Raw genomic sequence first — 140612 nt, forward strand, 5'->3', positions numbered from 1 at the left:
TACCAATATTGGGTGTTAGATGAGATCCATAGATGGTACTGATTCGTCTAGCAATACTCCTTCTTGTATTAGGGGAGCAATAAAGCATAAATTTCTCAAAGTTCATTGTCTGACCACATAATTCACCGAAAAAGATCCAAAACAACCCTTCACGACTTTGGCTTGTTGACAAGTAGCTTCAGTGAACAACATCAAACAATCAGCAAAAAAAGATAAGAAATTTGAGGACCGGTTTGCGAAGCTTTAACTGCCCTTCATTTATTAATTTCCACAGCGTTAGCAATAAGATGACTCAACTTTTCCATGCGCAATACAAAAAGATAGGGAGATAAAGGATCACCTTGTCTAAGATCACGCTTAGCCTTAAAACTGTCCGACAACTCACCATTAAGACACACTTGAAAGCTTGTAGAGGTTACACAATGCATTATAAGCTTGATTGCAGAAAATGGGAGTTGGAGTTCAGTCAGAGTCTGCTTAATAAAAGACCAAATCTGTTAGTGAATTCAAATTAAACAAGAATTCTAACAATAATTATGGAAGAGAAACTCACAAAGCTTGAGCAAGAAGAAGACGAAAATTTCGATCAGAAAACTAGAGAATATCCCTCTGCAATTCTTCCATATATTGCGGGGCACACTCACTGAGCATGTGAGCTCATACACCAACAATATAACCGTTGTAGGTGAGAGAGAGATCTCTAAATTCAATCTCAGTCATCCATTTCATATTACACTGAGATTAAGACACTTGTCCAATATCAAGCCCTAACTAACACGTTACATTTTAACACACAAGCTCAGCAGCTAAAGCACAACACTAATAAAAAAACTTATAATATTCTTTAATCAGTTCATCAATTTACACATTAACAAAATCAACCTATCATGAGCTTTAGATAAATCCACCTTCCAAGCTTACAAAACTCCTTTTACCTTTGGATCATCAAAATTTATGGACAATCTTTTGAGAAATCGTAATATTAACTGAGATGTATCTATCAGGAACAAAACTAACTTGCTTAGGACGAATCCATTGAGGAAGCAGAGGTTGGAGCCTAGCCACAATAATCCTAGTGACCACTTTATAAACAGTGTTGCATAAGCTAATGGGCCTCAATAATGCTGTAGTCTGAGGATTAGCAGTTTTCGGGACTAAAGAGACAAGGTATGATTTAGCCCTGTAAAATTTAACTGTTTGAAAGACCTGGGAAATTAAATCACAAATATCCGATGCACAAAGAGGCCAATGTTTTGAAAAATATAGCTAGAAATCCATCAGCCCCAGGGGCCTTGAGACCTTCAATAGCGAATAATTCACCTCTAGATGACGCTTAACATTATCATCAATTTTGGGGGAAAGAGAAGGAATAAAAATTCTCGGAACAGAAAAAAAAAAGTGTCAGCAAACAAATCCTCAAAATAGCGTGCTACAATCTGCTTCATCCCATATAAGTTTGTAATCCAGTTATCATTATCATCACGAAGAATTCTACTTTATTTCTTCTTCGTCTAATAATTGTTGCAGGACGGAAATATTTGGTGTTTTTCTCCCGTCTCTCAGCCTTTATTTCCTTGATTTTTGTTGCCAAAACAAAGCTTCTTGTTCAAAAATGATATCCAGCTCCTTAAAAAGTTGAACTTCCAAATTTCGGAAGAAAGGATTATCTCTTCTTTTTTTTTTCAAACCCCTCCGGATTCCCCCAATCCTAGAAATCTACCTCCTTTTAACACCATAACTAAGAAATTAATTAATGCTTTTGAATTATATTTATTTGAAAGGAAGTAAATTTGTTTTTGCTAGGTTTGAAAGGAAGTAAATGTTTCAGTTTCAATAACAAATCTGTACGAAAAATGGTACACTGCACATCCTGTTATAAACCATAAATCACAATCTACAATGCATGAATCTCTTTAATATTTTTTACATAAAGGTGTCTAGCAACTACATTTTATCTGCACATATATGTTCACATACAAGGGGGCCTTCTTCAGTGCATATATCATTTCTTTGCATCAACCCTATTTTCTCATCATTTGCATTTTCCAGTATACATTCTGTCATGAGTCCATTCATGAAGTCGTCCTACCAATTTATCATCGTTTCCACGATCTGGTTCTGTTCCCTATCCATTAACCCGGGTGCTAATAATGTCGATCCCCAGTTGATAGATGTTCCTTTGCCTGTGTTCAAAAATTCATTGGAGAAAACCATGGAAGCTGTGCAAAATGTAGCCTCAGCCATGTCACATATGCATGTTGGTGAAGATGCTAAAAATTCTACTAATATGATCATTTCACATTGTGAGGGTTTGCTTGGTGAAACTGTTGAAGTATTGAATTGGTCCCTTTCCACAATTCATGATTTGAAAGGTTTCGTGTACATAATGTCACATTTCATTTGTCTATTTTAATTCCTATTTGGTTTTTTTTTTTCTTTGATATAAGACCATCTCCAACCCTTGGGCTAAAACCTAAAATTTTTAACCCAGAAAATTTAGGTTTTAGCCTAGAAACAACTTTTCTGCTCCAACATTTCTGGCCTAAATTTTTTAGCTCGAAATTATTCAAGAATAAATTTAGGCTAGTTTTTTCTTTTAAAGTAATTTTTATATAAAATTAAAAAAAATGTACACTGTCATAATTTAATTTTATGAACATTTTAACCTAAAAATATTTAAATTCCGATAAGTATTGAAAAATCACTAAATTTGGGTGAATTTTGAGTTAAATAAATTTTTTTTAATTATTTTAGCCGTTGAATTTAAATTTGGGCATTTAGATTTTTATTTTTTTTTACTATTAGATTTGATTATATTCGATCTCAGCAGTTGAATTCAATAAATTTTGAAAGACATGCCCATGTGGGTGGGGTCCCACTGGTGGTGCCCACACCATTTTCTGGATTAAATCCTGGGGGAATTTGACTTTTATTTGGCATTTAGCTTTTAGCTTTTAGCTCGGGTTGAGTTTTGGGGGAGGAGAATAAAACCTAAAAAGTAGCATTTAGCCTAGGGTTTAGCGTTAGGTTTGGTCTAAGGTAATAAATTTGAGCTTTAGACTTCTTCCCAACAATAGGCAGTTGGTCAAGAAATCACAGAGAGGAGACATAGAAAATGGGGAAAACCGCTCACTATGCATACACTTTTTTTTCATAAGAGAGGATCATTCAACAGATGATATTTTTCAACATTGGAGAAAGATATAATACTAAAAAAAAAAAAACTAGCTAGTGGGTGACAATAGACATATTAATTATTTAGATTTTTGTCATTGATTTATTTGTTTGCATAAGTGCCATGTGTGAATGTCACACATGTAAACTAATTAACCTAGCTAGCTTCATAATGTTGATTATATGGCGCAGGTGATGTGGTTTCCCATATGAGAACATGGCTGAATACTTCTCATTACAGAGAAATGACTTGCATGGAAGCTTTTAAGAATGGTATCGACTCAAAGGTTTCAGAGAGCCTCAAACATGTGACCAGACTAATCGATGAGGTCATCGGCATGATCCAAGTGCAGCAACACGATTACCAAAATGTCGATCAGCCTTTACTACTATCCGGTGGGACGAATTTCGAAGACGCAAAATTTTCCAAGACGCCAAATGTAACAGTTTCTCAGGATGGGAGTGGGAATTTTAATCGAATAATGGATGCCATTGCGGCTGCACCAAGTCATAGCCAGCAGCGGTTTGTGATATTTATCAAGAAAGGAATTTACAAAGAATATGTGAAAATTGATCCCACAAAGACTAATCTGGTCTTGATTGGAGAGGGCATGGACGTTACTACCATATCTGGCAACAGATGCAATGCTAGTGGTTGGCAAACAGTTGATTCAGCCACATTTGGTAAGACATCAAAACTTTGACTAGGATATTCTCAGTTCAAGAAAACAGGATGTTTTTGTGATCTACTTTATTACAGAACATTATAAACGGAAAATGATAATCAAGCACAAATTTTCTCCCTCTCATACATCCCTATTTGTTTTTTGCCGTTGAATTGAATACTTAAATAGGAATACGCAAGGGGGGGAAATTGTGTTTGGTTGTCATTTCTCATAAAATAAAGTTATGCATGGAAGATTTTCATGTGCTTATTTATCCTAATCAACTTCTTTGATTTTTGTTGTGAATCAATCAATTTCCTTATATAGCTGTACGTGCTGAAGGATTCATAGCAATGTACGTAGGGTTTGAGAACACTGCGGGGCCAAATAAGTATCAGGCAGTTTCACTTTCATCCTACGGCGACCAATCAGTTTTCTACAGGTGCAAGATGAGTGGATATCAAGACACATTGCTGGTGCCGGCCGGTCGCCAGTTCTACCGAGAATGCACGATCAGTGGCACCATCGACTTCATCTTCGGCTACGGCACTGCCGTTTTCCAAAACTGTAAAATTCTTGCTAGGAAAAATCTTGAAGGTGCACAAAACACACTCACTGCGCATGGTCGATTTGCTGCAGATCCTTCAGGGTTCTCATTTCAATTTTGCAACGTTGAGCGGGACTCCGATCTAGGGGGTAATGTTGCTTCTTCGCCCACGTACTTAGGTCGACCATGGGGAAAATATTCACGTACTATATTCATGCAGTCATATATGAGTAATGTAATAGTGCCCGAGGGTTGGCTGGATTGGAATGGATTTGGTGGGCTTGGTACTTTATATTATGCGGAGTACATGAACAAAGGGGGTGCCTCGACTGTAGGTCGGGTCAAGTGGCCCGGCTATCATGTAATTGCCAAGGCATCCGAGGCCAAATTGTTTACCGTAACCAAGTTTATTGATGGTGACTCATGGCTGCCATCCACCGGTGTCCCATACGCACCAGGATTGGATCAAGTTTGATCACAGTTTGGAAGTCAACAAGATAGAAGATTTCTTACCTCTTTTTACAGTAATCTTTATTTGCTTGGTCAAACCATAGATATTTTATTAAATTTATATTGAAATGTTTACATTAGCCGCCAAAATATTGAAAAGTCAAATTGGCTCTATATGAATTCATTGATGGTTATCATTGTGTCGAGAAGCAAACGAAGACAACGTGTACAGCTCCACTATAAGTTCTAGGAGTAATGGAACACTAAAAACCTAAGTTGTTGTGCTAATCTTGTAATGCCAAACAACAATCCTTCTAAAATTACAGTAACCTTTCTTACAGAATCCCCTAATGCAGTGTTGAAACACCATTTATTTCTGTAGAGCTCGAAACCAACAGGAAAGAAATCCCATTTAAAGATTATAAATGCTTTATGATTCTTCTTTATTTCAAAGGAACCGTTTCAAGTTCAATAGGAAATAACTATGGTTTTATTTCTTTGAAAGGAAACGTTTCAATTTCAACAGAAAAGAACGATGGTTTTTATTTCTTTGAAAGGAAACGTTTCAAATTCAACAGGAAATAAATCTATTAGAAAAAGGTTATAAAGGAACATTGCCACCTCTTTTTATCTGTATATATAACTACACACACACACACATTACACACACACACACTCATATAAGAGATTCATATAAGAGATTCTTCTTCATATATAGTGGAACCCTAGCTATATCTCACTCATCCTCCACATATTCTGGTAAACCCTAAAGCCATGAGTCAGTTCATGAAATTGTCGTCCTACTATCTCATGTTTTTCATCTTTTATTTTACTTGTCTATCCGTTGACACACTTGCTGAGAAAACCAATCACTTTATCAAAGTTCCTTTGCCCGTATTCAAAAAGCAATTGGAGAAGACGAGGCTAGCTGCACAGAGTGTGGCCTCGACCTTGTCACATATGCATGCTGGTGTAGATGATCGAAATTCGACCAATCGGATCATTGTGGTTTGTGAGGAAATGCTTAATTCAGCTGCTGGAGTCTTTGGTTGGGTACTTTCTACATTTCCTCATCTTAAAGGTTCATATCCATAACCTCTAACTTTAGTTTAATAATTGGTCACTTAATTTTTATTTTCTTTCATATAACAAGAGAGGGATCTGAAATTTGGTCATTGCTAGTTGGTATATTTTTAAAGATAATTACAAGGATAATATTACAATCTATTTATTTGCAGTACGAAAAACAAGAATTCAAACTTGGTGACGTTGTAATTGGTCTACTAGATTAAGGGTCTAAATTAATACATATTTACTTGGGGGATTATGTGGTCTTTCTTTTAAGGATTGTTATTGGCACTCTACAATTCTCATTTTGCACTCTTTAAGTTTTTTATATTTGTTGTACACGCTGCTAAGAAATCCGAAAGCTACATGACATGTTAGATGACGTGTAGTTCGTTAACAACTAAAACTAATTAAGAAAATCCTAATTAATTAACTTCATAACATGGATATTGTGTCAATGGCGCAGATAATGTCTTTTCTGAAATGAAGTCATGGTTAAGTCTTTCATCCCCAAGGATGTGCGCGTACCAATTTGAACATGGTATCGACTCAAATGTTGCAAAGAGTGTCTACCGTGTGACCAAACTAATGGATGACCTCCTTGATATGATCCAATGACAGCAAATCAGGGTCAGCCCTGAGTATTGAGGGGTCCTGTGCAAAACTTAGATGGAGATCCTTCATTTTTTTTAATGTTATATTTCTTTATTATTATTTTTTTCAAGTTTTTCATCTATAAAACTAAAATATTATAAGTTTCTACAACAAAAATAAGTTGTTTGATCAACCAGGTGTTTTTCCTTACCTTCAAAGGTCCTAAGTTCGATACACGTTGGATGCCTTTTTGTTATCTCTTGTTTACGAATTTGCAAAAGGTTAAAAATATAACAAAACAATATCACTGGAATTCGAACCTAGCACATGGGCTATAAGAAAGAAGAGCTAAACCGCTTGCGCCAGAACCACGAATAAGATTATATTTTGCATCTAATCTATTTTATATGCATCTGTATACATGTAATGAAAATTTAGGGGCCCTTCCAAATCGGGGGCCTGTGCAGTGGCACCTATTACACACCCTCATGGCCGGCTTTGCAGCAAATGTGGTGAGACACTGGTTGCCCCTTGAATTGTTGCTCAATTTTTCTCCCCTTTGTTTTTGGCTCAAAGTATTGTTTTTTTTCACATAAAGTGGCAGTAATGGAAAATAGAGGATGACAACATATTTTCGTATTGAGACATCTTTTTTTGCCACTTTGAGTGTGTTTGGGTGATGAACTTTCAAAAAGCTAAGCGATACTTAGGCATAATAGATAAGAAAGAAATAGGTAACAAAAAATTAAACAGAAGGAATTAAATATTAATGTTGCAAGTGCATCACATGAGTATTACATATCAAGGGATTTGTAAATAAAGTCATTTGCAAATTCCGCTCTCATGTCTTTAATTATAAAGCTCGTAGATGCATTTCTAGTCACTCCTATCTAATTTTTTTATAATCCTTTTCTTCATTACTTTGTCTAAACATTTTAGAATGTGAAAGCTCCTCACATTACAGAACTGAATATCGGGAGGTTCCTCGAACCACACTAAATCGCATCCAACTGATAAAGCAAACTTTATCCAAATGGGATGCCACACCATTACAAAGACGAGGAACATAACAGCAACTTATGTCCCCAAACGAAAGCATTCAAACGAATCAACCTGTTTTTCGGATTGTTGGAGATACCGAATGCTATCGGATAAATGAATGGTTAAACAAAAATGGTTATTTCTTTTATAATTAACTGTACTCCTGTTCTGTGCAAAAAGGTGTTCATTTCCAAATTATGTCTCCCAGAAATCTAAGGGCAGGAACGCCTCTGATCTCCACATCAACTAGTGGAGCCTGGATCACTGTCAAGCCGGATAGCTCTGTATCGCTCCGGATCATATCAAGAGCACGCATTTGATCCTGAGGTTTACGGAAGATAAACTAATTAGAATTCACTGCTACCAGACTCAACCAAACATATATAACAAACGAAAGGAACAGACAAAATCAAACTAAGGTGTGGATCCACATTAAAATCTAATGAAAAATTTTCGTACGCACACTCACACGAGATGAAAGTGCATTATACTTAAACACAATTTTTCTTTCACGGTTTGGACAGAACTTCACCATTTTACGTGACAAAAGCACACACTTATGCTAAAACGAGAGTAAAAATATTTCCTACCCAAAGGTAAAAGGAGAGTCATTAACACACCTTTCTTTTAATTGAACAAAATTTGCAGTCCGAGGCAGACGGGGGAAGAATCTGATTAACTATAAGGCGAGTCACAGGAACACTTTCCTTCTTCAGAGAGGCATGCAATCTAGATGACTCACTAACGGCCATCACCTAGAGAACAAGAAAAAATTGCAAACAATCAATTGGAAGCAAATTTCATCCATCTTTTATACAAAGATTAGATTCTACATTGTAGAATATGAATCATGTAAGGAAATATCTATCAAAGTATACTCAAGACACACCAAATTACAGCAGAAAGAAAAGTAAATTGACATACTTTCAAAAGATCTTACCGTCGGTATTGTTACTATGACAAACTCTGTTGACTCAGTGTCGCCAAAAAGTTCACGGACTTTAATCATCCTCTCCCTTAGTTTCTCTAATTTGTCAGCCTGCATTGCAGTTTACATATATTAGCATACATGTATACATAGCAGAGTATAAAAGCAGCTCACGACATTAGGTTTACCGCGCCCAATTGGGGTTGCTCTTGCCCAAAAACAGATTTGATCGCTGAGGTGGCTGATGATATCTTTTGTTTAAGCTGTACAACGGACATGTAAAGATAACATAAAATGTCAAACATTTGCAAATCAAGAGAACAAGCTTAGTAGCAAAAATGTCTAGACATGAATTTTACACAGGTAAGAATGCTAACATTCATATGAGACTAGCCGTAAATTTTTTTTGTCTTTCAAGTTACAGATGAATGAGCTAAAAATCAAGTGATCCAAGGATTTTTCTTCGAAGAATGTTCAAAAGATGTGGCTTACTTATCTGGGAAGGAGCAAACCTTATAACAAAGCTGAAAGAAGATAATGGACCTATTAAATTGTATTCATTTAAAGGAAAACTAATGAAAAGGGCTTGAAAACTTTGAGTTTTAATGATAAGGACAAAATAAAAGGTAAAGTGAATAGTACCAGGATTGACTTTTTAGTGTAAAAATGTGGTTTTTTGTTAAAGTGAACAGTACCGGGTGCTTTTCGTTAAAGTTCCCTTCATTTAATGGTTAAACAGAAAAATATGTTGACACCAAGATACTGGTGATACAAGGAAGAGTTGCAAGCACTTAAGTCAAAAACGATTTCACAGAAACAAATTCTCTACTTTCCAGAACATTAAGTACCATAGTTTCAAGAACTAAGGACCCATATACTGAGCATCAACACCTAGCTCTACCTCAGTTGTCAGAGTTTTTATCCATACGTTACAACGGGTGTTTAGTATTTACACCTTAAAACATCTATGAAAATATTTAAAAAGTAAAAAAAACAACAAATGCACATACAGTTTTTAACCAACAATACTTCTCAAGAAGCTCGTCAACTAAGATAATCAAATTATAATGTTTGCAAGTTGCAACTAGAATGAAGTAGTTAAATCTCAAGTCATATGGTGCATTTAATTCCAAAACAGGATAGACACCCATGCATAGTGCACACACATATATCCATAGTTATTCATTCTAAGTTGACGTCATTACCTTCAATATTTTACCAATTGATGCATCCAAAAAGTCTGGCAAGGACAAAAGCCGCAATGTGTGACCCTGTTAACAATATCACGTCATAATGAGCTAATTTTCCTTATAAAGAAATATTGAAGACGAAAACAGCAAGTATATTTTCTCACCGTGGGTGCAGTATCAAAAACTATACGAGTAAACATGCTATATTCCGGGGATTCAAGAAATTGTATCACCTGGAAAGAGGATAAAACATTAATAGAAGAGAAAAAAAAGATGGTGTGCATGTTGGCAAGCCAAAATATACATACCTTGGAAATTGCAATAGCTTCATCCAAACCAGGAGGAGGCGTGTCTAGTAATTCTCCCAGTTTTAATTCTCCTAACTTCAACCAGAAAAAGAAATACATATGGTGAAAGAGAAGCAAGAATCTTCATAAAGCATAAATCAATCCATATTGGTATAGAGCTCTGATGTGAAATCCCTATACTAGTTAGATCATAAAGTGAGCATACATGTGTGCATGTACAAGTGTTCAACCTATCACTTAGGCCTTAAGGTGTAAGGACATCTACAGTCTACACCACATAAAATAGGATCAAACGATGATAAAACAATCTAAAGTTGCAATATCTCCAAATAGAGCTTTACCTGTTCCGCAAGCATCCCAAGGCCCATACCATCCATGAAATCTTTGACTCCTGTTCCACCATTTTTCTGACTTACATTACGGAATTCTTCCCTTGCCTTCTCAGGGTTTATCTGTGGCATAGCTATTAGTTTAGCTACATACACCATATATAAGAATACTAAGACCACAAAACTATCTTAAGAAAAAAAACAACTACATTATCATTATAATGATGATCTCATCAAATAATAGCAGAAACAGAATTACGTGAAGAAAATTAGCAAAAACTTGTATGGAAAGCTAACTCCACATACCTCAAGAGCAAAAAGCGGAGCTTCAGGCCCATCAACTGGTACAAGTGTTCCTCCAGCCAAGTCCTAACACAAGAAAACATGTATCATTATAATATATGTGCACACGCATGCATACACATTACAACCAGTTAAGTTCTACTTTACAGGAAATGCAACTACTTTAAAACATTAAAGAGATCATAATAAACCTGAGCAAAGGAATCACTCAAGGAATGTGCTGGATCAGTGGAAACCACAAGAGTGGGATGCCCATTGTTAGCGAATTTTACGGCAAGTGATGCAGCACAACTTGTCTTCCCTACACCGCCCTTCCCACCTAACATGTAATACTTTCTCTGAGTCCCAGCAACCATGTCATCAAACCCGGCAACAGCTTCTGCTGGAGTGGCCACTGATCTCACTGACCAAAATTTAGGCATAGTATAAGTGAAAAAGATTCATTCTGACAAGCTCAACCTTGCAATGACAAAAAAACCCATGATAACATCATAGAACAAATAAATACTGATGCCTTTAGTCGGGGACAAACAAATTCTAGCAAGGGAACATGATTCCATGACAGAAATAACAGTCAATGTATGGAGGTAACTTTCCTTACAAACAATTAAATCTGTAGTAAAATCATCAAAACTTGCTCATTTTAGAGAAAACGAGAGAGCACGGGAAAAGAGTCTCTTTTTTATATCATATCTAAGCAACAACATAGGGCTTGGTTGAGAGAAGAAATTATCTGTTGGGTTTCATTCATAACAAAGTTAAAGATTCCAAATTCTTTCTCTTTCAGAGGTTTTCAGGAAACAAACCAAAAATTTAGACGTAAAAGAAACCAAATATGAATCCAGATAAACCAGTATTTTAGGTGCAGTCCAAGAAATTTTAATCTCACTATTATTTTCACCCGCATGGGAAGTGGATGGTTTCAAAGAAACTGAAAGAAATTTCCCAAAAAGGGGCAAGATCAGCAAAACTTCCACCAAAAGGGGGAAAAACCTGATTTCCGGGCTGCTTCCTAATACATATTTTGCAGGAGTACACATTTTCCTTGTATCATTCACAGTTCTTATACATTTGATAGTGGATTCATTCCAACTTATTGGTTATTGAAAAGCAATTTCTAAGACACGATTCTTCTACACTCCTTTAAATTTAGAGCCAAACATACTAACAGACACCGGTATGCATATATATCAAAGTTGAAGGGTTTTTTTTTTTTTTTTTTTGGAGCAAAAAAGTTGAAATTCTTTAAACAGAAACAGTCATCCCCGACCTCCATCCATACCAATATGGTTCCTTCAATGAGCTATTTTTACCACAGCAAATATTACTACAAAAAATCAAACCAAAGCATCCAAATTCCGTATCCCATATCTCCTTATTCTTCCATTTCCCATTCAACACTAATTTCCACTGCAATTCCTATGTAATCCAATCCACTTTCTTCTCCTCCAAGCCAAACAAGTTGCTTAAAAACAATAATCAACAAAACAAACCCAATTCGACACCGCTCCGAACCACACGACTATTCATCCCATCAAAACCACCAATTCAAACACAAACCTATCCAAATATTCAAACCAACAAATTAACAAAACCGAAAAAGTTTCGATTTTTCCCCAAACCAGATAATCAAACACATAAAATAATTAGATTGGTATTTGAAAATTGAACAAAGAAACCACCTTGCAAATGGAAGAATTTTCTGGGGGGTTTTGTGGCGGTGGAAAGTGAGCTGAAACCGAGGCTTTTGGGGAGAGAGAGAGGCCTGAGGATTTTGGGAGCATGAGAGAGCAAACCCACCATTGTTATGGAGTTTCTGGCGGTTAAGTTGTGTAGAATAGGTGTGAAAGTGGAGGGAATACATGTGCTACTCGCCATGGTTTTTCTGGTTGGAGAGTGGGAGTTTCAGAGTAACATCGGTCGGCTGGTATTTAAATAAGCTCGGATACCCGGATGGAGCTCAAGTACTTGACCCGTATGGATGTCTTTGTATTTTTCCTTTAACAAAACAGTATTCGATTCCCACTAATTACCTCCTAACTTTTAAAAGTTTAACCCACAAATACTATCGTTTATCTCAAAAAAAAAAAAAAAAACTCTAATCTACTAGAAGATCGGGAGGGGATTTAACTTGTGTAAGTCATTGAGCACGATGTAATTAACTAATATAACATACATCTGCTAGAGGTACTTAATATTACGATTTAATGTTATTCTACTTAACTTATAAGTAAGAGATGTGAACAACATTATTACTAACTCATTATCAAGAGTACATAGTCTAGTAAGTTATTTATAACTCAAATTATTACTAACTCATTATCAAGAGTACATAGTCTAGTAAGTTATTTATAACTCAAATTTTTAAGTGTTTATCTTTTTCATAAAATTCAAATCGAAGTTAAAATTTTAGAGTATTCATTAAATTAAAGGTTTTTTTTATATCAAAATCATTAAATTAAAGTTGATTGCATTATATTTCATTGTTTTTTATACAAGTGATATACTATATTAAATTAATAAGAAAACTAAAAAATACCTTGAAAACTTTACGTTTTAATCAAAATGACAAAAAAATGTTGCAAGTGAATAATAACATAAGTGACTTTTTAGAATAAAAATGTCATTTTTGTTAAAAGTGAATAATACCGAAAATGTTTCGTTAAAACTTCCTAAATTGACGCGATGCACATTTATCTTAAGAAAACTCTAATCTACATGACACAAAGCCTCTGAAACTATTCCAATTGCTTAAGTTCAACCCCTTCACCGGGTTTCTTTCCGGCTATATCTTCAAGAGTCAGATTCAGCGTATCAGCGGAACCTTTCTTCACCTCTTCCCCGCGGGCAGCCAGAAATTGCTCAATGCTGGATGGTTGTCCGAAATACCCGAGATGATCAGCAATCAGGTGGAGATTGTTACACCCGCCACAGCGAGCTACCACCACACCTTGCTCGTATGATTCTCTGCTGCAAGTCTTCATGGATCTTGTTTCACAGACTTTGCAAGTAAAAAGCATGGCAAGGTCATGCCTTGGGGATATTTTCTGGGTGGAAGCATCGGCAAATTTGGCATCGGAACTGTTGATAGCATTTGCGTCAATCTTAGGCTTCAAACGGCTATATTCAAGATTCACCAAACCCTCATTAGCCGGATTTGTTGGATTTGTTTGCGTCTGAATCTCTCTTTTGTCGAATCCATATCTTCTGAGTATGGAACTTGCTGAAGGAACAAATTGATCTGCCACCAACAATTTGTAAAAACAAAAGCAAGAAAAGTTAAACGAAATAGTATACAGTTTAAGCATGGAAATATTTATCTTGAAAAGACATCCATGGAGAACTTATAAATGACCAGCTGAACCAAATCATACAAGGTGAAACAAACGGAGAATTTCAATGAAAATCGAGCAACAAAAGGAACTTCAACTTTTTTTTAGTTCTCACAAAACTAAGTCTTTTGTGTCTAATTTGATGGTTGTCACATACTATGGATGTCCATTTCAGAGTTTTGAGTGCGTACAAACAAGTAACACTGGTCTGTCCCTAACACCATCAATAAAAGAGGAAACAATAACCAAATTTTTTTTGAGTTTCCCTATACGATCGAAAGAATCAATGACTTCTTAGTCGGAATGCTAACAAAATGATTATTTTATTATACCCATCGAAGAAGTATTTGATTTAGGAGTTGACAAATGATCCATGGGAACTTCTTCGGATTCTTTTCCATCATCGGATTTCTTTTTCTTTTCTCGATTTGCAATCTTCCACAAAAGAAACAGGGCATTAGCATTAATCTAAAGCGATGAGGTTAAACAACAAAAACTAGAGTTAGAATCAGCATCCAAAGTGTTTCTTACTTTTACAAGAACAGAACTTCCAAATCCATAACGACAATATCTATCTTTAGACGCTGAAATCATATTTCCGGCAACAAATTCAAGTCTTGTGAATCTCCATCGCCCACACACAACCCTGCTATAAAAACATAAAGTGCTAGGTACGTCTTGCATTCTGCAATGCATGTATGAGTTAAACCTCAAGTTCAAGGTTCGGGGTTTCTACACAACTGTTAGTAAACTCCAAGTTGCAGACATACAGACATGGTGTAGGTTATGTGGGATTTTTTTCTTGTGAGGCTTGAGAAGACGGTGGAAAAGGCTCAAGCTGCATTTATGCTTTGGATTGAATTGGAGGCCGTGGACGCTTTCTTGGTAAGTTATGTTTTTTGGTTTGTTTGTTTGTTTACATGGTAATTTGCTCCAGTGTAGACTAGAGTGCTTTTTTATTATTTTTAATTGCGATAGTTTTCAAGTTTGGGAGCAGCCTCTCCATAAATGGGGTAAGGCTAGCCGACATTCACCTCTCCCAGACCCTGCGTAAAGCGGGAGCCTTGTGCACTGGGTACGACCTTAGAGGCTTGAGAAGCTCCGTTTCTGCACAGGGTTTTGTTTCTCTTGGAATCTCAAGTACAGAGAGCAACAATGAATTTCCATCACATCTCTTTTCTGTGCGCGGGTTTTTATTAGCTCAATGTATTACAATCACATGAACAAGATTTGACCTTCGATATTCAATTAAGTCCTATTAACTTGTTTAAAAGGATCTCCTTTAGACAGTTCTTAGAACTCTATTTCCCAAAATTGTTACACCAGTTGTTGAAGTGTTCAATGTTAGCGATACTAATACGCATTTATCTGAGAAAATTATTCTCCTAATCATGCATTAGAACGAGTTAACAAATACCCATCAGCACAAATTAGAGAACGAGTAAACCCTAAACCTAACAAGACTCAGTGTTCACAAATTAATCCCCTTCAACATAATCTCCAAATACATCAGTCACCCAAATTGTAATACGATCAATTTCCTTCACACAAACCAAATACACCACAAATTTTTAATTGCAATGACAGTAAAATTTCTTTTTTTTTTTTTTTTTTTTTTTTTTTACGAAAAAAGGCAAAAACACGAAAATCGACTACGAGAAGCGAAGAATTTATGAGCAAGATATGTTGGGTTTTTGAGTGGGCGGGCCTAACCTTTGAAGAGATGGGCGTTAGGCTGCTGACTGCGGAGGAGTGAGCCTAAGCGTCTCTGCAACATTCGAGCCGCCATGGTTGAGTTCTTGCTTGGATTGCTTGAGCTTGCCGGTACAAAGAAAGGAAAAAAACCTTATTTGGTACAAATTTATTGTTTTATATAACTCTTATTTGTGCAACTTAGGGCTGGTTTGGTATTATTGTGCTTTGAAAAAAAACTGTTATAAGAATAAACGGTTGTGCTGCAAGAATAAGCGGCTGTGAAATAAATCAGCAGATTGTTTGGTAAACATTTTTGTAAAAGTGGTTTTGGAAAAAAAAAAAAACAGTTTGATAGTGTGTCTTTTCATGAAAGGAGCAATGTAGCTCCGTGTGCTTTGAAAAAAAATCAATTTTCCAAAGCTGCAAATAGTAGCTTCAGTTTTTTCCTTTGATTTCAGCTTATTCTCACAGCAGCTTTCAAAATAAGCCTTCTTTTTTTTTTAAATTTACCAAACACCTAAAATCCTCACAGCTTTTTTTCATGGGTGCTTTTTTTTAAGCACCTCACTCCCAAACCACCCCTTAGTCTAATTCTTAGGCTCGATTCTTGTTTTAAACCGTTTTATTACTAACTTATTGTGAGACTAATCATCCTCTTACTTCTTAATATAGATAATATCGTTTGTTTATAACAAATATATTAACTTTTATTTGTGGGGATCAAAGAAAATAAGCTTATTCAAACCCTATAAAGATATCAGTGAAATAAAAAAATAATCTCAGAAGATAATCAGTTGGTGACTTTGTCACAGAAGTCTACTCTTTCAGCTGTGGGGAAGATTATTTTAGCCTCCCAAAAATAAATTTAGAGGAAGTATTATATTGACCATGATGTTAAGTTAGTAAGGACAACGCTCATATTTCTGCATGTACACAATATTTTAATCACAAATAAAAGTGATGTTTGAATAAAAGACGGTCAAACTCGAGAACTCAACACGCATTTTATTTACTTAAAAACGAAGAATATCGGATTACTCATTACTAATTTGAAAATAGTCAAATCTAAAAGGTAAGTGACCCCAAATTGGCGGCCGTATTTCAGTTGGTTGGTGACGAGGTTGTTCAAAGGGAATGATTAGTAGTCTAAATGGAACTACATCCAGTAATTGACATTCTATGCAAAATGCACTGGGAGTTTTATATGATAAAACAGTCTGCTTCTGTAAGATTTTTGTTGGTGTTTCTCTACACAATCCATTTAATCGACAATTTTGTAGGTCACATGAGTATATTTCTGACACACCCGACCGAGATCAAGGCATGCTGGTTGTCACATGAGAGTGACGTAGACATATGCACAATGCGGAAACAATAAAGATAAGAATTATACGAATAATTAAAAACTGAAATACTATAGTGCACTACTAAACAGGAAGTGATAGGAGTTAGTTACAACAGTAAACACTCCTAATCATAGCATATTAAATCTAGGTGTAGTCCAGTAGGACAAGTACTAATTATACAGTACCAGGAATGTCCTACTATTATTTAGATAGGTTAGAACCGTCGACATCCTCAAGTCACCAACAACAAGCTTACTTAAAACCTGGAGGGGCACAAAACAGAAAACATGAGTGGGCAAAAACAAATGTTTTACAAAATCATTTTCTTTATCAACATATCTAACCCCTCGCTGTAAAACATATATAATTTTTCCCAGAATCAGAATATAAGCATATATATATATATATATATATATATATATATATATGAAATCATATCAATTCAAATCATGTTTCACATACATATTCAAATATATGTCATGCCAATATATAACAGAGTAAGCAATTCAGGTAAGAATAAATTCATAGAAATATGATATGTTAGCCGGAACCCCTGTGGTAGTCTGTACGGTTGAATTCATAGCTCAAAGTCAATCTAGCCGAAGTCACTACAATGACTTATACGACAATATACTGCACATAAGTCGGAACCACTAAAAAGGGGTATGTACGACAATATTGGGTGTAATATAATTATGCTCAATTTTACTATATCTTAATAGACGGGCGATAAATCGTTAGTCATCTACAAGTCGGAACCATAAATAAGGTCTGTGCGACAGGACTGTGCACTTAATTTGGATCCAATATGAGCATATAGTGCGGGAGGTGACATAAATAAACAGGCATGTACTTCAGATCTCTGGCTAAATCACAATCACCCTAAGTGCAGTTTTATGAGCTCAACATCAATCAATCACATATCACATCATCGATGATTCACATAGCCAAACATAACTTACTTGAACTTACATGTGCCTTCACAACACCACATTTATATATATATATATATATATATGCAACCATGAAATGCATATTCAGAATATAAAAGCATTTGACATATTATTTCAAAGCATACTTTCCTTAAAAATGCATTTATGGGAAATATACCAAGTATATAAATATATACTGAAAACAAAAGTCCACTCACTGGTATGTCGACGGGTCGTAACCCCCGAGTCGCCTGTGGATACGATTGTCCTCGGGATAAGTCTCACCTATATGCGAATTAACTATAAAAACGTTATTTTAAAGCACATAGGCAAAACTAGCTAATAACTTCTCATACATAGTTCAAAATGGGTATATGAATATACCAACGTGACCTACACAACCTCACGAACATCGTGATATTTTTAAAATAATTTTTCTGTGGCTCACGCGCCATCACGCGCGGCCCACGCGCAGGCGCACTGACGGATTCCCTAACTGCCATTAGGGAATATTCCGTTAAAATCTAACATATTCCGTTAAAACTGACTGACGGCGTCAGCATATTCCGTCCAAACTAACGGAATATGTTGTCATCTTCTCCAGCGAGTCGCCGGTCTCCGGAAAACTGGATAAAACTTTAAAACGTCTATTCTCGCTCATTTCTTAACCATTTTTCATGAAATTTGTACCAAAATGAAGCTAGGGACATCCACAATCACGTTATAATAGTTTTAAGATCTAAAAACTGCTACATTTTTCCTAGGGAAAGCTCGATAGTTCGGCTTACCTAGACGAGCTTCGATCTCGGCCCTCCGACGTCCATTTCCTTCCAACGAAGTACCCCGAGACTCGTGAAGACCTCCTTAAGCTTCTTATGGGCTTGAAATTTCCAAAAACACAAGATTTAACGTTTGCATGAACAGTACCCCAAATCGGGGTTATGTTTCGAAGTGAAGACAAAGATGTCCTTACCTGAAAATGGTCTAGATGTGTTCCTGAGCTTGCAAGGAACACAATGGTACCTTCAACGTCCTCGATCTACGAAGTTTGAATGGGTTTTGGTGTTTGTCCGTACACAATGCCGAGAGGGAGAAGAGAGAGTCTGAGAGATAGAGAGATAACACGGAAGAGAAGAGAGAGAAATGGGTATGGATGTGTGTGTGGTCCAAAAATACACACCAATCAAATTTGTTTAATCCTTTTGTTCTAATTGGGTCCAATTAGTTAGGAATAGAACTAATTGACCCAATTCCTTAACCCAAAACACAAACACACATCCAACGCTTAAGGTTAAATCTGTCTTTTCACAACCACGATAAAGTGAAAAGTTTGAGATTTATGCAAGCCAAATCTCAAACTTTTCACTTATAAAAAGTCAAGCATACCACGAGACCTCTCACCACTCGCTTTCGCTTTGCTCTTCTTTTCATCCCTTTTCTCCACTACAAAAAATTTCCACTTACCCTACTTGTAACATATTTTAACCCTAATTGTTTTTCCCACCAAAAGAAAGGGAGATTAAACTAAGTGTTGCAAGAGAGTAGCGTACTGAGTTAAAAATGGCAAAACTAGACTGAAAAATCAATGCAGGACCTTAGGGTTAACACTATATACATTCATCCGGTCATACAATCAAAATCAAACAAATAAGCGTCTGATAACTCTTTCGTTTGTTTTTTTTTTTTTAGATTTTGTTTTTGGGTGGAGGGAGAGTGAATAATGGGATGGAATTAGAGAGAAATGTAGGAGCAACACATCAACCAGATCAAATTTCTGTAAATTCTTTGTTTCTATTAACTATTTAATCAATCCTCTCGACTTTGTATGTATAATTATTCACATCATCAAAATTACTTACGATTTTGATCAATCAAATCGAATGTAAAACCTCAAAAATAAAAAATAAAAAAAACCAAAATCCAAATTAATTCCGAACCCCCAGAAAAAATCAGCGCGGGGCAAATGAAACCGAGATGTCGATAGGCACGCCCATCTTCTCCGCCCAACTATGCGACTCCAGAAACAGCTTCGAAACCAAACCCGCTACCCGATCCATATCCGGCCGCCTATCCGGATCCTCTTCCACACACTCCAACGCCACCAGCACCATTTTATCCGCCACATCCATCGGAAACGAGTCCTTCAGCCTCCTATCCACCCACCTCCTTACCCCGCCACGTGCCCCACTCTTCACCGCCTCCCTCGCAGACTCAATCACACTCACCCTCCTATACACGCCGTCGGCGCCATTTTCGTCCATTATGTACTTCAGCGGTTCCGCCCCGGAGATCAGCTCCAATAGCACGACCCCAAAAGCGTAGACATCGCACTTCTGGGTCACGATTCCGGTGAGCTGAAACTCCGGCGCCATGTACCCGCGCGTGCCCTCCAGTTTCGTCGACCGAGCCTGGGTCTCGCCGCAGAGTTCCGCCGTGCCGAAATGGCAGATTTTGGCGCCGAGCACGAGGTTGTCCTCCTCGGAGACGATGATGCTGGAGCTCTTGATGTGGTTGTGGACGAAGGTTGAGTCGAGGCCGGAGCCGTGGTGCATGTAATCGAGGCCGTGGGCGAGGTCGGTGGCGATCTGCATCCGGGAGAGCCACGACGATAGGACGGTATAGCTCGGGTTCTTCAGGTTGCGGAGGCAGTCGGCGAGGCTGGCGCCGGCGACGAATTCGTAAACGAGGTAGACGTAGCTGCCGGAGAGGGAGGCGCCGAGGAGCTTGATGAGGCTGGAGTGGTGGGATTTGGAGATGAGGGAGAGGCGGCGCTGGAGGTCGGGGAGGGAGATGGGGATGCGGGATTTGCGCTGGAAGATGACGGCGTCTTTAGATCGAAGGGAGCAGCGCCAGGAGGAGGAGGTGGAGGAGGAGGAGAGGCGGCCGTGGGGGAGGAAGTTGGAGGTGGCGGAGCGGATCTCGGAGAAGTCGTAGATTTGGGGGTTTTCAGGGAGGGAGGCTTTGAAGGATCTGAGGGAGGGGACGGAGGAGGAGGTGGAGGATTTGGAGAAGTTGTAGCTGGAGTTGTTGTCGTTGGTGCTGAAATGGGCGAAGGAGGGGTCGGGGACAGAGGAGGAGGAGGATTTTCGGTGTTGATTGGGGCTCTTGGGCTCAATCGCCTGCGTGCTCTTTTTGGTCCTGCACATAGGGGCGGCGCCGCTGGCGGAGGAGGTGGCGGGGGCAGCGGCGACAACCATAGCAGAATTGGGATTGGAAGAAGAAACGGAGCTGTGGAATTATGGGGGGTTTAGAATATAAGGGGAGTGGGTGACTGAGTTAGGTCGTTGTTATCGACCACCTACGAACACGGCCGAAATTTTACGAAAGCGATGGAACTGCAAGGAAGGAAGAAAAAAAAAAAACCGAGATAAATGTTACAAATTAGGATGTGATAATAATTAAATATGAGCAACATAACGATCTTTGAGATCTTTGATCACGACATAAATATTTAGTTACAAAATTATCTATTGAAACATGGCGAGAAATATTTAGTCATCGATATATAATTACATCACAATGTAAATATGTACCAAGTTCACGTTATTGACAAAGAATAAAGGGTAAATTACATAGTAGTCTCTTAGGTTTGAAGTCTATTTGCAATATTATACAACATCTTTAAAACATTTCACTTTCATACCCCAAGTACTATTTTATTTCAATTTCATACAACCGTTACATTTTCCATCCATGGATCTGTTAAATGCTGACGTGGCTGCCACATATATGTCATGTGGCTACCAAATGTCTGCCACGTGGCAAATAAAATAATTTTTCCAATTTCAGGTTTTTTAAAAAAATAATAAAAAATTATTTTATTTGCCACGTGGCATATATGTGGCAGCCACGTCAGCATTTAACAGATCCATGGATGAAAAATGTAATGGTTGTATGAAATTGAAATAATATAGTACTTGAGGTATGAAAGTGAAATGTTTTAAAGATGTTGTATAAGATTGCAATATACATCAGGAACTACTATGTAATTTACCCAAGAATAAAAGTGTTGTGCACAAAAATATATGGAGGGAGGGGAGCAGTGTTCTGTAAAATGCCTTTTGCGATGGCTCGGGAAAAATGACATTTTAAAGACAAATAATATCTGGCCAGAAGAATCTCTCATACACTTAGCCTACCATCGTGGCGATCCCGACAATTAGCATAAACGATTACTTTTTAATACTTAATTACAGGTGATCGGGCATCTTATATCATTGATATATGATTAATATGTTCATGTTATTAAACACAAATTATTTCTTTATCTTCGACAAGGGGACTGAAATCTAACATGCCACATTTTACTATTTCGGCAATGGTATAAAACCCGCAATTTACGAGATTTAAACTCTAAAATTTTAAATACCTCTCACTTCAAAACCCAACATTTGGGTCAAGACGAGTCAGACTCGAAGAACATGAAAAAAGAAATAATCAGAGAATACTATTATTAGCATTCTAAAAATCTCATTTTACATTCCTCACAAGAGTATTATTCTTTCTAAAATAAAAAATTTAGAGTGTAAACTGAGAATTTAAGAGTACTAATAACAATTTCCTAATCATAATAAGACTGCTGTTTTTTGTTTTCCTTTGTTTCTAATAAACAATTACTGATATTAATTTACCTTTTTTAGGAATAAAATAAAAAATAAAAGTGGAGGCAGAACTTATTTCCAGTGTGGACACGTTGTGTTCCGTCTGACCCGTATTCCTTAATCTCTCCCCAGTAAGCACGCAAGTGGGCAGAAGAAAATGGAGCCACAAACATGGGCCTACCCTACCCTACAGCAGCGGAGAAACGGAAAATTCTAAAGAAGTTTCTGGTCTCTAGTAAGAGACCATGTTCTATCTTTTTAATTCAACCAAAACAAACTTCTGCTACCTACTACGATCCAGTAACTTCTGCTATCCAGTAGAATTCCTCTTTCCTTCTAAATTATACGTCTTAGATTCGATTCTCGTCAAAAACGAATATGAACCATATACGTCTTAGATTCGATTCTCGTCAAAAACGAATTTGAACCAAATTATTAGAACCAAATTATTACTAGCTGAGGCTAAATCCTACTCCTCTTTTTGGGGTTGTAGATAATATCGATGAATTCTTAAATGTCGGTGAATTCTTGGGTGCGGAGGAACGGACCAAGTCACCGAAACAGCCAACTCCGTCGTCATCACGCACCCTTTGTGTCCGGAGCTTGTAAACGGGCGTCCGGAATGAACAACTTTACCAAAACGAGGACATACGAAACCCAAATTGTAATGCCTCAGTTTTTCAGGAAGCTTTTGGATGTGCAGTTTAAACCGCTATTAATTTTCGTGTTATAATATAGGTGAACGAATGGATTGACATCGCGAAATCGGAGTCTAGAATCGTCACCCAAATTATCATTTCTTGGATTAACATGTCGACTCGACAAAAACAATTGAGAACCGAGAAGCAAAATTAAACAAACACAACAACAACGGCATTCAGATGACAGCAAGAGAAATTTTGAAACTCCGAAAGGTTATGCTAGTGAAATTGAATGGAGAAATAGCAGGGTTCTACAAGCATACAGCCAGAAAATTAAAGGATTAAAACACATTACATTTCCAGTTTTTCATTTAGTTTCATGCAATTTCCTCGACTCTAAATCCAGAGAAAGAGCCATGGAAGTTACCAAGTTAGGCATTGACATAAGCATTGAGAGCGTCACCAGTGAGCCTGCAAATCCTCCACTCCTGCAAAATCTTAGCCCCCATCTCCTCGTAAAACTTGATGGCATTGACGTTCCAGTCCAGCACCACCCACTCCACTCTGCCGTACCCCATCTTCACCGCCTGCTTCGCCACCGCTGAAAGCAGCATCTTCCCCAGCCCCTTCCTCCTATAGCACTCCCTCACAAACAGGTCCTCTATGTAAAACCCTGGCTTCCCCAAAAAGGTGGAGTAATTTGGGAAAAACAGCACAAACCCAGCAACGACAGCGTCCCCGCCGTTGGATCTGAACAAATCGCGTTCTGGATCGTCGATCGGGAGGTCCAGATTGTGGGTTTTGATGGTGGGTGGGTAGGCCGAGTTGTTGCACTGAAGGTGTTCGACGAAAGGCGTCTCAGAGACTTCGAGGACCAAGATGGTGAATGACTGGAAGGGAGGGGAGGTGAAGAGGGTGGACGAGAGGGAAGACTCGGTGGCGACGAAGAGGTCGGTGAGGCGCTCGAAGACGGCCATCTGCTGGATGAGCTTGTGGATGTGGGGGACGTCGGTGGGGTGGGCTAGGCGGATCCGAGAGAAGAGTGGGTAGCCCATTGGGGTGGAGCCTCGGGGTACGTCATTGAAGCCCTCTGGGGCTGGGGTAGGTGGCGGTGGCGGTGCGGCGGCGGCCATGGTTGCGATTGGGGATTGGGTTTTTGCCTGCTTGCTTACCGAGTAAAGTTGGCTACGGTCTTCCAGAAAATGCGTGGGAAAATGGGAGCCGTGTGAAAGTATTAGGAGCAAGAGCGGTTTTATAACTGAGGCTTTCAATCCTAAGTTTGTAAAATCCACCGACGTGATTTGCGCCACGTGTATTCTTAGTAGGAAATCCGGTGAAACTGAAAATTGTCAGTTTTGCTTGGATAATTGGATAAGATACGAAAAATTAGGGTCAATAAATTTGTGAATTGTTGATTTTAAGAAAAGTAAAAGTTTTAAATTCCCACGCAAGTTCCCAGCTGTAAACGTGTGAATAAAAATGTTGTAATTTCGAATTTGAGAAATTGAAAAAAAATATATATATATAACACCAATGAGAGTCGTATTTTTAAAAAATATAACAAGTCGGTAGCTCAATTGACTAAAAATTAGTAGCAGAGATAAAACTTTTCTTTGAGTGGCGTGGTCACTTTCAAATCTATATGCAATTTCGTTCTTGTTGATAACATTTGTCTCTACGCTTGAAATTTTGACTTTTCGTTCAATTATTATTACTTGTATCATTTAACTATTGTCAAGATCATAAATAAAAACACTAGGATAAAATGTAAAAAAAAAAAAAAATTCAAAAGCAGTAACTAATGCAGTGTAAACATTTTTTGGTCCCCTAATCTATATAAAATATGTTTTCACAGAGCATGTCTTGGATTCGATTCTTACTGTTGATGAATCGCAACCGCCAGTGACCAGGAAGGCTGAAACTAGTCCCTTTTCTTATGATTAGTCGACAAAAAAAGAAATCTATGGGAAACATGTCAAAATTTCTAATTCCCCAATTGATTAACCCAACAATTACTAAAATTAGAAAATTGTACGACGGGAAGCCACACTCTCACTCACGCCCCTCCCTCAGCCTCCTCTACTCGAACCGGTGGCTCACCCGCCCTTCCACTCTCCATTTTCCAAATTTGCCTCTCTTTTGATTCCAATTCCTCACAATTACCGGAATCACAATCCCACTGCCCGACTCTCAGTCTGATGTAAAGCTCGGCAGAAGCATGTCCGATAAGCCACCAGAAGCACCATCTCCGTCACCGCCGTCACCTCCGCCGTTAAGGCAACTCTCTCCCCAAGACTGGGAGTCGCTAATCGACGACTTCCAGCACGGCAGCGCACGCCAGCACAGATGGACCTCCGCTCTGCCGATACTCCTCTCCCTCCTCGACCAAGCCTTCTCATCCATCGCCAAGCGCGACTTTCCCCTCAAGCTCCACGTCATCACCTTCCTCGAGGAGTTCTCCGACCCACTCTTTGCCACCGCCATCGCCAACGACCCCGTTTCCGGACGAAAAGTCCTCCACCGCCTCATCGAAACCCTTCGCGCCCTGATCCAGACACCGGCCGATGGGGTCCACATCACGTTCGCGCTCAAGGAGCAGATGATGCTCTCCGTCACATCCGTCGTCGTCTCTCTCGATGACGACGTGGTACCGATCTCCACCGTCGAATCGCTCGTGGAGCTGCTTTTAACGGTGATCAACCGTCCCAATCATGGCGTCGACCGTCAGGCGCGTGCGCTGGCGTGCGAGTGCCTTCGAGAGATGGAGAAAGCTCGCCCCTCTTTGCTCTCCGAAATCGGCGGACATCTCTGGAGCTTGTGCCAGAACGAGAGGACTCACGCCGCTCAGAGCTACATTCTGTTGTTCACCACCGTCGTTCACAATATCGTTGTCGAAAATCTCAGCGTTTCGATTCTCAATACGGCGGTGCCTTTGGTACCGTTCAGCTCTCCGAAGAACGGGTCGGGTAAGGAGAGCTTGGGTGGTTTGAATTACAAGGAGTTGTTGAGGGCGATGGGTTTTTTGCTGGAATGGCCGCAAGTGTTGACGCCGTGTGCGATGGTTGAGTTCTTGGCTCTGATAATGCCAATGGCGGCAGCATTGGAGCTCCAAACTTCGAAGCTCAAGGTGCAATTTTTGGGGATGCTTTATTCGTCTGATCCTATGCTCTGTCATATCGTTTTGACCATGTTTCCGAGGTTTTGGGACGCATTTGATGGGCAAGAAGGCGACATTGCGAGGCGGCTTGTGCTGCTGTCCAAAGAATCGCAGCACCACTTGGTTTTTCGATTGCTGGCGGTGCATTGGTTGCTGGGTTTTGGTCAGTTGGTGTTGAGAAGGGAAGTAAAGAAAGTGAAGACCATTGTTGATATGGGTTTGAGATTCTATCCGAGTGTGTTCGACCCCCTCACTTTGAAAGCCTTGAAGCTTGACCTGCTTGCATTTTGCTTCGTTTGTGTTGATGTCTTGAAACCAGAGAAGAGTGTTTCGGGCGAGGATGGTGAGGTGAATGATAAGTTGGTGGTGAAGTTGTTTGGAGATGGACTTGTTTGTGTATCAGCATTCAAATGGTTGCCTCCAGGGAGTACTGAAACCGCGGTGGCATTTCGAACTTTGCATAGGTTCTTGATTGGGGCTTCATCTCATTCAGACAATGATCCTTCTACCACTAGAAGTCTCATGGACTCCACCATTTTTAGGAATATACAGGTAGTTCTCTCTTCCTCAGTCTCCATCTACATGTCCTACTACAGTTATAAGACATTAGATATGAAATTTCATATTTATGGTTGAGGATACTTTTAGGTTTAGACAACAAATTAACCCTCCCCTTAGCTTTGAGTTTGAATTGAAATATCAGAATAGCTGTTATTTTGGAAGGACTACTAGAAGAACCAAATAGCTGTTATTTGCTGATGTGATAGTGTATGCATTGATGTAATAGTTATATCTAGCAACTAAGAAGTTTCGAGATCATCTACCACAATAGTTAGTGTCTAAAATTTGGGAAAAACTGTTGATGCTTCTAAAACTAAATAGTATTGACGACTAATAAATTGACATTAGTTGCAGCAACATTGTTTCTCCTAAAAGTATTGATTTTTCATAGATTTAGGGTGATGGACTTTTTTATATGGTCTTTTCCTCTTTTAAAAGTATGAAGGATGATGTTTGTGTAATTGACTTTTCTGTTTTCCTCTATTTCTGGTCTCGCTTTGGAAGTATTTGGTCTGCTTGATGTTAAATAAAAAGTAGTTGTTAGCTTTCCCGTAACTATTTCTTGTGACTTGGTATGTGACTTGTTAAGTGGTTGAGTGATGTGGATGTGTCTTGATCAGGATGTTAGAATGCTATGAAGTGATCAGTAAAGATTAATTAACATACATTTAACGTAGCAACAAATGTGCCAGAGAAAAAAGTAAATCATTACTATTAGTGTCCGTTTGGCACATCCACCAATGATATTAAAATTGCTTAATTTCCCCAAAAATCTGATCACAAACATTTGTTAAGCTTTTATGGTCAAGGAAAAATTATTTGGGTAAGATACTAAGATTTGCTTCTTTGGTACAATTATTTTTTAGTCTCAACCATGCAATTGCTTCAATGGTCTTTAGTTCAGAGGGAAGTGGGAAAGGTGTTTTCTTTCTTGTATCTGTGCCGTTTTTAATGTCTCCAAATTTCTATTTCCAGGGGATGCTGGTGGACCTGATGTTGGAGTGTCGGAGATTGGTTCCGGTGGTAGTTGTTTTGACTGATCGTTTGTTGGGTTGTCAAAAGCACCGTTGGTTGGGAGAGCGCCTGCTTCAGATGTTTGATGAGCATTTGCTTCCAAAAGTGAAATTGGATTACAGCTTGGTTTCTTTCTTTCCAATATTTAATAGAATTGCTGAAAGTGAAACAATTCCTCCTCGTGGATTGCTAGAGCTTCTTACCAAGTTCATGGCCTTCCTTGTTGGTAAACATGGCCCATATACAGGACTGAGATCATGGTCCCAGGGAAGCAGAGTTCTTGCCATCTGTCGAACCTTGTTGATGCACCACAAGAGCTCTCGATTGTTCCTTACATTGTCTCGCCTTTTGGCATTTACTTGCCTTTACTTTCCTGACTTGGAGGCTCGTGACAATGCAAGGTATGATTAATAAACTTTCTTTTTCTCTTCTTGACTTTTGCTTTTAGAATCTTACCCTGTCTTTTTGTATGGGAACTATATAGAATTTTAGTAAGCTTGGCAATAGCTACAATTAGCTGATGTTGGTTCGTTATGGTCTTTCTGTAGGATCTACCTTCGGCTTCTGATCTGCATGCCAGGTAAGAAGCTCAGGGACCTGCTGAATCTTGGGGAAGAACTCAGTATTTCACCGTCTTCACATTCCAGTTTCAATGTCCAGGCTCCTCACTTTTGTCAGAGTCTCAAGAAGTCTAAGACCATCTCCTCATATGTCCACCTTGAGCGAGTAATCCCCCTACTAATCAAACAGTCTTGGTCCTTGTCTTTATCAACTTTGGGTATTGGAAGTAACGATCCTGGTTACTTAGAAGGCATCAGGGACATTGAACCCATAGTAGAGGATAGTGATATTGTTGACAGTAGTAATGTCCAGATTACACCAGAAGTTCAAAGAATTGATGACAATGGTAATGTCCAAATTATCCCAGAAGATCGAAGAATTGATCGACCACCGGAGCCATTGCGTATGATGGATTCAAATATTTCAGAGATATTAAGAACATTGAGGACGCATTTCTCATGCATTCCTGATTTTAGACATATGCCAGGAATTAAGGTTATACTATCATGTAGTTTGAGGTTTGAATCTGAGCCTTTCAATCGAATATGGGGAGTTGATTCCCCTGCCGGTGGTTCGAATGAATTAGATACCCTTCCTGCTCTATATGCAACAGTGCTAAAATTTTCGTCCTCTGCAGCATACGGGTCCATTTCATCATATCATATACCTTTTCTTCTAGGTGAGCCTCCCAGTAAAACAAATATACCTGATCAGACCGCCTCATTAGCTATTGTTCCTGTAGAAAATGGTTGTGGGAAAGAGGAAAGTTATAGAGCTCCTGTAACGATTGAATTGGAACCACGGGAACCCACGCCTGGTCTGATTGATGTTTCAATTGGGACAAGTGCTGAAAATGGTCAGATAATCAGGGGACAGCTTCACACTATCACTGTGGGCATAGAGGATATGTTTCTCAAGGCTATTGTACCACCCGGCATCCAGAAAGATTCCGTACCTGGTTATTACTTAGATTTGTTCAGTGCTCTTTGGGATGCATGTGGCACTTCCAACACTGCACAGGAGACGTTTCAGTTGAAAGGAGGCAAGGGGGTTACCGCTATAAGTGGTACTCGGTCAGTCAAGCTACTAGAAGTCCCTGCATCGTCTTTGATTCAGGCTACCGAGCGCTATTTGGCACCCTTCGTTGTAAGTGTGATTGGTGAACCACTTGTTACTGTCGTAAAGGATGGAGGAATCATTAGGGACATCATCTGGAAGGACGAGGCCTCAGATTCTTCCCTTGACATTACTAGCTCCGAGACCAATTTTGATAGAGGCCCGCTTCATCTTACATTCGGTGACGATGCAGATGAAAGGTACGGTCATGTCAATACCCGCAAAAGAAACATGGGTAGCATACTCATTTTGATATTTCTTCCACCAAGGTATCATCTCCTCTTCCAAATGGAAGTGTCCGATGTTTCAACGGTAGTACGAATTCGAACTGATCACTGGCCGTGCTTAGCTTATACTGATGATTATTTGGAAGCATTATTTTTGGCATAGGAATTTATTCATTTCTACCACGCAAGTACGTTACCTGAGGATTCTCATCGGTGCTGCTCTAAGGTCGTCGGCATTTTGTTCTATATCTTGTCTCCATATTTATTCGTACAGAGAAGGGTAAATTTTTTGGCACCCAGAGTATACTCTGCTGTAAATATTTCTCGAGTTCTTTTAACTTGTATTCTTTTGTTTGTATTGGGGGTTAAGAAATGCAATTTTGGGGCATTTTTCATTCTGTGTAGGTAGGATTTTGTAACCAAAAGATTGAAATTATTTGTAAGCTGATTCCTTCATTGCAATCAATAGTATTCTGCTTATTGTGAACTTCAAATTTGAGCAAAACGAGTTCGCGCGTTCAGGCGAGAAAAACTTACATGACAAAAGTTTGTCACCTGAATGATTAGTCACGTGAGAAGAGAAATGGGCTAATAGAGGCGTGACATGGGAGTTCTTCTACATCAAAGCGTCGACGGATACATTTATACATCAAAAGCCTTTTGTTGAAAAATGAAATAATAGTGTCATAAAAAATATTGACCCAAAAACTATGAGTGAATTCAAATAATTGGTGATTGCAATCTACAAAAAAAAGTTAATTCGTTCCTTATCTACGCCTAACCAGAACATCCAAAGATTACACGAGATTTTAACCGAAAAAACAAAAAAATTGTTACATGAGATCCTGCAGGCATAACCCCAGAAGCCCCTTCTGCTTATATGTTACAAAAGCCAACCTCACCAGATTACCAGGCAGGTTAGCTCACGTAATGCCCCGTTTTCCGTCGGTGACGGCTATAATCCGATACAAACCGGAAGAAGAGGCCACATCCCTCAACCTTGCACTGGTAAGGCCGTTCTCCGGTGTGCACGCGTATGTGCTCAGTGCGGGCCCATGCCCACTTGAACGACATGGAGCAGCCTTTCCACGGGCACTTGAGGGGCCTATCATCATCATGCACACGGCTGTGACTCACTGCGTACTTGTGGGAACTGAACCTCTTGCCACACCCTTCATGTGGGCAACGGTTACGCTTGTGCAACATTAGCTCCGCCTTTGTTGCAAACCTCATGCGGCAGCTTTCTATGTCGCACCTGTGAGACTTCCTTGCTTGTTCTTTCTTGGGAGGAACATGGACATCTGAAGGTTTCTTCACCTTCTTCGTCACTGGCTTCTCCTCCACCTCTTCGTAAATGTTGTCCATCCCACTCCTACTCGTTGCATCCTTCCCAGCCCTTGGTCTCAACCCTTCACACGGGCCCCTAATAAATCCATTGGAATCGAGGCTGTCATCTATTATTTGCTCCAATCCTCTCTTTCTTTTTCTTCTCATTTCAGGACTTGGTGCAGGGTTTTCGAGCCTTGGTGCAACCGCACTTGAAGACCCAATGTTTTCCATCTCTTTATCATGTTGGGATGAGCAAACTTTACCACCATTGCGCAAGTCTTGAGCAGCACTAGCCTTTCTTTTAGCTCTAGAATATGTTTGGATAAAAGGAGATGGCTGGCATTTTGAAGTATCTTGACAAGAGATGAGTTCCTCATTACCATTTGTGGGACGGTTTTTCCACTCTTCACCATCCAAAGCCATAGAACCAATGATGTTATCTGTTGCACAGGTCACTCCGGGAACCTCAAATTCTTCAACCAAACCAGGTGTGGGCTGCAATTCTGTTTTTATGAAGAGACTAAGTATGGGTGCCTCTATAGCTCCATTTGTAGTCTGGACTTCTTGCTGAAATACAGCGTCTGAATTCACACCATCATCTGTGCCTTCCACAGAAGAGCCTCCCCTTGGCACTTCAGAAAATTCTTCCATTGAGATACAAGGTTGAGTTACTTCCATTTGAGTCACTGAAGTCGAGACATATTCCTCCTCGCTTCTATCTGCAGTTACAAATTCTTCACTATGTGAAACCGGAACAGAGCAAAAATCTGCTGCAGCACACAGCTCTATTGGAACTCCAGAAGTAGCTTCTACCGAAGCAGGAGAAGGCTCCTTCATTTGTCTTCCACTTAAACTGGGTTCCTCATTTCCTCCTTTCGGACTCTTAATTTCTTCTTCCAGTTTGCATACTAAAGACACATCATTGCTCAAGTCTTCATCATTATGGGAACTACATGAAACTGGCGTCTTGTCTTTACTTCTATTGGTAGTTTGGATTTCTTGCTGCACTTCATCCAAGATCATGGAATCACAAATTTCATTGCTCATGCAAGATTTCTCCAGGACTGTATTCACCATCTGTGGCTCAGAACTTGTAACAATTGAGTCAGAAGCACATAAATTTGTTGTCTCAGCAAGAACAGAAACGTCATCCATCAGAGAATTCTGATGAGCCAAAACTTGGGACTGCCCTTCTGATACTAGATTACAATTGTCACTGGTATTGTTGAATTTTTCCATTTTCTGCTCCTCTATTTGCATTGGAACACTTTCATCAGCTGCAATGACAGGTGGAGTAGCAGACTTGTTCTCATGGGCTTCTTCAAGAATCCTCATCCCATCTTGCATATCAGAATCATCCCTTGATGCTAACTTACAACCGTTACCTTTCATGTTTCTTTCTTCAAAACTGTGATTCTCGACCTGTGCCTCAACACTACCAGCAGTTAGTGTTTCTGAAACTTGTGTTGAAGTAGAGTACAAACTGATATCCGTGGCTGCTTCAGACATCTGGACAACAGGATACATTTCAGACATTCCGCTTGACGCAGAGAAATCAAGTTTTGCACCACTGCTTGTGGAATTCCCAATGCCACAAATGTTACTTTCTGTTGCCATTCTGCTCTCTTTACTACCCTCAACACCTGTACCAGGGTGCCCAAAGACCCTACTTGTTCCTGAAGAACTCCCCGCTTTTGGCTTAGACTTTCGTCTTGAATATTGAATTATTTTTTCTTCCCTCTTAATAGAGGTGCCATCTGACCTTCCGCCCACAACTTCATCCTTTTCCTCAACGTTCTCACATGGTGTACAATCTGCTGGATGATTAAGCTTTTTAGATCGAGATCTTCTTGATTGCCATGTGACGGCTAGAAAATCTGAGCTGGGACTTTGTTTGGAGAACAAGCCACCCAATGTCAATGCATGCTGGACTTGCTTTGAGGATGAATTCTTTCTGACCTTGACACAGTACCGTAGGTTGATACCCAACATCGAGGTCCAGTCTTCTCCACATTCATCACGTTCATCATCAACTGCAAGCTCTATCAAATTCAGATCTTCCTTTGACGCGATATCCAAAGGAACCTCATTATACTTAAAGGGGCAACCAATCTCCTCTGCAATTGCTGCAGCAGGAGCCTTTATTTTTTGATAGTCTGCAGAAATCCAAAGAGTAAAGATTCAACTAACTTTGCAAATTAACAGAGAAATATCAATTACTATTCTTTTGAAAAAAATAATCGTGGAAAAAGCCAAACTTACCAGAATGGCAAATTACAAGCATGTTCGCTCCACCTTTACACTGCAACAGGTCCACAATTTCAACAGCATGATCAAGGCAGAAACTCCTTGGTCTCAGAAATTTATTAACAGTATTCCAACCCTTTTTTAGCTTGGCTGTGGAAGGAATTAAGGGAGCATTCGAAGGTGGCGTAACATTGGGAACAGAAACAAGGTCCTCTTCTGCACAACAAAGAAAATAATAGACTTCAAAATTTGCTTTCATGAAAAACACCTGGAAACAATGTACAACTCCCCAGTTCCTACTACTACTTCACAATTGAAAAACTTTAGGACATAAAGGAGCAATCTACCGTATTTACATGATACCATACAATACAGAGAACAATTGATACAGTTGACAATCAGCTGATTCAAGGTCCTAAATCAAAAACAGAAGCAGCAGGTCATAAACGTTGTGCACAGGAACATCCCGCAAATTAATCACAGATGCTTCGCAACTGGAATTGTGAAGAATTTGAGGCAGTTCTAAGTACCCCCAATGTCAAAACCTATAATGCTGACCAACAGAACATCACTAGACTCCCAAAAGATGAACACTATAACCATTACATAGGAAAATAGCTATTTTTGAGGGCTCCGAATATACTTTACACTGTTAAGTTATATCCACTTTGAATTTTCTCTTCTCTCAATGACAAACTAGGAAGTTAATTGAGAAAACCAAAAACATGAGCAACAAAAAATATATGGATCCAAATTCCTATACCTGTAACATTTCCCTTGACAGATGTGTGACAGTCTGGAAACGAATGAGACTTTTCAAGTCCTGAAACCCCAGGGGAACCTTGAGCCATAAACTTTTCAGTTTGCAGCTTCTTTGATGCTTTCTCAGATGGTTGCACCACAGACATAAATGGAAACCCAAGTATTCCACAAGCCACGCATGCCAATGTGCCTGAGTCGACTTGAAAGTCCTGTGATAAATCATCACTTCCCAAATACAAATCATTCATATTTTCCATATACAAACTCATCTCGTCAATCAGAATGTTCTGATCATCATAATTTCCACACTGAATATGGGTAGCATCTTCCTTTGGATTCATATCAACAGGAGCACCACCACTGGGTGTTACGGAATCTTTACTTGTATATGGAAGTAAATCATGGTTCCATAATACCGCATGGTAACTTGATTCTTTTCCAAGAAGGACAGATAACACATTGTTTTCCTTTAATATATCTTCAATAAAAGCCTTCTTTACCGACAGCTCCTTTTCTTCCTTTTGCCGATCTCTCCTACGTGAACTTCGCACACCTGGTAGTAGGGACCTTGGCACCCTGGAATAATAACAAAACAGCAATACCAAACATGAGCAACAACTGCAATTGGCTGGCCTAGTTGCCAATTTTATCAAGACAAGCAAAGACATGGTGCAGTTCTGTCTAACTGAAGCATAGAAGAGTAAATGCAAAGGAACAACTTTATCACAGTCACATTATCCATCATCAAAGAACAAGTTCCAAAAGCAGCATGTACAGACATACTGAGACTATCTTGTGCTCAATGTAATTTGAATAAGATGCTTAGCTGACCTCGAAACAAAAGACATGGTCAAGAGGTATAGAAGCTGTTGATGGGAGAGCATAGGAAGATAATTCATAGCAGCTCTACGTACTGCAGCTTCTTTAGCTACTTTAAGCCATTGTGGTGTTCCAAAGTTAGCAGCTTCCCCACAGTTAAAACCTACAGTAATTCATCAAAAACTCAAGATGAGCAACATATGCTGAAGAGGCAATAAAAATTTGTTTTAAATGCACTAAAAAAACATTTATAATAAACAAGTACGCAGACTAGAATGGGAAACATCATGTGCATGCCATGCAGAAACAACCATGACATTAGTAATATAAAATCTATGATGAAGACAAATGAATACAACTTACTATTGCAATTGTCAGAAATCGGGTTCAAATATCTGAAACAGAAATTTGTTTTTAATGGAAGAGGTCCATGACTTTTGATTTTATCAAGAAAGAATTAGGAAGAAAAGGCACTAAGGCACAAGACCTTATCACAACTTCTACTCACGTGGACTGAAGACCTCCACATTAGGAAACATGATGATTATTAAAAAAAAAAAAAAAAGAAGAAGAAAGCTGGATGAAAGGACTAACGTCATCACAAAAATTGGAAGAAACAGGGTGTAGTTTTTGTGCAGAGTTAAGTCTTGACCACCTCCTGTCTATCATCTATACATCTGGATGAGAGGAATATGCTAAATGAAACTGGGAGGATACCAACACAACTAAAGCGTTATGTCCATCAATCTGGAGTTAGCTACAAGGATCCCTTTATTCCATTCAGCCATATCCAAGACCAAATTCTCTGGTGATGCAAGAAGTGCATTATGTGGGAATTTTAACCTCTCTACAGTCCATTTATCCAAGGCACCTAACCTCCACTCTTCCTGATGACACAACAATCCAAGATACCTCCCATTTAAACTTGCAACTTTCTGTTCAGTACGTTTGAACTAATAGCTCAACAGAAAAGTGGAATAAAGTTTTCCAGATTAGTTGGAGGAGGTACTGTATATTCTCACTATAAGGAAAAAGTAACCATAATAAAAGTGATACGTGTTTATGGCTCTACATCAGCGATTATGGTCAATAAATCAAAGTTAATAGACATTACCAAAGGATAAATTATTGGAAGCCTTATGTCATTTCTGTTTCATCTATGGGTATTCAAATCAAGTTTGGACTCAAGGGCTACTTCTATCACAAAGGAATTGAATCCTTTAGATACTTACCCCTTTTTTCTTGTACGTTTGATATATATACCCTATTCTTTGTAGACCTTCTATACCCTATGTTTAGTGTCCAATGCACATGCAATTTCTTTCTGCAACAAATGCCATGTCGTAAGCATTTACAAAGTAAAAACAGAGTTCAAGCCAAATTGTAAAAGTTGTCACATCTACCACTACGATTAAGTAATATGTGCAAACAATATAAAGTGATTACCGTGGCTGAATCCGACATGGTAAGCCCTTGGAAAAGTGACAACAAATTCACCAGGGTTCTGTATTAACCTAAACAAGAAACCAGAAGGGACAAAATTAGAACATCAAAAAGACCCAACCCAACAGAGACTCAATTCCACACATCAAAGCCGAACATTCTGCAAGAACAATAATCCTCGACTTAATTAACATTATAATGAACCGTAGAAGTAACAAGAAGGGGAAAGAGAAGGACCCACCTGCAACAAGGAATCCCTGCTGCAACAACAGCCTCAGGTGAAATTAAAGTTGTTTTATTGCCCAATAGTGAGAGAGCAGCTGGTAATAAGAGAAACTGGACCTGAGTTACAAAAATGCTATAGAAGTAATAACACTAAACAAATGCTCAGAAGCTCAGAAGCTTTTAGTGAACAATGAATGAACCAACCATAAAAGAATTCACATACCTAGGCGATCGAGATTACCACCAAACGCCTCAGTGCGAATAAGTTCCTCAAAAGCAAATGCATAATCACCTGGAACAGAATACCAAGTCTTTGAAGATCCGGTGTGAAGAAAATTCATACTGTGAAGCTCATGATCTTCAACGTGCCAAGCAAACCAACTAAACAACATGCCAATGTAAACCATAGGAGAAGTAACACCCGGGATATCATCGGGCATGAAACGAGTAAGTGAACCAGGTGAACGTGCAATTACTTGTAAGTTCCAAGAACTGTTTGAAAGCTTCCAACCAGCAGTACCTTCCATATCACAACATGAATTGGGATTTTTTTGCCTAGATGATTGGGGAGTTTCATCAGTTGAAAATATTTCTGGAGCAGTAGATGATTTGGATGCCTCTGAACATGTATCCGAAACATTCCTATGAGATGCATTCTTAACTTCATCATTACAGGAGGTTCTTTCGCTGCTACTAATCATTTCAGTTTTCTTGCTATCAGAGTTTTCTTTACTTCTCTGGTAGGAATTCCTCTTCCTCCTCCGCCTATGAGAAGAGATGAATTGGCCCATTGGCTCTTCAAAAGCAGACCCAGGCACATCATTTGCATACTCAATATATATTGGCTTTTCAGAAGCCGCCTTCCAAAACATTTCCTCTATAACCAATGGAGTAACCTCCCTAACTGATCCTAGTATGCTCCTTGCAAAAGCCCTAGCCTTAGTTTCAAACTGCTCCAAAGTATAAATTTCCCCACTTTGCCACACTTGCTTATCTACACCCGATGGCGGATTTTGAACTGCTGCCCCTTTCACACTTTTCACACTCTGCCCCAATTCTTGGTGCCTTGTAGTGAAAACTGCCCTGGCCTCCCCATCATTACCACCAACCCCAGAACCCGTTCTCGTTGGAGAACAACCCTCTAACGAATTTACATCACTACCCAATTCCGGACACTTCAAGAGGGACTTATTCAAGTTGCTAAAAACATATCTTTTTGAGGGTTTTGGCAATGGTGGGACAATCCTGCAAATACCAAATTCACTAGCTTCCTTTTCGATTTTCGATATATAAGCAATCGGGTCAGCGAATTCAGTATGCGTCGGCCGAAAGACCGGTGCCAATGGCAACCCTTCGAGCCAATTGGATATTTCAACATCCCCCATTTATAACCACGATTCACATCTACAGCATATCCTACTATACAAGCTAATGGCACATTGGTTTTCAATCACAAAAGCATTGTTCTTTGAAGTTCCAAGACCAACCCAATAATCGAAACCCTAGAAGTGCAAAGATTTGAGCGAAATTTTGACAGAAAGCTTAGAAATTAAGAACCTGTAAATTCAACGAGACTTGTTGATGATACGATTAACCTTCGGAAGCAACCGCCAACTGCAACTGCGAGTAGAGTCTGTGCGTACGAGAGAGAGAGAGAGAGAGAGAGAGAGAGAGGTTTGTCTAGGTTTTGAGCGACGTTCTTGAAGCTGAGTCTGGGCGAGGCGGGGGGTGGCTAATTTGCGCGGCTAGGACACAGCGCACGAAGACAGTCACTGTTTATTTCTGACCGTACGACTCGGGTTGGGAATTGGAATGGGGTCGCGCTGCGGTTAGTTGAGGTGTGACCTATGCACAGGTGCGCATCTTAGCACGAAGCCGTCGTAAAATATAAGAAGATGGGACGTCGAAGGTGTGTGTAATTATGAAGTGGCTAGACTAAGAGAAAGTTAAAAAATGCACATAGAGGATATTTTGTTAACGATCAAATTAACGGAAGTAATCAAAGTGATTATAAAATTAGAATTTAGATACTAGATGGTCGATAGCGAGACGAAAAAAATGTTTGAGTAACTTATAAAGTTTAAATTTTCAGAAACTTCAACGTTATTCAAATGAAAATTATCTTGTCAATAGATAAATATGCTTGCAATAATTTAAGTGAATTTTTAACATTGTGACGGTGCGGCAGCACATTTCAAAAATTTCTAAGAAATTAAAAATGAGATGAAGAAAATCAAAAGAAAAAAAAATGAATTGTACAGAAATCATTATTAAAAGGTAAAGAAAAAGTCAGTTTAACTCTTATGATCCACGTCATCCATAAAACGGTTACCAAATTTTTGGCTTGATCAAATTACATGGCATTGATTTAAAATTGTCTCCATATAGTCCAATTCCAATTGAAAAGTAAATAAATAAGTCTAATCTTTTCTTTATTAAAAAAGGGGATTAGCTAATAGTTTCGGCAATCCATTTTGTTTAGTGACGAGAATACTCATAGAGACATTTCAGTTTTCTTTGGTTACTATTGTATGATTTACCAGTCTTAGGAATCAAATTCAAGACATGTCATGTGGAATATAAGTTTGGAGTTCATCTCCAACCATTGCGTAACCCGTGATGATTAAATAAGTCTAATCTTTCGTTTTTGTCTTTGAGCCAAATGGAGGAGGAGAGGTGACATTCAACTACCAATCCCTATTTGTGCAATTGAGTTGAGAGAGAGATGTAGTTTCTCAGAACAGAAGTACGTCACGATCGTGCGTGGGAATATGTAACAGAAGAAACAAGGAAGGTAGTTTTATTTGGAAAGTGAGGGAAGATTACTATCATGCCTATAAATTAAATGATAATTATTCATTTGCACTAACTCTGTTCTTTTTTGTTGTATGGAATTCAACTCATTCACTATTTGGGAAGTGACACAATCTCAAGATTTTAGAGAGATGAGTTAGCTCCTTACTACTAACAATATAAGAATTGTTTTAATTATCAGTGAAACCACATAATGTATGCTTATATTTTGTCTATTTATCAGTTTTTCTGATGGTATTAATCTTGTATGCTTCAACATACGACTTGGTCTCTGTCCTCTCTTCCTTTTCATTTATTTGTTTTGGTGTAAAGTTGTCGCCGTGAAACACTATAGTCGTCACTTTTTGGTCTACTTACACAGTAAACACAAGGTTTTGAATCCAATTATCACCTTTGATATGAGGTTTAAGTTAGAAGCCATGAAATATGTTGGATTGTGCCGGGAGTACAAGGGGGTTAGCCATTGCAAATTGCAATGATATGACTCTTAGACGTCCGAAGGATGTGGAGCGACAACATGGTTTTATTCTTTTTTGTTTTTGTTTAATCATTTCCAAGAATTTTGGAAGAGTTTCTAGTTTATTGCCCTTTATATAGGAGAGTTGTTTCATTTTAATTTTCGTTTTGGTGTGCTACATCTCTTTTGGATCTATGTGTGAAGGGTGGAGCCATTTGATTTGTTAGATCTACTTCATTTGGTGTTCTGAAATTGTGATAGTGGTTAGGTGAAGCGATTAGACCCATGAGCATTGTCTGTCCCAATATATGATTTGAGATTTTATTCTCACATGATCTTCGTGTAACACGAGGTTTAATGATTTTATTGATATATGTAATCTTGCGGTTCTCGATGAGTTTATACAAGTGATTGATGTCTACCAATTGCTTTGTTATTGGTGATGCTTTATTGTAATATTTTTAGATCTAGTTTATAAAGGCCCTTTTGAGTCCGAGTTCTTCATGATGTATATTTGATTATGATGCCCTTTTTTCAATGAATGCAATATTATACTCTTCTTAAAAAACATACGACATTTGGTGTTGACACTTTAAAATAATCACAATTCAATGTAGTGATAAATTAAATCTCACATATTAAAATTCGCACAAATGAAATCTCTCCCATTTAAATAATCCCAATTTCAATATATTGACAAAAATGTTCTTACATGCTAATTATGTAACCAATTTTTGTGAAAGGATGTCTGGTTATTTTAGAGTTCTTCCTTTTTTTATGCAAATCGTAGTTTTACTCATACGTAAAAACAATTTAATAAAAACGTTAACTTTCTTTTTTTAGGTATGTAAAACTGTGATTTGCAAATAAAAAAGATGACTGAAAGAGCTAAGTATTTTCTTCACCTCATATGTAGATATGAAATCGTTCAGTGAATGAAAAAATTTCATTACATGAGAGGATGCATTTATGTGAATATGTAGATCCCAGAAACCCGAGAAATTAATACGATCATATCCATGATCTGCATTTTTAGCTAATTACCCTATATTTCTTGGTAATCACAAAAAATTCCAGTACGTAGTCGCATTATTTACCAACTTAAAAAGGATGTAAAATGACTCTAAAAACTACAAGTACGTACGTACGGATTTTGTACTTTCATTTGAGAGGTACAATATCAATCATAGGTTGTGCTTGGTATTCCCGATCCAATAACCAGCATCTCCAGAAACCTGTTTGCAGTAATTCTCGCATGCAATCTCACAGATGGGAGTGCTTGCACCTTCCTCTTTCATGCACACTGGCATGCATGGCTTTGCACAGTCTGAGAGCGCTTCACTGCCCTTCATGCTGCAGCTGCATACCATAACAACTAGCACACAGATGACAATGGCAGGAATTTTATTGGTTTTATTGGCCATTTTGGTCTTTTTATCACTGGTTTTTTAATTGGGTTTTTGGTATGATCGGTTAGGAATTTGGTTGAGTTGGTGAAGATATTGAGTCTGCAAATAAGTAATTGGATGTGGGTTTGGTTTATATAATGGGAGGTTGCGCATGCTTAGGAAGGATCGCTGCACCACATCTTTTGGGCGGTTTGGAGAAAAACATGGTGATGAAATATGAGGTTGGGGTTAGAAAATTATGGTCGTATATTTTTGGTTGGGCTAAAGAAAGATAGTGTTTTTGCCAAGAATCTAAAGTTCAAGTGCATAATACTATTAACACTCCTCATTTAGCTTGTGACTCTAAATCAAAATATATAATATATATATATATATATATATATATATATATATTAATTATTTGTTTGCAAATTTATTTTCCTAATCAGAATTAAATAATGCATGACTACTCATTCTTAGTTTTGATATTAAAACTGAGATTAAAACATTAAAAGTATGTTTTATAAAGATTGATATCAAATGGAATTAAGATAAGTAACAATAAAAAGTAGTCAACAATGAATTAAATATGCATTTGTGAGTGTACAATTAATAAATTAAATTTGGAGTATGGTCTAATGCTAAATGAAGTCATATATACTTCACAACTTACGAACACAATATGAGGTTTTGGATTTTTGGGTTTCGATCAACAAAATATGAGGACGGGGATTGAAATTTGGAAGTGGGCTACTCTTCTTTTTCTTTTGGTATAGTTCACTCAAAAACAAATCCAAAAATAAATCTTCTCATGGGGTCCATAGCCTAATTGCATATCGAATATCAGAAGTCAGAACATAAACACATGCATGCATGCAACAAGGGGAAAGATTAGGCAAAGACCTAGCATCTTGGACAGACAGTGTTCTCTCGTTGGTGACATTATAACAAAGCAAACATATATAAAATCTGCCAGACCGCTACCAAATGGATAAAAAGATAATGCATTTATTATATTGCACCATGACTTCAAGTTTTGTTCAAAACTGGAAGATTAGGAGAATCGTGAAACTCTCTCTCAATAGTGGAGAGCCAAATTGGCAAATTCTGTTGGCTGTTAAGTTGCAATGATGTGTCATGCATGAGGATCACATTCTCCAAATATACACTAGCAACTAACCAGGAAAGTTAATTTGTTTTGATTGAATCTGTGTGCCATATATATATAAATATATATATATATATATATATATATATATACACCAGCAATTTACCAGGAAAGTTTGTTTTTAATTGAATCTGTGTGCTATGTATATCTGTGTGCTATATATATATAGCTCGTGAGTCACGGATCACGATTGACATGTCTTCCAATTGGTCGTATGCAATTATCAAGAACACTTCAAGCCGAACGTATATATACAGTGGCTTGCAAGGAAAAATTTAATTAGAGACAGAAACAAGTTATTAATTACTCTTGAAGTTTAACACTCTTGATTAATCTGTTGGTGATCAGTAAACACCAGATAGCTTTCAGGAGGGGAAGGCGGTGTCACTGCATATATAGGAATCACGCATGTATGAGTTTCTTCTTTCTTTTTTGATTACCTTCTTCACGTATGTATAAGACCAAATCCATTCGATTTCTATAATGAATTACTAATCCTTAACTTTTTGAGGAATATGTAAGTGTTAACTGCATAATTAATATAACAGATCAACAAAAAGTATAGATCACAAAACAGTCAAATATTAAGATACGATCAGTAACACAAGAGGAACAACCTTCTACCTTCTACAGTCTAGCTTTCGATAAGACTACGCTATGTATAGACCATGTAACTTGTGCAGACAGGGCCATTACTCCGTTATATCGATACATTACTAACTATATCCCACCTACTAGTCAAATACATAACAGATGCCAATATTGCTCTCTTAATTATAATATAACATATGGTAATTAAATGAGATTATTAATTCCTACATATCATGGTCATAATTTATCATCTTTTGAATGACAAAAGTACCACTTCAAGTATGAAATTGACACAAAGCGGAAGTTATAGGATAAAGAAATCATGAGCGGCCAACTTTTTTGATAGCTTGGCCGTATCAAAAACTAGAACTTAAGAAAACAAGTTTATTATTCAATTTTTAAGAGATATATAAAGAGATTGTAGAGATAAAAGCTGACTTAGGATTTTGAATATCTTACGTCTTATATCTCTCTCAATAGGAGGACAGTATATATATACACATACAAATACAAGGATGTTTAGTATATTGAATTTTTATTCGAGGAACATTGACTCATGTCAACATACATTGAATCCTTATGATACATTGACTCACGCCAACATACATCAAATCCCTATAGTACACTGATTCATACCAACATACATTAAACCCATAATTAATCTAAGCAAAAACTCACGACAACATGTAAAACTTAATGTGAAACCTGTCGTATCCTAGTTGGACAATGCTAAATAAGTCTAAGCTTAGTTCAGATAGAATTTCATATTAACTGATGAGGAAAAATGAAAATGATGGCTATGAGCTTATTATTCTTCCTTAATTTTATCACTGAGCGATTGGTGATCTAATTTACTAGCCCCATCCAAGTGTATCAATATTTCATCCACTACACATCTCTTTCTCAAATTGGAGAAAAATAATCTGTATATTTTACAATATCCCAAACAGTAGCTAATATATTACACTTGCAATATATAAAGCTTAGTTTTGCTGTCATAAAAATACGACCCACTGCGCCATCTCTTTCACTCTCAGTATCTACTAGTTATGAACATTTATATAATGCTTTTGGAGGCTAGGTTGCTCATCAAACAATCCTTTCGCAGATGCAGGAAACTTGGCGGTACACTCCTAAAGCGTGCAATCCGGGGTCACATTGGCAGTCAGAACATGTGGTTCCGCCTTCATGAAGAGGACTACAATATACCCAAGGATGTCCCGAAAGGCCACCTTGTGGTGTATGTTGGTGAAGACCGCAAGAGATTTGTCGTCAAGGTTACCTTACTCAGCCACCCTTTGTTCCAAGAATTGCTTGATCTTGCCGAAGAGGCTTTTCATTTTGCTGCAAACTCGAAACTCTGGATTCCTTGCAACGAATACATTTTCCTCAGCGTTATTCGTTGCATCGGTTATGAACTAGATCGAGGGCTTCCTTATCTTTGATGAGGTTGCCTTTTTCTTCACAGGTTTCGCTATCTGCTTGGAGATTATTATCAATTGTATTGCTCGTAAGGCAAGCTAATCTATTCACAATCGTGTCATTTATAGGAATTAATGTTGTCACAGGCTCTGCAAGTGTCCACCACTAAGTCTAAACCGTCCAGATTATCGTTGTAAATCTCCGATGTAAGACTTCATGCATATCATTCCTTCCTGGCTTGCACCGAACCAACTTTACACCAACAATTAAGTCATAGAAGCCATCTAATATCCAACTCGATTCAATTATTCAACTAAGCAGTCTAAAAATGAAGGACTACAGTACTGATTAACCCCAGCAAATCAGGCCAGCTAGTCCATGCTATTTTCTCTAAAAAATTAACCTTCCTTCTGGCTACAATACTAGTTAAACCCACCTCGTCCATGGACTCGGTACATCTAAGTTTTCCTAGAAGAGCTTCCACGCAACCGTGTCATGCAACGCCTTTTCCTTTCTCTCTCATCACCTAACGAGAGAAAGATATTTCATGTCACGGTTGCGGGTAAGTTGTTTGTGAGCTTTCCAAGTCACATAGCTAGTGTGCCGGCTATGACGTGATCGGCGTGGTAGAGATTCAGAGAATGCAACTTCATAGGGAAATAGCATTAGCCCTCTCTCTCGAAATTGCAAGTCCTACTCCAGCTTAATCGACTCCACGTAATGCTATAATTAGTCTTATAAATCTTCACCAAATCCCTATTAGTCATAAACATCTCAATCTTGCGATCCATAACCATCTCCTAGATGCTGCAGTAAAATCTCTTTTACATACATTCCGTGATGATGAAGCAAGTTAATTATGCCAATATTCCGACTGAAAATATACTTTTGCATGCTCTAATTTCTAATTTTACATGCGCACAGAGGCTCCTTAAGTCAAAGCATCTATCTGGAATTAGCATGTAGCCTAGTAATTAACCACAAAATCCTACTTGAAGTAAATGACTCGCATAAATCCTATCACTGTTTTTTGTATTTGACAATGCGATATCCTAGACAGCATAATACATGTCAAGGGAGATTTGAACTCGATTGCAAAAGGCGGACACACTGCTTTAAACAGCATAATACCAATTGATTACCATACTAAGTTTACACGTAATTTTCAGCATCAAGCACGTACAGGTTGAACGAAATCTTAGCATTCACTCTCAGCAACGGTTTAAGTAATATATTTATGTGTGACACTTTTTAATGTTACAAAACGTCTCGAGTTCGAATAAGAAAAACGTGATATATACACATTAAATATACTAACCGTACACTCATTTCTATCATATTCCCCTAAAAAATTCCGAGGACATCAACCAAGTTCCAAGAGAAGGCAATTAATTTAAATTAAACCGTGAAAATAGGATCAGACTGAAATATATTGTTCAAGCTTTTTTTTTATATTAATATGGAAAATGACTTGTAAAAAACTTGCAATCGATGTCATCTTTATCATGTGACAAGGATCACAAACAAGATTAACATCATAACAAATAAACTCCTATACCAGATACATGGGTTTAGGAGATAAAACACTGCCGGCCGCCACAGTTACATCAGCAAGAAATCCAACTCTACCATGAACGGAAACTACACGGAGCTCCACTGGTGAGAAATGAATGACCCTAATGGAAATCGGGCTTTTCTGGGTATGTGCAGCCTGACCTTTGGATGACAACGTTTGCTGCATAACAGCCAGCTTTAACACAGTCCTCAATGGGCTTCTCTTGAACCAGCTGTGACAAAAATCCCCCAACAAATGCATCTCCTGCCACAAGAAACATCATGGTATTTTTTAGTTTCAAGTAAGAAACTCAGAGCTAGCAAGATTTCTTCTATTCTTGACTCATAACCCTGATTTCCCACTCACTCGTTTTACCAGTAATGCAACATGGAATCGCTTATAGCCTGGATCCATGGTTGACATGCTTAGGAGTTTGACTCCCGCCAAAATGGCATTGGCAAGTCATATATCATTGCATGCTTTATATTCCGTTTTTAATAAATAACTTAAGTCTCCACCAGATCCACAGGATAAAAAGGTAAGAGAATCGAATAACATTGAGGGGTGAGATATCACATACCGGCTCCATTGGTATCAACCAGCTTCTCCTTAGGTAACAATATGACAGGAAATAGTTTCACCTTCCCATCCTCAGCAACTACAACAGGATCTGCACCTTGTGTGATCACAGTAATCCTCTTGTGCGTACCTGATGCTTTGGGCAACTGGGAAATCTTTATGGCGATCTCCTCGACATTCTCAGTCTGATTGCAAAAGGCATTATAGTTAGTGACTGGTAGAGGTTAGAAATTCTTCTGTGAAATGTGAAAGAACAAAGACTAAGCAATGTCACCTTCCAGCCATGAACCCTTGAAAAGGTTCTTGCTTCGGTCTCATTCCCAAAAACATAGTCCATGTACCTATACAAAAAGGCAATTCAGTACTCCGCATTGATCAAGAACTACAAAGAGATTTTAGTTTCATTTCTTTTCCTTTTCGGAGGAGGGACTTACGGAAGTGCTTTCTCCTGTACATCCTTGAAGAACTCACAAATGAAAGGAGCGGAAAGATTCATCGTGAATACCTGTAGATGCAAAAGAAGACAGCTGAAGCTACTAATGGATAATAAAGAGAGAATCCAACTACATTGTCAAGAAACTATATGGTTGATACCTTATTGTTTGCAGCTGCATGTTCAGCTACCAGTTGAATGGATTCAGGAGACACGGTAAGGAAAAACCCAGCAATATAGTAATATTTTGCCTTCTCAACTGGTCAAGCATGAGTTTGTATAAAGGTGAGTCAGAGAGAACATGCGACCAAAAGCAACGAAAAGATAAACTTTTGACTCAACAAGAGAGCGAAGGAAGTAATACCCAGGGCCCAATTTTCAGGTTGCTTCAAATGCTCAGTTTTGTAACAATTTGCAGCTGATAGGTTAGCAACAAGAGACCTGTACAATTTGTTGTTACAAGAAATTAATCCCCGCAAAGTTTTAATAAACAATAAGAGTAGTTGAGAAGAAAAGGAAATATACAACTTTATGCAGGGGTCCTTTTGTTCCAACAATTTATGACAGATATGAGGATCGCTATGGGAGCAATGAAAATGAAATCAAAATGCATGATACAGGGTATTTTCAGAAGTAAAAGAAGAAATGCCTAGGAAATTTGCTTTATAGAACCATAAATTGGCAGACGACAATTTCAAATTCAGCTTCTAGAGGAGATGTAAAACTGACCTTTCACCACCAACTACACAAACAGCACATGTTCCTGTTGGAGCTTTGTCATCTTCATAATATTGCACCTGAACCCAAATGTAAATAAATACTTCTTGACTCAAAAGAATCAGAATAGCTGAGGGATAAGAAATTTTTCTTATCCTTTCCGATGTAAAGATGTAAAGAAACTCACATTAACACCAGCAAGTCTACAATTTTTCTTCATCTCCTCACCATACTTGTCCTTTCCGATAGATCCAATGTAACTAGTTGCGCCAGGAACTTGAAGCATCCACTATTGAAAAACAACACACAGATTAAGAAATTTCTGTCAGCATAATACAATTGAATCAGATCTTCATAAAATAAATAATAATAAAAAGTTCAGTTAAAAACATAAACAAACCTGGGCAACTTTGATTGAATTTTGAGTAGCACCTGAAAATAACACAATGAACATAAGGAAAATTAGTCACTGGATTGCAAAGGACAGAAAAATTAGGCATCGCCATTAGTAAAGTTTCTAGACGAGATCATAAAGCATGGGATCACCAAATATCGAAGTGAACTACTTATCAAATTACCTCCAGCAATATACTCTACATTGTAGTTGGAAGACATTTCGTCGTACCTGTGAAAAAACCATCCAAAAAACATTGAATCAGCAAATGCAATATTTCAGGTAGTTGCAAATGCCGGAAACTAATCATGAACTTATATTTGAAACATATCCTCTCAAAACTTAAAAACAAGTAACTAAGAGATCGAAAAACTCAAACCCCACTTAAGTTCTTACAACTTACACCTTTTGCCAGCAAGGAACAATAATTGCTAATAAGAAATCAAGCAACCAACGATAATAACAAAAATGAATTACATGAGCAGATGCTTGTCCTCAGCAAGAATGGCATTGTTCGGCTTGATGTCATATCTATCAAAAAAGCCGCTCAAGTTAGTTTATACGACATAATGCATTGATCAAAAAAGAAAAAAAAAATTCTACCAACATGCAGAAACACTTAAATACTAATAAAATCACACAATCAAACCAAACACGAACAGGAAGTGAATCTTACAACAGGAAAGGAAAAGGAAATAAACATGCAAATGCCTACTCGTAGAGAGTAAAATTATTCGGTCCACTGAACTTGACTTCTTTTCTTTCTTTTCTGGTTTATTTGGATGGCAAGAAAGAATCTTGTATAATTCAATCAAGTAAGCAACTATATTTTCATTTTCTATATCAAAGCAGATCCAACTGAAACAGTCACATATGATATTACCACCAAAAACTCAACCAATGCTCATCTGGGTATCTAACATAATCCGAAAAATCAACCATGGTATTGGATTAATTCCAGAAAATAATCCAGAAAGCAACTAAACCTGCAGATCTATTTATTTATCACTTTCCTCTGTTTCTTAAATAAATCACAAAAGCTTCAGTCTTTCGAATCTATCGCAAAAACCCATTAAATTTAAACAGAAAGAAATCGAAATCTAAAATCAACAGATCGCATTCATTAGTTTTCCAACAATTCTGAGCATCCAAACAGTAAGAGAAGACGGGAAAATGTAATGAAAGAAGCTGAGATGGGGGCTTACTTTGTCAAGAAGTCTTCGTCGACGACGGCAGAGATGTCGAGAAGAGGATTGCCCATCCCCAAGAGGATCTGCTCGAGTGCCATTGATGAAAATTGCGCGGAGTTCTGAGTTGTATTACGAATTTACGAAAGACGGAGGGAGGGAGATAGGGCTCAGTACAAAGTGAGCCAGACTGCGAACCAAGTATTTATAGTAATAACTTAATGCAGACGTGGGAATTTGGAGGTGAGACGTCACATATGTCACCAACCCCCAAATTTTATATTTTTTTATTATCATTACGATTATTTCGCTTTAATTATTTTTGGTTACTCACCAACCCACTCAGAATTTCACAAATTGATTTTTTTTTATTTGTAGGTTCTTCATAGGGGGATTTCATAATTTAGTACTTCAAAAGAATCATAACTACGTTCAGGACTAATTTTGAAATATTGGGAGTTTAGTACCAAAAATTAAACTAATTAATTGTAGGTGTTTATATTTTTAAATTTTCAATTTTTACATCCGAACAATTGAGGATTTTGTGTGGTGACACAACCTGCGCAACCACACTGCATTTCGTGGTAAAAAAAAAAATATTTAGAGAGGTGTATTCAATTGAGATTCTGATTGAGATTCTGAAAGAGTTTCGGAGAATTAATAATTTTAGGGGTATTTAATTATGAATTTAAAAGACTTCATAAAAGTTTAGGTGTATTCAATTGAGAATTATAAACACTTTTCAAAAGTCTTTAGAAATATGGGTGTATTCAATTGTGATTTTTTCAAAGTCTTTAAAAATTTAGGTGTATTGGAAAACGAATTGAATTTGAAGGAATTTGTGAATTGGTGGATTTGAAGATGAGGCCTATAAATACCAAAGAGTTTGAGAAATCTTACCTCATCCCTAAAAATTTTGAGCGACTTTGTATGCTGCTCTCCTCTCCAGAAACGGCGCATTCTGCTCCAAAAACAAAGTAGCTTGAAGGTAAAACTTTTCACCTTGCACATGTTTTCTACAGATTTTTCTTGTCTGAATACTGTAATCTTGTTCTAGGGTTAGGGTTTTCTAGTCTAGGATTTATTAGGATTTGAAACCCCATTGTTGAATATGCGTGTGGGTTTATATATGGTTTGGTGTTTTGTTGAAATATTTTCTGCTTTTGATCGTCAAAAAGATCAACTGGAATCCACAAAGATGGTTTTGGGGTCCATAGAAATTTTCAATTTTGAATGAAAACTTCTTGTTGGATATCGAATTGATGTTTTCTTTTAATTTGATGTTGAATTGGCGTCAAAGAGGTTTTTCGTGCTTTAAGGGTCGAATTTGAATGAAAACTTGCTGTTGGATATCGAATTGCGTGCTTGTGGACATGAACCATGGATAAAATATTCCACCTTGCTTGTGAAGCAGCTATGCAAACATGAAAAGGTAGCTGATGGTTCAAGAAGGTTTTCTCCCTGATATAGTTGCCTGTTCTACGGCTATAAATGGATTGGTCAAAATTCAAGAAGTAGATCGAGCTCTGTAGCTGTTCCAAGAAATTGGTTGCTCAATGCTGGAAGGGTCGATGATGCTCTTGTGCTTTGGAACAATATATTTTGCTGCGTATTCATGTGTTATGATTAGATCTTTTGCCTTATGGGACAAACCAATTTTACCAATTAATTTGGTTTTTCTTGAAATAAAATAATCACTGTAATTTCATGGGAATTCAAACAAATATCTTGAAATTCATGAATAAACTCTCTAAAATTCTCTAAGTCCATGCAAAGAATTCTCTCACAATTAATGTAAATTCTTTGAAACTTCAACTCAAAATCCATGGAAAGTGATTTTTTTTTTCTCTCAAATTCTCTCAAATTCCATGGAATTAGATTCTTTGAGAACTTTAACGAAAAACTCCTGGTACTGTTTACTTTAACAAAAAAATCACATTTTTACACTAAAAAATCAATCTTAATACTATTCACTTTACCCTTTATTTTGTTTTTATCGTTAAAACTCAAAGTTTTCAAACAATTTTCATTAGTTTTCTTCTTATTTTGGGGGGGGCACTATTAAGGATGTTCATAACTTTCGTAAACACATGCGTCGATATAACAATAGAGGTTGGGGAATTTAAACTCAAAACATCTTCTAATTGTAAGAAAAAAAATTACAGACCAATACCAATTAACAGAAAGCACAAATATTTGCAAAAGTATTGCCCCTCACCACATAAAAGCCTTTTACATTTCTCTTGCATGTTACAGGCAAAAAACAAATACCAAAAAGAAACAAATTATTTGTCAAATGTCACCTACTTCCAAAACTATTGATGATTTGTGGCCATTCTTCTTGAATGAGACATTTTGCCTAACCTTTTGCCTCAACCTTAACCTACCATTACCAAAGAGTTTTAAAGATTTACCACAAGAAATGTCAATTTTCCAATCTTTTTTTATTTGATTATATTCAAACCGTGAAAATTTTAAAATGAACCGGTCAAAGGATATCAAACTCTCTGGTCAGACTTGAACAATAAAAAAGGGAAAAGGATCATCGTCGGATTCTTTTTTCTGGGGATCCTAGGGAACCAGTAATCAGGATTGTCCATCGTAAATCATGTGGTTAGAAATCATTTTAAAATTTAAAATTAAATATAAATAGTACCTAACGAAAACTGATCACACGATGTACGATGAACGATCAAGTTTTCCATAAAAAAGTAGGTAGGCTCATCAATTTCACAGCTCCATTTTCTCCACATGGATTTTTATAAGAGAGACTTGGAGTATGGGTTTTTGAATTTTGGTTTAATTAAAGCCACTTTCTTTCACGAACTAAAAAATCGTAAGTATTGGTCTTTGAACTTGCTACAACGTAAAACGATAGCCTTTTGAGTAACTCCGTTAAAACTTTCGTCTAAAATAAGAGGTTTTAAAGGCAAATACGGGACAAAAGTACATAAACTGATGGATGCATCTAAACATGTGTTTTTTTTATGCCATCTCCGCTTATTGACTCTCTATCGGTCTAATCCAGATAGATATAAACAGATGAGTTGATGCATCTATACATGTCTTTGTTTTGACGATTCTGCATATGTTTAGATATATAAATTTCTGAATGTTTGTATATGCCCTTCTAAACGTGTATGATTTCCTGCAGGCTGGAGCCGTTTGCATATAGTACTACAGGTCCGCAACATCCTTTATTCGCAACTTCGAAGCCTGCAGGAATTCATCGATACAAAGTTAGAAACAACATTTTTATAAACTTTCTAATCAATCAAATAATCATGAAATAAACAAGCTAAAGTTTTTCTGTAATAATTTAATTTCAGTATTCAAAGTTTTGAAGGTAGGATGTTGTCATTGTTGTGGGACTGGACAACTGAAACGGTGGTGATATTATGTAATTAAACCAGCTCTCAGAATCAAAGTTCATATGAGCAAAAGCATCTAAATATTTGTATTCGGACTCGAATCATCCCACAAAAAGAGCTCTCAGAATCATCGCTTCTGAGATTATCCAAAACTGCGTGGATACACAGTTTCTTTTGATGCTACGTACCTTTTGTACCATTGCTAATAAAACTACTACTACTACTACTTCTTCATACAGCAGCAGCAGCAGCAGCAGCCAAGGAGCAGCTACCGGCTGCTGAAAATCGAACATTTGATAAATTCAAGGAGCAACAACAATAATTTTGCCACTGCATTTAAAAGCAATTTTCCGCCTTACAGAAGAGATGGCATCCCAATAGGAAGATTTAGCAAATGAAAAAACGCTCCCATATACTTTATCGGTACCAATGTTTTAAAAAACTAGTTTTTAGACTCGCTTAGGCGGTTTTTTGAGCCGGGCTATAAAGAAAACGCCTTTGTCCAGCCGGAGTGGGCTATAAACTCGTCCAAACGTTTAAGAGGGTCCTTGGGGCGCTGTGCTGGGCATTTGGATTCCTTTTAGAAAATTAATGAAAAGGGTTTGAAAATTTTGAGTTTTAATTAAGAGGATAAAAATACATTATAAGTGGATAGTACTAGGTGTGATTTTTTAGAATGAAAATATTATTTCTCGTTAAAGTAAACAATATGAGGAATGTTTCGTTAAAACTTTCTTTTTTTTCTCTTTTCTAAAAAACAGTCCAAACCCAAACGACGACATTTTGAATAGGTAAAACTCAGACTCGTTTGCCTTCTTCTCACTTCAGTCACTTCGCACTGGGCACAAAAAACAGAGCAGCGCTGCACGCAGACCGGCACCACTGTCGTCCTCTTCGGTCTCTCTTCCCACCTTCAGCGACGTCCCTTGTCTCTTCTCCGACCTTCAGCGACATCCCTCTTCGGTTTCTTCTCACAACAAATTTGTAAATTTAAGGTTAGGATTTCTCACCTACATTGAAGAAATTTCATCACCAGCGTCAACGTATACTTGTTAATTAAAGAGTGAGATAGGAGAGAGGAGACCAGCATCGTATGCCTTCCTCAATTTTTTTATTTAATTCAATTTTTGGGCCACTTCACAGGGAAAGATCTATTAGGTTCATCAGTATATGTGCTTATTCTGTCATTAATTCATAGATTTATTTTATATAAGTATTTACTTTTCAACTGTGGCTAGCATGTTCTGATAATCTGCCTCATTTTGTTTCTGGTTTGCATGCTACAAATTTCTGATAATCTGTTGTGTTTGTACTTAATTGTTTGGTATGCTTGCTTGATTGTTTAGGATCTTTAGGCAGAAGATATTAAAGCTGAAGAATGAGTACTAGTGCTAGTAAGAAAGATTTTGCTTGGCAATGGACAAAAGATGTTGATCCGGTGTCCAGATATTTCTATTGTGTGTATTGTAATCAGAAATGCACGGGCTCAATTACTAGATTCAAACATCACTTGGGTGGCATAAGTTCGGGAGGAATGGCTATTTGTAAAAAAGTCCCACCAAATGTCAAGGCACAATGCATTGCTAATATTAAAGGAATTAAACAAAGAAAGAAAGTTAGTAATGAATTGTGTCGTGGTGTCAAAGAAGAAAGTGAGAGTGTGGACATGGAAGTGAACACAACGGCATACTATGGAAATAGCTCTCGAGGGAGTGGGAGCGGGAGCGGGAGCGAGAGTGTTCCAGCTTCACAACACGGTTCAACTCTACCACCTAGGTCAAAGGGAGATAGGTATGTTTCTTTAGAAGCTCACCAAGCCACATTGAATACACCTTTCAAAAAAGAGGAAAGGAAACAAGTGTGCCGAAAACTTGCGCAATGGTTTTACACTAGTGCCATTCCATTCAATGCGGCAAACTCAGATTATTATTTTCAAGCAATGAAAGCGGTCTCTGACTTTGGTCCCGGTTTTGAAGCTCCTACAAGCCATGAGTATAGGACTTGGATGCTCAAAGAAGAAGTTGATGATGTACAGAGAAAGATGCAAGATCATGTAAAAGCTTGGAAGAGATATGGATGCACCATTATGTTGGATGGATTGTCAGATGGTAAAAGTATGTGTCTAATTAACTTTCTTATCAATAGCCCTCGAGGTACATGGTTTTGGAAATCGGTTGATGCATCGGCCTCCATTAAAAATGGAGATTTGTTATATGGCTACTTGGATGATGTTATACAAGAAATTGGGGAGGAGAATGTAGTTCAAGTCATATCCAATAATGCTTCCAACTACAAGAATGTGGGGGCAAAACTTATGGAGAGAAAAGAGAAGTTGTGGTGGACTCAATGTGCGGTTCACTGCATTGATTTGATGCTAAAGGATATTGCTAAGATGAAATGGTTTGATGACACACTTGAACATGCTAAGTGTATAACGAAGTATCTTTATGGGCATCAATGGGTACTCGCTTTGATGAGAAAGTTCACCAACAATACGGAAATTCTTCGTCTAGCGGTCACTAGGTTTGCCACTTCTTTTCTTACACTTCAAATCTTACAAAAGCAAAGGGAGAATCTTGTTGCTTTGTTTTCCTCCCAAGAATGGTCTGAAAGTACCTATGCAAAATCCCGTGAAGCAAAGTTGGCTAAGTATTATGTGATACATGATCATGAGTTTTGGGGTAGAGTTTCCTTTTGCGTTAGAGGTGTTCTTCCACTTGTTTGTGTCTTGAGAGAGGTTGACTCGGAAGAGAGACCTGCCATGGGATTTATATATGAGTTGATAGATGTCGTAAAAGAGAAAATTGCTAACAATCTTAACAAAGTGGAGAAAAAGTATATGCCAATTTGGAAAAAGATAGATTATAGATGGAACGATCAACTTCACCAACCATTATATGCGGCAGGCTATTACTTGAATCCACAATTTCGGTATGAAGATAATTTCTCAAATACTGAAGAAATAAGAAAAGGGTTGTTTGCTTGCATAGATAGGATGCTTGGAAATTCCAAAGAACGTGAAGATGCGGATATCCAATTGGACTCATATGATCGTAGACTTGGTAATTTTGCGGATCCTTTGGCAATGAAAACTAGGAAAAGGCGAACACCTTGTAAGAACTAAGAAGTCAATTCTTAACATATTATTATGTTAGCCTTTAAATTAAAGTTCAAAGTTTAAACTTACCTGATTAATATGGTTTGTTAACTTTTGGTTTCTTTTAGTGGGTTGGTGGCAGCGTTTTGGGTATCGAACACCTGAGTTGATGATGTTTGCCATACGTGTTCTTGGCCTTACTTGTAGTGCATCGGGATGTGAGAGGAATTGGAGCACATTCCAAATGGTACGTAAATAATTATTTTTTATTTTTTATATGTCATGTTGCTTAAAGAGGTCGCACTTGGTGCGATGGCAAGTGCCTTCGCCCATGAGCAGTAGGTCTCGGGTTCGAGACTTGGGAGCAGTCTCTCCATAAATGGGGGTAAGGCTAGCCGACATTCACCTCTCCCAGACCCTGCGTAAAGCGGGAGCCTTGTGCACTGGGTACGACCTTTTATATGTCATGTTGCTTAAGAGGATTAGACTTGAACAAATGAAATGAATGATTAAATTCTTAATTTTTTTTTTTTTTTTGTAGATTCATAAAAAAAAGAGAAATATACTTGAACACAAAAGGCTAAATGCTTTAGCATATGTGAAGTATAATTTGGCTTTAAGCGAGCGAAGTCTTAAAAGAAGTGGGAGGTGTGATCCGATTGTTGTAGAAGAAATTGACTCGGATGATGAATGGATAACGGAACGAGAAGATCCCGTTCTTCCCCAAGATCCTAGATGGCTTGAAGATGAGTCATTGTTCAATGTGGAGGCCATAAGGAATGTGCCACTCCCGATTTATGAAGATAACCCACAAGTTGGAGACCGTAGAGAGCCTTCTCCTCCTCCTCCTCCTCGTGAGCCTACTCCTCTCTGTGAACTTTGACACGCCCCGATCCCGATATCCTCAGGATATCAGGATGGTCACGTGCTGGCCGACACCCGAGGGCGACGAAAGCCATTTATTGAGTGCAATTGCTGAAAATAAAGGATAGATAAAACTTATAAATGTAAAAGAATAAGGAATATGCATTTAAGGAACGTGTTCAGAGCACACATCTAATCTAGAACATTAAAAGAATTAATATAAAAATTCAATGAACACAGAAGTGGGTCCTACACCGAAAGGACTTGAAGATACCGATGCGGAAGTGCCTGGATTGCCGGGATTGTACGCCTCGATCCTAAATCCTGAAGGGGACGCAAAACAAACATGAGTGGACCAGTTTGATATAAATATAATAAAACAGTTATCAACATACTAATCCCCAAGTTTTATGAAAACACATATATAATGATAAACATAGGTTTTCCGAAACCTAGCATGATGTGCAGTATCTCAAATCATAACTCATATATAATAATCACTAGTGAATTGTCCGATAACCCCCAGGCCCCATGCCGGCTCCCCGTCTCTGAGCAGACAGTCAGAGGAAAATACACTTCAGGCCCCATGCCGGCTCCCCGTCCCTGTGCTAAATAGCCAGAGGAAACACACTCCAGGCCCTATGCCAACACCAAACCGTCGTCCGGGATGGACCGGAATCTATCCCTACGTCCCGTAGCGGAAATGACCACTAGGTAAGTACAAAACCATTGAACATATATATTGAAAAACAACTTCATAGTATAAAGTCATCCATCATCTATACTATAAAGAGGTGTTCGAAACATGTTCTAAATATCATATCGTCATCCATCAGATATTCTATAAGAACACGGGTTATAGGAAAAATAGTAATAATTTAAAGTAGCCTCAATAAGCATGTTATCTCACAAAACGTTTCATAAAACGTAATCATCAAATCATGCTTTTTATGTATGCATTTCTACTATAAAACATGCATTTTAGAAGGGGTCCACTCACCGTACACCGTTGGTGCAACGCCATACCAAATAGGAATAACGGAACCGCCGTCATTAAATTCACCTAAGCACATAAATGATCCATTTAGTCAAACTCTACTCAAACGATTGAATTTGAGAAAACGGACTTCAAAAACGGATCCAGGACGTCGAAATTAGCCTAGGAAGGTCTTGGACGAAAACCCGAAAAGTCAACTAGAAAAGTCAACGTTGACCGGTCAAAGTCAACGGGTCAGGATCCGGGTCGGACCAGGTCAAACGGGTCTGGGCTTGGATCCGGGTTTGGGTCATAGGGTTTGGGTTCTTGGGTTTGGTCCTAAAGCCCAAAGGTTTAGGGTTTGGGCTTAAAGCCCTTAACAGAAACGGCCCAAAGGGCCCAAGTTTGATGGGTCGCCGGACCCGAGGAAGAAGAAGGCCGGAATTTCGGCCGGAAAACCACCCAATTTTAAATGGTTATAACTTTGTCAAAACTCAACGAAATCAAGCGAGACAAAAACGAAAGTTGTAGCCCTCGAAGAGACGAAGAGAATGGTACCTCACACGACGTCTAATTCGCCGTGGTTTGACCGGAAAACGCCTCGAAAGCCGTCGGACTCGCCGGAAACTGGGTAAGATTCAAATAAGTATAACTTCTTCAATACTCAACGAAATTGGGTGAAACAAAAAGGAAAGTTGTAGTACTTGACGAGACGAAGAGATTGATACCTTGTACGCCGGCCAACTCGCCGTAGTTTGGCCGGAAATTACCTCGAAAGTGGCGGGTTCCTCGCCGGAAATGGGTGTTCCTGCACCCGAGTTTGTTTTCATCCTAAAACCTCCAAAAATCACGAAATAAAACCAATTAGAACCCATTCTCAAAAGATTCTAGGACGAAAGAGAGGGATTTGAGGCTTACCTAACCGGAAAATATAAAAATCTCGCGGGAGATCCTTTCCGATTTTCTGGGTTCGCAAACACGAGAGGGAGAGAGAGCAGGACGAGATGATGATGATGATGGTCTTCCTCGCGCAGGTGCAATGGGTGCGTGCGTGTGCTTGTTGCGGTGCAGAGAAGAGAGGGCGCAGAGAGAGCCGAGAGGGACAGACGGAAAAGAAAGAAAAAGAAACAGAAAAGAAGAAGAAGAAGAAGAAGAAAGAAGAAAATAAATAAAAGAAAGGGAAAGGGAACGGGGGACAAAACAGGGGGTGGGCCCCTTGGGCACACCATTTAAGACCCAAAACAATTTTAAAAACAAGATAAACTCAAACTTAGTAAAAATACGATTTAAATTAGGGGCGGGTGTAACAATCTACCCCCCTTAAAAGAATTTCGTCCCCGAAATTTAAAATCACCTACTAAACTGAAATACTCGTAAATAGTAAAAAGAATATATGTATAAAGAGAAATCAAGTCAGAGTGGGTGCATCAAAGAGAATATGCCACACCGTCGCGAGCGGGTTGCAAAATCCTCTATCATGCCTCCAAACTCTTACTTTCATCCCCATCAGTGTAAAAGTAGAAAACATACTTTAATAAGATATAAGGTCAAAAACATATATTGACATAAGGTCAAAAATAAGTACGCAAAATACTATAGCGTCAAAAATAGATATGTACTAACATATAGGTCAAAAACTCGAGCTGAATTTAAAATTGAAAACAGAAAACACTTTCCTCAAAACATTTGTAACACCAAAAACAAATAACCAAAGTAAATGAAGTTAAAATGAAAACCAAAACTGAAAGATGAGAGTGGGTCTCGCCCAAGAATTCGTAACTTCACGTACTCCGAGAAAAGATGTGCCTTTGGGTCGAATCCCAAGAATAATGAATCTGTAACAATTGCCGTAGACGGATCTTCCTGCCCACTTGCTTAACGAACCCAACAAATAAGTTATCGATACAACAGTCGGCCGCCCATGATATCGATCACACATTTGTTGTCTCGATAAGCAAGCAGTAATTAACTGAGGGTGCACAATTTCACACGTCGAAAATTCGATCCTCCAAGTACAAGCTTGCACGTCTCCTCTATCAACCAATGTTGCGTGTAGCAACTCTCGTACCATGTCGCAAATAGTGCCATTCCCAAATCGAACAAAACCAATAACTATCGTCATACTAACTCCCTTTAGTACCAAGCACAACCTCTTCCTCAGTTATTCCAAATGTGACCAACTACTCCAGAGTTATGCCAACAAAGAACCCATTTGAAACTGTACTTTGGGATTCAAGAGAAGTGGCCACCATGTTAGTAGTATACCCAAAAGCTCGAACTAGGTAAGCAGAAAACGAGAAGTCATCTTCCTCAACACGCAGTATCTCTTGGGAACTGTTGTAGTGCTCAATCTACCTCTCCATTTTTGCTTAGTTGCAGATTTCTAGTCAAACAAGATCAAAGTTGGTGGAAAGAAGAAGGACTCTCAAGTGATCAACGTAAAAACCCCATGAGAGCACACCCCATTCAAGAGAAGTTTAAAGATCTTCCGATTCTCACATCGACAACGCGGTGGTGTCATTCCAGAGTGCACCAAACAGATCTGCTATAAGTGTTTCGACATCCACCTACTCACAACAATAAGGTTCAGAAGTGAAGCAGTGGAAATATGCGTTGAGATGAACACATATCGTTGGAAAATAACCGATGTGATGCCTATGAATTCTAGTAAGATGATGATACAATATGCTGACCTTCTGTACTAAAACCTTCAACCAACTCTTACTAAAAGACCGCTCAAACCTCACGCCCATGTGCTCTCGAACCGAAGGATCCTGGTGAGAGGTAGTGGAAAGCTGCGTTGAGGCGAACACATCATCAAAAATGTCTACCAGAGTAAGATATGATGATTATGAATTGCAGCAGGATAATGAATGGTGACCATTCAATTAGCGTGAAGATAGTGATGCAATATGCTACTCATCTGCATCACAATCTTTCACCGGTCTCTTACCAAAAGACGACTCAAACTTCACACCCACGAGGACTCTTTCTGGTAAGTCTGGTAAGCTTGTCAAAATATTATACTCCCACCATTCCTGTCCAAAACGATAAGAATTGGGTGCACACTTCCGCCGAATCGATCGATCGTGAATTCCTCACTGATTGAGCGAGAAAACAAGTCGGTAAGGCTAAAAGAACACTCAAGAATTTGAGAGTCAAAACAAGTCCATTAAAACTGGAGTACAAGATATCGGGATTTAAACCAGAAACCATGCTGAGAACAAATTTATTTATTTTTTTTTTTTTTTTTTCCGGCATGATTCAATTTACATTGAGAAACAAACAAGCGAAGGAAAATGAAGATGCAGAAATAGAAGTCACTGTTTATGATTATTTGGCTAATCATCACAATAAGGTTGACGGGTTTCTTAGCCAAAAGGAACAGGTCTAATCTCAAGAATATTTAAGAACTGTTAATAAGATTTGACGAGGCCAAAGACATTTCGAAATTCACAATACTTTGTGAGAGCTGTTTCAAAGTTTAAAATTAAACATAGAACCTCTGAATCAACAGAATGACGATGAAGAAAGATACGAAGCAGTCCGCGTATGCATGCAGTGACACGATTGGCTACCTTAAAGTGATGCCTCTAAGCAAACCAAAGCTCAATGAGTCCAGAGAAGTTTAGAGTCAAGCTCGATCTTCGTACAATGATGAATATGGTAGAGTCTCAAGCCATTACACTGAAAATTACAAGGCTAAACAGTTAACGGACAAGAGCACTGGTCAGTTGGGCTACAAGTAAGAGGTTAAGTTTACCTCTACCGAAAAGTACAAGGACAAGGGGCATTTTACCACCGAGTACCAAACCCAGGTGAAATTCAAGGAATTTGTTTATCCAAACAAAACTAGATCTTCATCATCAAAGTCCAACTACCACAACAACGAGAATCGTAACTCCATTTTGGGAAATTGATGGGAACAGCATCTGCTACCGAGGAGTTTCCCAAGAAAAGTGTAATCTCTAGACGAAGTCAACTCCCGAAGGATTTGATGTGAAGTCGACGATCAAAGGTTCGTGAACTTGTCTTCGTCATTGAGTAAACAAGAAGGTAATCGATAGAACAATCGCCGAGAATTGTTATAAAGATTCACCCAAATTTCTTCGGTGGTAATGAGTCCGAGAACATTGATTTGCTCCCACCAACTACCACCTACTAACCGTCGTCACCACTAGCACTTACTCGCTTCTTTAGCACGCACTTCGAATATTTCAAGCAATTTCCAAGAGATATGACTCTGCCCGCCATTCCTAGGGAACGCATGTTGCAGAGTGATATCATCGCTTCAGATCTCCAGTTGGTCTTAACCAATTCGTACTGCCAAGATTATTCCGTTTCCCAAGATTTCAATGCAAAGCCGACTCTGCTCGCAATTCCTAGGGAACGCATGTTGCAGAGTGGCATCGCCATTTCGGATTTACATCTGGTCTTGACCAGACTTCCTCAAACTGAGATTTCTAAAACATGCCGCTTTCAGGTAACACCAACTCTACCCGTCATTCCCAGGGAATGCACGTCGCAGAGCATCGATCCGAAGTTGAAAGTCGTCCAACAATTCAAACACGTCACCGATGAGGCACAATCCCGACACAAATTCTTGTATATCAACCCGAATGTGACAATTCAAACAGAGGAAGATTCGCACGACTGAGCCGAATGGCACCAAATCTAGAAGTCTGGACATCCAAATGATGTCAAAACCAACACTCTACGATAATAGAAGAGGATCCTAAGTATGCTCTGAACAAACCACGCTCTGATACCAATCTGACACGCCCCGATCCCGATATCCTCAGGATATCAGGATGGTCACGTGCTGGCCGACACCCGAGGGCGACGAAAGCCATTTATTGAGTGCAATTGCTGAAAATAAAGGATAGATAAAACTTATAAATGTAAAAGAATAAGGAATATGCATTTAAGGAACGTGTTCAGAGCACACATCTAATCTAGAACATTAAAAGAATTAATATAAAAATTCAATGAACACAGAAGTGGGTCCTACACCGAAAGGACTTGAAGATACCGATGCGGAAGTGCCTGGATTGCCGGGATTGTACGCCTCGATCCTAAATCCTGAAGGGGACGCAAAACAAACATGAGTGGACCAGTTTGATATAAATATAATAAAACAGTTATCAACATACTAATCCCCAAGTTTTATGAAAACACATATATAATGATAAACATAGGTTTTCCGAAACCTAGCATGATGTGCAGTATCTCAAATCATAACTCATATATAATAATCACTAGTGAATTGTCCGATAACCCCCAGGCCCCATGCCGGCTCCCCGTCTCTGAGCAGACAGTCAGAGGAAAATACACTTCAGGCCCCATGCCGGCTCCCCGTCCCTGTGCTAAATAGCCAGAGGAAACACACTCCAGGCCCTATGCCAACACCAAACCGTCGTCCGGGATGGACCGGAATCTATCCCTACGTCCCGTAGCGGAAAGGACCACTAGGTAAGTACAAAACCATTGAACATATATATTGAAAAACAACTTCATAGTATAAAGTCATCCATCATCTATACTATAAAGAGGTGTTCGAAACATGTTCTAAATATCATATCGTCATCCATCAGATATTCTATAAGAACACGGGTTATAGGAAAAATAGTAATAATTTAAAGTAGCCTCAATAAGCATGTTATCTCACAAAACGTTTCATAAAACGTAATCATCAAATCATGCTTTTTATGTATGCATTTCTACTATAAAACATGCATTTTAGAAGGGGTCCACTCACCGTACACCGTTGGTGCAACGCCATACCAAATAGGAATAACGGAACCGCCGTCATTAAATTCACCTAAGCACATAAATGATCCATTTAGTCAAACTCTACTCAAACGATTGAATTTGAGAAAACGGACTTCAAAAACGGATCCAGGACGTCGAAATTAGCCTAGGAAGGTCTTGGACGAAAACCCGAAAAGTCAACTAGAAAAGTCAACGTTGACCGGTCAAAGTCAACGGGTCAGGATCCGGGTCGGACCAGGTCAAACGGGTCTGGGCTTGGATCCGGGTTTGGGTCATAGGGTTTGGGTTCTTGGGTTTGGTCCTAAAGCCCAAAGGTTTAGGGTTTGGGCTTAAAGCCCTTAACAGAAACGGCCCAAAGGGCCCAAGTTTGATGGGTCGCCGGACCCGAGGAAGAAGAAGGCCGGAATTTCGGCCGGAAAACCACCCAATTTTAAATGGTTATAACTTTGTCAAAACTCAACGAAATCAAGCGAGACAAAAACGAAAGTTGTAGCCCTCGAAGAGACGAAGAGAATGGTACCTCACACGACGTCTAATTCGCCGTGGTTTGACCGGAAAACGCCTCGAAAGCCGTCGGACTCGCCGGAAACTGGGTAAGATTCAAATAAGTATAACTTCTTCAATACTCAACGAAATTGGGTGAAACAAAAAGGAAAGTTGTAGTACTTGACGAGACGAAGAGATTGATACCTTGTACGCCGGCCAACTCGCCGTAGTTTGGCCGGAAATTACCTCGAAAGTGGCGGGTTCCTCGCCGGAAATGGGTGTTCCTGCACCCGAGTTTGTTTTCATCCTAAAACCTCCAAAAATCACGAAATAAAACCAATTAGAACCCATTCTCAAAAGATTCTAGGACGAAAGAGAGGGATTTGAGGCTTACCTAACCGGAAAATATAAAAATCTCGCGGGAGATCCTTTCCGATTTTCTGGGTTCGCAAACACGAGAGGGAGAGAGAGCAGGACGAGATGATGATGATGATGGTCTTCCTCGCGCAGGTGCAATGGGTGCGTGCGTGTGCTTGTTGCGGTGCAGAGAAGAGAGGGCGCAGAGAGAGCCGAGAGGGACAGACGGAAAAGAAAGAAAAAGAAACAGAAAAGAAGAAGAAGAAGAAGAAGAAAGAAGAAAATAAATAAAAGAAAGGGAAAGGGAACGGGGGACAAAACAGGGGGTGGGCCCCTTGGGCACACCATTTAAGACCCAAAACAATTTTAAAAACAAGATAAACTCAAACTTAGTAAAAATACGATTTAAATTAGGGGCGGGTGTAACAAACTTACTCCGCCCCATGAGCCAACTCAACCTCGAATTCTTATTACCTACAAAAGAAAACGCATTAATGAGGAAACTTCGAGTCGAAGGAACACAATTTTGAAGGATAAGTCAGAAGATTCTTTTGAAGACTATTTGACACACCTTTCAAGTTCAACTAGACTTGGCAATGAAGAAGATGATATTACCTTTGATTTGGATGAAGAGGATTTGAGTGAATAATTTCTTTGTTCGTATTTTTCTGAGTTAAACTTGTTTGTGACTTCTGCACTTTTGAATGACAATAGATATTTGTTTTACAAAGTTTTATACTTTATATAATCATATAATATAATTTTAGGTACCGTGAGGTGGCCTCGAGGCTATCCATAAAACGCCTTGCCTTCTCCTTTGCCTTTTAAAACGTTGATTGGTACCTAGATGGATGGATATAGACTACAGTATTAGCAGTTTAGTACTGTAACTATATCTGGATCCATGAAACACCCCACCCCATTTTTTTAAATATTGTTAGTCTTAATTGGTGAGCCAAGGGGGACCCACCCCTGATTTCTGTCCCCAGCCTCCCATCTCTCTCTTCCTTCTTCTTCGTCTCTCTCCCCCGTAACTCTCCCTTAGCTCTCTCCCTCTCAGCTATCCCGTACCTCTCTCCCTCAACCTCTCGCATCTCTCTCTTCCCCTGGACTCACTAGGACCGAGTCACCATCGAAGAGAGGCTCGCAACGAACCCCGGACCCTACCCTGCGAGTTCGACGACACGGAGTAAGCTCCGGCGAGCACCGCCCCTTTCGAGGCCATTTCGGCCAAACCACAGCGAGTTGGCCGGCGTGTAAGGTATCAATCTCTTCGTCTCGTCGAGTACTACAACTTTCCTTTTTGTTTCACTTAATTTCGTTGAGTATTGAAGAAGTTATACTCATTTGAATCTTACCCAGTTTCCGGCGAGTCCGACGGCTTTCAAGGCATTTTCCGGCCAAACCACGGCGAGTTAGACGTCGTGTGAGGTACCATTCTCTTCGTCTCTTCAAGGGCTACAACTTTCATTTTTTTTCTTGCTTGATTTCGTTGAGTATTGACAAAGTTATGGCCATTTAAAGTTGGGTGATTTTCCGGCCGAAATTCCGGCCTTCTCCTTCGACAAACCCAGGCCATCCGGCCTTTCCCTCTCCCTCGGGCCTTAGGCCCGTGTTGCCTTAGCCCAGTACCCTAACCCATTCAGTTTTTATTTTTAGTTATATGTTTTTAAAACCCAAAGGGCTCGGGCCCTAGTTTTGGTTGGCCTTGGGCCGGTTTTCAACCAAGGGCTTAAAACCCTGATTTCTGTTAGGAGGCCTTAGGGCCTTGTGTAGTGTGTGTGTGTGTATGTTTATAGTATATGTATGTGTTTGGGCTTAAACCCAAACCCCTTTCCTAACCCTAAACCATTTTAACCCAAAACCTTAGAAATCCAAACCACCCATTTTAACCCTAAACCCTTTTAACCTTAGAACCCTAAAATCAAAACCCAATAAATCCTAATCCTATTTAACCTAAACCCTAATCTGGATTTCAAGCCTAAAACCCGTTAGACCTAATTTGACCGTTGACCTCCGGTCAACATTGACTTTAGAGTTGACTTTTCGGGTTTTCGTCCGGGACCCTTCTTAGGGTAATTCGACGTTCTGAATCCATTTCCAACATCTGTTTTCCCAAATTCAATTGCTATTATATAGTTTTATTAATTGGACCCTTTATGTGCTTAGGGGCAATTATTGGTGACGTTAGTTTGCGTGGCTCTTCGGCGGCTAAGTACTGTGAGTGGACCCCTTCAAAAGCATGTTTTAATAGTAGAAATGCATACATGAAATGCATGATTTAATGATTACGTTTTATGAAACGTTTTGAGATAACATGCTTACTGAGGCTACCTTGAATTATTACTATTTTTCCTATAACCCGTGTTCTTATAGAATATCTGATGGATGACGATATGATATTTAGAACATGTTTCGAACACCTCTTTATAGTATAGATGATGGATGACTTTATACTATGAAGTTGTTTTTCAATATATGTATGTTCAATGGTTTTGTACTTACCTAGTGGTCCTTTCCGCTACGGGACGTAGGGATAGATTCCGGTCCGTCCCGGGCGACGATTTGGTGTTGGCATAGGGCCTGGAGTGTGTTTCCTCTGGCTATTTAGCACAGGGACGGGGAGCCGGCATGGGGCCTGAAGTGTATTTTCCTCTGACTGTCTGCTCAGAGACGGGGAGCCGGCATGGGGCCTGCAGGTTATCGGACAATTCACTAGTGATTATTATATATGAGTTATGATTTGAGATACTGCACATCATGCTAGGTTTCGGAAAACCTATGTTCATCATTATATATTTGTTTTCATAAACCTGGGGGTTAGTATATTGATAACTGTTTTATTATATATATATCAACTTGGTCCACTCATGTTTGTTTTGCGCCCCCTTCAGGATTTAGGATCGAGGCGTACAATCCCGACAATCAAGGCACTTCCGCATCGGCATTTTCGAGTCCTCTTGGTGTGTGACTCATTCTTTTATTCATTCCATTTTATATCATTCTTTTAGTGTTCTAGTTAGTTGTATGCTCTGAACACGTTCCTTAAATGCATATTCCTTATTTTTTTTACATTTATAAGTTTTATCTATCCTTTATTTTCAGCAATTGCACTCAATAAATGGCTTTCGTCACCCTCGGGTGTCGGCCAGCACGTGACCATCCTGATATCCCGAGGATATCGGGATCGGGGCGTGTCAGATTGGTATCAGAGCGTGGTTTGTTCAGAGCATACTTAGGGTTCTTTTCTATTATCTTAAAGTGTTGGTTTTGACATCATTTGGATGTCACGACTTCCGGATTTTGTGCCAGTCGGTGCAGTTGTGTGAATCTCTCTCTGATTGAATTGTCACCTTCTTGTTGAAATTCAAGAATTCGTGTCGGGATTGTGCCTCATTGGTGACGTGTTTGAATCGTTGGACGACTTTCAGCATCGGATCGATACTCAGCGACGTGTTTTAGAAATCTCAATTTGAGGAATTCTGGTTAAGACCAGCTGTAGATTTGAAATGGCGATGCCACTCTGCAACATGCGTTCCCTAGGAATTGCGGGCGGAGTCGGCTCTACATTGAAATCTTGAGAAACTCCTCAGTAGCAGACGTTATTCTCATCAATTTTCAAATTGAGTTGCAATTCTTGTTGTTGTTGTAGTTGGATTTGGATGATGAATATCCAGTTTTGTTTGGATAAACAGATTCCTTGAATTTCACCTGGGTTGGGTACCTGGTGGCAAACCCTAGTTCCTCGTCCGCGTACTTTTTGGCGAAGGTGAACTTAGTCTATTGTTTGCAGCCTAAATGTTCAGTCTTGTAATTTTCATTGTAATGGCTTGAGACTCTACCATGTTTATCATTGTACGAAGATCGAACTTTACTCTAAACTTCTCTGGACTCATTGAGCTTTGGTTTGCTTAAGAGCATCACTTTAAGGTAGCCAATCGTGTCACTGCATGCATACGCAGGTTGCTTTGTATCTTTCTTCTTCGTCATTCTGCTGATTCAGAGGTTCTATGTTTAATTTCTGAACTTTGAAACAACTCTCACAAAGTATTGTGAATCTCGTAATGTTTTTGACCTCGTCAAATCTTATTATCAGTTCTTAACTATCCTTGAGCTTAGCCCTATTTCCTTTTGGCTAAGAACCAGTTGACCATACTGTGATGATTTGCAAAATAATCAGAAACAATGACTCTATTTCTGCATCTTTATCTTCCTTCGCTTGTTGGTTCTCAATGTAAAAATTGAATCATGCCGGAACAATATGAGCTTGTTCTTGGCGTGGTTTCTGGTTCAAATCCTGATTTCTTGTAATCTATCTTTTTATGGACTTGTTTTGATCCTCAAATTCTTGAGTATTCTTTTAGCCTTCTCGACATGGTTTCTCGCCTAACCAGTGAGAAATTCACAATCGATCGTTTTGGTGAAAGTGGGCACCCAGTTCGTGTTGATTCGGACATGAATGTTGGGAGCATAATCTTTTCACAAGCTTACCAGACTTACCATAAAAAATTCCATGTGGGTATGAGGTTTAAGCTGTATTTTGGTAAGAGACTGGTGAAGATTTTGGTGCAGAAGGTCAGCATATTGTATCACCATCTTACTAGAATTCATAGGCATCACATCGATTATTTTCCAACTATATGTGTTCGCCTCAACGCACATTTCCACTGCTTCATTTTTGAACCTTATTATTGTGAGTACGTGGTTGTTAAAACATTTCTAGCAGATCTGTTTGGTGCATTCTGATATGGCACTACAGGACGGTCGAAGCGAGAATTGGATAATCTTTACACTTCTCTCGAAATGTGCGTGTTGTCTTTGGTTGTTAGGATGACCATTTGTGAGTCGTTCTTCTTTCCACCAACTTTGATCTTGTTTGACTTGAAATCTGCAACTAAGCAAAAATGGAGAGGTGGATTGAGCACTACAACAGTTCGTAAGAGATACTGCGTGTTGAGGAAGATGACTTCTCGTTTTCTGCTTGCTTGATTTGAGCTTTTGGGTCTACTACTAACATGGTAGCCACTTCTCTTGAATCCCAAGGTACAATTTTCAAATGGGTTCTTTACTGGTGAAATTCTGAAGTAGTTGGTCACATTTAGAAGAACTGAGAAGGATATGATGCTTGGTGCTGGATAGAGTTTTACGACGACAGTTTCTGTTTTGTTCGGTTTGGTGTATGGTACTTTTTACGACCTGGTACGATAGTTTTTCATGGAAAACACTGGTTGACTGAAAAGTCTTGCGAACTTGTATTTGGAGGATCGATCCTACGATATGTGAAATTGTACACCATTTGAGAAATTACTACTTGCCTATCGAGACAACAAATGTGAGGTCGATATTGCGGGCTGCAGACTGTGATATCGATAGCTTATTTGGTGGGTTCGTTAAGCAAGTGGGTAAGAAGATTCGTCTACAGCAGCTGATGCAGATTCAGAATTTGTATTTCTTGGGACTCGACCTAAAGGCACATCTATTCTCGGAATATATGACATTTCGAATTCTTGGGCGAGACCCACTCTCATTTTTCAGTTTTGGTTTTCAGTATAAGTATTTTAACTTCATTTACTCTAGTTAATTGTTTTGACGTTACAAATGTTTTTGGAAAAGTATTTCTGTTTTCATTTTTAAGTTGATTCGAGTTTTTGAACTATATGTTAGTACATATCTATTTTGACGTTATCTGGCCTTAAGCTATTTTGTGTTTTCAACTTTATATTTTATTAAAGTATGTGTTCTATTTTTACACTGATGGAAAAAAAAAAAAGTTTGAGCCTGGAGGCATGAAAGATGGAATCATTGCAGCCGATCGCGACGGCGTGGCATTTTCCCTTTTGTGAAACCGCTCTTACCTGATCTCTTCGTTACATATATATATATATATATATTATTCTTCTTCCTATTTTCAAGTATTTTCGGTGTAGTATGTTGTTTTAAATTTCGAGGACGAAATTTTTTTATAAGGGTGGTAGATTGAAACACCCCACCCCATTTTTTTAAATATTGTTAGTCTTAATTGGTGAGCCAAGGGGGACCCACCCCTGATTTCTGTCCCCAGCCTCCCATCTCTCTCTTCCTTCTTCTTCGTCTCTCTCCCCCGTAACTCTCCCTTAGCTCTCTCCCTCTCAGCTATCCCGTACCTCTCTCCCTCAACCTCTCGCATCTCTCTCTTCCCCTGGACTCACTAGGACCGAGTCACCATCGAAGAGAGGCTCGCAACGAACCCCGGACCCTACCCTGCGAGTTCGACGACACGGAGTAAGCTCCGGCGAGCACCGCCCCTTTCGAGGCCATTTCGGCCAAACCACAGCGAGTTGGCCGGCGTGTAAGGTATCAATCTCTTCGTCTCGTCGAGTACTACAACTTTCCTTTTTGTTTCACTTAATTTCGTTGAGTATTGAAGAAGTTATACTCATTTGAATCTTACCCAGTTTCCGGCGAGTCCGACGGCTTTCAAGGCATTTTCCGGCCAAACCACGGCGAGTTAGACGTCGTGTGAGGTACCATTCTCTTCGTCTCTTCAAGGGCTACAACTTTCATTTTTTTTCTTGCTTGATTTCGTTGAGTATTGACAAAGTTATGGCCATTTAAAGTTGGGTGATTTTCCGGCCGAAATTCCGGCCTTCTCCTTCGACAAACCCAGGCCATCCGGCCTTTCCCTCTCCCTCGGGCCTTAGGCCCGTGTTGCCTTAGCCCAGTACCCTAACCCATTCAGTTTTTATTTTTAGTTATATGTTTTTAAAACCCAAAGGGCTCGGGCCCTAGTTTTGGTTGGCCTTGGGCCGGTTTTCAACCAAGGGCTTAAAACCCTGATTTCTGTTAGGAGGCCTTAGGGCCTTGTGTAGTGTGTGTGTGTGTATGTTTATAGTATATGTATGTGTTTGGGCTTAAACCCAAACCCCTTTCCTAACCCTAAACCATTTTAACCCAAAACCTTAGAAATCCAAACCACCCATTTTAACCCTAAACCCTTTTAACCTTAGAACCCTAAAATCAAAACCCAATAAATCCTAATCCTATTTAACCTAAACCCTAATCTGGATTTCAAGCCTAAAACCCGTTAGACCTAATTTGACCGTTGACCTCCGGTCAACATTGACTTTAGAGTTGACTTTTCGGGTTTTCGTCCGGGACCCTTCTTAGGGTAATTCGACGTTCTGAATCCATTTCCAACATCTGTTTTCCCAAATTCAATTGCTATTATATAGTTTTATTAATTGGACCCTTTATGTGCTTAGGGGCAATTATTGGTGACGTTAGTTTGCGTGGCTCTTCGGCGGCTAAGTACTGTGAGTGGACCCCTTCAAAAGCATGTTTTAATAGTAGAAATGCATACATGAAATGCATGATTTAATGATTACGTTTTATGAAACGTTTTGAGATAACATGCTTACTGAGGCTACCTTGAATTATTACTATTTTTCCTATAACCCGTGTTCTTATAGAATATCTGATGGATGACGATATGATATTTAGAACATGTTTCGAACACCTCTTTATAGTATAGATGATGGATGACTTTATACTATGAAGTTGTTTTTCAATATATGTATGTTCAATGGTTTTGTACTTACCTAGTGGTCCTTTCCGCTACGGGACGTAGGGATAGATTCCGGTCCGTCCCGGGCGACGATTTGGTGTTGGCATAGGGCCTGGAGTGTGTTTCCTCTGGCTATTTAGCACAGGGACGGGGAGCCGGCATGGGGCCTGAAGTGTATTTTCCTCTGACTGTCTGCTCAGAGACGGGGAGCCGGCATGGGGCCTGCAGGTTATCGGACAATTCACTAGTGATTATTATATATGAGTTATGATTTGAGATACTGCACATCATGCTAGGTTTCGGAAAACCTATGTTCATCATTATATATTTGTTTTCATAAACCTGGGGGTTAGTATATTGATAACTGTTTTATTATATATATATCAACTTGGTCCACTCATGTTTGTTTTGCGCCCCCTTCAGGATTTAGGATCGAGGCGTACAATCCCGACAATCAAGGCACTTCCGCATCGGCATTTTCGAGTCCTCTTGGTGTGTGACTCATTCTTTTATTCATTCCATTTTATATCATTCTTTTAGTGTTCTAGTTAGTTGTATGCTCTGAACACGTTCCTTAAATGCATATTCCTTATTTTTTTTACATTTATAAGTTTTATCTATCCTTTATTTTCAGCAATTGCACTCAATAAATGGCTTTCGTCACCCTCGGGTGTCGGCCAGCACGTGACCATCCTGATATCCCGAGGATATCGGGATCGGGGCGTGTCAATCCACATTATTTTGTAACTATATTTCGTGATGTGTTTTCGAAGTTTTAATTATATATGTAGTGGAAGGCGGAGAATCAAGGAACTTTTGGCAGCATATCTTGACCCAAACCTGCAGAGAGAAGATATTCCAACTGGTGTATCCTTTGCTTCAGGTGGCTCCGGTTGTGCTCCTCTAACACCAACAGTCTTTCTAGTTTCAGCAAGCAGCAGTGACATTTTGCGGTCCTATCCGAGCTTTATCCGAAAATTTCAGTATGATTTTCCTTCATATGCTGCTCTTCTGGTCAGATCGGCTTCTACATTTGTCAAAGTAAATCTAATCAAATGAAGTAACACACTTTAATTTTTATACATAAGTTTTGAAGTTATATTTTGAAGGATCTATATAGCCTCGTAACTACGAGATTTGGCTTTTTCAGCGCCGTAGCGATTGGTTGCACTCCATTGGAAAGAAGTTCAACAGGGTTACTGAGAGAGTGTTTCAAGCTACAAAACCAAAGAGCAGAGTTGTTCAATTCTATGCTGTCAACTGAACTAGATTACATCAACGCCAACTTTACAGATGCCAAGCTAGTCTTTTTGGATATCTAGCACCATTCTCTTGACCTCAATCAACGCCCTTAGAATTCAGGTAGTCATTTACTTAGAGGCCGTTTAATAATCATTTCATGTTCAGTTTTTAGTTTCCGTTGTTTTGTTTGCTTATTGCTATATAACTTTAGGATTCGAAATTACGAAGATTGGCTGTTGTGGTACTGGAACAACAGAAGTGGGGATATTCTGTAACAAAAAAGTCAGTCCGTTGACATGTACAGATGGTGCTCGTTCACTTCACGGAAAGAGCTTGTAGAGATTCTTCGAAGCTACATAAACAGTTTCTTAATACCGACATATGTGAATACTTCAAGAAGCTATAAATGTAGAATTTCTTGTTGCTCTTCTTCTATAATCTGTTTGATTTCCATGTTGCATATATAAAAAAGAACAAATTCATCATAAATACTAATTGCAAAATATAAACTCAGTAACATGCGATGAGCTGCTGAATTCGAAATTTTAAATGGTACTAACTATAAGACCTCCTGCATAAGTAGCTGTCCTGAAAAACTCAGCCATCCCCGCAGCGCAGCTGCCTGCAGGCTGGAGCTGGTTGCAGAGTTTTGTTACTTCAAATGATCCCAGTACCACGACATCCTTTATTTGCAACGTCGAAGCCCTGCAGGAATTCATCAAAGCAACGATGTACCGTATTGAGCGGTGTTTATGACGACATCAAGTAGTGAATCCGGCTAGTTTGCTTAAAGAAAATTAATGCTTGGATTGTCAAGTTTCAACTTAGCCGGTCTGGGGATGATGTTGAAATCGAGCTCTTTTTACAAAATCAAACGATGTAAAGAGATGAAGGATTCAAATGTGAACCCTCGGAGAATGTAGCGGTAACGACTCTTAAACAAATAAAGTTTGCGAGATGTGTGTGTGTCTATGAGAGAGATCACTTGTTAAACAAATAAAGACACCTTTTGTGACTTTAGATTATTAAAGATTTTTGTTGATCTGCATAAGATCCACTACAATGCAGATAACATTTAGGCAATAAAACGATGTTCTCTATTCTCTCTTGCCGCCCCACCCTCTCTCTCCCCCTCTATAATTTTTTATTTAAATAGGCTTACAACAATTAGATAGTATTTTTGATAAAGTGATATATTTACACCAAGGGAGAGAAAATAAAACGGTTACGAATTTGTTATTTTTCGAATACAAATTTAAGACCTCTTAAGACCTTTTTGAGGGCTTGCTTGAGTTTTAATTACACATTGGAGAATGATTTCAATAAGTTAGTAGGTTGGTCTTGGTACATGACTTGTAAGCCTCAAATACGTATTTTGTTCATATTCTTGTAGTATTTTCAAAATATTTATACGATTCGATCAATGAGCGGATGGGCTTGTTTCATATTTGGGCATCTTGCCTTGCATCCCAAGGAATCGTTGACATGGCAAATAACAGAAAACCAACTAACTCTAACTGTATTATTATCTTAACCGACCTCTCCCAATCCTAATTACCAAAACCACCTCGCAACAGAATGTTGATGATTCTGCAAATTAACAAAATCTAGGGGAAAAATTCAAAACTTACATATAATTTTCCTCCCACCAATTGGAGTTGAAAATTACCAAAATAACCTCATCTTCTTACCATTTTTTACTATATAAGTAAATAAAAGCAGAGCAGTACAGAGTCACAGAGAGTCTCATGCATCGTCGTCTTCCTCCCAAAGCATCAACCTTTCAGAAGAATTAGTTCTGCAGAAACCCTACATTCATCTTCTCCATCAACACCCATTTCCCAGAAATCCAAACAACCCACTTCCATTCTTCAAGATTTCATCTTTGTCATCTCCAATGGCGACTTCTTCGTCTTCTCCCTCCCACCAAGATGACCCACAAAAGGTCCAATTCCCGTTGGACTCCGCCTCGTACCAAAACCTCCAAGAAATCGGCTCTGGCGACAAGGTCGTCGTCTACAAGGCCGTCTGCGTCCCCATGAACTCTGCAATCGTCGCAATCAAGTCCGTCGACCTCAATCAATCCACGGCCGATTTCGAGAGTAAGCTACGCGACACCAAGAATCTGTCTCTTTCCCACCCCAACATTCTCGGCGACCATTGCTCCTTCACCACCGTCGACCTCGCCACCGCCGAGCGCCGTCTCTGGGTGGTCATGCCGTTCATGACCTTCGGCTCTCTGCAATCCGTAATAATCGCCCCCTCTGCTTTCCCGGAAGGATTACCAGAGCCCAGCATTGCAGTCGTCCTGAAAGAGATGCTAAACGCCCTGTCGTATCTCCATGGCCACGGACGCTTCCACGGGGACATCAAGCCCGGAAACATCTTGGTTGACGCTGATGGGTCCGTTAAGCTCTCAGATTTCGGGGTCTCTGCTTCTTTCTACGACGCCGATTTTTCAATTGGGGCAAACGACACTTCTACAAGGCCGTACTGGGTGGCGCCCGGCGGAGGTGGATACAAGGCGGATATCTGGGCATTTGGGATCACGGCGCTGGAATTGGCTCTGGGCGGCCCTCCCCTGTCTGGCTTGCCGCTGTTATCAGGGAATCAAATTCTGATGATCAAGAACAGGTTTCGGCTTGCGGATTACGAAAACATCATCAAAGATTTCCGGAACCAGAAATACTCTGCTGCTTTCAAGGACTTGGTGGGTTCTTGCCTTGATCGGGACCCGGAGAAGAGGCCGGCGGCAGAGGCGCTGCTGAAGCACCCGTTTTTCCACGACTGCGGGGGCAAGGATTTTCTGGTGGGGACCGTGCTTCCGCATTTGGAGAGCGTCGAGGAGAGATTCAAGAAAAGAAACAGGGGTTTGGGTGACTTGTTGGGCAAGCTAGACTATGGAGAACTAAAGGGTGAGGATATGGGGTTTAGCGGATGGAATTTCGACGTGGCCGACTTTGTTTTCAACCCGGCTTTTTTGGCTGGGCCGTCTTCTACTTCCAGCTCTAGGTTTTATGGCAGCGGCAAAGCCCGGCTGTCAAATATTGTAACGAGGTTGGCAAAGCAATTACAGACTGTGAAGATGACTATTGGTCGGTTGAAGGTAGTAGTTGGGGTGAGGATGCTGAGTAATGTAGAGATTTGGATGCTGATGAATGCGCTGGACAAAGAGAAGGAAGATATTATGCAGTTGCAGATTAAGTTGAGGGAGTTTGTTTTGGACCCGATTTATCCGGCTCGGTGGTCTTCTCCTCCCAGCCCTCCAGCTGAGTCTTCTGACGGCGGCAAAGCTGGGCTGGTGGTATTGCTTGTGGAATTGCTGGTGGAATTGGTGGGACTTGCAAGAGATTTGGAAAAGCAGATGGAGAGTGTGATGACAATTATTGGTCTGTCGGGAGGAGCAGGGGAGGTTGAGAAGCTGAAGAGTGAGTTGAAGTCTGAGTACCAAACATGTATGCTGTTTCAGGTAGCGTTGAAGCTGATCAAGTTTAAGTTGGATTATTAAGATTTCTCCAGGAAATTGCATTTGCAGAGAGTTTGCTTTTTGAAAAAATTGGTCAACTTTTTGGATGCTTTTTTCATGGCTTAGGAGAGAGAAATGAGTTTTAGAGCATTCGTTTTCATGTATGAGATATGCTATAAAGTGTTTAGATTCTGATTACATCATTTGGAATTTGTCATTTGTAAAAGGAAGCAAAGAATTAATGATCATCCGATGTTGGATTCATAGTTACTATAATTTTTTTCCCATATCTCTTTTGCTAACATTGAGAGAGAGAGAGAGATAGCTGATACAAATTTTATCGCTTTGGAGGGGGTGGGTGGGCGTAGCTCAACTAGTTAAGAGCATTTTCCTCTAGACTAAGATCACTGAAACTTCAGTCATATATAGTTCTCCTTCTCACTGCGAAACTGAAGGGGACTGTTGAAGAAAAGAGAACAAGAAAAATTATAGCCAACAGTCTATTTCTAGTTTCAGCAAGCAGCAGTCCCGCGCAATTAGAACGCTTCAAATAGTACACAGCGAAACTGAAAGGGACTGTTGAAGAAAAGAGAACAAGAAAAATTATAGCCAATAGTCTATTTCTAGTTTCAGCAAGCGCAGTGACATTTTGAGGTCCTATCCGAGCTTTATCCGGAAATTTCAGTATGATTTTCCTTCATATGCTGCTCTTCTGGTCAGATCGGCTGCTACATTTGTCAAAGTAAACTTAATCAAATGAAATATTATCAGTACTATAGTGTGACACACACTCTGATTTTTATACATAAGTTTTGAAGTTGTATTTTGCAGGATCTACACAGCCTCGGAGCTAGGAGAATTGGTGTTTTCAGTGCTGTAGCAATTGGTTGCACTCCAATGGAAATAAGTTCAACTGAGTTACTGAGAGAGTGTTTGAAGCTGCAAAACAAAAGCGCGGAGTTGTTCAATTCTTTGCTGTCAAATGAACTAGATTACATCAACTCCAACTTTATAGAAGCCAAGCTAGTCTTTTTGGACATCTACCACCATTCTCTTGACCTTAATCAATGCCCTCAGAATTCAGGTAGTCATTTACTTGGGGACGGTTTAATACTCATTTCGTTTTCAGCTTTTAGTTCTCATAGTTTTATTTGCTAATTGCTATATTAACTTCAGGATTCGAAGTTACAAAGATTGGCTGTCGTGGTACTGGAACAACATAAGTGGGGTGATTCTGTAACAAATTCAGTCCGTTGGGATGTACAAATGCATCTAAATATATGTCTACTGGGATTCAGTTCGTTTCACGGAAAGAGCTTTTAGAATCATTGCTTCTCAGATTCGTCGAAAATACATAAACAGTTTCTTTCAAGGCTACCACTTATCGACGCTCTATTGGTTTAATTCATAAGTGCATATAAACAGATGGAAGTGGACGCATCTAAACATGTTTCAGTTAATTATGTATAAAAAAAAAAAAAAAAGGTCGTACCCAGTGCACAAGGCTCCCGCTTTAATTCTAAAAATTTCTGAATACGTTATGTGAATAATTTCAAGAAGTTTAAATGTAGAATTTCTTGTTGCTCTTCTTATATAATCATTTTGATTTCCATGTTGCATATATAAAAAAACGAACAAGTTCTGCGAAATATGAACTCAGTAACATGCGATGAGCTGCTGAATCCGAAACTTTATATTGAACCAACTACAAGACCTACCACATGAGTAGCTTTCCCTTAAAACTTAGCCTTCCCCGCAGCGTAGGTGCCTGCAGGCTGGAGCTGGTTGCAGAGTTCTGTTACTTCAAATAATTCCAATATCGTGACACGCTCTGTTCGCAACTTTGAAGCCCTGCAGGAATTCATCAAAGCAACGTTGTACCGTACTGAGCGGTGTTTATGACGACACCAAGTAGTGAATTGTAGATGTCAATACACGGTACACCAGTTTTGAACCGGCTAGTTTGCTTAATGAAAATGAATTCTTGGATTGTCAAAGTTTCAACTTAGCTGGTTTGGGAATAAAGTTGAAATCAAGCTCTTTCTACAAAATCAAATGATGTCAAGAGAAGAAAGATTCAAACATGAACACTCGACGAGTGTAGGGGTGACGACTCTTAACCATTGTAACTACAATCTTGTGTACTTTTCTCGAGGTATTTGCAAGATTTGTGTGTGTCTGTGAGAGAGAGCACTTATTTAACAAATAAAGACACCTTTTGTGACTTTAGATTATTATAGAATTTGTTGATCTACAGAAAGATCCACTACAATGCACATAACATATAGGCAACAAAATGAAAGGGTAAAAAAAATTATCTATTCTCTCTTGCGGCCGCACCCCCTCTCTCTCTCCCTCTAAAATTCTTATCACACCCTATATTGGGTGTAGTGTTTTGTTGGTGTATTTTCTCCTTTCCCTAAAGCCCTCTTTATATTGTGACTAGGTGGGAAGAGAGAAAAGGAAATAGTCAATGTGGGATAAATACCACATGTCGATAACACATCCTATATTGAGTGTATAAATCCTACAGAGGCAAATGCCCACTCACCAAAGTTAGTTACTCATTCTACAGTCATCAAATATTCTTACATTTGTGAGTAGTTAGTTAGTTAGTCAGAGATGCATGTAATTAGTTAGAATAATTAGGGACTTAATTGTCCTTAGCCAAAGACTATATATATTCAATCGAGTATTGGATATAGTTAGGTATCTTGCCACTCGCTTTACGGCTTCGATCTCCTTCGGCTTTCGCTTTCTTTTGTGTTCTTGACCAATTCTTGATCGTGTTTTTCCGTCTGCATTCTTGATTTCAATTTCTTTATCTTGAATCTTGTTACTGTTAAGATAGGGCGTCTCATTCTAAATCGTCTTCTCCGATTGATTCTCTTTCAATCCCTAACCCTAATAACCTAGTTTTATTCAACCGTCGCTTGAAGGGTTTTCGTTGTTCTTGGCTGTTTCAATCTTTCTAAAATGGGAGGATTTATAACAAAGCATTTTCGCTAACGAAGACATATGAATCCTTGTGTATCTAAAACTACGAAAATAATACAACCCCCACTTTGGAAGAGGGAGTTTAAATCCAGCATAAAGTGAGAGGGTCAATGCGCAACCAAATTTTCCTCATGGTAACCTACATTATATTACAAGGTAGTTTTAAAATTTAGAACCCGAAGTGGCGGTGGCAACGTTCATGCTCAACAGTCCTGGCTCCTCTCCTCCACTTAATGATCTACAAGCCAACAGTTTCACCAGATAAGCTACAAAACATGGTTTTGCACGGCAACTTCTTTTTGGTGAGTGTAATTCCAGGTTGTAGAAACCGTACCTTTGTTAATCAAGTTGATTTGCATATGGAAAAATCTGTGTGTAGGTAAGCTACACTTGCCATGAAAACGAAGAAAAATGTAGACACCACCATCAGTGGTTCTGCCAGCATAAGGATTGGGTTGAAGGTGTAGTAAACCTGCCAAATAAAGCAAAGGATATTACTTTAGTCTAAAGAAAGCATTGCAATTGGCACTGTTCCTTACTGTTCATGGCTACAGTCAATTGTTTGCCACTTGATTTCACCTGATTTACAAGGAACCCATCAGATTTGGGCTGGGTTGGAAGGGTAATTATTAGAACTTAGAAGGGTAAATTTGTCCGTAGGGTTCACTGCCTTCGACTTCTTCTTGCTCTCTCTTCATTTCCCTCAACCTGTAGCCCCAACGCCGCTCACCCCCATTCTTCTTCATCTTTTCTAAAACCTAGCCGTCCCTCCATCTCTCTCAACCCTAAACCATCTTCCCCTTCTCCGTAAAACCCAGAGGCCGAGAGGCCTGAGTCCACATCACAACTCGCCACTCCGGCGAGCCTCAACTCCATCAAACAACCACTAGCTCCCTGGACTCCCCTTTCTTTTCTCTGTAAACACCGAGGCGCACCAACGCCTCCATTTTCCGGCAAAACATGACTACAGCACCACCACCACTCGCTCCATCTCACAGAACCACTATCACTCACTCTGTTCTGCTCAGGAGACACAGGCGAGGCCTTTCACTGTGCACTGGCTCCTGCCACTGTTCGTCGACTTCTCCTACGAGACTCACCTCTCCTGACCTCGGTAAGCCCCTTACACTCCTCCCTTATATTTTCAATTTGGGACTCGAATTCAAGCTTACATGTCTTTTAGTTTTTCATGCTTCTTTCATCCAATCATCATAGCCCTTTCCTCTCTGTCTCTTTATAAACAATTTCCAATTGGTTTTTAGAGAGAGAAAGTGGCAGCAGCAGCAGTGGGAAGGAATAAGGACTATTCTTGTCTCTGTGATCGTCTCTGCCCTTCGAAGCTCTAGGGTTTGGCTTTGGCTCTGTTAGTTGTTGAGGTAGTTATTAATCCGTACTTTGATTGTAATTTTTTTTTTCAGTATTCAGTAAGTTTGATCAAATGCGTTTCTTTGGACTTGCATAAGTTGTGTATAAAATTGCTTTAATCATCTATTGGGTTCCTTTTGTATTATTGAGTTTTGGGTTTTGCTAGAAATTGTATAAAATTTGACCAAATTGCATAAATTATTGAGCTTTTGTTTGGTATTTTTATGGCTACTATGCTAATTAGTTCATACCCAAAAAGGAGCAGAGAATTAACTGTTCTAATCAGTAATTCCCCACTCTGAGAACTTGAGACCTTGGCTTGGACTGATATGCATTTCCAATGTTTTAGATTACATTGATCTGTATTATTTTAAAGTATATATAAAGATTAGTTTTTAGGTGTAAGCACTAAATATTGGATATATGGTATTTTCAGGTTCTTTGACATCCAATTGCATATAATCTCAATTTTCTCATGCAATTTTTGTCTGAGCTTCGGAATCGTTGAAAAATTTGTCTAAATAATTAATTGATTGAAATGGCTGTTAGTAATGAATGAGGTGTTTACTGTTTTTTGGTGTGTACAGAGCGAAAGATATGTTGTTAACAAGGGCAAAAACAAGATGCAGTTTGCTGCATATAGAAAACAGAGGTTAGTTTGATTCCAACTCCTTTTCTTAGTTTATTTGAATCAGAAATTGGTAAGTTCAAGTCCAATTTGATGATTTCTGGCAGATTCTTTAATCAGTGATTTTCTTAACCCTGATTACACGTATGAATCCTATTTGATAATGAAATAACATAGTTATTTTAGTTATAGTAAGGATTAAAAGCTTTCTTTTATCTGTCCAATTTTTCCAAACTTAATAAATTAGGTTAGTTTTTAATACCTTTTTTATACTGCTCAATAAAAAATTTGTTAATCATTTTATTACATATAAAATAAATTTTTTCCTTTTTACATTGCATTTTAAATCTTTGCAAATAACTTGATTCAATATTGTCATATGGTATACATATTTCTATGCTAATGAGCGTATCCAATTTAGTTTAGTTGAATCAAATGTTGATAAACTTGAGTCCAATTCGGTCATTGGCTGCCAAACTCTAAGATCACTAATTTTGGCAATCCTAATGACACACATCAATCCCAATTAACAATGAAATCACATGGTTGTCATACTTATAGTAAAAACTAAGAGTTCTTTCATCTCTCCAGTTGTCCAAAGTTAACAAATTAAATTAGTTTTCTACACCTTTTTCATGCTGATTGGCTAAGAATGTGTGTATCATTTTCATACATGCCAAATAAGATTTCTGCTCTTTGTAATCCATTTCTAATCTTTATAAATTAATTGATTTAGTATTGTTATATAGTATATAAATTGGCATGTTAAGTGTATCAGTCTGTTGTTTTAACAGTTTTATTTTTTAATTAATCACTTTCCTTTCTGTTATATCTTTGCATTTTAAATTGAAGTTATTTACTAGAGTAATTATGTTTGTTTGATTGTAGGGATCCTATTGAAAAGCAATGAAGAAGAATTGAATTATTCTATTGCAGAGCTCAAGATAAACTACGCTTCTTTACCAGAAAAATTTACGAAATAAGAGTTGGATAAGATGGTAAGTAAGTGGGTTTGGTATTCAATGTGGCTGTGTTTAGTTAATTTCTGTAGAGTATTAAATGCTTGAATACAAAGACTTTTGGCCTTCTTTGATGTCATAATTTTTGTTCCATCTTCTTTCGAATTTCTGTGCAAATATTTTTGAAGCCCAAGTGATTCAGATTTCAAATTTATGTGTACATTGATAAGTGTGGGTGTAGACACCCAATATGATTCTTACATGGTGTTGCTATGTGGATTTTGACGGAATTATATTGGGGATTGTCCAAATTTTGGTTTAGCTGCAGATGAAGCAAGATCAAAAGGTTATAAATTAGAGGTATAATTTAATTTTTATATTTGATGCATCGTTGGATTAATGAATACAGTAGGAACATTGACTTGGAGTATGTGCTTTCGTTCATTTTTTAGAATGGAAAACTGAATTTTGTGTTTTTATGAGTGTGTATATACTCAGTACTTATTTTAATTACAGTGGAAGTGATTGAAAATTATCGAGAATTAGTAAAGTTTACACACCGAAAGAAATAGATCGAAAATAGCATTATTTAGTAGTAAGGAAAATTAGGGTTTCAATTAAAGGATGGCAGGAGGAGGAGGAGGAAGACCTTTGGGGCAAACACCAACTTGGGCAGTTGTCGATATTTGTTTTCGTTTGGTTTTGGTTTTGATCCACATCAAATATTTCATTCATTTAATTGGAAAGGTTTCCTTTCACACGTAATTGGGTTAATTTCATCTTATCAAGTCACTTTCGGGTTTATTATGAATGCGAAATGAATTATTTTGATTAAATTTGAATTGCAATCCTTGCAGTGGTTGACAAAGAGAAACAAAAGAGCTCTCTATGAAGCTCTTGAGAATATGCTATTAGGTTTAACGCACAATTTTTAAACCTCTTAAACCCTGTTCGTTTTAGTGTTTTGCTTCATTATTTAACATTCATTTGGATTTGTGATTGATATCAACTTGGTCACGTTTTCATACTTGCAAAGCATCTTTAGAGTAATGCCTTTAAACTGTGTCAATTTTTCAATGAAAAACCTTGAGAACCTTATTCAGTATTTGGCGATTAGATGAAACATCAACATAATTTCCCTCGCTTTGACCGATTCTTTGTGATTAAAGTCTGGAAAAATACAGTGAAAAAGGTGCAGCTTTTTATGGGATTGACAATTTTCGGCTTAGTTTTGGCTAAAAAAGAATTAGCGTGTTACTTATTAAGTTGAGTTAACAAATTTGCAGGGTGCAACAGAGCACATAGGACAAGTTTTCAAACGAGTTAAGATCCAGCTGAAAAGAGCATACAAGATAGATAACTGGTATGCTGCTTTGTCTTTGTGTTGGATTTTTATGTTTAGGTTCTGCTGCTCAGTAGACTTTATAGTGTTCTAAATCTGTTTTGTAAATGTGCTAAAAGATTGGACATGTTATTGAATATTAGCCATGTAGTTTGAATTGGATATGTGATTGAATGTTAGGTATTTAGTTTGAATTGATTTGGATATGTGGTTTATTGAATTGGAATTTGGATATGTGCTAATTTGAATTGGATATGTTGAATTAGAGATGTGCTACTTTGAATTGGATAGGTTGAATTGGAGTGTGCTATATTGATATATGATGAACTGATGGTTACAGAACACACACGCACACACTCACCAGTCATCACATACTCTGGGGATGCATAACCATAGGTTCCCACGACTCGCGTCGAAACATGAGTTTTATCACCCTTCGCAAGTTCGAAATCCGAAAGCTTGCCATTGTAATCCTAAAATAACTCATTCATTTAACACATGAAAATTATGCATTTTCATAATTAAAGTTTTAAATTGTCATCATTCTGTTCAAATGCACCATTTCCGTTTTGTTTCCCTTCTCTCATCTTGCAAACACTCCTGTGTCTATTTCCTTTTAATTTCGGTTAATGCAGGTTTTGAAATTTGTGATGATCATTTTCATATTTCTATAAATTTTGAGAGAAAAAAGCATGTGAAAAAGACACCTAAAAGCAGCTAAGTAAACAGTTTAATCAAGAAGCAATTCAGAAATAGAACCAAATAAGCCACAGTCCAACTTTTGCACACCCTCCGGCGTAATTTAATATCAGAAACCGTCTCCTGAATTCAAGTTTTCCTAGAGCTTCTAATTGTGTGTGCCCATAGTGTCTTTCTTGGTCTACAACCAAGGATTGATTAGTGAGAGCAATATCAGAAACCGTCTCCTGAATTCAAGTTTTCCTAGAGCTTCTAATTGTGTGTGCCCATAGTGTCTTTCTTGGTCTACAACCAAGGACTGATTAGTGAGAGCAATATCAGAAACCGTCTCCTGAATTCAAGTTTGCCTAGAGCTTCTAATTGTGTGTGCCCATCGTGTCTTTCTTAGTCTACAACCAAGAACTAATTAGTGAGAGCTTCAAAAATAGATAGTTATCATAAACAAACAATTGATCACAATGATAATTTGGGTTTATAGTGCTTCTAAATGCTGTTTTAATTGAGTTTTCTGTGTTTGGTCGATTTGTTGTTGCGGATGGGTGATACGTTTTTTTTCTTTCAGTTAAGAAACGATGCCTTTCAGAATTTGTAATTTTTTGTTGGGGTTTTTTCAAGCTACTGTGTTAAAGGTATATGATGTGTTTTTTTCTTTTCGCTTTATTCTTGCTAATTTGGGATGGTTTTTACATTGTATTTTTGTTATGAGTTTGTTGTCCCATTTTTGTAATGGACTTGGAATGAAATGGGATTGGAGGGTGATAAAAATTTCTAGCTAGCTAGGGAAAGGTCAGAGTGTTCAGATTTTGCAGGTGGGATATTAGGGTGAGAGATATTAGGCCGTGCCTTTAGAAGGTCTCACTGCTTTTAAAGTTGAATGGTGCTAACTGAATATAATGCGTTCATTCTTCAGTGTGCGTGAGTGTATGTGTATGCAGTATATGTGAGTGCATGCAGTGTCACTTGGGCCGTTGGCTTTTTGAGGTATGTTCATTTATAGAGATTTTGTAACTGTATTGTTGAATTTTTAATGTATTCTTGGATTTTAAAGGGGCACCATATTTATGGGTTGTTGTACGATTCTAGGGAGATAAAGAGGGGATTGAGAGGTCATGCTAAGGAGAGTATATTACTTGAGAACTTTTTTGGAAACCATCTCTTTCTAATCAAAGACGTTCAGTTTCTTCCCACTCATTGTACAATGTGTTTATATGCCAGCTCACTTGAATGTATAAAAAAAAATTGTTTGCTCATAATTGTGTTGAATTTATTCAACTTAAATGTGTTTTATTCATCCGATTACACCTGAAACAACATGTTCCCGCAGCAACGCGCGGGTATATTTTCTCGTACATATTATTTTAAGGGTTGTGCACAGCATACGTGTATCATAAAGAATACATATTATTTTGAAAAAAAAAAACTACTTCTGCTGTGCTGTGAGAATAAGCTCATTTTTGCTACTTCACGTTTTCAGTTTTTTTTTTACCCAAAACTGTGAAAATAAACTGTTTTTAAGTGTTTACCAAACACCTTTTTGAGTTCAATTTTTTTTTTTACCCACTTTTTATAAAATCACCTCAGTACCAAACCAGTACTTAGTTGATCAAACCTATATTATTATTGTATGAACATTTCACAGGTGAACGTATATTTGCTAAGATCATTTTTTCATTACAAGCATGTATAATGCGTCAGTTCTTCAAGTCAGTTTGCTTGATCTTCTTTTGTCATGATTTCAGGTTCATGGCATATTGAAGGATCTGGCTCAGAAGTCTATCAGCGAGACTAAGGCAATTTCATTACCTTGTATACCTGAATTCTGTCCATAAATTAGGCTTTTGGGACATTTCTGTCCGTATTGTTTATCATTCCTTATTTGTCCCCAAAACATGATTAATCTTTTTTCTTAATTGATGGTTCTTCTATAACAAAACCAGTATTCCACTGTTAGAGTAGAAGTTGCGAATGCAGCATTTGAGCCGCTGGAAAGAATGAAAGAAAAAAGCAACTCTGCAGCTAGTAGATATGGGATGTGGTTACCTAAATGTTGACTCTTTCCGCAAGCTTCCTCAAGATATTGAGAAGTGTGGAAATCCGACACACTCACTCTTCCATAGAAAATGATTCATACCTCTGGTAGGTTGGTGAGCTGCTCTCTAACTCTAAATACCTCTATAATCATATCCAAGATTCAATGTATTAAAAGCGTGAGGCGTGGGCAAGGCGTCCGAGGGATAGCCCAGCCTAGGCGTGAGGCGAAGCCTTACGGGACCTTAACTAATAGGGAATTGCTCAGAAAAACAGAGGAAAGAGGTGAGAAAAACAGAGGAAACAGCAGGGTTTTAGATATAAGAGTAACAGACTTGGCCAAAACGACGTCGTTTTGGGCCAAGTCATTTAAAAAAAATTAAAGACTTGGCCAAAATGACGTCGTTTTGGACCAAGTCTTTAAAAAACAAAAAAAAAACCCTCCTTCTTCTCCGCGGTCGTCTTCCTCGTGAAGACGCCGCACACCTGCAACCCTAAACCCAAATGGCAGAGCTTGAAAACAGAGCATTCGACTTCGATTTTGGGTCGGCGATGGATCTGGGAACGCCCTCCAACCGCCTTTAGGCGCGCCTCAGCCGCCTAGTCTCGCCTTGACCACGCCTCGGCGAGTTTTCGCCCACTCCCACTGGGCAGAGGCGTTATCACTCCCGCCCCGCCTCCAAAGCCGTCTAGGCGCGCCTCGGGGCGCGTCTTTTAAAACATTGCCAAGATTTGAACCGCTGAACTGGGAGATACAATTTTAAAACGTTACATATTAATGGCCTGTTTGATAACCATAGTATTTCTACCGTCACTTCATCATTTGGTTCATCAGTTTATGTTGTTGCGTTAATGATCTTGGTTGTATTGTGTTTGAGACAAAGCAGGACACAATGTCTTAAAACCATGTCAACATGGCTTGTTCGAGTTTAAGGATTACTATTCGGAAGTCCATGTCTACTGTCAAGTACAAGAGGCCAAAAGCAGCTTGCTCGATCATTTCTTCGCAGAGTTGGGTGCAGAGGAGGTGAATTATTCCCTGCAAGAGCAAAATTTACGTAAAGATTTGAAAAGAACAAGAAGGTAAGAGCAGGAGAGGTGAATAATTTCTTTGTTAGGAGTTAGAATTTATCAAATAGGATCTCAGTAATTCTTTTGATTCATGATTAGTTACCGCTTAATTACCACGAGGAAATAAAAGAGCGATTAGCTTTAGCTTTTTACCTTGGCTTCGTGGCTTAGCGAACTTCTGTCATCACCTTGGCTTCTTGGTTTGTTTTCTGAAATCAGAAGAAAACTACTAAACCAGATGTCATGGTTATGACCTAAAAAAACTCTGTTTGCATTATATTAGCTTCACCGTCGATTTGAACGTTTCCGGATCTAGCCGACTTTTACATTCCTTTTTCGAAGCTGCTTGTTTCAACACCAGATCCATGTATTTTTCGCCCAACAGAAATATATCATGTGTTTCAAACACATTTTTTTCTTATCGGATCACCTACAATATTTCTTTGAACTTAGCATGAATGTTTACATGACACGTCAAAATTCGTGCTAAAATATAATAGAGTTGCAGAAAAATAAAACAAAAATAAACATATCAAATAAATACTAAACTATTAATAATGCTCAATAGAAAACTTAAAATAGAGCCAAATATCTTTAAAAAGCTTCAAAGGACAAAATAAGTAAATAATAACAAGAACACAACAAGCTTTTTACGACTTAAAAAGATTTAGCAATGGTGGTTGTCCGGCGTTCTTTATAAGACTCTTTGCAAATTTTCCATACGGCTTTAAAAACTTTTGCTTTGACGTTGTACACACCATAATCAACAGGCCCAGCGGAACCAACATTACATGTACGATCATAATTATCGTGGCTGTAATATGTCTGGTTCACATCCTCGAAACGCAGAAGCTTGTACAAACATTGAAGAGTTATCACCCACAAAAAGAATGTGGTAGGTCGTGTGGTTTTTCATGCGGTGCATAATCATGTGTAAGAATGAGGTAGTTTATTGATTTTTCATTACAATTCGAACAACTTAAAGGATTGTTGTAATCTTATTAGATTAGGAATGTGATTGTGTAAATCCTAACATATCTAAACATATCTCTTATATTCCTATTCGTAGTTAATTATCTATTAAGAGTTGTAATCCTAAAATGGTAAGGAATTAACCATCCCTACTACTATAAATAAAGACACAATGGGGTTGAATAGAACAAACCTCACAATTACACATATCTCTCTTTACTATTGCCGCACCCTCTCGCTCTAGCCTCCATAATTATTCAGTAACTTATGCTTACAACAAGAATAAAATTTTCATAAAAATAAATTAGGATAATCTACATAATTTTTTTTTCTAAAAAAAAAAAGTTACTATAACAACATGTCCCAAGATTTAATTACAGATTTTTGGAACGAGGGCAATTTGGTCTTTTCACACTTGAAAGGTATTTTGGGATGTTACTTTGTTAATTGGTCCTTTATGTGCTTAGGAACAATTGTTTGTGACGTTTCCACCTTCGCTAGTTTGCGTGGCTCTTCAACGGTGAAGTATATGTAAGTAGACCCTTCTAAAATGCATATTTTACTGCTAGAAATGCATACATAAAGAGCTTGATTTAATGACTACGTTTTATGAAACGTTTTATAAGTAAATTGATATCATGCTTTACTGAGAATATTTTGGAATACCATGCTTTACCGATTTCATGTTTTTTGTAGTATATATAATTGATGAGTATATACTATGAAGATGTTTTCTGATATGTTGTTTGAGCTACTGAGCTTTACTGATATATATATATATATATATATATATATATATATTGGGATAGGATAAAGGGACAAATATTTTTATAAATACTTTTACACTCTTTTTAAGCCTTTTGATTACATGACATCCAATGGTTCTTATTTATTCATTAGATGACATGGATGCTTATGTGGATTTTAACTAATATTAAAGATAAAGTAAATCTAAAAAAAAACATAAAATCTGGAAAATTAAAAAAGGAATAAACCCTAGTTGTACTCGGTCCTTGTTACATAAAATAAGATACATTGCATACTAGCTTTAAAAGCTGGTACGAAGAATAATAAGATACATTGGAATGGAGTAGTAGGGTTCATGCCGTTCATCATATCACTTATGTGCAAATGGAGTATTTTCTCTGGACTTAGGAAATTGAAAATGCGATAATCCTATTTTGCAAGTTCTTATTTTCACCTTTGAATTCTACATAGTCAAATTTGTAGAACTAGATTTTGGTTTCCCAAGTCCATAATTTGTAGAACTAGATTTATTTGCACCTAAATGATTTGATTTAATTATTTTTTTATATGATTAATATCAAGATTGGCTTGGGTGTATTGTTGTTGCTGCTCGACGACATTGTTTAGGGTTTCCTTGATTTGGAATTCCATTTAATTAATAACAATAAAGGGGCTGTTTTGTTACAGAAATATATATTAGTTAAAATCCACATAAGCATCCATGTCATTTAATGAATAAATAAGAACCATTGGATGTCATGTAATCAAAAGGCTTAAAAAGAGTGTAAAAGTATTTGTAAAAAAAAATTGTCCATTGATCCTATCCCATATATATTTTGGAAATATATTATGTTCAATGATTTTGTACGTAGGTAGTGGTCACTGTTATGGCTACATGCCAATAGATACTTATATATGGCTGCGGGCCAAGAGATACTTATATATGGCTAAAGGCCAAGAGATACTTATATGTGGTTGCGGGCCAAGAGATACATATAAATGGTTACGGGCCAAGGTATACTTTTATATGGCTACGGGCCAAAAGATTGCTAGTTTGCTTTTCCTTTTTGTGTGAAGGAAGAGAAAGAACAAGTTACTCATCCATATTGCAGACACATAAAATAGTCTTTTGTAATAATCTTTGTTTATTTATTCTCTTAGAAGCGCATAACGATGATATAAAAAATGACATTTCACACGAATTAACAGAGAGACTAGCACTTTTTTTTACCCTAAACCCTATTATTATGTAACTTTGGTTTTTTTGTATGATGAACTTATTGTCTGACAAAGAAAAATACTTACATTATGTTTGGATGAGGGAAATAAACTTGGAATTTTGATAAAAGACAGAATTTATAAATTGACATGCATCAATTCTCTTGTTTGGATTCATAAACATAGAAATTTAGAATTTCCGCATGGAAAAAAAACTTGGAATTTGGGACCTCCAATTCCCAAGTTTAAATTCCATGTAAATAGGTGTCATTTTCCAATTTCTATGATTGAGAGTTTAAAAACAACAAATTCCATATTCAATTCCATTGTTCTTTTAGGTTATCCAAACAAGAAAATTCACAAATTCTATAGAATAAAATTCCATCATTTAAATTTCCGTCATTTTAAAATTCCTTAGTAATCTTAAATTTCTTCATCCAAACATAGTGTTATTCAAAATATTGAAAATTCTTTAAATACCTAGTCGAAAAGGAGGGGAAAAAAAACCACATAAAAAGTAAATTTTCGTGCGCGTAGTTGTAGGTTTTTCAGCCCTTTTTTTTTATAAAAACATTATAAGTATGTTTATTTTTGGGTTTAATATTCAAAATAACATTCTACGAAAAGTAATATTAGATAGACCAAATATATAGACAAATTTGCAAATCATATGATTTGTCCCTCGTAGGAAACAAATACATTAATCAACACTTTAGTAATAATTCAATCATCAACAACCATGTTGCATATTTTACAAAACTTGAGTTAAATTTTTTATCTCTCTCACATTACCAACAAAGAGTAATGCTAGATAAACCAAGTTTTTTAGACCAAATTTGAAGTATATGATGCGTCACTAATTTTATTGAGGGTTACTTAAATTTTTATTACATATTAGAGAATGATTTCAATAGGTTAGTAGGTCGGTCTTGGTATTGAACTTGCAAGTCTCAAATACGTATTTTGTTCATATTCTTGTAGTCTTTTCAAAATATTTATACAATTTGATTAACAATCAGAGGATGTGCATGTCTCATATTCGGGCATTATGCCTTGCATTACAAGATATCGTTGATTTGGCAAATAACAGAAAACCAACTAACTCTAACTGTATCATTATCTTAACCAACCTCTCCCAATTCTAATTACCAAAACAACCTCGCAACAGAATGTTGATGGTTCTGCTAATTAACAAAATATAGGGGCAAAAATTAAAACACAAATATAATTTTCCTCCCACCAATTGGAGTCAGAAAATCCCCAAAATAACCTCAACTTCTTACCATTTTTTTATTATATAAGTAAATAAAAGCAGAGCAGTAGAGTCACAGAGAGTCTCATGCATCGTCGTCTTCCTCCCAAAGCATCAACCTTCAAGATGAATTAGTTCTGCAGAAACCCTACATTCATCTTCTCCATCGACACCCATTTCCCAGAAATCCAAACAACCCACTTCCATTCTTCAAGATTTCATCTTTGTCGTCTCCAATGGCAACTTCTTCGTCTTCTCCCTCCCACCAAGATGACCCACAAAAGGTCCAATTCCCGTTGGACTCTGCCGCGTACGAAAACCTCCAAGAAATCGGCTCTGGCGACAAGGTCTTCGTCTACAAGGCCGTCTGCGTCCCCATGAACTCTGCAATCGTCGCAATCAAGTCCGTCAACCTCAATCAATCCGCTGCCCATTTCGAGAGTAAGCTGCGCGACACCAAGACTCTGTCTCTTTCCCACCCCAACATTCTCGGCGATCATTGCTCCTTCACCACCGCCGAGCGCCGTCTCTGGGTGGTCATGCCGTTCATGACCTTCGGCTCTCTGCAATCCGTAATAATCGCCCCTTCAGCTTTCCCGGAAGGATTACCAGAGCCCTGCATTGCAGTCGTCCTGAAAGAGACGCTAAACGCCCTGTCGTATCTCCATGGCCACGGACGCTTCCACGGCGACATCAAGCCCGGAAATATCTTGGTTGACTCTGATGGGTCCGTTAAGCTCGCAGATTTCGGGGTTTCTTCTTCTTTCTACGACGCCGATTTTTCAACTGAGGCAAACGACTCTACAAGGCCGTATTGGGTGGCGCCCGGCGGAGGTGGATGCAAGGCGGATATCTGGGCATTTGGCATCACGGCGCTGGAATTGGCTCTGGGCGGCCCTCCCCTGTCTGGCTTGCCGCTGTTATTGGGGACTCAAATTATGAAGGTCAAGAACAGGTTCCGGCTTGCGGATTACGAAAACATCATCAAGGATTTCCGGAACCAGAAGTACTCTGCGGCTTTCAAAGACTTGGTAGGTTCTTGCCTTGATCGGGACCCGGAGAAGAGGCCGGCGGCAGAGGCGCTGCTGAAGCACCCGTTTTTCCACGACTGCGGGGGCAAGGACTATCTGGTGGGGACTGTGCTTCCGCATTTGGAGAGCGTCGAGGAGAGGTTCAAGAAAAGAAGCAGGGGTTTGGCTCACGTGTTGGGCAAGGTAGACTATGAAGAAGTGAGGGGTGAGGATATGGGGTTTGAAGGATGGAATTTCAATGTGGACGACTTTGTTTTCAACCCAGTTTTTTCGATTGCGTCGTCTTCTACTCCCAGCTCTGAGTCTTCCGACGGCATCGAATTCCGGCTATCAGCATGTGTAAGGAGGTTGGCAAAGCAATTACAGATTGTGATGATGACTACTGGTGAGTTGAAGGGAGCAATTGAGGCGCGCATTGAGGAACCCGTAGAGATTTGGATGATGAAGAATGCGTTGGAGAAAGAGAAGGAAGATATTATGGAGCTGCAGATTAAATTGAGGGAGTTTGTTTTGAACCCGATTTATCCGGCTGGGTTGTATACTACTGTGTATTCTACTTCCAGCTTTCCGGCAGATGGCGGCAACGCTCGGCTGGTGCGGTTGCTAGTGGAATCGCTGGTGAAATTGGTGAGAATTGCAGGAAAATTGGAAATACAGATTAAGAATTTGATGAGCATTATTGATGAAGAATTGGGAGGAGGAGGGGAGGTTGAGGCGCTGAAGAGGAAGTTGGAGTCTGAGCACCGAACATGTTTGGGGTTTCAGGTAGCGTTGGAGCTGATCAAGTTAAGCTTGGACCCTAATGAAAGAGATTAGTAAGATTTCTCCAGGAAATTGCATTTGCAGAGAGTTAGCTTTTTGAAAAAATTGGTCAACTTTTTGGATGCTTTTTTCATGGTGTTTAGGAGAGCATACATTTTCATGTATGAGATGTGCTATAAAGTGTTTAGATTCTGATTACATCATTTGGAATTTGTCATTTGTAAAGAAGCAAAGAATTAATGATCATTTGGTGTTGGATGATATATAGTTACTGTAATTTTCTTCCCATATATCTTTTGCTAACATTGAGAGAGAGAGAGAGAGAGAGTTGATACAAATTTTATCACTTTAGAGTGGGTGGGCGGGCGCAACTTAACTAGTTAAGCGCATTAACCTCTAGGCAAAAATCTTTGAAACTTCAATCACATAGTTCTCTATACAGTTTAACAAAAAAAAAAAACAACTCTCCATATGCAAGCCAACAAGAATCACAGAGAGCTTGTTAAAGAAATAGAGACACCTTTTATTACTTTTGTTTATGATACATTTTGTTGATCCGCATAAGATCTACTACAATACAATGTCGATAACATACATGCAATAAAATGAAAAGGTAAAAAAAAAATATTTAAAGAAAAAACATAAGACTTTGCAGTTTCAAGGTCCTATAGCCTTGTAAAAACAAACCCATAAACCTTTAACAAATTATAAAAAAAAAACCCCCCAAAACACTCTTAAGAAATAGGAAGAGGAGCACCATTCCACTCCTTCAAGCAATCCTGCAAAGGATTAATCAACTTCCCAGCACACATAGCATTGAAAACCTTGTCACATTCCTCACCTGGTGATCTCACCTTCTCACCAGTCAACAGATCTGTCCCCAACTCCTCCCTCACAAACTTGTACAAAGGGTAAGACCTGCATTCTTTGATCCTGTTTGGGATTGCTGTTTTCCCGTTCTCGTACTCGGCCCGGGTGGTTTCGACCTCTTTCGGCAAAAGGGTTTTCAGTTCCTCCTCAAAAGCTGCAATCTTTTGGAAAATTGAAGTGCTTGTACTCCTTTCCTTGTCACCATTGCTCAATGTATGCTCAACTAGTACATGCCTCAGTTTCTGCATTAGTGGATATGTAGCACTGCAAGGATCATCGATGTAGGCGAAAACATACTCTCGGTCAACAACCTTGAGGAGGTCTTTTTCGCAGAACCGAGGGGGGTGAAGCTCGCCGTTAAAGCCCACGGTGAGGACTCTCTTGGCAACCTGACTCACGAAATTTTAAACTCAGTAACATGCGATGAGCTGCTGAATTCGAAATTTTAAATGGTACTAACTATAAGACCTCCTGCATGAGTAGCTGTCCCGAAAAACTCAGCCATCCCCTCAGCGCAGCTGCCTGCAGGCTGGAGCGGGTTGCAGAGTTTTGTTACTTCAAATGATCCCAGTACCACGACACCCTTTATTTGCAACGTCGAAGCCCTGCAGGAATTCATCAAAGCAACGATGTACCGTATTGAGCGGTGTTTATGACGACATCAAGTAGTGAATCCGGCTAGTTTGCTTAAAGAAAATTAATGCTTGGATTGTCAAGTTTCAACTTAGCTGGTCTGGGGATGATGTTGAAATCGTGCTCTTTTTACAAAATCAAACGATGTCAAGAGATGAAGGATTCAAATGTGTACCCTCGGAGAATGTAGCGGTAACGACTCTTAACCATTGTAATTACAATCTAGTAATACTTATCTCAAGGTTTGCGAGATGTGTGCGTGTGTGTCTATGAGAGAGATCAATTGTTAAACAAATAAAGACACCTTTTTGTGACTTTAGATTATTAAAGATTTTGTTGATCTACATAAGATCCACTACAATGCAAATAACATATAGGCAATAAAATGATGTTCTCTATTCTCTCTTGCCGCCGCACCCTCTCCCTCCCCCTCTATAATTTTTTATTTAAATAGGCTTACAACAATTAGATAGTATTTTTGATAAAGTTATATATTTACACCAAGAGAGAGAAAATAAAGCGGTTACGAATTTGTTATTTTTCGAATACGAACTTAAGACCTCTTAAGACCTTTTTGAGGGCTTGCTTGAGTTTTAAACATTGGAGAATGATTTCAATAAGTTAGTAGGTTGGTCTTGGTACATGACTTGTAAGCCTCAAATACGTATTTTGTTCATATTCTTGTAGTATTTTCAAAATATTTATACGATTCGATCAATGAGCGGATGGGCTTGTTTCATATTTGGGCATCTTGCCTTGCATCCCAAGGAATTGTTGACATGGCAAATAACAGAAAACCAACTAACTCTAACTGTATTATTATCTTAACCGACCTCTCCCAATCCTAATTACCAAAACCACCTCGCAACAGAATGTTGATGATTCTGCAAATTAACAAAATCTAGGGGCAAAATTCAAAACTTACATATAATTTTCCTCGCATCCATTGGAGTTAAAATTACCAAAATAACCTCATCTTCTTACCATTTTTTATTATATAAGTAAATAAAAGCAGAGCAGTAGAGAGCCTTCTCCTCCTCCTCCTCCTCGTGAGCCTACTCCTCTCTGTGAACTTACTCCGCCCCATGAGCCAACTCAACCTCGAATTCTTATTACCTACAAAAGAAAACGCATTAATGAGGAAACTTCGAGTCGAAGGAACACAATTTTGAAGGATAAGTCAGAAGATTCTTTTGAAGACTATTTGACACACCTTTCAAGTTCAACTAGACTTGGCAATGAAGAAGATGATATTACCTTTGATTTGGATGAAGAGGATTTGAGTGAATAATTTCTTTGTTCGTATTTTTCTGAGTTAAACTTGTTTGTGACTTCTGCACTTTTGAATGACAATAGATATTTGTTTTACAAAGTTTTATACTTTATATAATCATATAATATAATTTTAGGTACCGTGAGGTGGCCTCGAGGCTATCCATAAAACGCCTTGCCTTCTCCTTTGCCTTTTAAAACGTTGATTGGTACCTAGATGGATGGATATAGACTACAGTATTAGCAGTTTAGTACTGTAACTATATCTGGATCCACATTATTTTGTAACTATATTTCGTGATGTGTTTTCGAAGTTTTAATTATATATGTAGTGGAAGGCGGAGAATCAAGGAACTTTTGGCAGCATATCTTGACCCAAACCTGCAGAGAGAAGATATTCCAACTGGTGTATCCTTTGCTTCAGGTGGCTCCGGTTGTGCTCCTCTAACACCAACAGTCTTTCTAGTTTCAGCAAGCAGCAGTGACATTTTGCGGTCCTATCCGAGCTTTATCCGAAAATTTCAGTATGATTTTCCTTCATATGCTGCTCTTCTGGTCAGATCGGCTTCTACATTTGTCAAAGTAAATCTAATCAAATGAAGTAACACACTTTAATTTTTATACATAAGTTTTGAAGTTATATTTTGAAGGATCTATATAGCCTCGTAACTACGAGATTTGGCTTTTTCAGCGCCGTAGCGATTGGTTGCACTCCATTGGAAAGAAGTTCAACAGGGTTACTGAGAGAGTGTTTCAAGCTACAAAACCAAAGAGCAGAGTTGTTCAATTCTATGCTGTCAACTGAACTAGATTACATCAACGCCAACTTTACAGATGCCAAGCTAGTCTTTTTGGATATCTAGCACCATTCTCTTGACCTCAATCAACGCCCTTAGAATTCAGGTAGTCATTTACTTAGAGGCCGTTTAATAATCATTTCATGTTCAGTTTTTAGTTTCCGTTGTTTTGTTTGCTTATTGCTATATAACTTTAGGATTCGAAATTACGAAGATTGGCTGTTGTGGTACTGGAACAACAGAAGTGGGGATATTCTGTAACAAAAAAGTCAGTCCGTTGACATGTACAGATGGTGCTCGTTCACTTCACGGAAAGAGCTTGTAGAGATTCTTCGAAGCTACATAAACAGTTTCTTAATACCGACATATGTGAATACTTCAAGAAGCTATAAATGTAGAATTTCTTGTTGCTCTTCTTCTATAATCTGTTTGATTTCCATGTTGCATATATAAAAAAGAACAAATTCATCATAAATACTAATTGCAAAATATAAACTCAGTAACATGCGATGAGCTGCTGAATTCGAAATTTTAAATGGTACTAACTATAAGACCTCCTGCATAAGTAGCTGTCCTGAAAAACTCAGCCATCCCCGCAGCGCAGCTGCCTGCAGGCTGGAGCTGGTTGCAGAGTTTTGTTACTTCAAATGATCCCAGTACCACGACATCCTTTATTTGCAACGTCGAAGCCCTGCAGGAATTCATCAAAGCAACGATGTACCGTATTGAGCGGTGTTTATGACGACATCAAGTAGTGAGTCCGGCTAGTTTGCTTAAAGAAAATTAATGCTTGGATTGTCAAGTTTCAACTTAGCCGGTCTGGGGATGATGTTGAAATCGAGCTCTTTTTACAAAATCAAACGATGTAAAGAGATGAAGGATTCAAATGTGAACCCTCGGAGAATGTAGCGGTAACGACTCTTAAACAAATAAAGTTTGCGAGATGTGTGTGTGTCTATGAGAGAGATCACTTGTTAAACAAATAAAGACACCTTTTGTGACTTTAGATTATTAAAGATTTTTGTTGATCTGCATAAGATCCACTACAATGCAGATAACATTTAGGCAATAAAACGATGTTCTCTATTCTCTCTTGCCGCCCCACCCTCTCTCTCCCCCTCTATAATTTTTTATTTAAATAGGCTTACAACAATTAGATAGTATTTTTGATAAAGTGATATATTTACACCAAGGGAGAGAAAATAAAACGGTTACGAATTTGTTATTTTTCGAATACAAATTTAAGACCTCTTAAGACCTTTTTGAGGGCTTGCTTGAGTTTTAATTACACATTGGAGAATGATTTCAATAAGTTAGTAGGTTGGTCTTGGTACATGACTTGTAAGCCTCAAATACGTATTTTGTTCATATTCTTGTAGTATTTTCAAAATATTTATACGATTCGATCAATGAGCGGATGGGCTTGTTTCATATTTGGGCATCTTGCCTTGCATCCCAAGGAATCGTTGACATGGCAAATAACAGAAAACCAACTAACTCTAACTGTATTATTATCTTAACCGACCTCTCCCAATCCTAATTACCAAAACCACCTCGCAACAGAATGTTGATGATTCTGCAAATTAACAAAATCTAGGGGAAAAATTCAAAACTTACATATAATTTTCCTCCCACCAATTGGAGTTGAAAATTACCAAAATAACCTCATCTTCTTACCATTTTTTACTATATAAGTAAATAAAAGCAGAGCAGTACAGAGTCACAGAGAGTCTCATGCATCGTCGTCTTCCTCCCAAAGCATCAACCTTTCAGAAGAATTAGTTCTGCAGAAACCCTACATTCATCTTCTCCATCAACACCCATTTCCCAGAAATCCAAACAACCCACTTCCATTCTTCAAGATTTCATCTTTGTCATCTCCAATGGCGACTTCTTCGTCTTCTCCCTCCCACCAAGATGACCCACAAAAGGTCCAATTCCCGTTGGACTCCGCCTCGTACCAAAACCTCCAAGAAATCGGCTCTGGCGACAAGGTCGTCGTCTACAAGGCCGTCTGCGTCCCCATGAACTCTGCAATCGTCGCAATCAAGTCCGTCGACCTCAATCAATCCACGGCCGATTTCGAGAGTAAGCTACGCGACACCAAGAATCTGTCTCTTTCCCACCCCAACATTCTCGGCGACCATTGCTCCTTCACCACCGTCGACCTCGCCACCGCCGAGCGCCGTCTCTGGGTGGTCATGCCGTTCATGACCTTCGGCTCTCTGCAATCCGTAATAATCGCCCCCTCTGCTTTCCCGGAAGGATTACCAGAGCCCAGCATTGCAGTCGTCCTGAAAGAGATGCTAAACGCCCTGTCGTATCTCCATGGCCACGGACGCTTCCACGGGGACATCAAGCCCGGAAACATCTTGGTTGACGCTGATGGGTCCGTTAAGCTCTCAGATTTCGGGGTCTCTGCTTCTTTCTACGACGCCGATTTTTCAATTGGGGCAAACGACACTTCTACAAGGCCGTACTGGGTGGCGCCCGGCGGAGGTGGATACAAGGCGGATATCTGGGCATTTGGGATCACGGCGCTGGAATTGGCTCTGGGCGGCCCTCCCCTGTCTGGCTTGCCGCTGTTATCAGGGAATCAAATTCTGATGATCAAGAACAGGTTTCGGCTTGCGGATTACGAAAACATCATCAAAGATTTCCGGAACCAGAAATACTCTGCTGCTTTCAAGGACTTGGTGGGTTCTTGCCTTGATCGGGACCCGGAGAAGAGGCCGGCGGCAGAGGCGCTGCTGAAGCACCCGTTTTTCCACGACTGCGGGGGCAAGGATTTTCTGGTGGGGACCGTGCTTCCGCATTTGGAGAGCGTCGAGGAGAGATTCAAGAAAAGAAACAGGGGTTTGGGTGACTTGTTGGGCAAGCTAGACTATGGAGAACTAAAGGGTGAGGATATGGGGTTTAGCGGATGGAATTTCGACGTGGCCGACTTTGTTTTCAACCCGGCTTTTTTGGCTGGGCCGTCTTCTACTTCCAGCTCTAGGTTTTATGGCAGCGGCAAAGCCCGGCTGTCAAATATTGTAACGAGGTTGGCAAAGCAATTACAGACTGTGAAGATGACTATTGGTCGGTTGAAGGTAGTAGTTGGGGTGAGGATGCTGAGTAATGTAGAGATTTGGATGCTGATGAATGCGCTGGACAAAGAGAAGGAAGATATTATGCAGTTGCAGATTAAGTTGAGGGAGTTTGTTTTGGACCCGATTTATCCGGCTCGGTGGTCTTCTCCTCCCAGCCCTCCAGCTGAGTCTTCTGACGGCGGCAAAGCTGGGCTGGTGGTATTGCTTGTGGAATTGCTGGTGGAATTGGTGGGACTTGCAAGAGATTTGGAAAAGCAGATGGAGAGTGTGATGACAATTATTGGTCTGTCGGGAGGAGCAGGGGAGGTTGAGAAGCTGAAGAGTGAGTTGAAGTCTGAGTACCAAACATGTATGCTGTTTCAGGTAGCGTTGAAGCTGATCAAGTTTAAGTTGGATTATTAAGATTTCTCCAGGAAATTGCATTTGCAGAGAGTTTGCTTTTTGAAAAAATTGGTCAACTTTTTGGATGCTTTTTTCATGGCTTAGGAGAGAGAAATGAGTTTTAGAGCATTCGTTTTCATGTATGAGATATGCTATAAAGTGTTTAGATTCTGATTACATCATTTGGAATTTGTCATTTGTAAAAGGAAGCAAAGAATTAATGATCATCCGATGTTGGATTCATAGTTACTATAATTTTTTTCCCATATCTCTTTTGCTAACATTGAGAGAGAGAGAGAGATAGCTGATACAAATTTTATCGCTTTGGAGGGGGTGGGTGGGCGTAGCTCAACTAGTTAAGAGCATTTTCCTCTAGACTAAGATCACTGAAACTTCAGTCATATATAGTTCTCCTTCTCACTGCGAAACTGAAGGGGACTGTTGAAGAAAAGAGAACAAGAAAAATTATAGCCAACAGTCTATTTCTAGTTTCAGCAAGCAGCAGTCCCGCGCAATTAGAACGCTTCAAATAGTACACAGCGAAACTGAAAGGGACTGTTGAAGAAAAGAGAACAAGAAAAATTATAGCCAATAGTCTATTTCTAGTTTCAGCAAGCGCAGTGACATTTTGAGGTCCTATCCGAGCTTTATCCGGAAATTTCAGTATGATTTTCCTTCATATGCTGCTCTTCTGGTCAGATCGGCTGCTACATTTGTCAAAGTAAACTTAATCAAATGAAATATTATCAGTACTATAGTGTGACACACACTCTGATTTTTATACATAAGTTTTGAAGTTGTATTTTGCAGGATCTACACAGCCTCGGAGCTAGGAGAATTGGTGTTTTCAGTGCTGTAGCAATTGGTTGCACTCCAATGGAAATAAGTTCAACTGAGTTACTGAGAGAGTGTTTGAAGCTGCAAAACAAAAGCGCGGAGTTGTTCAATTCTTTGCTGTCAAATGAACTAGATTACATCAACTCCAACTTTATAGAAGCCAAGCTAGTCTTTTTGGACATCTACCACCATTCTCTTGACCTTAATCAATGCCCTCAGAATTCAGGTAGTCATTTACTTGGGGACGGTTTAATACTCATTTCGTTTTCAGCTTTTAGTTCTCATAGTTTTATTTGCTAATTGCTATATTAACTTCAGGATTCGAAGTTACAAAGATTGGCTGTCGTGGTACTGGAACAACATAAGTGGGGTGATTCTGTAACAAATTCAGTCCGTTGGGATGTACAAATGCATCTAAATATATGTCTACTGGGATTCAGTTCGTTTCACGGAAAGAGCTTTTAGAATCATTGCTTCTCAGATTCGTCGAAAATACATAAACAGTTTCTTTCAAGGCTACCACTTATCGACGCTCTATTGGTTTAATTCATAAGTGCATATAAACAGATGGAAGTGGACGCATCTAAACATGTTTCAGTTAATTATGTATAAAAAAATAAAAAAAAGGTCGTACCCAGTGCACAAGGCTCCCGCTTTAATTCTAAAAATTTCTGAATACGTTATGTGAATAATTTCAAGAAGTTTAAATGTAGAATTTCTTGTTGCTCTTCTTATATAATCATTTTGATTTCCATGTTGCATATATAAAAAAACGAACAAGTTCTGCGAAATATGAACTCAGTAACATGCGATGAGCTGCTGAATCCGAAACTTTATATTGAACCAACTACAAGACCTACCACATGAGTAGCTTTCCCTTAAAACTTAGCCTTCCCCGCAGCGTAGGTGCCTGCAGGCTGGAGCTGGTTGCAGAGTTCTGTTACTTCAAATAATTCCAATATCGTGACACGCTCTGTTCGCAACTTTGAAGCCCTGCAGGAATTCATCAAAGCAACGTTGTACCGTACTGAGCGGTGTTTATGACGACACCAAGTAGTGAATTGTAGATGTCAATACACGGTACACCAGTTTTGAACCGGCTAGTTTGCTTAATGAAAATGAATTCTTGGATTGTCAAAGTTTCAACTTAGCTGGTTTGGGAATAAAGTTGAAATCAAGCTCTTTCTACAAAATCAAATGATGTCAAGAGAAGAAAGATTCAAACATGAACACTTGACGAATGTAGGGGTGACGACTCTTAACCATTGTAACTACAATCTCGTGATACTTTTCTCGAGGTATTTGCAAGATTTGTGTGTGTCTGTGAGAGAGAGCACTTATTTAACAAATAAAGACACCTTTTGTGACTTTAGATTATTATAGAATTTGTTGATCTACAGAAAGATCCACTACAATGCACATAACATATAGGCAACAAAATGAAAGGATAAAAAAAATTCTCTATTCTCTCTTGCGGCCGCACCCCCTCTCTCTCTCTCCCTCTAAAATTCTTATCACACCCTATATTGGGTGTAGTGTTTTGTTGGTGTATTTTCTCCTCTCCCTAAAGCCCTCTTTATATTGTGACTAGGTGGGAAGAGAGAAAAGGAAATAGTCAATGTGAGATAAATACCACATGTCGATAACACATCCTATATTGAGTGTATAAATCCTACAGAGGCAAATGCCCACTCACCAAAGTTAGTTACTCATTCTACAGTCATCAAATATTCTTACATTTGTGAGTAGTTAGTTAGTTAGTCAGAGATGCATGTAATTAGTTAGAATAATTAGGGACTTAATTGTCCTTAGCCAAAGACTATATATATTCAATCGAGTATTGGATATAGTTAGGTATCTTGCCACTCGCCTTTCGGCTTCGATCTCCTTCGGCTTTCGCTTTCTTTTGTGTTCTTGACCAATTCTTGATCGTGTTTTTCCGTCTGCATTCTTGATTTTAATTTCTTTATCTTGAATCTTGTTACTGTTAAGATAGGGCGTCTCCTTCTAAATCGTCTTCTCCGGTTGATTCTCTTTCAATCCCTAACCCTAATAACCTAGTTTTATTCAACCGTCGCTTGAAAGGTTTTCGTTGTTCTTGGCTGTTTCAATCTTTCTAAAATGGGAGGATTTATAACAAAGCATTTTCGCTAACGAAGACATATGAATCCTTGTGTATCTAAAACTACGAAAATAATACAACCCCCACTTTGGAAGAGGGAGTTTAAATCCAGCATAAAGTGAGAGGGTCAATGCGCAACCAAATTTTCCTCATGGTAAGCTACATTATATTACAAGGTAGTTTTAAAATTTAGAACCCGAAGTGGCGGTGGCAACGTTCATGCTCAACAGTCCTGGCTCCTCTCCTCCACTTAATGATCTACAAGCCAACAGTTTCACCAGATAAGCTACAAAACATGGTTTTGCACGGCAACTTCTTTTTGGTGAGTGTAATTCCAGGTTGTAGAAACCGTACCTTTGTTAATCAAGTTGATTTGCATATGGAAAAATCTGTGTGTAGGTAAGCTACACTAGCCATGAAAACGAAGAAAAATGTAGACACCACCATCAGTGGTTCTGCCAGCATAAAGATTGGGTTGAAGTTGTAGTAAACCTGCCAAATAAAGCAAAGGATATACATATTATTTTAAGGGTTGTGCACGGCATACGTGTATCATAAAGAATACATATTATTTTGAAAAAAATTCTGCTGTGCTGTGAGAATAAGCTCATTTTTGCTGCTTCACGTTTTCAATTTTTTTTTTTTACACAAAACTATGAAAATAAGCTGTTTTTAAATGTTTACCAAATACCTTTTTGAGTTCAGTTTTTTTTTATACCCACTTTTTATAAAATCACCTCAGTACCAAACCAGTACTTAGTTGATCAAACCTATATTATTATTGTATGAACATTTCACAGGTGAACGTATATTTGCTAAGATCATTTTTTCATTACAAACACGTATAATGCGTCAGTTCTTCAAGTCAGTTTGCTTGATCTTCTTTTGTCATGATTTCAGGTTCATGGCATATTGAAGGATCTGGCTCAGAAGTCTATCAGCGAGACTAAGGCAATTTCATTACCTTGTATACCTGAATTCTGTCTATAAATTAGGCTTTTAGGACATTTCTGTCCGTATTGTTTATCATTCCTTATTTGTCCCCAAAACATGATTAATCTTTTTTCTTAATTGATGGTTCTTCTATAACAAAACCAGTATTCCACTGTAAGAGTAGAAGTTGCGAATGCAGCATTTGAGCCGCTGGAAAGAATGAAAGAAAAAAGCAACTCTGCAGCTAGTAGATATGGAATGTGGTTACCTAAATGTTGACCCTTTCCGCAAGCTTCCTCAAGATATTGAGAAGTGTGGAAATCCGACACACTCACTCTTCCATAGAAAATGATTCATACCTCTGGTAGGTTGGTGAGCTGCTCTCTAACTCTAAATACCTCTATAATCATATCCAAGATTTGAACCGCTGAACTGGGAGATACAATTTTAAAACGTTACATATTAATGGCCTGTTTGATAACCATATTATTTCTACCGTCACTTCATCATTTGGTTCATCAGTTTATGTTGTTGCGTTAATGATCTTGGTTGTATAGTGTTTGAGACAAAGCAGGACACAATGTCTTAAAACCATGTCAACATGGCTTATTCGAGTTTAAGGATTACTATTCGGAAGTCCATGTCTACTGTCAAGTACAAGAGGCCAAAAGCAGCTTGCTCGATCATTTCTTCGCAGAGTTGGGTGCAGAGGAGGTGAATTATTCCCTGCAAGGCAAAATTTACGTAAAGATTTGAAAAGAACAAGAAGGTAAGAGCAGGAGAGGTGAATAATTTCTTTGTTAGGAGTTAGAATTTATCAAATAGGATCTCAGTAATTCTTTTGATTCATGATTAGTTACCGCTTAATTACCACGAGGAAATAAAAGAGCGATTAGCTTTAGCTTTTTACCTTGGCTTCGTGGCTTAGCGAACTTCTGTCATCACCTATTGTGCCTTGGCCGTTCGTCAGTGCGGAAGTGAGATTCAGATTGTCTCACCAAACTGCAGACCCACAGTTGAATAGTTTAAATTACAAGAAATAAATACACTGAGAAATTTACGAGGTTCAGCAAAAATCTGCCTACGTCCTCCAAGAGATATTGCTCTTCACTATGAGAATAACTAGTACAAGATACACTTGAGTTAAATCAATATAACCCAAACCCCAATCCCTTGTACCCTCACAGAATTTTACTAAGAGCCTCACTCTCCCCAAGAGTTTCTTACTCTCACTCTATATTTTCTCTCCTTTGTGTTCTCCTTCGAATGCTCTCTCAATGCATTTCTAAATGCACAAATATTGCATCTAGTTATAGGCATACACTAGCAACTATGCCAACAAATAAGACCAAAAAGTCTTAAGTTCACATGACATAATTATCACCTAGCCTACCTAGCATGCATCAAAGTCTATACCTACTCTATAAAGTACAACTTTTCTCCATTTATCATTTAATGCATATAAAATAAAACATGCACAATTGTGTGCAAGCAACCACAAAGTCAAGTCTTGCTTCCAACTTTGCTTGTGGTAGTCACCATGTCTTCTCTTGAAACAAGACATCCATGCCACAACCAAAAGCCAAACACAAAGTGGCTACTGCCATTTCCCTGTAGCACTCAGAAAGTTACACTATCAAAATTGTTGCCAACTCATAAGTATATGAGCCAAACACAACAATCTCCACCTTGGCGAATATACCATGCAAAAATCCTTGCATGCCAAAGCCTCCATTGGCCTTACGTACCAGCATACACATCCTGAATCAGCCTCATTGGTCTTGTTCCAATTCAGTCACTGCCAATGCATGTGCAGCTGCTGCAAGCTAAAAATCACCATTTAGCTTCAGACGGGATCTCGACACATCCTCGTCTCCTCCAGCAGGTTTTTCCCCTTCTTTATTGTCTGCAACTTGGAAACTTGTCAGTGCACCCATTTCCAGCAACACCCGTCGAGCCAGACAAATATTCCTCACACTTCTCCTCCTTCAGGACCATCTCATCACCTGTGAATCCCATAGCTCCACCTGCTGCAAAACCCCTGCAACACTTGAGACTAAACATCATCAGGAGAAGTGTTGCCTCGAGTACCTAGAGGGCAAACTCGAAGTCTTCCGCCACAAAATTGCTACAACCCGGAACCCGGACCAAGATCATCCTTTCTTTTTCTCAAAGGATAATTTTTCATTTTATGCCCGAATTCTTTGCAGTCGTAGCATTGTAGACCCTTGCCTCCGGAACCGGATCTGAACCTGTTGTCTCTCTCAGATCCTCCCCCCAATTTTCTTCCACGATTCCAACCTTGAATAGCTAAAGCAGTCTCGTGCCCACCATCAACAATGGTCTTCTTCTTTTGTGTATCATAAGACACCAAAGAAGCCTGCACCTGCTCTAAACTTACTGTATCTTTTCCATGCAGTAAGGTTGTCACAAGATTTTCATACGAATCTGGAAGTGAGGTAAGAAATAAGAGGGCTTTGTCTTCTTCCTCAACCTTAACATCAACTTTCCGCAATTAATCCAAGTATCCGTTGAACACATTCATGTGGTCCATGAGATTCCCGCCTTCATCCATCTTTAGCTTGTACAGCTTCCGCTTCAGATGTAACTTGTTGGTCAAACTCTTAGCAATATAGAGTTTTTCTAACTTCTCCCAGAGTGCAGGCGCAGAATCTTCATCCATAACATTATTGATAATGTTGTCAGCTATACAGTGTCGAATTGTGCTAACACAACACAACTCCAGCTCCTCCCACTGGTCATCTATCATTTCTTTAGGCTTCCCATCTTTTCCCTTCAAAGCTCTAGCCAAGCCTTGTTGAGTCAAGACATCCTTTACTCTCATCTGCCAGAGAGTAAAACTACCTTTCCCATTAAACTTCTCAACTGAAAATGACATGTTTGTAGTCATCACGGTGAATAAAAAATCTGAACCGTCAATGAACCAAAGCTTCCAACAAAGCTCTGATACCAATTGTTGTGCCTTGGCCGTTCGTCAGTGCGGAAGTGAGATTCAGATTGTCTCACCACACTGCAGACCCACAGTTGAATAGTTTAAATTACAAGAAATAAATACACTGAGAAATTTACGAGGTTCGGCAAAAATCTGTCTACGTCCTCCAAGAGATATTGCTCTTCACTATGAGAATAACTAGTACAAGATACACTTGAGTTAAATCAACATAACCCAAACCCCAATCCCTTGTACCCTCACAGAATTTTACTAAGAGCCTCACTCTCCCCAAGAGTTTCTCACTCTCACTCTATATTTTCTCTCCTTTGTGTTCTCCTTCGGATGCTCTCTCAATGCATTTCTAAATGCACAAATATTGCATCTAGTTATAGGCATACACTAGCAACTATGCCAACAAATAAGACCAAAAAGTCTTAAGTTCACATGACATAATTATCACCTAGCCTACCTAGCATGCATCAAAGTCTATACCTAGTCTATAAAGTACAACTTTTCTCCATTTATCATTTAATGCATATAAAATAAAACATGCACAATTGTGTGCAAGCAACCACAAAGTCAAGTATTGCTTCCAACTTTGCTTGTGGTAGTCACCATGTCTTCTCTTGAAACAAGACATCCATGCCACAACCGAAACCAAACACAAAGTGGCTACTGCCATTTCCCTGTAGCACTCAGAAAGTTACACTATCAAAATTGTTGCCAACTCATAAATATATGAGCCAAACACAACATCACCTTGGCTTCTTGGTTTGTTTTCTGAAATCAGAAGAAAACTACTAAACCAGATGTCATGGTTATGACCTAAAAAAACTCTGTTTGCATTATATTAGCTTCACCGTCGATTTGACCGTTTCCGGATCTAGCCGACTTTTACATTCCTTTTTCGAAGCTTGTTGTTTCAACACCAGATCCATGTATTTTTCGCCCAACAGAAATATATCATGTGTTTCAAACACATTTTTTTCTTATCGGATCACCTACAATATTTCTTTGAACTTAGCATGAATGTTTACATGACACGTCAAAATTCGTGCTAAAATATAATAGAGTTGCAGAAAAAAAAAACAAAAATACACATATCAAATAAATACTGAACTATTAATAATGCTCAATAGAAAACTTAAAATAGAGCCAAATATCTTTAAAAAGCTTCAAAGGAAAAAATAAGTAAATAATAACAAGAACACAACAAGCTTTTTACGACTTAAAAAGATTTGGCAATGGTGGTTGTCCGGCGTTCTTTATAAGACTCTTTGCAAATTTTCCATAGTGCTTTAAAAAATTTTGCTTTGACGTTGTACACACCATAATCAACAGGCCCAGCAGAACCAACATTACATGTACGATCATAATTATCGTGGCTGTAATATGTCTGGTTCACATCCTCGAAACGCAGAAGCTTGTACAAACATTGAAGAGTTATCACCCACAAAAAGAATGTGGTAGGTCGTGTGGTTTTTCATGCGGTGCATAATCATGTGTAAGAATGAGGTAGTTTATTGATTTTTCATTACAATTCAAACAACTTAAGGATTGTTGTAGTCCTATTAGATTAGAAATGTGATTGTGTAAATCCTAACATATCTAGGGATATTTCTTATATTCCTATTAGTAGTTAATTATCTATTAAGAGTTGTAATCCTGAAATGGTAAGGAATTAATCATCCCTACTACCATAAATAAAGACACAATGAGGTTGAATAGAACAAACCTCACAATTACACATATCTCTCTTTACTATTGCCGCACCCTCTCGCTCTAGCCTCCATAATTATTCAGTAACTTATGCTTACAACAAGAATAAAATTTTCATAAAAATAAATTAGGATAATCTACATAATTTTTTTTTTCTAAAAAAAAAAAGTTACTATAACAACATGTCTCAAGATTTAATTACGGATTTTTGGAATGAGGGCAATTTGGTCTTTTCACACTTGAAAGGTATTTTGGGATGTTACTTTGTTAATTGGTCCCTTTATGTGCTTAGGAACAATTGTTTGTGGTGTTTCCACATTCGCTAGTTTGCGTGGCTCTTCAACGGTGAAGTATATGTAAGTAGACCCTTCTAAAATGCATATTTTACTGCTAGAAATGCATACATAAAAAGCTTGATTTAATGACTACGTTTTATGAAACGTTTTATAAGTAAATTGATATCATGCTTTACTGAGAATATTTTGGAATACCATGCTTTACTGATTTCATGTTTTTTGTAGTATATATAATTGATGAGTATATACTATGAAAATGTTTTTTGATATGTTGTTTGAGCTACTGAGCTTTACTAATATATATATATATATATATATATATTGGGATAGGATCAAGGGGACAAAAATTTTTATAATTACTTTTACACTCTTTTTAAGCCTTTTGATTACATGACATCCAATGGTTCTTATTTATTCATTAGATGACATGGATGCTTATGTGGATTTTAACTAATATTAAAGATAAAGTAAATCTAAAAAAACATAAAATCTGAAAAATTAAAACTAAAATTAAAAAAGGAATAAACCCTAGTTGTACTCAGTCCTTGTTACATAAAATAAGATACATTGCATTCTAGCTTTAAAAGCTGGTACGAAGAATAATAAGATACATTGGAATGGAGTAGTAGGGTTCATGCCGTTCATCACATCACTTATGTGCAAATGGAGTATTTTCTCTGGACTTAGGAAATTGAAAATGTGATAATCCCATTTTGCAAGTTCTTATTTTCACCTTTGAATTCTACATAGTCAAATTTGTAGAACTAGATTTTGGTTTCCCAAGTCCATAATTTGTAGAACTAGATTTATTTGCACTAAATGATTTGATTTAATTATTTTTTTATATGATTAATATCAAGATTGGCTTGGGTGTATTGTTGTTGCTGCTCGACGACATTGTTTAGGGTTTCCTTGATTTGGAATTCCATTTAATTAATAACAATAAAGGGGGCTGTTTTGTTACAGAAATATATATTAGTTAAACTCCACATAAGCATCCATGTCATTTAATGAATAAATAAGAACCATTGGATGTCATGTAATCAAAAGGCTTAAAAAGAGTGTAAAAGTATTTGTAAAAAAATTTGTCCCTTGATCCTATCCCATATATATTTTGGAAATATATTATGTTCAATGATTTTGTACTTAGCTAGTGGTCACTGTTATGGCTACATGCCAATAGATACTTATATATGGCTGCGGGCCAAGTGATACTTATATATGATGACTACGGGCCAAGAGATACTTATATGTGGTTACGGGCCAAGAGATACGTATAAATGGTTACGGGCCAAGGTATACTTTTATATGGCTACGGGCCAAGAGATACTTATATATGGCTGCGGGGTGAGAGGTATAGTACCACGAGCGATTATGATACCCACTACTAGCACACTTTATATGATATATGTTTATGAAAAGGTTTTATGGCATGCTAGGATTTTTGGAAAACCTATCACATATTATGCTATTAGTTTTCAATAAAACTTTGGGGGTTAGTAAGTTGTGAATTATTTATGTTCATACTACTTATATATCAACTTGGTTCACTCATGTTTGTTTTACATCATCTCAGAACTTAGAATTGAGGCATACAATCTAGGTGTCAAGGCATTCCCGCATTGACATTTTCGAGTCATCTCGATGTAGGACCCATTCTTTGTTCATTCAAATTTTATATTATTCATTTTAGTGTCTCAATTTAGTTGTATGCTTTGAACACGTTCCTCAATTGCATATTCATTGTTTTTAAATTTATAAGTATTATTTATATTTGTTAATCCCATGCATGTAATTATGGCTTCGTCATCTTCGGGTGTCGACTAGCACGTGCCTAACCTGATGATCGGAGGATTTTTCAAGGTCGGGCGTGTCAGTTACAGAAAAAGAAATTAGGCTAAAACTATCTTTGATAATCTTGATCTAAAATTTTTAGCCAAAATCATTAGAGGAGAAAAGCTAGCAATAATGTGGTTCAAATTCGACTTTGGCGATATATAATTGAACCTAAGACCTCTCACTTACAAGTGAAGAGGAATACCACTAGATCGTAGTACTAAGTGGCAGTTTTATGTGGACGTTTGAACAAATACATAGGTATTTATAGAATTTTTGGATGAATTTTTCTATATTTTTTACTATTTTTTGTTTGATTGTTAAATTCTTTTTATCTTTGCTTTTTTACTAATTTTTTTTATTGTTAATTTCTTTTTACCTTTGATTGTAATATAGCTATGAGTGTGTTGCAGGTTTTTGACATTTATTCCAATTCAAGTTTATCCTTCAACAAGTTAATGTGTGTATATCTTCACCAATTTAACTTGGCAAAAGCGAAGATTGTTAAAAAAAAATGAGATCACTTTCAGGTAGCTAAAAATTTTGGAACCTTCTCTTCTACCAAATCTACAAGGATCTTGCTCAGAAAATTACATTGCCAAAGTCTCATGTTTAGACACTTTAGATATCAAGTATTTCTCAATTACGATTAGGATTTCGCCTGATGGATTACTCCTAAGTGATTCAGAATCTGAAACACCGTAATTAACAAAGGCAGAGGAAGAAGACAGTGATGAAGCGAAAAAAATATGAGAACGATGCAGATACTCATATATTAGATGGTTTGTTTATGTTTTGCTGCTTTGTATTTTACCTGCAAGATTGCTGGTTTACTTTTCCTTTTTGTGTGAAGGAACAGAAAGAAAAAGTTACTCATCTATATTGCAGACACATAAAATAGTCTTTTGTAATAATCTTTGTTTATTTATTCTCTTAGAAGCGCATAATGATGATATAAAAAAAATGACCTTTCACACGAATTAACAGAGAGACTAGCACTTTGTTTACCCTAAACCCTATTTATAACATCCCACATCGCCCAGGGGAGTGATCCTTAAATATATATTAACTTCCCTAACTAGCACGAGGCCTTTTGAGAACTCACTGGCTTCGGGTTCCGTAGGAACTCCGAAGTTAAGCAAGAATGAGGCCAGAGCACTTTCAGGATGAGTGACCCACTGGGAAGTTGCACGTGAGTTCCCAGAAACAAAACCGTGAAGGCGTAGTCAGGGCCTAAAGCAGACAATATTGTGCTACGGTGATGGAGCGGGGCCGGAAAGTGATCCACCCCGGGCCGGGATGTGACATTTGGTATCAAAGCCAATCCCTAGCGGGATGTGTGCCGACGAGGACGTCGGGGCCCTAAAGGGGGTGGATTGTAACATCCCACATCGCCCAGGGAGTGATCCTTAAATATATATTCACATTCCTACCTAGCAAGAGGCTTTTTGGGAACTCACTGGCTTCGGGTTCCGTAGGAATTCCGAAGTTAAGTGAGAATGAGGCCAGAGCACTTCCAGGATGGGTGACCCACTAGGAAGTTGCTCATGAGTTCCCAGAAACAAAACCGTGAAGGCGTAGTCAGGGCCTAAAGCGAACAATATCGTGCTACGGTGGTGGAGCGGGCCTGGGAAGTGATCCGTCCCAGGTCGGGATGTGACATCGGAACCACATCTAATGGTCTGTACGACTGGGCACCTAAATTGGATCCAATTGTGAGCGTATAATGCGGGGGTGACTAGCGATTTATCGCATAGCTATCAGGGGAGGATAGCGTGAGCGTAACTATATTCGCCCAGTCGCACAGACCTTTTCAGGGGTTCCGACTCGTGTGCAGTATAGTGCTGTACAGGTCACTTGCGATGACTCCGGTTAGATAAGATTGATGAGATTGATTATGAGCTATAGATTCAGCCGTACAGGCCACTGTAGGTGGATCCGGTTGACATATTATTTTGCATGAGTTACTTATATTATTTGATGAGATATATATATATATATATATTGGCATGGCATATAATTCACATACCACTACTTCTAAGCTTGGTTTTGAGATAAGTATACGTATTACATATTTCTGGGAAAGTATACGGATTTTACAATAAGGGGTTAGCGTTTTGAAAATGAGATGATTTTCGCAAATCTTTGTTTTACTGACCCACTCAACTTTGTTTTGCACCCTTCTAGGTTCAAGATAGCAGAGCTTTGGTGGCCATGAGGAATCCAATGGTGTTCTGACAGAATTCAAAAAAGTAGGACTCACATTCGAGTGTTACATCTTAGTAATTGTATCTTTAAAGCTTCCGAACTGTGTAAATGGTTACATCACTCTCACGTGACGGCCACCATGCCCTCCTTCGGGACGAGGTGTGTCACTATTATTATGTAACTTTGGTTTTTTTGTATGATGAACTTATTGTCTGACAAAGAAAAATACTTATTCAAATTATTTAAATACCTAGTCGAAAAGGAGGGGAAAAAAAACCACATAAAAAGTAAATTTTCATGTGCGTAGTTGTAGGTTTTTCAGCCCATTTTTTTTAATAAAAACATTATAAGTATGTTTATTTTTGGGTTTAATATTCAAAATAACATTCTACGAAGAGTAATGTTAGATAGACCAAATATATAGACAAATTTGCAAATCATATGATTTGTCCCTCATAGGAAACAAATATATTAATCAACACTTTAGTAATAATTCAATCATCAACAACCATGTCGCATATTTTACAAAACTTGAGTTAAATTTTTTATCTCTCTCACATTACCAACAAAAAGTAATGCTGGATAAACCAAATTTTTTAGACCAAATTTGAACTATATGATGCGTCACTAATTTTATTGAGGGTTACTTGATTTTTAATTACATATTAGAGAATGATTTCAATAGGTTAGTAGGTCGGTCTTGATATTGAACTTGCAAGTCTCAAATACGTATTTCGTTCATATTCTTGTAGTCTTTTCAAAATATTTATACAATTTGATTAACAATCAGAGGATGTGCATGTCTCATATTCGGGCATTATGCCTTGCATTACAAGATATCGTTGATATGGCAAATAACAGAAAACCAACTAACTCTAACTGTATCATTATCTTAACCAACCTCTCCCAATTCTAATTACCAAAACAACCTCGCAACAGAATGTTGATGATTCTGCTAATTAACAAAATATAGGGGCAAAAATTAAAACACAAATATAATTTTCCTCCCACCAATTGGAGTCAGAAAATCCCCAAAATAACCTCAACTTCTTACCATTTTTTTATTATATAAGTAAATAAAAGCAGAGCAGCACAGAGTCACAGAGAGTCTCATGCATCGTCGTCTTCCTCCCAAAGCATCAACCTTTCACAAGAATTAGTTCTGCAGAAACCCTACATTCATCTTCTTCATCAACACCCATTTCCCAGAAATCCAAACAACCCACTTCCATTCCTCAAGATTTCATCTTTGTCGTCTCCAATGGCGATTTCTTCGTCTTCTTCCTCCCACCAAGATGACCCACAAAAGGTCCAATTCCCGTTGGACTCCGCCTCGTACCAAAACCTCCAAGAAATCGGCTCTGGCGACAAGGTCTTCGTCTACAAGGCCGTCTGCGTCCCCATGAACTCTGCAATCGTCGCAATCAAGTCCGTCAACCTCAATCAATCCGCTGCCCATTTCGAGAGTAAGCTGCGCGACACCAAGACTCTGTCTCTTTCCCACCCCAACATTCTCGGCGATCATTGCTCCTTCACCACCGCCGAGCGCCGTCTCTGGGTGGTCATGCCGTTCATGACCTTCGGCTCTCTGCAATCCGTAATAATCGCCCCTTCAGCTTTCCCGGAAGGATTACCAGAGTCCTGCATTGCAGTCGTCCTGAAAGAGACGCTAAACGCCCTGTCGTATCTCCATGGCCACGGACGCTTCCACGGCGACATCAAGCCCGGAAATATCTTGGTTGACTCTGATGGGTCCGTTAAGCTCGCAGATTTCGGGGTTTCTTCTTCTTTCTACGACGCCGATTTTTCAACTGGGGCAAACGACTCTACAAGGCCGTATTGGGTGGCGCCCGGCGGAGGTGGATGCAAGGCGGATATCTGGGCATTTGGCATCACGGCACTGGAATTGGCTCTGGGCGGCCCTCCCATGTCTGGCTTGCCGCTGTTATTGGGGACTCAAATTATGAAGGTCAAGAACAGGTTCCGGCTTGCGGATTACGAAAACATCATCAAGGATTTCCGGAACCAGAAGTACTCTGCGGCTTTCAAAGACTTGGTGGGTTCTTGCCTTGATCGGGACCCGGAGAAGAGGCCGGCGGCAGAGGCGCTGCTGAAGCACCCGTTTTTCCACGACTGCGGGGGCAAGGACTATCTGGTGGGGACTGTGCTTCCGCATTTGGAGAGCGTCGAGGAGAGGTTCAAGAAAAGAAGCAGGGGTTTGGCTCACGTGTTGGGCAAGGTAGACTATGAAGAAGTGAGGGGTGAGGATATGGGGTTTGAAGGATGGAATTTCAATGTGGACGACTTTGTTTTCAACCCAGTTTTTTCGATTGCGTCGTCTTCTACTCCCAGCTCTGAGTCTTCCGACGGCATCGAATTCCGGCTATCAGCATGTGTAAGGAGGTTGGCAAAGCAATTACAGATTGTGATGATGACTACTGGTGAGTTGAAGGGAGCAATTGAGGCGAGCATTGAGGAACCCGTAGAGATTTGGATGATGAAGAATGCGTTGGAGAAAGAGAAGGAAGATATTATGGAGCTGCAGATTAAATTGAGGGAGTTTGTTTTGAACCCGATTTATCCGGCTGGGTTGTATACTACTGTGTATTCTACTTCCAGCTTTCCGGCAGATGGCCGCAACGCTCGGCTGGTGCGGTTGCTAGTGGAATCGCTGGTGAAATTGGTGAGAATTGCAGGAAAATTGGAAATACAGATTAAGAATTTGATGAGCATTATTGATGAAGAATTGGGAGGAGGAGGGGAGGTTGAGGCGCTGAAGAGGAAGTTGGAGTCTGAGCACCGAACATGTTTGGGGTTTCAGGTAGCGTTGGAGCTGATCAAGTTAAGTTTGGACCCTAATGAAAGAGATTAGTAAGATTTCTCCAGGAAATTGCATTTGCAGAGAGTTAGCTTTTTGAAAAAATTGGTCAACTTTTTGGATGCTTTTTTCATGGTGTTTAGGAGAGCATACATTTTCATGTATGAGATGTGCTATAAAGTGTTTAGATTCTGATTACATCATTTGGAATTTGTCATTTGTAAAGAAGCAAAGAATTAATGATCATTTGGTGTTGGATGATATATAGTTACTATAATTTTCTTCCCATATATCTTTTGCTAACATTGAGAGAGACCGAGAGAGAGAGAGAGAGAGAGTTGATACAAATTTTATCATTTTAGAGTGGGTGGGCGGGCGCAACTTAACTAGTTAAGCGCATTAACCTCTAAACAAAAATCTTTGAAACTTCAATCACATAGTTCTCTATACAGTTTAACAAAAAAAAAAAAACTCTCCATATGCAAGCCAACAAGAATCACAGAGAGCTTGTTAAAGAAATAGAGACACCTTTTATTACTTTTGTTTATGATACATTTTGTTGATCCGCATAAGATCTACTACAATGTAGATAACATACATGCAATAAAATGAAAAGGTAAAAAAAAATATTTAAAGAAAAAACATAAGACTTTGCAGTTTCAAGGTCCTATAGCCTTGTAAAAACAAACCCATAAACCTTTAACAAATAAAAAAAAAACCCCAAAACACTCTTAAGAAATAGGAAGAGGAGCACCATTCCACTCCTTCAAGCAATCCAGCAAAGGATTAATCAACTTCCCAGCACACATAGCACTGAAAACCTTGTCACATTCCTCACCTGGTGATTTCACCTTCTCACCAGTCAACAGATCAGTCCCTAACTCCTCCCTCACAAACTTGTACAAAGGGTAAGACCTGCATTCTTTGATCCTGTTTGGGATTGCTGTTTTCCCGTTCTCGTACTCGGCCCGGGTGGTTTCGACCTCTTTCGGCAAAAGGGTTTTCAGTTCCTCCTCAAAAGCTGCAATCTTTTGGAAAATTGAAGTGCTTGTACTCCTTTCCTTGTCACCATTGCTCAATGCATGCTCAACTAGTACATGCCTCAGTTTCTGCATTAGTGGATATGTAGCACTGCAAGGATCATCGATGTAGGCGAAAACATACTCACGGTCAACAACCTTGAGGAGGTCTTTTTCGCAGAACCGAGAGGGGTGAAGCTCGCCGTTAAAGCCCATGGTGAGGACTCTCTTGGCAACCTGACTCACGGTGGTCTTCACTGTGCTCTTCAAATTCTCCTCCAAATGCCTTAAATCAATAGCTTGGCACAGTGCAACTAGGAATGTGGATGACATGAGCTTCAATATGTCAACCGCCTCGGAGGTTTTTCTAGAAGAAATCAATCCCAAGGAGTTGACATCTTGGTTGTGTTGCTCTGCACTTTGGACATGGTTTGTGACAGGGTTGCCAAGGAACTGGAGCTCCGAGCAGTAGGACGCCATGGCGATTTCCGCGCCTTTGAACCCGTAATCCAAGCTGGGATTACTGCTTGCTGTGAGATTTGAAGGCAAGCCATTGTTGTAAAAGTCATTGACAAGCTCGGAGAACTGAGCAAACATGAGTTTTCCAATTGCAGCAATGGCTAATCTGGTGTTGTCCATGGCAACACCAATCGGCGTGCCCTGAAAGTTTCCACCATGTAATGCCTTGTTTCTTGAGACATCAATTAAAGGGTTGTCATTCACTGAGTTGATCTCTCTCTCAATCATCTTTGTTGCTGCTCTGATCACCTCAATCTGTGGACCCAACCATTGGGGAGATGTTCTAAGAGCATACCTGTCCTGCTTTGGCTTCTGGAGAGGGTCCATCTCATGCACTTTCTCAGCTGCTTTTACATAATCACTTCCAGCCAAAATGTGTTCCATTATTGCTGCAGCTTCAATTTGGCCAGGGTGATGTTTTAACTTATGAGTCAAGTGATCTGTGAATTCAGGTTTTCCTTGCATAACTTCAGCGAAAATTGCCGAAAGCACTTCTGATAAAAGTGCTTGTGTGTTGGCATCAAACAGAACCATAGAAGCCAAACCAGACCCAACTGCTGTTCCATTGACCAAGGCAAGCCCTTCTTTTGGTTGCAACTCAAAGAACCCACCATCAATCCCAGCTAGCTTAAAGGCATCAGAAGCGGTTAAGGTTTCGCCATTGGGTCCGGTGGACTTGGAGTTAGGCCTTCCAATCAAAAGCCCAGCAATGTACGAGAGCGGAACCAAGTCCCCGGAGGCGGTGATTGTGCCCCTAAGGGGGAGGCATGGGGTGACATTGTTGTTGAGGAACTTGGTTATGGCTTCCAAGATTTCGAACCTGATTCCGGAGTAGCCCTGGAGGAGGGTGTTGATCCTCACCAGCATTGCTGCTCTTGTTGCTGTGTGAGGCAAAATATGGGTCGATTCTGTGGTGCTGCCAAAGATTCCAGCATTCAAAAATCTGTTCAACAACAAAAAATTGCACACAAGTCAGCTTGAGTAGCTACTTACACAACTAATTCTTTAAAACACACGTGGCACAGTCACATTGGTTAAAACCTATGCACCTGGTTCAAATATGCCTCCTAGTAGTTTAGACTAGATTAAAGTGAAATTTTGTCCTTCAGAAAAATAGAAGAAACGAAAGGGATACGACGCAAGAACTTTCTAGAAGTTACACAACTATTATTAACTATTATAAAAAAAAGGTTAAACATTAGTAAAATGAGTTTTTAATGCAAAGTAAATATTGTTAATCGCTTGAGCTACAAGTTATTTGCAGTAGAATACGTTTTGTTTTTTAAGTAGAAATGAGCTGAAGTGAGGTATTTATTTTTTATGGGCCCATAGAGCTACGTGGGCAGCACATTCCGGTGACTAAAACAAAAAACAAAAAACAGAGGCCCGTTGTAGTTATTATGTTATATGGACCAGATTATTTGGGGACCAATAGGGAATAAATGGGAATTAGTTGTATATAGACAGAGTCTTAAGGTAAAGCGACCTCATTTTATTTTTAAATGGGAATTGGTTGGGCGGTCAATTATCCATCGAACTTTAACAATTCAAATTGCATATTTTTAAAGCCTTCATTCATAAATTATTTTTACAAAATATCAATTCAGACTAAAATCTTTTTTTTTATTGTCATGATGAAATTTTAATATTTCTTGGAACAGAGTATTCATCAATTTCTTTTAATTCAACTAGATGCCTCAAATATTTTCAATTTAACTAATATTTTACAAAGATGGTCTATAAAATGAAACTTATAATTCGATGTGGAGTGATCCAAACAACTATTCTTATTTTTGTCAAAAACGAAAAATATAAAACCCTTTGGATAAAGGGGTATATATATCATTGTATACCATGTATAATATAATATGATACACAACATCTTTGGTCAAACAATTATGGTCAAACAAACATTTTTTTGACATTAGTAATAATTTTATTTTATTAAAATTAGAAAGAAATTTAAAATTGATATTTTTTTTCAAGATATCCATTTTAAATCATTTTTGGGAAACGTCATTTGCAAGAGTAGTGCTATAAGTAGAAATATTTAAATTCAAGGAAAATAGAAACAAAAAATAAAATATTGTTCTCTTTTGTTTGGATCTGTGCATCCTCCTCATGTCACACTTTTTACTTTTAGCCAAAAAAAGTAATAATATTACGAAATATCATAAAAACAAATACAATCACCTAACATGCACCGACATCAATAAGTACATAAGGTGAGACAATGCAAGTTACCAATTTTCACCTAAAAACAGATTCGATCATAAATTCCACCAACATAAAGGTCGTACCCAGTGCACAAGGCTCCCGCTTTACGCAGGGTCTGGAAGAGGTGAATGTCGGCTAGCCTCACCCCATTTTATGGATATATATATATATATATATATATATATATATATATATATGTCAAGGTTGCGAGTCTTTAAACAAGTGGAATCTAGTGCCACTTAACGTCTAATAAGTGCACAAAGTTTTCATTTAGTACCGTTTATGAATCCTTTCTGTATATGTATTCATTCTGATTAAGTACATAAAGGAACGACTAATGAAGTCAACTAATTGGCTTGAATAAGTAAATTTAACAAACTAGAATTAGGATCCCCAAGCAAGGATGATGTTCAATGGAAAATTAATTAATTAGAGAATCGAAGGTTAATTAATTACCTAATTAGCTCCCTCTGAAGAGCTCCACCTTGCTTGGTTCTCCTATGTGAGGTTGCACCAAAACCAGTGGTCACACCATAGCTGTCTGTGCCTTTGCCCATGCTATCCATAACCCAATCACTGCTGGCCTTCACCCCAGCCCTTTTCTCCTCCGACAGCTCCACCTTGGCACCGTCGTGGTTGGCAATTGCAGCAACCTGAGCCACCGTCAGGCTCTCCCCACCAAGCTTCACCACTGGCTTCCTGTAATCGTTGACCATCCGTTTGAACTCGTCAAGATGGCTCCCCTTCATTGCTTCAGCTGCCATCCCCCAGTTCAATGGGTCATGTGTCGCAAGTACCTTCTCATGGCCTACGCAAAACGGCTCCAGGGAGCCGTTTCCGTTGCCGGTTTGGTTATTTCCTGGTTCCATTTGCTTCCCAGATCACAAACAATACCAAAATGGGGATACCAAACAATGAGAATGAATGGAGCCGAGAAAAACCTTGCCGGGAAAAATTCAGTGGGATAAAAACCTGGTCGAAGAGAAACAATAAGGGAATGGGAATTGGGAAAGGAAGGGAATGGAAAGAGGTGGTGCTAGCTCTAAGTTATGTTTGGGGTGAAAAGGAAAATTTACGAGTATCTTCCTGAGTTGGTTCACCCATAATTGCCTTGTTTATATAGACATCGAATGCTGGGTGGGTAGGCCGAAGTGTTAGTTGAAAACTGCAGGTAGCCCTTGGATCTTCATGATCTGGGACCGTTCATGTGGTGACACGTGGCGTACATGTGTGTTTGAGGACATCCTGTGTAGTTCAGGACCTTAGGTGTGGTTCAAAATCACGGGCTTTTACTTGTCAAATGATGACCGAAGGGGAAGGGAAGAGGGGGGCGGGGGTTGGTGAGCAATCAGGCTCTCTGAAGGAAACTAAGGCACGACAGCAGCACGTCAGCCTATTTCTCTGCAAAAACAATTGTTCATATGACAAGAAAAATTCTTCGTGCAAGGTGCCGTTGCATTGTCGTATGATGTAAGATGTTAGTGTTTTTTAAGGTGAAACGATAGCAATTTTAATAGAACGTTAAGAAAGTGTACAAACTGTAAAGAATTTATCTTGGATTAAATTCGAATGTAACATGTTATGTTAGTTAAACTTTAAAAATGTAAATGTAAATTCTTGATGATGTAAATTTTTGTTGGAATATGTAAACTACACCATTCAGGTGATGACACATGGCGTACAAGTGTGTTTTAGAATAACATGCGTAGTTTATGGTGATGTAAATGTAAATTATAATCAAGATTTACAGTTTAGCAGCATTAATGTAATAAGATTTTGGATATCTAACAAGAGGATTGTTTCTGTGCAAACATTTGATGAGATCGATACATGATTATATTATCAATGCTCTATTGTGTGCTTTAGCCTGATCCGTTACTCCCCTGAAAATAAAATATCGTTTATAAAATAAATTTTGTTACTCTTGAAAGGGACTTATAGCTAACGAATTAGGAATACTTGACTCTTCACTCAGACCACGTTTATTTGACTGAAATGTTAAAATGAGAATGATAATTGTGTACAATTTCTTAACTGTTTAGGAATGGAATGGTTTTCCAAATTCAATTCAAAGTTATATTTGATTTTCCCTCTCTAAAATTGGTTGCATAAAAAAAATTAACTTGCAATTCCATAAAAGCGATGCATGTTGAAGAAAAATGTAGAAGAAGGAAAGGTGAGAGAAATAATGAATAAAGTTCAACTTAATTTTCAAATTTTAAATTTATAATTATCATTTTAGTTTACATTTTTATTTGGGTCGAAAGATAGGATTTTATTGAATTAAGTAAAGAAAATAAATATTTCTTCTTCACTCGTACGTGAGAGGTTTTAGGTTCGAATTTTGTGAATGTGGAGTTCGATATTAATTTATTCCTCACACCTTTGTGTAAATATATCATTGTATAAAAGAAACAAAACAAATTTTGAACCAAAATTAAAAAATCCAACGAAAAATAAAAACTAAAACTTGTAAAGCTAGTTTTGATTTCTTCACATTTATTTCTTTAGCTTAGGTATTTTTACTACAAGTCTACAAAGGTGCTTGGCACAATCACTTTGGAAATTGACACGAAATACTATCGTTTTCTTTAGCTTTTGTAATTTTTGTTACAAAGGTGTCAATCACTTTGGAAATTGGCACGAAATACTTTCATTTTCTTTTGTAAATTTTATTACAAAGGTGCTTGACACAATCACTTTGGAAATTGGCGCACAATTTCGTGCCACTGAATCTCAAACAAATCTACATGACCCTGTGCCTTTAGATTGTGCACGCAAATTACTAGATTAAAAGTTTTAGGGCAAGGAAAAACAAAACAAACAAAAACATGATTTGGGTTATTTTGCTTCAGCCTAGGTTATTGAATAATCATTTTTTTTTCTTTTAAAAAGGGGATTAGTTAAAAAGACTTACAAAAACATTTCATCATCTCCCTCATCACCATCGTGTAATTCAAATAATCATTTGATATATCAATTTTTCTGTTTGATTTTTGCAACACTAGTACTATTATTTCTTTTATGACCAAATTTTAGTGGAAATCTCACCAACCCCATTCTATGTATAAATGGAACTTATTGGTATGCGTTTGGTAGGATATTGGCAATGGAGTCTCGTAGCTTTTTTCTTCCCCCAATTCCATATCTTATCAGTTATCGCTTCCCAAATTCAAGATGGCCCTCTTATTAGTGTCGCATTATTTATAAGGTCCTCCATATGGCAGAATTTAGGGAGGAAGCCTCGCTTTTATATATGGAAACCGTCAGACAGGATTTGGCCAAAGGAGTTGCCCAAACAACCACCGAAGTAAAGGAATGTAAAACCAGTGCGGTAGGGTTTTTATATATCCTAAAAGAAGCAAGTGCTGAGCCAAGAAACATGTGACTGTTACTACGAAATATAATAGGTCGATTGACTGCCAAATAAATTGGACGATCGAAGGTGTATCGATCTAGACGAATTCCAGACATTAACGTTAAAATAAAAGAATTTATGCATATAATAGTAGTCATGTTATCTCAACTTTTTAATACCGCTTAATGTTTGCCATGTTTATGTTTTATTGGTAGCAAAATGGAAAAGGCACAACCTTTTGATGCCAATTGGGGGTCAAGATGGACCAACACATAAGCAAAGGCTTAATTGGATTAATAGTTCCTATGATGATAAGGTAGTTGGAAGATAGCTCATATGGTAAAAAAAAACTAGCATTTAAGCCCATGTGATAAAGTCTGTTAGGATTTATGCCCAAAATTGAAAATTCTGTCAACTTTCTGTTAATTATTAACATAAATCCTAACAGACTTTACCACATGGGCTTAAATCCTAATTTTTTCACCACATAAACTATCTTCCAATTACCCTATCACCACGAGGACTATTAAATACCCCAATATCAAGATACGAATTGGTCTCTCTAAGATCATTATCCAAATAAAATGTGAAGTTGTTGAATGTATGGCATAATTTAACATTAAATTTGATACACTATCCTCTTCTTCCCCCTCGTTTTCCTTTCTCTTGAGTGTTTTATTTTTTTATTTTTTTATACAAACAATAACATTAGTGGATTAAATAATTAGTTGTTAAGGGGAGTAGGAGAGTTGGAGAGGATCGAACAGGCACCATGATACATAAACATCATTATTTTTCACCATTGCAATAAAACTTTATCTGCAAATAAAAAACAATGAAAGGGTACACATCATTCTTTTCACCCACTTCCCTTCCTTAAGTTATTTAATATCTAGCCATGTATTTAATGTACCCACATTATAACTCATACACATTAATTATTTATATATCTTCGTGATCCATGTCGAGAAGCCATGCAATTATAACTCAAGTGCATGTCGAAAATTGAACACTCGTGTAATTTACAGTACCCAAAGCTGCTGTTTTTTATTTATTGGGTACGGTGTGTTCTCATTGAGGCATATAACATGATTAGGTTTCGATGATTTGTAACAAATCTGACCAAAGAAGTCTGATAAAACATAAGTTTGGGTCCTTGACTGGGCAAAAGCTGACGCTGCCTAAAGGTTTTGGTCCTTTGTAACCTACTTACGACAGGAGAGAGAAAACAAAAGTTTACTGAAGATCATGCGTCAATAGCTTTGCAACAAAAATTAAAAACAAAACTTAGGGGATATGTATGGATAAGTCATGCCCACTACCAACCACCATTTCTTTTTTGGGATGGGGGGGGGGGGGGGGGGTTTGGGTTGGTGAAACGAAATTCATAGGGTTGTTGGATCTTTGCAAGGTATTTACTCCAAATTATCATGATATTGATTGAAAACGAATTTGGATTGATATGTATGTACCCGGTCTTAGGCGAACGACCGGCGCGAACGATTGTTGGTAACAAAGTTCACGTTTTAAATAAATTATTTTACCGATATTTCATGCATTGCAATTTTATTAATCTTCCCCTAAAAATACCCCAAGTCAAATTGGTCGGATGATTAGCTAATTGTGGCAATCTGATTTAATTAAGTTAACACCAACAAAGTTCAGACCTTCAACAAATGATGGCATTTCAATAAGTGGGCATGAACAGTGCAAAAGAGACAAAAGAGTAGAGAAAGGATCTTAAGAGAGGTTTGACAAGACCACTAACTTTTTTTTTTTGTCAAACGATAGATTTATTAAATAAGTTATTAGATTAGAAAGTCGGTAAAATTTAAATTCACGTTGTGGTGTAAAATAACACCCCTCTCCATTATCCATTGATGCAAATCATTTTTTTTTAAGGAAAACTAATGAAAAGGGCTTGAAAACTTTGAGTTTTAACGATAAAGACAAAATAAAGGGTAAAGTGAATAGTACCAGGATTGACTTTTTAGTGTAAAAATATGATTTTTCATTAAAATGAACCGATAGTTTTTCGTTAAAGTTCCTTTTTTTTATTTTTCGAATACGTTCGTGTTTGGTGTTGAAGCGTTTTCACCAACCCACTCTGAGTATTGCAATTGGTAAGCCAATAAGAACGTAAAGGACTGACCAATACCATCAAATTAGTGATTTGGATCTTCTTTTTCTTCCCAACCCCACCACACCGCACTGCCCCCCTTTTCATTTTTTAATTTGTCCATGACGACATACAACCAAATTGTTTATTCAATATTTTCTTAACTAAAGGGAGTCCTGTTTTTCTAAGTGAAAGAACAGACTTTTACGGTGGAATGTATGCCCTGCCACTATAACTAACAATCCTCACTTTTCAATTAAAAATTCCTCTAACACAAGTGAAACTATATAGGATTGATAATGCAACATTTATCGTAGAATTCACCCTTATTGTAGAAGTTACGTATATAAAAGATAGACAGTTAAAATCGTTGAAATATATTACGAGTGGATCCTACAAAAGTGTGTTGTCCTTGGATCCTAATCCATATATATATATATGAGTCATGCTCTTCTAAGGTCCTGATTTTGAGAACCTGTGAGGACCAAATCTATATTATTCACAAAATTATATTAGTTTAGATATAATTTATAAAGGTTTAAAATATCTGACAACTTTATAAACCAAAACAAGAAAATGAGTTCCCCAATGGTTCATGGATTTTAAGTTGTTTTTGGTTTATTAAGTTGTCAAATATTTTAAGCCGTTGGATCTACACTAATATAATATTGTGACTAATATGTATTTGGTCATCACGAGTCCTCAAATGAGGACCTTAGGAGAGCATGACTGATGTATACACAGACAAACGCACACATTATTTTAGAAGAGTAAAGTTTTGCTTTGATTCTTGAATTATCGCTCAAGTGAAAATTAAATCCTTTAATTATTTTTTTCAGAAAAATAAGTCTTTCGTTTAACTGAACCGATAACGATAATCCATTAATAGGAAGAGTGTCAACTAATTGCATCTTCTTCAATGACCAAATTCTTGGTTTAGAGAGAGTGGAGGCAAAACAAACAATACATAATAAATCTCCTACATTAATTGCCGGTATAAATCTAACTAAATTAGGACTGCAACAATGATTTGATTTTGGATCACATGAGAAGAGAGGGAGAGAAAATCCGATTTTTTTTTTTTGGAAAAATAAATCTGTAACCTCATTAAAAACTGCTAATTTGGCCATTAAAAAAGAAAATTCACATGGTCATTAAAAATTGTCAATCTACACTTCAAAGTGTATTACATGCATGCAATGGCGAAGGCAGAAATTTTCGAGGGGAGGGGCGAAATTTAAAAGCATAATAGGTTCCAAAATAAATGTAGGCAATCAAACTCTTTTAGATAATAAACAATATTAATGTCGTTAATAATTTATCAATACAAACAACTTGCAATCAATGGCGAAGCCAGAAATTTTCGAGGGGAGGGGCGAAATTTAAAAGCATAATAGGTTCCAAAATAAATGTAGGCAATCAAACTCTTTTAGATAATAAACAATATTAATGTCGTTAATAATTTATCAATACAAACAACTTGCAATTGTTGCCGGCAATGTTTCATGTCTTGAAACGGTCGCATAATAGGCTCATTATCAATAAAAGCATCTCAATATAAAAATCAAACTATCACACAATTGTTGTACATCTATTGCAATATAAACATCTCTCTCAATAAAAGCAAAAACATCTCTCACATAATAAGAACAATAATATCATTTTCCTCACAAAAATTTCGTATATTTGAATCAAGTTCTCAAGGTCATCATTTCTCAAAAATTAAAGAACAAAATATAAATAATTTTAAATACTAGAAATAATAACAAGAATAGAGAAAGAACAATAACAAACATCAATCTTTTGTATTATAATTTTAAATACTAGAAGTAATAACAAGGATTGAAAAAGAACAATAACAAACATCAACCTTTTGTATTTCTATAGTCTAAACAAATGAGAGAGAGGGAAGAGAATTAAAATGGTGCACTGGTAGTGCGTTTCTAAAAGAAGACCACATCTATAAAATTAAAAAATTAAAAAGAAACTAAATTAGCTCACCATGCCGCACCGTTTCATTAGGACAGAGTTTTACAGCCAATAGCACATATTAATGTAAACGACGCCGTCTAGTTTCAAACAAATCAGGTCGTCTTCTTCCCTTGAAATCAAAACCCAGTAGCGCAGCGCCCCCAAATTTCAGCAGGTTCAGAAGATTGGAGGGGCCAAATTCTCACTTTCATGGCGATTTCCGACGACCGGAGGGGCGGCCGCCCCTCCTTGCCCTTATGTAGCTTCGCCAGTGCATGCATGTCACATGACTTAGATTGAAAAAAAAATGGATGGACAGCTTCAAATCTAATAAGATAGATTTTGAATTAGGATTTATGTAGAATTGTTTTACATTCAAAATATTTTAGAATTTATGTAGATTGTCATTACTCTATTTAAGGGGGAATGAAAATATGGTGAAACATCCAAATATAAAAAGCAAAATCCTAATTTAATTATAATTTAGAAAAAAATTAATTAATGAAGGGGTTATTAGTAAAAGATATAATATTTTCAAAACAAATTAACTAAGAACTTGAGATCCTAAAATACTTTTACCAAAAACGCTTAATCATTTTAAATACACTTACAACGAGCCATAAGTTAAGGCAATACAATTATATTCTAGCAATTGGCAAGAACATTGCGACAGGAAAGGCATGTGCCAAATTCACAAGTCATAAGACGCCATTGCCTCAAGAATAATAGTTAGACGATGATAATAGCCAACATAAAATTTTCATTCGAAATGCATACGATCGAAGCTCCCCAGCATCCCCAAAGATCGTCGCTTAGTGGCCTTTTCAAGAAGTCTAAAAGGTCCTCTCTTGTTGGAGCACGGAGGTATATTTTTTCATACACATCCGTGATACTGATAGAAGTGCAGAATTTTTGTAAAGTCTGTTCTTTTCGCCATTTTAACTTTAGGATTAATTTTCAACAAACATTTATTTTAACTTCGGGATTAACTTTCATTAAAAAGAAAAGAAAAAAAAAAAAACAGACTGAGAGATTAGTCCTATACTTGTTAAAGGTCAAATATTCAACAATTAGTTATTTTAATTTTTCTTAAAACATTTTTAATATACAGTGATAGTTTCACTAAAGAGGTACATAATTTGGACTAAACCACACAATAGACCAACATAATAATTTGGTATATATCAAACTCTCCATTGATGAAAATAAAGTCCAAAAACTTCTCACTTACAAGTAAAAAAGAATTACACTAGTAACCTTTGTTTATTTTTATTTTTTTGAAGCAAAATGATAGCAATTTTATTATAAGGAAGCGATTTTCACACACTCATTTTAACCTCTCACACTGCTGTTTAATTATGGTCATTGATTTCGCTTAATTTATTCAATCTGATGCCATAAATAAATATGGATATTCTAGAAAGGGTGTGAAAATCACTTCCCTTACTATAATAAGAGCTAATACAAACATTAAAGAGCACATTCTGGATAAAATCCAAGAGGTCCTCAATGCAAAGATACTTCAACAAAACATAAAAGGCGAAATTGGCCAAACTAGTTGTCACCGTACTGGTGGATTTGAGGGTGAGACAAGCAACCACGAGAATAAGTAAATAAACTCATCCAAGTCTTGAAATCATCCACACCGAAACTTAAAAGATTGAGACGGAACTCCAAAGCCAAAATAACTTATTCCTAATGAAAAATTCAAACACTTCATGAATTGGCACCTCATAAATTTTGAGGACAAAAACTTTAATATCACGAGCAGAATGACACTCTTTGATAAAGAGCAACACCGACTCTAAAAAGGATCTGACAGGGAATGTAACATCCCACATTGCCCAGGGGAGTGGATCCTCTAAGCCTTATATGTACATTCCCACCTCCATTTAGCACAAGGCCTTTTGGGAGCTTATTGGCTTCGGGTTTCATAGGAACTCCGAAGTTAAGAGAGAAATGGGCCATAGCATTCCCCGGATGGGTGACCCACTGGGAAGTTCTGCTCGCGTGAGTTCCCATAAACAAAACCGTGAGGGCGTGGTCGAGGCCCAAAGCGGACAATATCGTGCTACGGTGGAGTCGAGCCCGGGTCAGGATGTGACAAGGAACCAACTAATGTCTAGACCAATATGAATTTTGTGTCAGCAACATCACTAAAATTACCAGAAACAACAGAGTAGACCTAGAAGGGAACGATAACACACAAACACAAAATTAAAATACTCACTTGAAGAGATCCACAAATTATCTCATTAAGAAGACACTTATTGACAACAATATTAAAACGAAGATAGGTATGCATCAATCCATGATGAGAAGAAGTTACGAGAATGAGAAGAGAGGCTGCCACCAACCCCAAGCCGAAGGAAGAAGCAAGAGGCGGCTATAGATTTTTAGGTTAGAACAAAACTTTAAGATTTAATTCTATACTTGTTAAACGGTAAAAAATGTTCAACAAAAAATTTATTAAACTGCGGAGATGAATTCCTCTTAAACACAACACTGAAATTATTTACTTGTTGAACAGTCAAATAAGTGAAAATAGTTGTTGAACGGTCAAGTATGGTATCAAATACGTGTTAAAAGCAATGTGACTTCTTGGTGGTCACATTACTAAAATAATATTTCGATTACATTAAATTCCAAATGAAATACTACAATAATAATATAAAAACGAAAAATTATTAACAATATTATAAAATACTACAACGTTAGTATTGAAACGGCATATAACGATAACATAAAAAAAAACTACGATGATAGCATGAATACAAAACATAAAATAAATATTAATTTTGAGATGAAAATATGGACTCCAATGTCAAAATCTAATGCACGTGTTGTGTTTTTTTTTTTCTCCTTTTCCTCATATTTTCATATTTTCTTCGTTAAACTATGTTATTAAATTCGGAGTAAACTCGGAAGTCTCGTTATCATACTTGTGTTGTCTTGCTTTTTCTTGACTAGCTAAGAGTGTTTTTCCCTTCATGGCGTTGCTAATAGTGTTTTTCCCTTCATGGCATTGCTAGGTGTGTTTTGGCGGCCAGATCAACCGCAATCTTGCCTTTTTTTATAATTTCTTCTTCTACTTCTTTTCTACTTCTTTTCTTTCGTTTGGCCTTTTATATAATAACCTTGACTTGCATGGGTGGTGCCGTGGGGTTTCTTGAAACGATGGTTACGCTTGGGTTATTGGCGACTTCGACACGTGTGATGTCCGAGGAGGCTCTGAAGCATTTCAGGTGGAACCATAAACTTTGGTACATCTTTAACATTTGCCAACAGTGACACAAAGTGTACGGTTTTTCATATAAACATAAAGAAAATTAATAGAAAGACATTTGCAAAAACTTTGACAAACTTCTTTTATCACTAAGGAAACCTTTTTTATTATTACGGACATTGTTTTAATTCAAAACCTTCTTCAAATGTGATTCTTTTTTGTTTTTTTTGTCCTTATAATACAAAAAAAGTCTTTAATAAAAAGAAAAGTTGTCGAAGTATTTTGTGATAAAAAAAAATTGTGAGAGAATTTTTATTAGTTCTCCCAAAAAGAATTCAGGCTAAACACTTGTTGGAAATTCAATGCAAATGAGCTGCTAAATTTTAGCACTAGATGGTTTGGAGAAAAAAAAAACATTTTTGGGATGCTAAAGTTTGTATTTAGCGTGCCAAATTTTAGTATTTAACTCTCCATTGAAGATGGTCTAAGAAATCAACAAGTTCATTGCCGGTGAGATGATTCCTTTATGTGCTTTCTTCCTTATCCTCCGCGGATCAAATCAATTGTTTTTCTTAGGGGTGTAGTGTATTAAGATTTATATCACTTTTGTTGAGTTTGTAAACTAATAGACTTTGACAGACTTGGTATACTTTTATAAACTATTATAATCTCCATAAATTTCATAGATTTTAATGATATGCTTTTGTGGAATAGAAAAGAGTTAAAATGAAAGATTTTGTAAAGTTTTAGAGAATTCAATGCTAAACTTTTCTAGAATTTTGTGAATTGTCATGAACTTTTTAATGACCAATTTATTAATAATCTTAATTTTTTTAGTTACATTATTTGAAAGAGTAATCATGATCCACGACAAAGTGGTCCTATGAGGTGGTGGAGGTAACAATGCTACTAGAAGGGTCAAGTGGTGATTGTTGACGAGATAGTAGTAGTAAAGTTGGTGTCTTTGTTGACAACTATGCAGCAAGGGTGGTGATTGTGGTGGCGTTGTTGTGCAAACATGGCGGTCATGGTGATGGTAGTTTTGATGGTGGTCATAGTGAGTGTAGTGAAGATTATCATGGCAATGACAATGATGGCAGCGGTCATGATAGTGGTGCTAGATGAGATGCTCATGGTAAGGTGGTGGTGGCGACATGGTAGTGGAAGTGGTGATAATTATAATCATTGTATTATGGTGGGTGATGGGGTCTTTCATTATAATTGAGAAAAATGAGATCCATCAAAATCTTAGCAGGGGAGATTGAATTTGCTATGCCAAAAAACTTACTATAAAAGCATTCGAAGTCCATAAAATTATGAGTTTTTAAACTCCTTTAAAATTAATGAAATTTTGAATATACTTAGATTTTGAAGACTCACAAAAATTCATAATTGAACCACCACAAGATTTTCATCAATCTTTTTAGAAGTCATAAAGTGTCTTTAACCAATACACGGTGTACTTTTGTTAAATTTTTAAAGAGTAAATTGTAGCAATGGTCCCTTAACTTTAATCAAATTAAAGCAATGGTCCCTCAACTAAAAATCCATTATCATTGGTCCCTCAACTCATCAAAATGTGTAGCTATGGTCATTTTCATCAACTTTGTCAAAATTTTGTCAGAATGAGTTATGTTGGAATGACCATTACTACAATTGGGGTCTCTCAACTTATCAAAATGTGTAGCTATGTTCTTTCTCGTCAACTTCATCAGAATTTTGTCAAAATGAGTTATGTTGGAATGACCATTGCTACCATTGGGTTAAAGTTGAGGGACCACTGCTCCAATTGAGTTAAGGTTGAGGGACCATTTCTCCAATTAGATCAAAGTTGAGGGACCAATGATAATGGATTAGTTGAGGGATCATAGCTGCACGTTTTGATGAGTTGAGTGACCAATGATAATGAATTTTTAGTTGAGGGACCATTGCTCCAATTGAATTAAAGTTAAGGGATTATTGCTACAATTTACTCTTTTTTAAAATCTATATTAAATACACATAAATTTCAGAGTTAAACAAAGTTTATTAAACTCTATATATAATACACAAGTAATATAAAGAGACCACATTATATAATTTACAAATTTAATCTTCCTAACATTACTTGATATTATGTCAACATCGATCTTATCCATGCTAACTGTCCAGTATCCACTTCAACGGTGCCATTGATTCAATCTTTTTCAAAACTAAATTATGGGAACTATATTTGATTAACTGTAGTTTTTAAGGTTAACTATATCAGCCTATTTTAGTGATGGGTGTACTTAGAATAGTTGCCCAGGTGATTCCTATATACTGGTACTTAATTAAGGGTTCTACAACAAAGCTAGCATGTATTGTTTTTTTAAACAAACGATATTATCTACACTAATGTAGATTTCAACATTTTTCATTTTTTTAATTGTTTTTTCATCCCCAAATGAACGGAATTATGGAATGTGTATATATGCAAACTCTAAAAAAATTTGACGGAATTATATACTTTCACTATTCAAATCAGTTTATATAATTTGAATATCTAACAATAGGCAAGTGACCGTGTATAACAGTGGTAGTAAGGAGTGTTGCCTTTACATCACGGTTTGAATTCTAATTTCGTCGGCTCCTTAATCTAACATCTAATCTAACAAATCTATCGTTTGACTCAAAAAATCTAACAATGGAAAGCCAACATTTAAAAAAAAAATCAAAATCAAAATCAACCAAAAATTGGGTCGTTGCAAATGTGATTAAACTCGACCTAATTGAAATCGAACATGCATGAGCTGTGAACTGTGTACTCATTCTCAACCTCCTTATATTAACGAACTGCAGGCTTCATATGGTACTCAGTCTCAAGCTCAAACCTACAAAACGCAGAGGTCTACTACACTCTTATATACAATTTCTGAATCTTTGGTAATGAATAATTAGTCAAGATTGAGTAGATTATGTGACACACCCTAACCCGAAGACTAGGACGTGCTGGCCGTCACGTGAGCGTGACGTAACCATAACGCAAGCGGAAACGATTTAATAATTAAATACGAGTCAACGAAAACCACTAAATGCAGTTATTTACAACCTAGCATTCTATGTGCTTAAGAGTGTACTAAACAAACATAAACAGAGCATAAGCGTCTAGGTGCAGTCAAGTAGGACCATAACTATTTTACAACACCCTCGGGTGAAATCCTACATTTATTTAGTCTGTCAGAACGCCGAAGCAGTCCTCGTAGGCCACCAACGCCTCAACTATCAACTAGAACCTGGAGGGGCGAAAAACAGAAAACGTGAGTGGGCGAAAATAAAGCTTTTCCAAATCATTTCATAAATCCACAATTATAACCCCTTTTTGGAAAACCTGTATACTTTCCCAGAAAAATAGTATATAGCATATATATCTCAACTGTCTCGATCATCAATCTTATAACAGATTCAATAAAGAATGTACCATACCAATTTCAACAGTTTAGTATGAATGCATTGACATAATATAAATCAGGTAAAAGAAATAATCAATCGGAGGCCCTCTAATAGCCCTGAACGATTGAACCTAGAGCTCAACATCTATCAATCTCACTCTGCCAGAGTCACTCCGCGTGACCTGTCCGGCCTTCTGCACATAAGTCGGAACCACCTAATGTAGTCTGAACGACTCATGGTAATATTCGCTCTAGTGCTTCTCTCATCAATCATCTGTATACAATAACCTAAGGTCACCCACCAGTCATAATCTCACTAACACTCTACGACTGGCCCGTCGTACCCACTCCGCGTGGACTGTACGACCAGCATCTACTTGGATCCAAGGCGAGCGTGCGATGCGGTGAATACTATAAGCACTAAACCATGGTGCAGAATATGAGCTCAATATATCTCATCATCAACATAACAGTAATTAAATACTTACCTGTGCGTCCACAGCACCACCTTACATATATGCATCATACGACAGTTCATAATATTCATAACATTCTATGCATGGCAATCAAATCATATTTCATTTCATTTCACTATACCTTTCATTTAAATTTGATTTCTGGGGAAATCGAGTATATAGGTATATATATAAAAACAAATGCCCACTCACTGGTATGTCGCCGGGTCGTAACCCCCTTGACGCCCCTGGATGTGCTCATCCTCGTTATAGGTCCCACCTAGAAGTGAAATATCTAAAAAACGTCATTTAACACACAATTAACGTACCTAAACCAAACTAGGTAATAAATTCTTCATACGATGCTCAAATTGGGTATATGAATATACCACCGTGACCTACACAACCTCAGGATCACCCCCAAATTTTTAAAATAATTTTTGGAGGTCTCACGCGCCCCCACGCGCCTGACGTGGCACGGACCTACGCGCCCCACACGCGCGGCCACGTGCGTTGCATGCTAACGGCACAGTAACGGCAGTTAGGGAATATTCCGTCAAATCCTAGTATATTCCGTTAAAACTTAACCGTTCCGTTAACGGCGTCAGGAATATTCCGTTAGAACTAACGGAATATTCCTGCTTCTTCTCCGATGGACTCTCGCCGGACTCCGGTCACCGGAAAACTGGGAAAATTTTCTAATTAACTATTCTCACTCGTTTTTCGTCCATTTTCTTCGAATTTTATACCAAAATGAAGCATTTAACATGTACTATCACGTTGGAAGGGTTTTATGGCCTAAAAACAACTAGATCATACCTTCCAAAATTTCTCAAATTCGGCCAAACTCGAACCCAACGATCCCGACGTCCATTTTGTTCAAACGAGGCACTCCGAGCCTCCTTGGAACTTCCTAAGACTCGTGGTGATCTTGGTTTGGCCTAAAACACAACCAAATCAAAGTTCGTGAACAGTACAAAATCACGGGGCTTTAAAAACTAGGGTTTCTCGAAGTGAAACTCACCTGAAACTTATACCCCCGTGCTCGTGAAGTTCCCAAGATCACAATGGTGATCTTAGATTGGACGTTGGTGTAGAATTGTGGTTGTTCTTGGTGTTTGCCGTGAGTTCGAGAGTAAGAGAGAGAATGAGAGAGTCTGAAATGAAGAAAGAGAGAGAGAGTGTGTGACTGAGAAGGATAAGAGCTGAGGAAGAGACAACCTACGGGTTTTGGGGAAGGAATTCGGGAGGTCGGACCCTACCTAAAGTCCAAATACAAAATAACACAGTTTAGAAATTTTTTAGGTAAAACAAACACCAAAATTACGCACCTTAATCCCGTTTAAGGGCGTTTTTGTAACTTCACGTCCTCGGAATTTATAATTCCGGGACGGGCTGTGACATTATGACTGTGACATATTGGAATTTAAGATGAGTTTATCTTTTTTATTTAGAGACTGTTTGATAACCATTTCGTTTTTACTTTTTATTTTTTTTTGCAAAAATAATTATAGTTTGGGAAAAAATTGAAGAAAAAAAAATTGAAACGAAATGAATTTTCAAATGGCACCTCAATTTTCGTGCTTTATAGTTATTGAAAGATTTAAAAAAAATCATGGTGGATATGATTCAAGAGAAATTTTAAAGGGATTCTCTCAAAAATGCAACTCTCTATGGATCATCTGTCATCTCATAATTTCACGTAAATTCTTGTGCCAATAATATAAAACGTTGTGCCGAAATATGATGTGACAGAGAGTTTAGAAATAGTCTCACTTTAAAAAAAAATCCACTCAGCATTTCTCATAATTCAATTAGGTTTGCTAAATCACCAATTAAAGTATAGGTATTAGTGAGAAAAACAAGAACTATATTACAGTCATAGTTGGGAAAAAGAATAATAATTTAGAAGCAGCAACCACCATAGTAATAAGCTGACCACGTTACAAATGAAAATTGAACTCCCATGAGTTGACCATCGATGAACAGTATAAGCTTAAAAATCAGAGACCTTGTCAAAAACCTGATGTGCCCATGCAAAAATCTTGGTCAAAGCAAATGGCATTATCAAGCTCAAAAACAAGAACTTAAATAGAACTGCAATTTATAAATAGGAAATTAGATTATATTCCTGAATAAGATCTAATTTTTTATTAAAGTTGGGTGTGAGATTAGATTTTCGTTCTTTGACTTTATATACCACCTAAAGTCTAGCTAATAATTAGTAACTTTTGTTTTATTTTATTTTGAGTATTATCAATAGAAGACTTTTGCTTCATGTGTATTTAATTCCAATAAAAAAATACAATGTGCTATTGAATATGGACTAGCTAGGATTCTTTCTTCCTCTCTTTCCACCCCCTTCATCCCCTCCTCTCACATTCTCTTATTTTGTCTTTCTCTTGCTATAAAAAAATTAATATAAAATGTTGACGTGGCTTAACCGTGACCGTTCAAATATGAGGAGAGAAAATGGGAGGGAAAAAAAGAGGGGAGAGAATCCTACTCCATATCATGCATGTTCCTATTGGGAAATATTAATTATAGTCTTTGACTAGATATCCACATAAGAGCATCTGCCACGTAGGCATACAATAAAAAAAATGGCAGCAAACTCTCTCCAACCGAGCCTTCAATTTCTTACATGGCGCTGAGTCATTTGAAGGCAAAGCCTTTTGCTATCAAATTTGACAGCAGATGTCAAATTCATTAAATGATTTTTAATAGATTAATATAATATATAATAAATGTTATTATGTTTTTGAAATATTTGATTGGTTGCCTTAATCATTGGACTCCACAAAAAGATAAAAAAAAAATATTAAATGACATTATTATTTAACATATCTGGTGGAGCAAAATATTGTACAAAATGTCAAATTGTCACATAAGCTATCAACTATCATTTTGATGTTTAAAATTTGACATCTTCTTTGGAGATGCTCTAAGCATTTATATTTAAATTCATAATTAACTGTTATTAGATACTTAAATTCGTTTTTTTTCATTCCTAAAATGTCCATATTAAATATTTGATTTGTTTTTTTTGTCAAACTAAAATTTTGATTTATTTGATCCAGATTTTTTGCCATCATCCTTGACTTCCTCTATCAATAAATGCAATGGAAAACCATAACAAAAAAATATTAAAGAAATGTTAAGAAAAAAAATGCAAAATACATAAAGTCTATCGTTATGCAAGTTGCAAAGTAAAAAGTACATACCAAACAATTATAAAATGATTGTACCTAAATATGTGCACCGAAGTATATGTATCAAAGTATATAAATATACCGAAATATAGTGTAACATCCCACATCGCCCAATGGAGTGGATCATGTAAGTCTTATATGTATATTTTCATCTCTACCTAGCACGAGACCTTTTGGGAACTCACTAACTTCGGGTTCCATCGGAACTCCGAAGTTAAGCGAGTTCGGGCTAGAGCATTTCCAGGATGGGTGACCTACTGGGAAGTTCTCGTGTGAGTTCCTAGAAACAAAACTTTGAGGGCGTGGTCGGGGCCCAAAGCGGACAATATCGTGCTTCGGTGAAGTTGAGCCCTAGATGTGACATATAGTACCTAAACATGTGTACTAAATATACATATTGAAGCATGTGTACCGAAACATATGTATCGAAATATTGTACGAAGTATATGTACCAAAATGTATGTACCTGTATAGTTCTCAAAAGATAATGTAGCTATACGAAAAAAGGCTTCTTGTTGAGATCACTATTGTTGTGAAAAATGGAAAAAAAAGCTTCATATATTTAGGTGAGTAAATTGTAGCAATTGTCCCTCAATTTTAATCAAATTGGAGCAACGGTCTCAACTAAAAATTCATTACCATTGGTCCCTCAACTGATCAAAATGTGTAGCTACGGTCCTTTTCGTCAACTTTATTAGAATTTTGTCAAAATAAGTTATGTTGGAATGACCATTGATACAATTGGGATCCGTCAACTCATCGAAACATGTAGCTATAGTCATTTTCGTCAATTTTGTCAGAATTTTGTCAAAATGAGTTATGTTGTAAGGATCATTGCTACAATTGGGTTAAAGTTGAGGGACCATTGATTCAATTGGGTTAAAGTTGATGGACCATTTCTCCAGTTGGATTAAAGTTGAAAAACCAATGATAATGTATTTTTAATTAAGGAATCATAATTGCATATTTTGATGAGTTGAGGGACCAATGGTAATAAATTTTTAGTTGAGGGATCATTGCTCCAATTGAGTTAAAGTTAATGGACAATTGCTACAATTTACTCTATTTAGGTATAACAATCACTAAATGGAAATTTCCATTCAGATTAATAGAATTTTTTGAGGCAATTCAAACTAGAAGATGCAAAATCAAAATTCATGAAGTCCAAGATTTTATTTTGGAGACTAAAAAGGAGTTTATGGAAATAATGTGAGCCTTTGGCCGACGCCATGGAGAGGAGTGGTGGTCACCGACTCACCATGGAGCAGTATGGGTGGCTGTCTTGTAGGAGGGAGGGAGGGAAAGAGTGAGAGAGAGAGAGATCGAGAGCGAGAGGAAGAGAGAGGATCATCACCTTATATCAAATGAGTAATAAATTCTACAAAATTTCTCAAATGAGTAATAAATTAAATGCAAATATTTGAATTTCAAATGAGTAATAAATTTTGCAACATCTCTCATAAAAACAATTATTGTTCACGGGGATATAATTGGAAGAAAGAAAACCATAAAATCAATGTAAAATGGATAAATATGATGTGGAATATGCATAATGACATGTAAAGCGGATGAAACGACTAAATTCAATTCTTAATCTTATATTAGGTATTAATCAAAAGTTGATCTTATTCAAGGATTAGACTCTAATTTCCTAAAAAATAAATCTTTATCAATGTGTAGAGTCTGAAACACCTCTTTTCATGTATGATAATTGGTTGGGCATGCCTTTGATTTTCTATCTTGAAATCCCCGATGCTCTTGCTCAAACGGTCAGAGCCCCAGTGAGCCTTTATATACCCTTCTCATTAAGAATTGCAAAAACCGGATTTCATTAGTATTTTCCTGAAGCTGCTGCTTTAATTACAGCTACTCATCTTCCGTCGTAGACATCTTCACTCCTTATGTTTTGGTCTGGCTCTCTCTGGTATTCTTACAGTTGAAAAGGCTTATTCTCACTTGCTTAACTTTGATATTATTAAAGCGCCTTAGGGGAAAATTATTTGGTCTCATCGTATTCAACCAAAGCAAAGGCTAACTATTTGGAAAGTATTACAGGGTCGTCTCCTCACTGATACGGTTCTTCAATATATGAGAGTTCTGATGGTTTCTCGTTGCTCATTTTGTAATTCAGCTTTAGAGTCTCTCTCACTTTTTTTGTAATATTCTTGAATTGTCGGTCTTTGGTCTTGGTTGTTGAAGTTTTTTTGTCCTCCCTCTTTAGTGGTTCATTCAGTGTTACAGGTTATTTCTAAAACTTTTCTTACAACGTTTTCTAGTTCTACTCGAAAACTTTGGATTATAGTGGCTTATACTTTTATATGGGGCATTTGGTTTCTTCACAATCAAATTCAACATGTGGGAAAGTTTGCTTCCCTGGATTATGCGAAATGCTAGCAAGTAGCTCGGTTTCGTGACTCGACTTTTGTGTGTTTTTCGCAAGGTTCTAAAAAACGCTAGACGCTAGTAGGGTGGGGGCTGGCGCCTAGCGCCTAGACGGCTAGGCGGCCTAGGCAGATTTAGGTAAATTTCTTGTATATCTTGTAAATAAATGCATATTGACACTTACAAAAAATTATACTTGTATGAAATCCATGGATAAGATAATAAAAAAATGATAAAATGCAAAAAAAGTATCCAACAAGTCCAAAATTTAAAAACACATTAAGCATATATGTCATTTAACCATAGTGAGGAGTATTGTAAGATGACACATGTACAACAAATTCACAATTTTAAACCACTTAGACTTAGATAGGATTTTTTTATTTTATTTTTTAATTTCAT

General features: G+C 38.0%; 16 protein-coding genes and 8 long non-coding RNA genes across 27 annotated transcripts; 12 read left to right on the plus strand and 12 right to left on the minus strand.

Annotated features, from left to right (window-relative positions):
- Positions 1-2062: 2062 nt before the first annotated feature.
- On the plus strand, positions 2063-4861 carry LOC126614368 (pectinesterase/pectinesterase inhibitor PPE8B-like). The gene is made up of 3 exons (XM_050282011.1): positions 2063-2372; positions 3367-3858; positions 4167-4861. Exons 1-3 carry the CDS (start codon positions 2063-2065, stop codon positions 4859-4861), a joined length of 1497 nt encoding a protein of 498 aa, XP_050137968.1.
- Positions 4862-7243: 2382 nt separating this feature from the next.
- Positions 7244-12574, minus strand: LOC126632421 (ATPase GET3B-like). Its single transcript, XM_050302835.1, has 11 exons — positions 12280-12574; positions 10789-11000; positions 10601-10663; positions 10307-10417; positions 9966-10040; positions 9822-9890; positions 9673-9738; positions 8656-8730; positions 8480-8578; positions 8160-8294; positions 7244-7861 (listed from the first exon to the last, which is right to left on the minus strand). The coding sequence occupies exons 1-11, from the start codon at positions 12473-12475 to the stop codon at positions 7724-7726; spliced, it is 1239 nt and encodes a 412-aa protein (XP_050158792.1). The 5' UTR covers positions 12476-12574; the 3' UTR covers positions 7244-7723.
- Positions 12575-13113: 539 nt separating this feature from the next.
- LOC126632475 (mitochondrial protein import protein ZIM17-like) lies at positions 13114-15797 on the minus strand. The gene is made up of 2 exons (XM_050302903.1): positions 15643-15797; positions 13114-13838 (listed from the first exon to the last, which is right to left on the minus strand). The coding sequence occupies exons 1-2, from the start codon at positions 15716-15718 to the stop codon at positions 13336-13338; spliced, it is 579 nt and encodes a 192-aa protein (XP_050158860.1). The 5' UTR covers positions 15719-15797; the 3' UTR covers positions 13114-13335.
- Positions 15798-17049: 1252 nt separating this feature from the next.
- LOC126622202 (uncharacterized) lies at positions 17050-19259 on the minus strand. Its single transcript, XR_007623362.1, has 4 exons — positions 18876-19259; positions 18691-18782; positions 18121-18187; positions 17050-17233 (listed from the first exon to the last, which is right to left on the minus strand). It is a non-coding gene; the product is annotated as an uncharacterized LOC126622202 (long non-coding RNA).
- A 414-nt stretch (positions 19260-19673) lies between these two features.
- LOC126622183 (lysM domain receptor-like kinase 3) lies at positions 19674-21242 on the minus strand. Its single transcript, XM_050290862.1, has one exon. It carries the CDS (start codon positions 21097-21099, stop codon positions 19852-19854), a length of 1248 nt encoding a protein of 415 aa, XP_050146819.1. The 5' UTR covers positions 21100-21242; the 3' UTR covers positions 19674-19851.
- Positions 21243-23400: 2158 nt separating this feature from the next.
- LOC126622191 (probable acetyltransferase NATA1-like) lies at positions 23401-24382 on the minus strand. Its single transcript, XM_050290872.1, has one exon. The coding sequence runs from the start codon at positions 24275-24277 to the stop codon at positions 23576-23578; it is 702 nt and encodes a 233-aa protein (XP_050146829.1). The 5' UTR covers positions 24278-24382; the 3' UTR covers positions 23401-23575.
- Positions 24383-25009: 627 nt separating this feature from the next.
- Positions 25010-30267, plus strand: LOC126620731 (uncharacterized). Its single transcript, XM_050289005.1, has 3 exons — positions 25010-26853; positions 27838-28277; positions 28425-30267. The coding sequence occupies exons 1-3, from the start codon at positions 25363-25365 to the stop codon at positions 29941-29943; spliced, it is 3450 nt and encodes a 1149-aa protein (XP_050144962.1). The 5' UTR covers positions 25010-25362; the 3' UTR covers positions 29944-30267.
- Positions 30268-30476: 209 nt separating this feature from the next.
- On the minus strand, positions 30477-38456 carry LOC126620724 (lysine-specific demethylase ELF6-like). Its single transcript, XM_050288994.1, has 7 exons — positions 36829-38456; positions 36622-36700; positions 36384-36451; positions 34950-35100; positions 34120-34694; positions 33372-33572; positions 30477-33265 (listed from the first exon to the last, which is right to left on the minus strand). Exons 1-7 carry the CDS (start codon positions 37988-37990, stop codon positions 30699-30701), a joined length of 4803 nt encoding a protein of 1600 aa, XP_050144951.1. The 5' UTR covers positions 37991-38456; the 3' UTR covers positions 30477-30698.
- A 5616-nt stretch (positions 38457-44072) lies between these two features.
- LOC126621142 (auxin-responsive protein SAUR50-like) lies at positions 44073-44468 on the plus strand. The gene has a single exon (XM_050289571.1). The coding sequence runs from the start codon at positions 44073-44075 to the stop codon at positions 44466-44468; it is 396 nt and encodes a 131-aa protein (XP_050145528.1).
- A 1407-nt stretch (positions 44469-45875) lies between these two features.
- Positions 45876-49497, minus strand: LOC126630725 (adenosine kinase 2-like). Its single transcript, XM_050300884.1, has 12 exons — positions 49329-49497; positions 48601-48654; positions 48308-48354; positions 48130-48161; positions 47917-48018; positions 47742-47809; positions 47377-47453; positions 47174-47271; positions 47014-47084; positions 46854-46920; positions 46581-46764; positions 45876-46264 (listed from the first exon to the last, which is right to left on the minus strand). Exons 1-12 carry the CDS (start codon positions 49409-49411, stop codon positions 46122-46124), a joined length of 1026 nt encoding a protein of 341 aa, XP_050156841.1. The 5' UTR covers positions 49412-49497; the 3' UTR covers positions 45876-46121.
- Positions 49498-50230: 733 nt separating this feature from the next.
- Positions 50231-51132, plus strand: LOC126632485 (uncharacterized). Its single transcript, XR_007626735.1, has 2 exons — positions 50231-50298; positions 50725-51132. It is a non-coding gene; the product is annotated as an uncharacterized LOC126632485 (long non-coding RNA).
- Positions 51133-53518: 2386 nt separating this feature from the next.
- On the plus strand, positions 53519-56661 carry LOC126614369 (uncharacterized). The gene is made up of 4 exons (XM_050282025.1): positions 53519-53676; positions 54028-55794; positions 55907-56025; positions 56320-56661. The coding sequence occupies exons 2-4, from the start codon at positions 54060-54062 to the stop codon at positions 56659-56661; spliced, it is 2196 nt and encodes a 731-aa protein (XP_050137982.1). The 5' UTR covers positions 53519-53676; positions 54028-54059.
- A 125-nt stretch (positions 56662-56786) lies between these two features.
- On the minus strand, positions 56787-64652 carry LOC126620621 (uncharacterized). Of its 3 annotated transcripts, none has more exons than XR_007622595.1 (9): positions 64271-64652; positions 64081-64183; positions 63911-63979; positions 63377-63439; positions 58537-62700; positions 58347-58449; positions 58177-58245; positions 57643-57705; positions 56787-56966 (listed from the first exon to the last, which is right to left on the minus strand). It is a non-coding gene; the product is annotated as an uncharacterized LOC126620621 (long non-coding RNA). The 3 variants fall into 3 exon arrangements; XR_007622597.1 differs by having other exon boundaries at positions 58347-58456; XR_007622604.1 differs by having other exon boundaries at positions 64081-64190.
- A 517-nt stretch (positions 64653-65169) lies between these two features.
- On the plus strand, positions 65170-72360 carry LOC126620806 (uncharacterized). Its single transcript, XR_007622664.1, has 4 exons — positions 65170-65494; positions 65596-65664; positions 66403-66932; positions 72200-72360. It is a non-coding gene; the product is annotated as an uncharacterized LOC126620806 (long non-coding RNA).
- LOC126620761 (uncharacterized) lies at positions 70048-71819 on the plus strand. Its single transcript, XR_007622661.1, has 3 exons — positions 70048-70566; positions 70668-70736; positions 71475-71819. It is a non-coding gene; the product is annotated as an uncharacterized LOC126620761 (long non-coding RNA).
- A 2199-nt stretch (positions 72361-74559) lies between the features above and the next one.
- Positions 74560-76744, plus strand: LOC126620137 (serine/threonine-protein kinase BLUS1-like). The gene has a single exon (XM_050288659.1). The coding sequence runs from the start codon at positions 74916-74918 to the stop codon at positions 76524-76526; it is 1611 nt and encodes a 536-aa protein (XP_050144616.1). The 5' UTR covers positions 74560-74915; the 3' UTR covers positions 76527-76744.
- Positions 76745-77087: 343 nt separating this feature from the next.
- LOC126620912 (uncharacterized) lies at positions 77088-78583 on the minus strand. Its single transcript, XR_007622738.1, has 2 exons — positions 78203-78583; positions 77088-77423 (listed from the first exon to the last, which is right to left on the minus strand). It is a non-coding gene; the product is annotated as an uncharacterized LOC126620912 (long non-coding RNA).
- Positions 78584-80048: 1465 nt separating this feature from the next.
- Positions 80049-85669, plus strand: LOC126620481 (uncharacterized). Of its 2 annotated transcripts, none has more exons than XR_007622558.1 (6): positions 80049-80595; positions 80744-80857; positions 81434-81498; positions 82363-82472; positions 83720-83796; positions 85385-85669. It is a non-coding gene; the product is annotated as an uncharacterized LOC126620481 (long non-coding RNA). The 2 variants fall into 2 exon arrangements; XR_007622583.1 differs by lacking the exon at positions 85385-85669 and adding an exon at positions 85037-85091.
- Positions 85670-91907: 6238 nt separating this feature from the next.
- On the plus strand, positions 91908-93707 carry LOC126620321 (serine/threonine-protein kinase BLUS1-like). Its single transcript, XM_050288794.1, has one exon. The coding sequence runs from the start codon at positions 91999-92001 to the stop codon at positions 93607-93609; it is 1611 nt and encodes a 536-aa protein (XP_050144751.1). The 5' UTR covers positions 91908-91998; the 3' UTR covers positions 93610-93707.
- A 347-nt stretch (positions 93708-94054) lies between these two features.
- Positions 94055-96818, minus strand: LOC126614373 (phenylalanine ammonia-lyase-like). The gene is made up of 2 exons (XM_050282033.1): positions 96712-96818; positions 94055-94818 (listed from the first exon to the last, which is right to left on the minus strand). The coding sequence occupies exons 1-2, from the start codon at positions 96816-96818 to the stop codon at positions 94290-94292; spliced, it is 636 nt and encodes a 211-aa protein (XP_050137990.1). The 3' UTR covers positions 94055-94289.
- A 1836-nt stretch (positions 96819-98654) lies between these two features.
- LOC126620052 (serine/threonine-protein kinase BLUS1-like) lies at positions 98655-100839 on the plus strand. The gene has a single exon (XM_050288550.1). It carries the CDS (start codon positions 99011-99013, stop codon positions 100619-100621), a length of 1611 nt encoding a protein of 536 aa, XP_050144507.1. The 5' UTR covers positions 98655-99010; the 3' UTR covers positions 100622-100839.
- A 343-nt stretch (positions 100840-101182) lies between these two features.
- Positions 101183-102972, minus strand: LOC126620847 (uncharacterized). The gene is made up of 2 exons (XR_007622712.1): positions 102298-102972; positions 101183-101518 (listed from the first exon to the last, which is right to left on the minus strand). It is a non-coding gene; the product is annotated as an uncharacterized LOC126620847 (long non-coding RNA).
- An 11642-nt stretch (positions 102973-114614) lies between these two features.
- Positions 114615-116402, plus strand: LOC126620219 (serine/threonine-protein kinase BLUS1-like). The gene has a single exon (XM_050288754.1). The coding sequence runs from the start codon at positions 114766-114768 to the stop codon at positions 116374-116376; it is 1611 nt and encodes a 536-aa protein (XP_050144711.1). The 5' UTR covers positions 114615-114765; the 3' UTR covers positions 116377-116402.
- Positions 116403-116829: 427 nt separating this feature from the next.
- LOC126619686 (phenylalanine ammonia-lyase 1) lies at positions 116830-121181 on the minus strand. Its single transcript, XM_050288130.1, has 2 exons — positions 120534-121181; positions 116830-118803 (listed from the first exon to the last, which is right to left on the minus strand). The coding sequence occupies exons 1-2, from the start codon at positions 120944-120946 to the stop codon at positions 117054-117056; spliced, it is 2163 nt and encodes a 720-aa protein (XP_050144087.1). The 5' UTR covers positions 120947-121181; the 3' UTR covers positions 116830-117053.
- Positions 121182-140612: the final 19431 nt, after the last annotated feature.

This window comes from Malus sylvestris, chromosome 1 (genome assembly GCF_916048215.2).
Source record: "Malus sylvestris chromosome 1, drMalSylv7.2, whole genome shotgun sequence".
Classification (NCBI taxonomy): Eukaryota; Viridiplantae; Streptophyta; class Magnoliopsida; order Rosales; family Rosaceae; genus Malus; species Malus sylvestris.

Excerpts from the sequence above, each read along its gene's own strand:
- LOC126614369 (XM_050282025.1), top strand. The coding sequence starts at position 54,060 with ATGAGTACTAGTGCTAGTAAGAAAGATTTTGCTTGGCAATGGACAAAA. Across the intron at positions 55,795-55,906 it reads TAGGAAAAGGCGAACACCTT|TGGGTTGGTGGCAGCGTTTT; the intron begins GTAAGAACTAAG and ends GGTTTCTTTTAG. Across the intron at positions 56,026-56,319 it reads ATTGGAGCACATTCCAAATG|ATTCATAAAAAAAAGAGAAA; the intron begins GTACGTAAATAA and ends TTTTTTTTGTAG.
- LOC126614368 (XM_050282011.1), top strand. The coding sequence starts at position 2,063 with ATGAGTCCATTCATGAAGTCGTCCTACCAATTTATCATCGTTTCCACG. Across the intron at positions 2,373-3,366 it reads CACAATTCATGATTTGAAAG|GTGATGTGGTTTCCCATATG; the intron begins GTTTCGTGTACA and ends TATATGGCGCAG. Across the intron at positions 3,859-4,166 it reads AGTTGATTCAGCCACATTTG|CTGTACGTGCTGAAGGATTC; the intron begins GTAAGACATCAA and ends TTCCTTATATAG.
- LOC126620137 (XM_050288659.1), top strand. The coding sequence starts at position 74,916 with ATGGCGACTTCTTCGTCTTCTCCCTCCCACCAAGATGACCCACAAAAG.
- LOC126620219 (XM_050288754.1), top strand. The coding sequence starts at position 114,766 with ATGGCGATTTCTTCGTCTTCTTCCTCCCACCAAGATGACCCACAAAAG.
- LOC126621142 (XM_050289571.1), top strand. The coding sequence starts at position 44,073 with ATGAACATTTATATAATGCTTTTGGAGGCTAGGTTGCTCATCAAACAA.
- LOC126620321 (XM_050288794.1), top strand. The coding sequence starts at position 91,999 with ATGGCAACTTCTTCGTCTTCTCCCTCCCACCAAGATGACCCACAAAAG.
- LOC126630725 (XM_050300884.1), bottom strand. The coding sequence starts at position 49,411 with ATGGCACTCGAGCAGATCCTCTTGGGGATGGGCAATCCTCTTCTCGAC. Across the intron at positions 47,272-47,376 it reads ACCTGAAAATTGGGCCCTGG|TTGAGAAGGCAAAATATTAC; the intron begins GTATTACTTCCT and ends ATGCTTGACCAG. Across the intron at positions 46,765-46,853 it reads CAAGGGTTCATGGCTGGAAG|ACTGAGAATGTCGAGGAGAT; the intron begins GTGACATTGCTT and ends TTTTGCAATCAG.
- LOC126614373 (XM_050282033.1), bottom strand. The coding sequence starts at position 96,818 with ATGTCACTGCTGCTTGCTGAAACTAGAAAGACTGTTGGTGTTAGAGGA. Across the intron at positions 94,819-96,711 it reads GGAATATCTTCTCTCTGCAG|TCAGGTTGCCAAGAGAGTCC; the intron begins GTTTGGGTCAAG and ends AAATTTCGTGAG.
- LOC126620724 (XM_050288994.1), bottom strand. The coding sequence starts at position 37,990 with ATGGGGGATGTTGAAATATCCAATTGGCTCGAAGGGTTGCCATTGGCA. Across the intron at positions 36,701-36,828 it reads TGGTAATCTCGATCGCCTAG|CTGCTCTCTCACTATTGGGC; the intron begins GTATGTGAATTC and ends TCTTATTACCAG. Across the intron at positions 35,101-36,383 it reads CCATGTCGGATTCAGCCACG|GTTTTAACTGTGGGGAAGCT; the intron begins GTAATCACTTTA and ends GAATTACTGTAG.
- LOC126632475 (XM_050302903.1), bottom strand. The coding sequence starts at position 15,718 with ATGGCGGCTCGAATGTTGCAGAGACGCTTAGGCTCACTCCTCCGCAGT. Across the intron at positions 13,839-15,642 it reads TAACGCCCATCTCTTCAAAG|ATCAATTTGTTCCTTCAGCA; the intron begins GTTAGGCCCGCC and ends TGTTGGTGGCAG.
- LOC126620052 (XM_050288550.1), top strand. The coding sequence starts at position 99,011 with ATGGCGACTTCTTCGTCTTCTCCCTCCCACCAAGATGACCCACAAAAG.
- LOC126619686 (XM_050288130.1), bottom strand. The coding sequence starts at position 120,946 with ATGGAACCAGGAAATAACCAAACCGGCAACGGAAACGGCTCCCTGGAG. Across the intron at positions 118,804-120,533 it reads CTTCAGAGGGAGCTAATTAG|ATTTTTGAATGCTGGAATCT; the intron begins GTAATTAATTAA and ends GTTGTTGAACAG.
- LOC126620731 (XM_050289005.1), top strand. The coding sequence starts at position 25,363 with ATGTCCGATAAGCCACCAGAAGCACCATCTCCGTCACCGCCGTCACCT. Across the intron at positions 26,854-27,837 it reads CCATTTTTAGGAATATACAG|GGGATGCTGGTGGACCTGAT; the intron begins GTAGTTCTCTCT and ends TTCTATTTCCAG. Across the intron at positions 28,278-28,424 it reads GAGGCTCGTGACAATGCAAG|GATCTACCTTCGGCTTCTGA; the intron begins GTATGATTAATA and ends GTCTTTCTGTAG.
- LOC126622191 (XM_050290872.1), bottom strand. The coding sequence starts at position 24,277 with ATGGCCGCCGCCGCACCGCCACCGCCACCTACCCCAGCCCCAGAGGGC.
- LOC126632421 (XM_050302835.1), bottom strand. The coding sequence starts at position 12,475 with ATGGCGAGTAGCACATGTATTCCCTCCACTTTCACACCTATTCTACAC. Across the intron at positions 11,001-12,279 it reads AAAATTCTTCCATTTGCAAG|TGAGATCAGTGGCCACTCCA; the intron begins GTGGTTTCTTTG and ends AATTTTGGTCAG. Across the intron at positions 10,664-10,788 it reads TGAGTGATTCCTTTGCTCAG|GACTTGGCTGGAGGAACACT; the intron begins GTTTATTATGAT and ends TTCTTGTGTTAG.
- LOC126622183 (XM_050290862.1), bottom strand. The coding sequence starts at position 21,099 with ATGGTTGTCGCCGCTGCCCCCGCCACCTCCTCCGCCAGCGGCGCCGCC.